Raw genomic sequence first — 144,179 nt, 5'->3', positions numbered from 1 at the left:
GAAGTTGGTTCAAGACAACCACATATTGATCTGAATTTCCCTTGTAAAGTCTTCATTTTTTCTCTCTTGTTAGAGAACTGGAAGCTTGCTAAGAAGGATGACCAGGGCCCCCAGGTCAGGCGATCCAGAGCAGTGGCAGGATGGGACCCTGGCTAACTCGTCTCCACTTTTAAATGACCATGAATGAGGGACCTTACTTTGCTGAGGCCCCTCTAGCTGCTTGTTTCTAAAGGAAAAGATTATTCCACCTCAGCATTTCCCCACCGCTGAGAACCTCATGACTCCTCACTGGAGATCTTGGGCAGCCAAGCCGTTGGCTCTAGAGTATTTTGGCTGCACCAAGATGACCCAGGCCCAGGACTTTTGGCTTGCTTGTCTTACTGCCTTCATCTCCTTCATCTCTAGATAGAGAACCGGATGTAGCAGCTTGTTAAATAGTATAAGCACAGACATATCCGATAATGTATTTGGTCATTCCTCTTTGTTCTTATTTATCCCCTCCCTCTCCAGGAAAGTTCCTTCTTAAGTCTGTGTGTGTGTGTGTGTGTGTGTGTGTGTGTGTGTGTGTGTGTGCGTGCCCATCCCACTGCATTTGATGAGGATTGCTTGTATGAACATGGGTGGAGGGGGCTATTCTCTTGAGCATGGGTAACTTAACAATGGCCATATCACTGAGGAATATGATGCTTCTTCCCCCCGGCAACCATTAACTATGCTTTACTCCTTAACGTTTGTTCAATGAAACCCTATGAGACTTTTTATGTAGTGTCTTTCTAGTTTAAAGCAAGAGTGACCCAGGGCCCATTTCAGAGAGTTAAAGGAAGGGAGAGATTTGTAGCTGATGAGATATAGTTCTGGGAAAGGAGGAAGCTGACTCTCTGAGGAGGGAAGACCTGAAAGAGCAGGGAGGCTCAGAGGTGGAAGTGGAGGGGAGCAGAAAGGAGAGGAAGAGGAAGGGGAGAGGGGAGGAGGGAAGGAGTCAGCAGGTGGGATGTTTATAAGTCACTGAGACTCTGACAGTGAGTGGAGGTCAGCGATAACCCAGATGAGGACGCCTTTGACACCCTTACAGCCAAGTAGAAGTGAGAAGGATTTTTACCAGCGCATAAAAGTAAAACTGAGCCAGAAACAATCTAGCCTCAAGTGTGCAGGACAGAATGAGGGGGAGCCTGAAAGGAAGGCCCCCAGTGACTGTGGGGAGTGAAACAGGAACAGACTCAGACCACTGCAGGTTTACTGTGGGCATGTCTGAAGCCCTGGATGTGGTTCAGGAAGTGGGATATAGGTGTGAAGGGGAGAGGCACCAACTCCTGTCATTGGGGAACTCACATTCGAAAAGAAACAGAAGTAAAGACATAAAATTTAATCAGTTAACACTCCATTTTACTTTTAAGAGATTTAAGCAGTTTTATAGTAAAATACATAAATCTGAAGGCTAAGTACAGACGATTTTATTATTCTCAACGTCTTCTTTGCAGGTTTGTCTCACAGAGCTGATCTTATGAGGGTCAGTTACCATCTGGCAGCCAAGCATGACTAAACGAGTTTCAGAAAAGATATCACCAATTAGACCCCATCATGTGGTTCTGTGAAGGATGCAGTCTTTAACTTAGATACTGAGCATGAGGAAAAGCTGCAGGTAGGCCAGAGTGGGCGTTGGACTCACGGACAGATACTTTGACATTGTACCTGGTATTTTAGGGGAAGGCTGTGCTATCATGCTGTGTGGCTCTCAGTCCATGCCCCCCACCATGCATGTCACCTGCGCAGCCCCTGGAGACCTGCAGCCTCCCAGGAGCCCTCAGAGTTTTCACAGGAGGTTTTAAAAAACAAAAAAACAAAAAACAAATCCTAGAGAATCATGAGGGAGGATACAAATTGCATTCAGCCGACTGCTGAGAATACCTGTTCACCATGAACTGAGCAGAAGACACTATGAGGAGTTATTATACAGTGAACCACAGTTGAATATTTGTGTCCTCTCTCAGAGGGATCTTTGATGCTCGGGGCCTTGGGTCTTTGTCAGAAGGAGGCCTGGGTTTGAGTACCAGAAAATGGGCAAGCATGAGGATAGAAAACAAAACTAGCATCTCATCTTTCCCTTGAGCAAGCTTGGCTGGGTCCCAGAGACCCAGGACCCCTGGGGCATTAGAAATTGAATCTCTCCCTGGAACAGAGGAGGTGGGGGTTGAGTGCTAGGGAGAAGAGGATTATAGAAAGAAGCTGGGGAGGGCCAGGGTAACATAGGTTGAAAGACTCCAGCGTGAGTGCTGCAGGAGAGCGGAGACTCGGGTCTTACCCACTAAAAGTACCAGAGAAGGCACTCCACATCCCCATGGGTCTGGGGTCTGACCCCCAGGACCCAGGTCCACGACGGGAGCTACAGGGAATGCCTGGTTCATACTGACTTGGTTTCCCTCTCCCGGGATGCTGGCAGTGGTCCCAGCCAGACTCCCCTCCTTGCCAAGCAGCACTTGCCAGCCCAACGAGGCCCTGTACGTTGGGGGACTCCATCACTATTACCTACTTAGGAATAAAGCAATCTGTCAAATCTGTTTTTGAAACATGAGAAGTTGCCTTTCTGGAGATGTCAGAGCCAGTGATAACTCTTCAACCATTAAACATGTCTGTACTGATAAAAAGTAAAATATGGTCCAGAAGGCCAAGGCAATGAAGGAGAATACCTTGATTTAGGGCCAGGGCATTTTGGGGGAAATATCTCACAGTGGCTGGACATGGTGGGGCTAGGCTAGGAAGGGTATACAGGTTCAAAACAAAGGGGAGGAGAGGATGAGAGACACCAAGATTCTGAAGCTAACACAAGGAGGTTTGGGTCTGAAGGTCTGAAGAGGCTTGACAAGTCTGGGTTTAACACTACTGTGGATTCATCCAAACAGTTGTGTGTACACGGCAGCTGGGGCTTGAGAGACAGACGGGAAATGGAGGCAATACCCACAGAGGTGAAAGCCACAGCTGGGAAACACAATGGCAGACACACACTTCAGCTGGGGCTGCTCTTGTTTGGAGGCCTGAAGGACAGGCACAGAGGAGGAGGGCAATGGAAGAAACGGGAAAGCTTGCAAGTCATAGAGCAGATGTAAGGATGAGTGGTACACAAATCCAGTGCCACAGGAGGCGGGAGTGATGGCCAATACTGTTTTTTTCCAGAGGACCTATGTTTGGATCCCAGCTCCAATGTTGGGCAGCTCGGAACTGCGCCCAACTCCAGCTCCAAGGAGGTCTAGTGCCCTCTTCTGGCCTCCAAGGTCACCCTCACATTATACTGACACACACATTTTTTTTTTCAAATCCTTTTAAAAAGTAGATAAAGGCACTGATGGGACAGTAGGAAGGTGGTCATGTGCCGTCACTAAGAGGCAGGCATCAGTGGTGTGAAGTAGAAATCAGGAAATGGGTCAAAAGAGAGGCAATAGGCATGGGTTATTTGTCATGAAGAAAAATTATGGCAAAGAAGAGAGAGGAAGCTGGAGGTGAAGAAAGCGAGGGAGGAGAAGCTGGTGTTGTGAAAATCATAACGAGTTGCAGGTAGTAGAAAGAACAAAAGTGTAGTTAGGCTAGAGAACTTCCAAGTCAGGAAGGTTGGTGCTCAGCTTCCGCCTTCACAGCTGGCTCCCATGTAGCCTCATTCCCGCCCCCGCACTCAGGAGACTGAAGGAAGAGGGGCATGAACTCAAGGTCAGCACGGACTATACAGTGAAGCCTTGTCTCAAAAACAAGCAAAAACCAAGATGAGGCACAGCATTGAGTATATTCTGTAAGGCCATTGTGACTATCGAAACAGAGTTCATATGCCAATTGATGGGACATCCCAGAAAAGAGATTGGCCATATCAGGGTACCAGTGACACTATGTCAACACCATTTGCTCCTTTAGTAAAACTGGGAGGAAAAGATGCTATCTTTTTTTTTTTTTTCTAATTATCTCTTTTGGTGATTCATGCATGCTTCTGGACACACACCAACTCTTGTGCAACCGTGGCATCTCTTCATTCATCCAGGATGCTGGTACTTCATCTGCCTCCACTGGGCCCCAGCTTCTCCACGTGTCTTCTGTACAATCATTTCTCTCCCCGTGGTCTTCCCTTCCCTATTCTGCCATTAAATATTGGTGTCCTTTAAATGTCTCAGTCTGAATGCTTCCTTGTCCGGTGCTTTCCACAGCCCAGGGGTTCATTTGGACCTACACCGCAGTTCTGTCTCTGGTTGGCTCAGAGCTGCTGCCCTCCGAACCCCGAGCTACTAGCCATTAGCACTTGAGTATTTCAGCAGTTCCCAGAACTCACATTTTCTAAACATCGATGAGTTTCCCACACCTTGGAAATGGAGGAGTGGACCTGGGGGAGAAGGGAGCCGGGGCCGGGGGTTGGAGGGGGACTGGGAGGAGGACCGGAGGGAGGGGAGACTTCAGTCAGTCATGAGAGGATGATAAAAATAAACAACAAGCCTGCTTCCTTCTCAGGGAATGGCACCACCATCCCTTCATGTAGAAGTTTCCAGTCTGACAGCTTAGGGGCAGTAATTAACTGTATTTCTCTTCAGTTTCTGCCACTGCGACCATAGCTCTCCCACCCATCTCCTGCCCACAAAACTGTGGAAGATAACCAGCTTGTCTCTTGTCAACTTCAACACTCACTGTCTCCATAATATCCTCTCTGCTGCAGCCAGAGTGTTTTAAAATGTCTGAAAATGTGATCTTACTGATTTTCTATTATTTCTATTATTATTTCTATTATTTCTATTATTATTTCTATTATTGTCCTTTGATACACAGGACAATCCTTCAAGCCAAACCTCCCCCATCTTCATGAGTGCAGCTGTGTCCACTTGCCAATGCTCACCACAGCTGGACCTGTAGTCTGGAGGTGCAGGAGGGTTGTAGGACCCTCACTTGAGTGTCCGAGCATTCCTCCTAACCAGTTGTATGCAATTCTGCCCTGATGGCCTGTGAAGCCAGGGAGGGGCTGCAGTATATAAAGTGGGAAGGACTCGGGAGGGGGTTCAACCCTAAATCTACGTGTCTCTGGGGGAGTGGAGAGCCATGCCGACTTCCCAGTGAGGCTGCTTTGAGGTCACTGGGGCTCCTGTCCAGAGTCTTTCACCCATATCTCTGTAAGGAAGCCTAATTAACTCACTGGCTCCCCAGAGTGAGCTGTGGTGGGATCACACCTCCATTGTCTTCAGGACCATCCAAGGAGGGAAGAAATTTTGACAACACCCTTCATTTCTTCCCATTTCACACTTGATCAGAGTCTCAAATCCCAGCAGCTTTATCACAGTCTATGTGGATGTGTCCAGCCCAGCACACCTCACACCAGCCTCCCTCTTTGGGAGTTCTAGGTTCCTAGCTTTCTCGGTGTGTTTTGTTTTAACTGATGGTTATTTCTTCTTATTAGCATCGAGCTTTCCTGCCCACCTCTACCCTGTCTACGCAACAGTCCCTTTACTTCTAAGAATAGAATGTCCTCCAGCCAAAAAATTGCCCTCCACTTGAAGTTGTCACTCTTGAAAAACCACCCAATAAGTATATGTTCCCAAGACTGTCAACCCCAGGGAGCCAAGGTTACATCTGTCTTGCTTCTAGTGGTAATGACCTTAGGAGCCATTCCCTTGGGAAGAGTCCAAAGAAAGGGTGCAGCAAGGGAACTAACGTGGCTAGGTGATGTTTCTTCAGGAATGAGGGACATGAAAGAGGGAGCCATAGGATACTGGAGAGAATGAGAAAGAAGGGAGACTTGTACTCATCTCTTAGATTCAGAACAACCAGATAGTCTCCCTGGTGGACAGACGACAGCCAGCTGAAAGGTAGGATGTAATAAGGTCTGGCCCGACCTGCAACCCCTCCCTACAGAGGCTTTAACCAGGACATCCAGGGATCCCTTCTGGCACAATGGGACCTAGGGCTGTGTCCTAACTCCAAGGTTGCCAGGACACCAAAACTGTACTATGTTCCTTCAGGTCTTTCCAAGCTGAGGCCTTTGCATAGAGTCTTGACATTTCCTTACCCTAAGGATGGCAGGGAATTAAAGAAAGGCATTTGCTGCAGGCCTCAAGAATATGAAATAGATTCAGCTATATATGATAAAGCTATACCTAGAAGGAGCAAGGAATCCTTCTGGAGGAGAAGTCAAATATCAAAGAATATTTGATGCTATTTGGCTTTTAATGTATCAGTTGTTTCCTGCTATCAATTTCTTGTGTGCTCATACTCCTAGGCCACAAAGGCAAACTGTATAAGCTTCTCAGACCTACTGCTGATCTGAACTAAGGTAACATCCTTACAGAGACAATGCCTGTCTCCTAGGCCTAGGAGACAGGCAGTTGTGTAGAGGCATAGTTTTGTTTCTTGTGCAAATGAAGCTCAGGCTCTCCTTCCTCTGACAGGCCAAATGGCATTCCAGAGCAATTGACTCAGAACAAAAGGGTTGGTTTTTTTTTGTTTTTGGTTTTGTTTTTGTTTTTGTTTTTTTCATACTGGGTGAAGGGGGATTGAGGCAGAATTCCTAACTCCCATCAGAGCCATGTGGCCAGAGAAGAAAGTAAAAGGCAGAAAGGCAGAGTTTTGTAGATGGTAGGGACTGGATCACATCAGGACAGCAGGAAAGGAAGGAATGAGTATGGATGGAGGAACTGAGGATGAAGAAGAGATTGATAGCAGAAGAGCTTAGTTAGGGCTCTGAGAGGACAGGAAGAGAAGGGACAGAGAGAAGCTGAGTGTGAGAACAGAACTGAAGCCATATAGATAGAATTTAATCTCAGAGGAATACAGTAAATGGAGATAAGAGCCCGGTGTACATAGATTCTTTTCCCCCAGATTACCCCATGCCAGCGTAGTGTCTTTCCCAGGACTCTGGGAGAAATCTTCTCAGGGCAGGCCCCTAGGAAAATTTCAATAGACATTAGCCAAGACACCTGAGGGAGGCCTGGAGAGATGTATCTGGAGCCTTGTATCAGGCGGGCCCAAGCATGGGATGCCATAATAGGTAAAGACTACCTGAAAATAGCAATAGAAGATTCCAAAGGGTTGATCCTCAGAAAGCCAGTGGAGAATCAGGTAGTAATATTGCTCTTGACAGCGCTAAGCACTTGAAAGTCGCATGTGTGTGTGTGTGTGTGTGTGTGTGTGTGTGTGTCTTTTCCTGAGGAAATGTACAAAAAAATTACTTATCGCTAATAGGCCATTGACAACAGATTACAGATATAATTCCTCCCAAATCTAGTTTAGTGGAACAATGAGTGTATTGGTGTCACAGGAACATCAGTGAATCAAAGGCGGGTGCTTCACCAAAGGCCCACCTAATCCTGGGTTATATCTCACAAGTGTGATGTCCCAGGAGCTCTCTGACCACCTTGTAAGCAGTGCCAGGGGAGAGTCTCTTCTCCACAGCAATTATTCCCACTTCTACAATGCTGGAGAGAGGTCTTATGAGTCCTGCAAGATTCTGAAGATTCTGAGCTTGAGCCTCCCGTCTGCCTCCAGGAGGAAACATTTCAACTCATGGGAAACAGCTGGGCACGTGTGTTTTGGGGATGAGAGCATGGTGTTACTGTCAGGGGACTTGAAGCTACCTCTTTGAAGTTCCAGGACTTGTCTACATTCCTGTACTGCTATTCAAAAGATTCTGTTCAACCAACCCAGCTCATCAGAGTGTTCTGCCAAACACAAAAACCAAAGATTCGTGAGACAGGACTCAGGGGAACTCTCCACCTGTGCCATCCCGACATCTGAAAAATTCAATCCTTAAACAATCTCACTCTAAATAATCTACCCCATAAAAGATGGGAAAGTGTCCAAATGTAGAGACCCCACGACTGCCATAACAAGCAACAACATGACACAAATAAAAACATGGGCATTGGAGAAGACCACATGGGTGGCAATCCAGGCTCTGCCATACAAAAGTTGGGTACCCTGGGACAAGTCACAAGTCACCTGACCTTCCCACAGCTCTATCTCTTCTTGTAAAATGGGGACAATCATACATTGCTCACAGGGTTGATGTTGGAATAGTATCTGACATATAGCCAATGTTTTGAAAATGTTACAAAAATTCTTATTCTGTTTTTCTTTATGTGATGCTCCCATGGGGGTTTGGCATACTTTTGGGAAGCCGGGCTTTTGAGTCCCATTTGAATATAGACATTAGCAGCTTCTACTTTGAGTGGTGGTTAACTACTGTAAACACAGCCATGCAATTGGAAATTGCACAAAACAGTCTGGAAACTTTAGAGAATATTTGTTATTGTTCTATGACCTTTAAATTTTCCTGCCAAAACATTACTCTTATCACAACTTATACTTCTTAGAAAACAAATAACAAAATAAATATTTTTGTGCACAATAATTTAAAACAGTTCGTGTCTTAAAGTGATTTTCTTTGTCTTCTTTCTTTCTTTCTTTCTTTCTTTTTTTTTTTTTTTTTTTTTGAGACGATTTCTTTGTGTAGCCCTGGCTGTCCTGGTACTCACTTTGTTGACCAGGCTGGCCTCAAACATAGAGATCCACCTGCCTTTGCCTCTTGAGTGCTGGGATTAAAGTTGTCTGTGAACATTGCCTGACCCATGCAAGGTTCGTAAGCTGGGCATGGTGGTGCATTCTCATAACCCTAGTACTGGCAGGTGAGTTCAAGGTCCAAGTCAACCTGAGCTATATAACTCAAACCTTTCTTATTAAAAAAAAAGTTATCAAAAGTATTTGAACATTGCTTTCTTCCTTCTCTTTCATTATTTAATTTGTTAATTTGTAATTAATGCATGCGTGTGTGTGTGTGTGTGTGTGTGTGTGTGTGTGTGTGTGTGCTCAAATGCTTCAGTGCCATTGTGGAAGTCAGAGGTCAATGTGAGAGTTGGTTCTCTCCTTCTACCATGTATGTTTCAGGGTTCAAAGTCAGGTTGTCAGGCTTGGCTGTAAGTGCCTTTACCTGCTGAGCCACTGCATTGGCCTGCTCTCTTTTTCTATCGAGCATCTTTTTCTCTGCAAAATAAAAAGCCTCAACCCGTTCAAAATAGCTGCTCACTAGCAAAGGAAGCAGCTAAGAACAGTGGCCGATTCTTCATTCTCCACTTAGATCAATTGGGAACCTATAACAATTAAGCTGCTCAACATATGCACAGGCATTTTCAGTGTCACGCACATAATTATTATTTAAATGATAGGGTAATATAACGAGTTAGCAAAATGATGAATGCACTGAAGGAGTTCAATTGTGAAATTTCTATAGTTACTAGAAATCAAAGGTTGCCTAGCGATCATGGGAGAAATATTATCACAAGTGCCTAAGAACCTGGTGAAAGTTATGGCCTTTCTCTTCTCAAGAGTGCATGTGAGGGCTGGAGAGGCCACTCAGGGACTGAAAGTCCTGGCCTCTTACAGAATGCCCACATTCAATTCCTAGCACCTGTATCAGGCAACTCACAAATGCTTGTCTCCCTAGCTCCAGGGCTCCTGACTCCCTCTTCTGGCCTCCTCAAGCATCTGCACACATGTGTGCATACACACATGCAAACACATACACATAAATAAAAATAAAATCTTTTGTAAAACGTGCATGTATAGCTGGGTGATAGTGGTGCATGCCTTTAATCCCAGCATTCAGCAGGCAGAGCCAGGCAGATCTCTGAGTTTGAGGCCAGCCTGGTCTACAGAGTGAGTTTCAGGACAGCCAGGACTACACTGAGAAACCCTGTCTTGAAAAACAAAGCAAACAAAAAAGTGTATATTAGTACATACAAAATTTTCTGTAGTATATCAGGGGGTCCACACCATTCCTGACATCCAATTTGAGTTCAGAGTTTCAGTATGAGGTAACACCCAGCCAGAATGAGTCTCCTAAACCTCTGTCACTTTCTACATAAGGGCAAAACGTGGAGAGTGTCATCAGCCACTGGAAAATCCATTTGAAGAAACTAGGAGTTTCTTCAGCTTGGTTTCTGGAGCCCCTGCCATCCATCCCTAAAGAGCCTCTTTGTGAGTAGAGTTGATAAAACACCACTGAAAGACCCAGCAGCATACTGCAGTTGAAAGCCAGCTCAGCCTGAAAAGGAATTATCCTGCACAGGACACACACCATCACTGGGATCCGACTGCTGGGTGGCACCCAAGCCTACTGCCAGGGCGTGCTGTTCTGCTGATTCTCTTTCTCCATTCCCTTCATTTTGCTTCTCTTCTCTTTATTCTCTCTCTCCTATCTGCCTCTCCCACCCCCAGCCCACCTCTCATGCTTACCCCCAAGAACATTGTTTAACTTGTCTGGGGTTCTACTTCTTTAGATCCCCATTAAAGCCACCAGAGAAAGACTGTCATGTGTAGCACATCTTGAATTTCATAGACACCCTAATGAAGACCCAGAACACTTGCATGGTGTCTAAGAAATGCATTCTTTCTGTAGAAATGTACAACCTGGGAAAGTAATTTTGATCAAGGGAAGGGACTGGGACATTGCTTGTATTGGTTTAATTTTATCTATTTTTGTATTTATATATTTACATTGTGTGTGTGTGTGTGTGTGTGTGTGTGTGTGTGTGTGTGTGTGTGTGTGTATGTGAGTCCTGGGGGCTGGACTCAGGTGTTAGACTTAGTGGTGGGAGCCTTCCCCTGCCCTTGATTTGTTGCATTAATTGAGTCTGCTTTAAAGAAAGAGGGTTGCCTAAGCTGCTGCTGAAGTAACTCAGTGTTTGTTACTCTGGAATGAACTTCAGAGAGTTGACTCTCAATTGGGCATGTACGTCATTTCTACACACTCAAGGGCAAGATGATAAAGTTCTATCAGACCAACCGTTGAACAGGACCTGAGTCCACCAAGGCCATCCTTGTTTTGACTTGTAACCACAAATTTGTCTTGTCTAAATGTCCACTCACTATAAAACAAAGTGCCCATCTCTCCTTTCTAGTACCCCCAGAAGAGGCAGGAGCCGTAGCCAAACCCAGTGGTTTAGTTTCTGACTTCGCCACTGCTTTTTTCCTATAGAACTGTGAATTTTTTTCTTCTGAGGCCCAAGATCACAAGATGTTCCTGGAAATGCTGAACCCCATGCACTATAATGTCACCAACATGGTCCCCGAAGCTATGCCAGTCAGTGCCATGCCACTCCTGCTGATCATGGGCCTCCTCCTCCTGATTTGGAATTGTGAGAATGCATCTTCAATACCAGGTGAGCCACTTTTTAAGTTCTATACCTAAGCAGAATGTTTCACTGGGCTCTTTGGTCCATGGCAACAAAAACATTTGTTTGTAAAGAGATAAAGAGCAAACCTCGGAAGGTTTCTGAAGACCATAGCAGTGTTAGCAAGTGAGCAGTAAGATGACAATTGTTGAACTGATCATCTGCATGTGCAGATGAACGCTTCCTCCAGTCTGCACGGTGTTTTTGGAAGGTTTGATTTGGCACAGAAAGTACCTTAAAGGCAAGCTTGCGATGGAGTGGGACAAGGTAAAATTCTAGAGATTTTGTTAATTAAAAAAAACAAAAAACAAAAAAACAAAAACCAAAAAAAAACCGATTCAAATTCATTCCAGTTCTGCTCTGCAGGTGGAGGTGTTTCTGTGCCTCCCCCTGCCCCGCCCCCGTTTGTCTTCTCCCTCTGTCTCATGCACATCTTCTCCCTTCCTTGTATTTCTTCTTTCTCTTAATCCTATCCTTCACTTTCTCTTTTTGGCATCACGGAGACAGTGACAGTGGTGTCACCATAGGGTTGACTGGGAGCTGAGTAGTGGTAGGATAGGGACTGGAACCATCCTCTGGGAGCATCGCATCCTGACGGAATTGTCCACAAGGTCTGTGTGTCAATCATAAGTAGAGACTGATAGGATTATTCTGATAATCCCAGTGAAAACTTTTGCCACTGCTGCTGAAGTGATCAATTATCAAATTAATTCAGAATAAACAGAAAGCCCAGACAATGCCTTTAAATTTGAGTGCAAATACCTCACAGTCACCACTAGTTTCTAATGCCATAAGATATCCAACAAGGTTTGTCTCTACACCCAAGTGACTACCCATTCACAAACATGTCAAGGCTCTGCACAGGGTGCTTGAAAGTGGCAACTGGGCTGTGGAGATCGGGACAAAACGCTGTGTCTGGATTCTTTTGGAAGTATTCCAGAGAATTGCCCATCTCTTTGATTCAGCCTTGCACTTTGGGTTACTTGAACTTCCAATTTAGCTGAGCGTTGTTGAGTTTGTTCTCTTCTCCCTGGAGGGGTCACCTCTGGAGGAGAAAGTCTAGGAGCTGAAGGAAACTCCTTCGTGACTTTGGCTTGGATGCCGCCTTCCACAGATTTCCTTTCCCATGGGGACATCCTTGGTCAGAGTAAAGAAGTTGAAGCTGAGACTGAGGTAGGGTGCAGTACAATGCTTTTTCCCTCTTTGTCCTGTCATAGGCTCAGGTGCTCAAGTCCAAGTCACCTGTATTATAAGAGCATCTTCAAACAGGTCAGCACTGGCCATCAATCAAGGAAGCCACACACTGCCACATTTTAGTATAAGACCAACCTGGAAGGTGGGAGTTTGCTAGCTGATCCTCAAGCCCTTCCCTGGAGTGTTTGAATTGCAATGCCCTTAAAATGTTCTCACTGTGTAGCTCTGGCCATCTGACTGGCCTGGAACTTACTACGTAATGCAGACCAGGCCTGTGTTGAACTCAGATCCGCCAGCCTCTGCTTCCTGAGCACTGGGATTAAAGTCGTGCACCGCCACACCCAGCTAAAACATGTACTTTGAAAAGAAGCAGAGTGAGAACCGACAACCCCAGGCCTGAATCAGGAAGCTAGGTGGCACTTATTTGTACCTACCACGTCTGGGCCACAGACATGGTACTGTCTGTCACCAGTGGCAGCCACCAAGACATTGCAGTGGTCCTCAACTCTGTCTGAGGTAGGGCCTCCGGGTGAGACTCTCAAACCTTCCCTGGTGTTTCATGAGCAGCCAAGGTTGAGAGCCACGGAGATAAGTCTAACTCCTCCGCGTGCTAGAAGGGGAAAACCCCTGAGAGATGATCTGTATTGCCAGGTAATGTGTAATGACAGGAAAGAGAAGGCAGAAAGTCCAAACAAAACCAAGGGTTAAATCCTGGAAGAGGGAAATGACTTGCTGATGGCAAGCTAGAAGGAGCCCCAGCAAAGGGCCCGGAGTCCCAAGTCTCAGACTGTGAGTTTCTACCTACTTTCATGCTTTGCCTGGGAAATACAGGGGCACAGCCCAGGATTCTCCAGCTCCTGTCAGGCCTAGGAAATAAGGAAACTGGCAGTTCTCCCAGCTCCTCTGTCATTGCTCTTGAATCATGGCTCTCTGGGCTCTTTGATTCACAAGTTTTAGGGTACTCTGGGTCCTCAAAAACCCTAAGGGAATTCAAAAGGTGTCATGTTTAAAAGCCCTTACTTAGTAAGTTCCAGTTACAGCAGCTTCCTCTCCGTCAGGTGAGGTTGGTGACTGCGCTTTTTTTTTTTTTTGGAGAAGAAAGTAGTCTAGAGGAGGAGAGATCTGACCCAGCGTGTCATGGCTCAGGGGCTCAGGTGTAAGCTTTGTCATTTATTCTTGCTGAAAAGTCTGGCTAAACCTGGTGCTTAGCAGCAAGGGTTGTGTAAAAAAGAAAGGTGTGGGTCCTGACCTGGAGAGCGGCTAAGAGCGGCTGATGTGGAGGGGGAGGGGGCTTCAAGTGCTAAGGAGTAAAGACTGGTTCCTATGGGAGGTGCTATCACTTCAATTCTGAGAAATATCCCAGGTCCTCTGATCTCTGGTCAGGACTTCTTTTTTGTTAGCCACCTGGCAACCCTCCCCACCTGGAGAACACACAGCCACTCCCATCTTCACATTGGTCTTCTCCCTCCAGATAACATTCTTCCCTGAGCATCACATACCCAGAAAAAGACACGAGGAAGCAGACATGACAACATGTCCCTCTTTTTCTCTTAAGAGAATAATTCACAAAAAAATGTACAGCGCGATGACAGATTTGCTGTCAGGGTCCTGCACAAGGAATAGGATATTAACAGCGCTCCAGATGCTCTTGCCGCCTCCCTTCTCCATTTCTCCCTTCTCCCCCACCCCTCTCTTCTCCCCTCTCTCCCTCTCTGCCTCCTCCTCTTTTTCCTTTGGTCTCTCTCAGAGGTAAACATTTTGCTTGATTTTGTAACAGTTACTGCCTTGTTAAGTTACAGTTTGGGGCCCAATTTCATAACCCCAGACAATATAGTTTTGTCTTGTTTTAAATATTTTAGCAATAAATTGTATATTACTTGTCTTTCTTGCCCCTTCTGATTACTGTATGTAAGATCCATCCATGATGGTAATATCAGTGTGCTTCCTTTTCACCATCATATAGTTTTGGATATTATGCATATCTCATGGTTTATTGTCAGACAATGTGTCCAGTTGGGTTACTGTGGACAGCATTGTTGTAACAGTGTGTGCCTGGGGCTCCTAGGTGTGAATATTCATAGGTGTGAATAGCATCCTCTGACTAGGAGAGCTGGTAAATATTCCTAGCCACTAGCTTTTGGGGGCCATCTGGGCATATCAGTGTACAGTGAAGTATTTACTGCTCCTGGAGCAGGTCAGGGGTCTCTCACAATCATCCTATGCCTAGAGAAGCATTCCCAATCTGAGAAGCAGAGAGATGCCCAATGTGGAAGTGACTAGAATACTTCCCTCATATTTTACCTCCTAAAGCAGTTTTTCCATCTGGGTGTAGTACAAGAGTTACATGTAGATGCAAGGAATACACACACACACACACACACACACACACACACACACACACATACACACACACACAGAGTGTTATATTTATCTGCCTTTATAGTTTTCACATCTTCTAAACTACCCTGAAGAACATTGGAACAAATGTCTACAGTAGGGCCCCCATAAGTGTTTATTGGATAAATTAAGGTGGTAGACAGGTGGTCATTAATGACCCCAAACTCTGCTTCTCATCCTGATAGAATCCTCAGGTTCTTAACCCACATACTGTCTGGCAATCTTCATTTTACAGTAGATAAAAATCTCCATTGTCATATTTTTAAACAAACGTTTCACTTTGGTCAGGCAAGGTGGCACACATCTTTAATCCCAGAACTTGGGAGGCAGAGGCAGAGGCAGACAGATCTCAGTGAGTTTGAGATTTTGTGTGTTAGTCTTCCTTTTTTGTTTTGTTTTGTTTTTTAAGACAGGGTTTCTCTGTGTAGTTTTGGTGCCTGTCCTTGAACTCACTCTGTAGCCCAGGCTGGCCTCAAACTCACAGAGATCCTCCTGGCTCTGCCTCCCGAGTGCTGGGATTAAAGGTGTGCACCACTGCTGCTGGGCGAGTCTTCCATTTTTGATCAAAATGTAAATACAATCTAAAGCACACTAAGAAAGAATAAAAATTGCTTTTATTGCATTTAAAAAATTTACTTGTATGTGCATGTGTATCTGTCTGTATATGTGTGTGTTCTGTGTGTACGTGTGTGTCAAGAACAACATTCCAAAGTTCACTCTTTATTTTATATGCACATACCTTGCTTATTTGAAAACATTTACTAAGCATCTGTGATGTACTAATTTATAATATAAATGGTATTTTGTTTATAACACATATTTTAATAGATTGAAAGTTGATACATCTGATATTTTGAAGAAATATATATTCAATCAAATCTGCTTGTTTACATCTTTGAAAGAACACAAGGGAATTATTTTAATATAATATGAGTCATCTATGAGATAATGTAGAGCTATTAGAGTTAGAAGATTGAAAACCTTTGATTCTATTTCTCTTTTGATTCAAAGATCTGGGAAGAAGTCTGATAATTGTGTTAATAGGAACTTGTTACTACAAAATGAAGGATTAAAATTGCTAAATTGGCAGTAAGCATCCAGGTCAGACAACTCAACTGAGATCTTACACCATCTAGGTCATCACATCGCTCTTGCTGTCTCATACAAGTAGACACGTTTGGCTTTATAACAATGTCATTGACAACACGAAACTTCTAAAAAGATTTAGAAAAATTATTTTACATGGCAATTTTTTAAATATTGAATTCTTTTTATCTAACTTTTTACCAATCACTAGTAAAATAAAGTCTAGCAGGTTTGATTGGAATCCTACTTGGGAAACTGAGGCAGGAGAATCTTGATGTTCAAGGACACCCTGAGCTAAGTAGTTTAACCCTGTCTCAAATAAATAAATAAATAAATAAATGAAGTATATGGAGCATATGTGTAAAAATGCTGGAAACATAATGAAACCCCTAACTTTGCATGCTAACCTAAAACTTGAACAGAACAAATTCAAGCTACAAGTTCATCTTGTGATACAAACTACATGACGTTTCCTACCTTTTCCCTGAGTTCATGCTCTGAACACTGCCGCCATTGTCCCTGTAAGCAAGGCTATAAGCTGGCTGTTGCTCTCAGCTGAAACTGGATCCTGGTACATGAGCTCTGGCATAAATAATGAGTTCTCAGGTTTGTGTTATCTCATGAGCTTTTTGCTTAAGACTCCTCTTTATAAACTGAGCCTTCCAGGCAGTGGATGCTCTGAGATTGGGCATTATCCTTGCAGACCTTCTCTCTTATGAAAGGAAGCCATGCTCAGTTCTAACCCATTCATTCTGTCAACCGGGCTGTTCACAACCAAGAGCTTCCACACAAGAGCAGCAGGAAGCCATACAGTTCCTCAGCTTGTCATCTACTACAGTTTCTATGCTTATTAGCAGACCGATCAAATGATTTTTCTTCATGACTCTCAGAAATTAGCAAAGAGCCTCCTGTTTAGTGGGACCAAAATGACAGACCAAGAGGAATTAGTGTGTAGCCATGTGCTTCTCATTCATGAAGAGGTGGAGAGTCTCGTGTTTTGTTCTAAATCATGTTGAACTCCCATGTTAAAAAAAAAAAATTAAATAGGAAAGAACAACTGTGGGGCTGGAGAGATGGCTCAGCAGTTAAGAGCATTGGCTACTACTCTTCCAGAGGACCCAGGTTCAATTCCCAGCACCCACATGGCAGCTCACCACTGTCTATAACTCCTATTCCATCGGATCTGACACCCTCACACAGACCTACATGCAGGAAAAACACAATGTACATAAAATACAAATACATATTATTTTAAAAATAGGAAGAACAACTCTTTTTGGCATTATTAAGAAGTTCACCATTGTCTCACGATTTATTGTAGGTCCTGGCTACTGTCTGGGAATTGGACCCCTCATCTCCCATGGCAGATTCTTGTGGATGGGGATTGGAAGTGCCTGCAATTACTATAATAAAATGTACGGAGAGTTCATGAGAGTCTGGATCAGCGGAGAGGAAACACTCATTATCAGCAAGTGAGTCTGTGAATAAATGGAGCTGGAATGGCAATACTTTTCTATTGCTCCCTTGAAATCAAGGCCGAAACTTTTCCTAGTTTTTAAAAACAATATTGAGTTTTTCCTACTAAAAAACCCATATTTTGGTAAAGCTCTCCCCCCACCCCCACCGTGGAAATGAAGACAGAAAAATGGCCATGTAGCAGTCTGATACCATGGAAAAGCAAAGTAACTGAAAGTTTCTTGAGTCGAAGCCAGAGACACGTAGAACCAAAGAAAGTTGGGAAGTCATTGAAAAATTTTCTGAGTAGCGAATGTGGAAACTCAGGGTCCAGATGGTTTTGGCCAAGCATGCTTTAGGGAAAAGATACCTTTTTTCCCCCTGCTTTCCTGAGATTATTTCTACAAATCAGTGTACAAAAAATAAAAACCAAACCAAAAACAATCCCCCTAATCCTTAAACAGCGGCAAAAGAGAGGCTGCTCTTAGCATGGTCACTTTGCTGGTTCCTGGACACCCCTAGGCAGCAAAGAGCACAGATGGAAGCCACGAGCTGCTGCCCCCTGGCTCTGCACTGGTGTCACAGCTGATTCACCTGAAGCCAATCAGGATCAGGACTGCCCATTAAAAACCAAAGCTCTCCCTCCCACACTGTGGTACTTTGCTGGATTGCAGCCATCCGAGGATTAACTAAATACAATCGACTATTAAGAATGAAAACAAAACAAAACAAAATGAACTGTTTTCTTGCCTATTGATTTGACAAGATGGAGGAATTAAAGAAGGCATATCCCACTAGACTTCCAGCTATGTCAAGTTCACTTTTTAGCAAAGTTATCTACGACCACCATATCATAGATAGTTTAGTATTTATAAGCCCTGATAGAACTTTTACCACAAGCTAAAATCTACCGAGGCATTTGACTGATTCATTTAATTATATGTATATATATATAATTTTATCGAATCTAATAATATCCTGCAGCCCAGTTCTTTGAAGTAAATACTGGAAGGGACACAAGGGAGAAAAACATCCTATAATTCCAAATATTTCAATATCCCCAGTGGTGTTGTTTTGGATCTGTCCAATTCCTTAGTTTTGGCCTGAGGTTTCCTTGTTCCATTTAGTCTGGTGTTATAGCACTTTGAAGAACGGCTAAGGCAGACCACATCTACACAGTCCTGAGCAGCTGTGGGCGGGAGTGTCAGGCTCCTCATGGACCAACGCTGAGGTTTCCTGGCAGGATTCCTTCAGCAGCAACCACCACAGAGCTCAGAACTTGTTAGAAATGCATATGCTTGTACTCCACCAGGACCTACTAAACAACAATCTGGACCAGGACCCCATGGTCTGCTTTGACAAGTTTTCAGATGGTTCAGAGGCCTTGCTCCAACGCTGGGATCACAATTACGCTTTGATTTGCTCTGTTATGGTCTACTGAACTCTGGCCAGCCTAACTCAAGCCGATTTGATACATTTTCGCTATGTCTTCCGTGTTTTAGTCGCTTTTCACTTGGTTATCGTCTTAAAAAATGTCTTGTAACTGATGCCATTTAGGTTTGGGGACGGGGACAGTCACTTCTGCTTTTTAGCACATTGACTGGCCTGATAGCTCTACGCTGCTTAGCATGGCTTCCTTTCCCCTTTCCCTTGGCAAGGGGGTGAAATAAGCCTGGGGATATTTATCCAGAAGCACACCCACCTGAGCACTGGTTCTGTCATGGGTGAGCCAGCCAGGGAGCAGTGGGAACCCTAAAGCTTGGGCTCTGAGATCAAGCCTGGGTGTGGACAGACACCAGTGCTGTTTAAGCTCTCTGGGTGATTCCAGAGAGCTGTGGAGCTTGGGAAAGGAGGAAAACGTTGTTCCTGGGGCCAAAGTGCCTTTCTCTGGGACTAGGGCAAATAGCTAAGCAGCTCTGGAGTATTTCTCCTCTTACTGCATTACATTGGAGGCTAGCCAAGGTGACATATCTAAGACTAGATTTGAAATGAAGAGTGATAGATTTGAGAACCAAGTCTTTTCCCAGAGAGTGGACATTTAGAAACTTAGGTCACCAGACAAATCCATTGGATGTCCACATACAACTCCTAAAGTGGGGTCCTTGTCACAGTCAGGACCATCCTGCCCTTCCTTCTCCATTAGGGAAGCAACTTTAGAGACTCTGGCCAGCACAGTCACGGAGACACGGAGACAGCCTACCTCCCCTCCCCCCAGCTCCTCTAGCTCATTTCTTGTTATGTTCCCGAAGTCCTTTCACTTGTTGGAGCCTTTGTGATCTCCTTAATTGCCTCCAAGCCCTCCATTTTATTGTTAAGGGCTGAGCTCCCCTCTGGAATAGGACGAGTTTGTCCGCATCTCCCTCCCTTGCGTGCTCTTCAAGTCCTTTCCAGAACTACCTGTACCTCTTGAAACTAACCAGTTGGACCTCAGCAAGATTGTTGTTTTGATTTGAATGGTTCGCCAGATCTCCCTTCCTTTTGAAAAGTTTGAGGTGTAGAGTCATTACTACTGTGGAGTGATTGCAGCCCATCTTTTCCAATCAGCCCTGTCCCAAAGGATCAGTGGCTGCAGAATTTCAGGGGAGGCAGTCAGGAGGGGTGCTGCTTGCATGCTGCCTGGACATCCTGGGGACTTTGAGGTAAGGCTCTGAGATGTGTGTGACTATGGAATCCGCCAAAGAATAAGCGCAGTGCCCTCGGGCAGTTCCGCTCCATACCTACAGATGCTATACTATATGTCCAGTATGTGTGTGCAATTCATTTTGTCACAAATACAAAAATAAAATATGACATTCATAAAGGATAATTCACAATTAATATGGCAAGGAAAGTTTTATTTGCATACCTGTCTTAATTATGTGTAAATTTACAAGGAATTCATTCAACTTATATTAAAAGCATATGTACTAACTGTTAGCTCTCCAACTCTGAATAAATGGCTAACTGAGGTGCCTATCAAAGTGGACCCAGCTGCCAGGTTCTCCCAGCATCCCTCAGCCCCTACCTGTTACAGGGTATGGCTGGCAAACCTTGCCCCCTACCTTAAACTTCTCCAGTCCTGGGGCTGGGCTGCCCTTCCTTATATAATCAGCCATTTTGGTTACCTGGCTCTTTTAGTCTCTCCATTACCCTATTGGCCAGTCTCTTGGTCCAGGCCCTCCATCTTGGTCAGCAGCCTCCCTTCTCCCCTCCCACCCCTCCTCACATGGCCCAGCTCACCCTGGACTCTCCCAGATGTCTCTCTCTCCATCTCTGCCTGTGCTCTCCCTCATATCAACAATAAGCTTTCTCCTCCAACATGCCTAGGAGCAGTATGTTAAATAAGCACCTCAGTTAGCCATTTGTCCCAGGTTTGAGACCTAACACTAACAAAAATAGTAACAAAAAAGTAATAATTGGCTTTTCATTCTTTTGATAAATGAGAAGATACTGAACAGCAGGTTTTCTCTAGGAAAACAGCAGTATTATATTTGGAGAATGAAAATGGCTGAGTTCCCACCGTCATGGGACAACATACTGTTAGTATACTGTGACTAAACAAATGAAATGTATGCTCTAGTCATGCATTCCTTAATGATAGATGCATTCTGCAAAATGCATTCTGGGAAATGCATTCTTAAGCTATTTTGTCAGTGTATGAGCATCATACAGTATATAAGATGGTTACTATAGTAATTAGGTGACATAATCTCACGGGGCCACACTGTTAACTGTGCAGTCCATCTGTGATGAAAGTGTCATTATGCAGTGGATACATGGTGGCGAACTGTTTGCCTGAGGTTAGGGGATTCTCCAAGCTAGGGAACTTCTAGTGCTAAAGTTGAGACAGCCTCAAGGAAACCAAGTAGCTATGTTCTATATAGGGTGTGGGGAGGCTAGGGGAGCACTTGTTGTGGGGAGCACAGTATGTATAATTGTGAGTGAGTTGGTAGTTTGGGGCAGGCCTCATTGATGGCAGGCTTCAAGGAAGGGCTGGGGAGTACACCAATGAATAAGGTAGAAGATTGACCAAAGATGATTCCTGGCATCAACTGAAGGCTTCCGTGTATACACGCACACATGTCTGCCTACATAGAAGTAGACATAGGTACCCATACACACACACACACACACACACACACACACACACAGGCAAAAGGAAAGATAAAATACATCTTTCAAATACATCGTGGTAAAGACTGGATCAGAGATAAGAAGGCATCTGGTCATGTTGCGCCTGGGAGTTGTGGAAGGAATGGTGAACTACCCAGGAATTGCTAAGGAAGAAAATGGGGGGGGGGGTGCTACGTGAAATGTGAAGCCATCTCAGGAACATGCCAGAGGACTAGTCTTGAATAAGGACGTAACATTTCAACCATAGCAATAGGAAGGAAGGCCGAGTGTGTAGCACGGGTCCCAGGGATTGTCTTCTAGCTACTACTCTTTCCTCAGGAAAATCTCTAAAGTCTTACTTTGGAGACAGACTCACAGCAGAGATTGAGAGAGAGGACAGATGAGGGAGACAGAGAAGAAATACAAAGCTGGGGGGGGGGTGCCCATTTTGGTGATGTCTTAACTTCAGTCATGTTTAAAAGTGTGACCTCTGACCTCAGTGGCATTACATTGTTCACTGTCTCTTCTGAACTTGGGGACTCTGCTGACAAATATTCACTCTCCCAAACAGGACATTTCCCTCAGCCTGGATTGGCTTCAGGGTCAGGTCTCTGATGGCCAGGAGGAGCATGGCTGGGGCCTCTTGTCCTTCAACAGTCTTCTCCCTCACTTTGAGAAATGACCTTGCTTGAAACTACTTTTCTGCGGCTGGCATTTTTCCTTGATGGTTTCTCTGCTTGGCACGACTTCAGACTGAAAATAACTGAGACGATAGCGCCCCCTAAGGGACACATGGATTTTTAAACGGTAGCTAACGCTCAGTAGGGTCCATAAAACAAATGTAGTATACATACATAATCCTTGGGAGCCAGAGCAGAAAAAAAAGCATGGCTCTGTCCATCCCTCAGGTACTGAAAATCTTTAGATAAAAGGTTGTGAATGAAGAACTCTTTACTTGTAGAGTAAGTTAGGAAGTGGTAAGGGAAGCTATAGGTCTGATTTTAATTGTCAGTATTTTCAAACTGTTTTATAGAGTGATAATTCTACCTAAGTAAAATTTGAAATGCCAGGTTAATTTGTTGGCATTCAGTTTGAACCATTTGAATTTTTGCTTTTGTTTTTAGAAAGAAAAACTTGTCAAAAACTCGAGTTATTTTAAAGAATATTATTGAGAATTAAATTTAGAGGTTTTTATTTGATACTTTTTATTTAAGTTTTTCTGAAATAAATGTCAACTAAATAAGTTATTTCTTAGCATTATTATTATTTTAGAGGTTTTTTTTCTTATTTTTACATTAATTCCAGTGGAATAAACCACAGGCATCTCCCTCATCCTCCAAACTCAGCATGTTTATGATGTAGGGTTGAGCGAGAAGGCAGGGTCATTGCACACAGCTGAGCAAGGACTGGGGTTGTTACATACAGATAAGGAGGCAGCTTTAGTTAATCCCACTGGGAACAGTCTCTATAGGGGAGCAGTCTCCAGGCTATAATATCCGGGGGAGAACGTGATGGTGGGTGTTTTCCGTGTGCACTGTCAACATCCACACATGGACCAGAAGGGAAGGCTCTGTCGTTTTCTTCTGATCACTGACATGGTGGAGCCCTTGTCAACAGCACATATTCACTCAGGACTCCACTCAGGGCTTCTCCCTCTCCCTACAGTGATACTTAAGGGATCAGAAAGTAGAAATGATTTGATTGAACTAGGATGTTCTCATGCTACCCAGCATGCTTACTCAACCTGAATACTAGCTAGCATACTTTGCATTTGGATCAACATGCAGTCACCACATAGTCTGAATGAACTGCCATAAATCCCCTCCCTTTTGTCGGTTTAACACCAAGGTTCGCTTTCTTTACAGGTCCTCAAGTATGTTCCATGTCATGAAGCACAGTAACTACATCTCCAGATTTGGCAGCAAACGTGGACTGCAGTGCATTGGAATGCATGAGAATGGCATCATATTTAACAATAATCCTGACCTTTGGAAAACAGTTCGCCCTTTCTTCATGAAAGGTAAACAGGAATGCTACATTCTTTTCTCAGGTCTATAAATGTACTTCTTTTTTAAAAAAAAAAAAATTATGATTTAAGCTGGGCGGTGGCGGTGGTGCATGCCTTTAATCCTAGCACTTGGGAGGCAGAGTCAGGAGGATCTCTGTGAGTTCAAGGCCGGCCTGGTCTACAGAGTGAGATCCAGGACAGGCACCAAAACTACACAGAGAAACTCTGTCTTTAAAAAGCAAATAAATAAACAAACAAACAAACAAACAAATAAATATATATATATGATTTAAATTTTGCTGCCACATAATTTTAGAATAATATGAATAAAGCTTCTTTATACCTTTGCTTATGCATCAAACATCATCATAGACACTTGACATTGTAATTCCACAGCAACCTCATATGGAGAAATTTTATATCACCTGCGTTTTATAGGCAGGAAAACAAGTTTCAAACAGGTTAAATTACTTGCCCAAGATTACAACATTAGCCCCCAGAATACAACCCCAGAGTCTATGATTATAGCCAAACTGAAGAGATTGACCTATCTGAGGGTCATTTCAACTAAGAATTTAGTGTTTTAGCTCAGTGTTTGATCTAAACATGACTACATAACACACTGGCAGACCCACTCTCTGACAGGCCACACATTTTAAGAGAGAACAATGAGAGAATCTTACAGGGGAAGACTCTGTATGTTACTTCATCTGACCTCTGAGTTTTATGGTTGAAGAAATGAAGTCCTAGAAGGGTTGAGATTTGCACCAGCAGAGCAAGTCAGAGGTGAGCAGAGACTCAAATCCAAGCCTCCTTATCCAGCACTTAACCCTTACTATATCATTCTGAAAATGATGCTGTTGGGGACTATATAAGGCCATTTTTTGATGCTAAATCAAGCATCAGAAAAAAAAGCCATGCCTTGGCAACCTTGTCAGAGATGGCATCTGGAGCTACATGGATTTTAGGTATGACCACGTTCCATCAAAATTCTTCTTTCCATGCAAGCTCTGCAGGTCTCTAAGACCCAGCCACACTGCTATAGGAAGCCAAGGGCTTCCTCTGGCTACTGTAACACACTAGACAGCTTGGGGTGAATGACATGCTTGCTGTCTTAAAATTCTGCCAGTCAGAGGTCTGTTGTGGGTCTCAGTTGGCGATGGCAAGCCTGTGGATAGGAGGCATCATTGATCCCAACCCTTCCAGCTCCTGGAGCCCCACCTTCATTCCTTGTGTGCTGGGACAGGTTCACTCCTTACACTGCACATCTCTGCCCCACCTTCGCTTATGACCTCAGATGGGAAAGTTTCCTCACCAAAACGACTCTTGGGATTGCTTTGGGCTTACCTTGATGACATGCCATACTCTCCTCTTCTTGAGGATACACACTTGAATAATTTTGGGATTAGGACCCTAGACAACTTTGGAGGATTTTTATGTGTGTGTGCTACTATGTTGAAGCATATCCATCTTCCTGTGCCTTACAAGACTGCCACTGGGTTAGTGGAACGGTACATGTCTCAGGACTCTAGTGGGCTCATGTCCCAACACTGCCACTTACTACTTACAGGAGGACTTCAGCCAAGTCGTCAGCATCTGTGTGCTCTCTTTATCCACAGAAATTGATGAATATTATAGAACTGGGACACGGGCTGCTGTAAAGAACAAATGTACATGTCTGACTCCATAGAAACATAAATTGTATTCTACTTGGTCATTTGACCCAGGTCTACTAGGACTATGTCAATTAGCATATAGGAGTAGTTAACTTTCACACACCAATATCCTGTACTCTTGACATTCAAGAATTAACAGAATCTCTAAATTCATCTGTTTATTTAACAAACTACTGTTCTCATCATTGTATTAGGTACTAATAATACAATGATAAGAAAGACTTGGTCCTGCCCTCTGAGGACCATGCAATGGGAAGGCTGTAAGGTGGGTCTGTGTATCAGCAAATACTGTCTAGGTGAGTTTGCACCAGACTGCAGAGACTAGACACACAGGCCACCAGAAGCCACCAAGGGGCCAGGAAAGACACTTTAGGGCAGTGGATGCTTATGATGAATTTTGAATGAAGTAAAATCGAATGAAGTGTAAGAAAGAAAGACACTGTAGGAGCAAAGAATGGGGTATTGGACAGCTGAGAAAGAGAGAATCAAGACATATCCAGGAACCCTTCATGGACAGACATCAGGCAAGAGAAAGGCAGGTCCAAATCACTCAAGACACTTCTTATTAAGTCAAGGACTTGAGCAAATCTCAAGAGTTACAAGGATTCACTCAATATTTCAAGGAAAAGGATATGAACATTTGTCTGTGTGTCTGTCCTCTGGTAGCAGACAACAGTTAAGGAGAACAAAACATAACCGTGAAGATAAAAACAGGTGGGGGTTATTGCAGTGACAAGGGGCAGACAGAGGAGGGGTCATGGGGACAAGAACTGTGGAAAGGGGGACATTTTAGCAGGACTTGGAGATTTGTCAACATATCTTCGTAAATGTTTTAGACTAGCCCTGTATATCTGAGATCAGACTTTCTAATAAAATGTTATAAAATTAGACCCAATTAAATTCTAAAGACAGTAAGCTAATTACTTACTAAAAAGCATACTGCAGTGCCTGACATTTTTATCATTAATGAGAGTTCTAAGCATCTCAATAACTCTTCTTTCGGAGTTAGAGTCTTTTGGTTTTCCTGGGAAAGTAGAAAATTTGGGATGCATGTTGGAGTCTAAGCCAGTAACTTTATGAAGTGTTAATCTATTGGGGGTGTAGGGAAGCAGGTAATCATAGCTGTGGAAATGGTTCATCTTGGGAGAGCAGGGAGAGGTAGGTAAGAGCATGGAGAAGCTGTGTGCTGAAACTGCCAAAAGAGCTATTTATAGATGAAGTTTGATTACTTGCTGATTCTTCTCTTGATCAAGATGAGAGTACTTTTAAGTACATTTAAGTGTTAAATTATATCTACATACACTAACGCCCATAAGCCATAATATTGCATTCTGCTGGTCTGTGAGATATGGCTTCAAGCTCTTGGTCATAGAGGCAAATCCTGCACTCACCTGGAAGGAAACTGTGGGTGACATGTGGAGCCACCCCTTCCATACCAAGAGCTGAGTCATTAAGGGATGATCTGTCCCTCTCTTGAATGTGATCATTACCCAGAGAACAGAGAACACCCAGGTAGTCCTTCCTACCACTTGGAGAAAGGCTCCCACTTCAGCCTTCTTTAACACACTTGGGAATCTGGAGAGTGTTCTTGGTCTGGTATCCCCAGATCTCTGCTACTCCATGTTCCCTCCTTTTCCTTCCTTCTCTCCATCCTCCACCCCCAACACACACTGTCTACCACATTCTTTCTTGACAAGATCCTACTCTGTAGCCTGTACTAGCCTGAAACTCACTATGGGGCCCAAACTGGCCTTGAACTTCTAAGAACCCTTCTGCCACAGGCCCTAGAGTGCTGGGATTATTGGCGTGAGCCGCCATGCTGGCAAGCTTCCTTTCTTATTTGCTAAGTTGGCCTTCTGATACATGTTTCTCTTTTTTGAGAGAATGATCTCCTGACTTGAGAGGTACCCCAAAATTTCCAAAAATAGAGAAGGAAACTTACAGAAACTCTACGATGGTGGGCTTCCAGAGCCAGCACCCAAAGGGCCAGGAGCAGAGCAAAGGGAGGGCAGAGCCAAGTCCCTCTACCTGTATTCATTCATTCATTCATTCATTCATTCACACACCCACTCATTTGTCCATCCATTTACTCATTCATTCATTTGACAAACACATGTCAAGGACCCTCATGCAGGATTGGTTGGAGGACAATGCCAGGAGGTAGGTGTCAGCCTCTTTGAGGAGTTCCTCAGTCACTGAAGCCCGCAAAGCAAGTGAACAATTGCTCTGCCTGCCTCTGCTGTGTAAAATGAATCTGGGGCTAATCTGAAGAGCAGCTCAGAGTAAGAGGAGGGCACACAGTCAGTGTTTCTAAGACTCACATTGCCCTCTGTGCCAACTAGGACACACCTTAGGTGAAATGGTTAAGGACCCATTTCACTGGTTCTGTAGTATTATCATTCCACATGCTAAAATGTAAAAGAAATGTGACCCTGATCTCAAGGGAAGTACGTCCAGTAAATGTGAAATAAGCACTGTTGATTATTGTACCCAGAAAAAAATGACAGTTTCATCTGCAACCTCACCAATGATTAACTAGGGCTTAAAGAAGGGCTTGAATTTGAATCATCTTTTAAAGTTAATATTCACTAATTTTTAGTCAAAACGATAAGCACTTCTTACAGAAAATCAGAGTAACACAAGAAGGTCCGGAGACGATTATGGACATTCTCATCCTGTTGTTGAATGTAAAGGTGCAGGCAATTGCTCCTGACATAGAAAGGAAAAGATAGCCTGTTCGTGTGTGTGTGTGTGTGTGTGTGTGTGTGTGTGTGTGTGTGTGTGTGTGTGTCCTGGTGTTTGTGACGGCCAAATCTCTGTCCTTCAGCTCTGACCGGCCCCGGCCTCGTCCGAATGGTGGAAGTGTGTGCGGACTCCATCAAGCAGCATTTGGACAGGCTGGACGAAGTCACCAACAACTCAGGCTGCGTGGATGTGTTGACCCTCATGCGGCACATCATGCTGGACACCTCTAACATGCTCTTCCTGGGGATCCCCCTGGATGGTACTGCATTTTGAATTCTCATGCCTCCTGCCCCCTTTTAAACAGGGCACGTGGGGACAGCACACTGAAGCAAAGTGCTACTTTGTACGTTGCTCATGGTTAAGTGAGAGTTTCTAAGTATTCCGTAGGGTATTTCCCTGGAGTGTTTCTTCCTGTTCACTTCTAGGCGATAAACTTTCAAAGTAGAGGTCAGCCTCCATCTCTTCTCTGCCTCCTGTGTTGCTCTAGGACACAACATTCTACTGTAGGCAAAGATTATCAGTTAGTGTGCTCATTAACATAGAGCTGGAAAATTGGATGTATTTAACCATTTCCATTTATTCTTTTGGGCATGATACATGCACACGCAACTATTTATTTATATGTGTACATACTCCTTCCCTCAAAGCTACTCTATATGAGAACTTGACTATATATGATAAAATGAGGTAACAATGCTGCCTATAATGCCGGAAATGATGATAACAGCTGCCAGTAATTTAGTATCTATTATATACCAAACAATATGAAAAGACACTTTATGTACATGTCTGCCATTTAATATTTATACCAATCTGACATCTCGCCTTCTCCACTAAGCTAGAAACGATGAATATTTGTAAATGTACACATTACTACCACCACCCAAAAGCAAACAGTTATTTGGATAAATTCCATTCTGCCATTGACATTAGTATGAGACTTTTCTAAATTAATTTATAACTATGTTCATTGGTTCATTCATTCACTCAACAATATGTATTGGCTGCTACTTAATGTTTTAGGTTCTGAGGAGGTCCAGGATGATGGGTACAGTTTCCACCTTTGAGGAGTTTATATTGTAGTAGAGGCGTATGGGCGGTAAAACAAGTAAATACCAGATTACATACTAGGCAATAATAAGTGCCTTGAGGCAAAACCAAATCAGGGTAAAAGGCAGGGACTGAGGCGGGATAGCAGTGTGGGCATAGTCATTATGGAGCTGAGTGGTCAGGAAAGATCTCTTCACAGAGGTCATTTAAACACAACCTGAACAAAGTGAAGTCCCAGCCACATGCAGAGCTGAAAGAAAACAGTGTAGGCAGGAGAATGATGCCTATGCCCTAGCATTTGAGGACACCCTTCTGAGTCATCCGTGTGTTACCTGACTTCCCTCATTTGAACAAGGTCAGCTCTGAGACCTCCCTTTCTCCCATGGCCGGGAGGAGATTATCTTCTCTAGTCTACGGTTCCTCAGGAGGGCTATAGAAACTTTATCTAACTCTGCATTTACTCTGAGAAGTTTTTGTGTCACCTTTTGCCTGCTCTGCTTCTAACCACCCTGCATACATTTCTGCTGAAGTTAACTAGACATGCTGCTCCTTGGGTTCCCCCAGGCCTGGACGGTCAGGAAGGGTTGTGTCAAGGGAACTGTAGATCTCTCCTCTAATCAATGACTGGGTCCAGAGTGTGATGCCATACCAACTGTATAACCCATGTGGATTACCTTTGTTTCCCTTTATACTGGGTATTTGTTAAACTCCTAAGCTGACCTGCTGGCCATCCCAGCTGCATCCTTAATTTCCATCAGTTGTACTTTCTTTATTTGCAAATCAAAGACACCATCACTCCCCTGGCAAGACTATAAGGAGTAAACTTAAAAGCTCTGTAAAGCAAACCTAGAAATGATTGGCATTTTGGCAGCTGAGAGTAAATGTTTGATTCCTTTGTATATAGGTCTGGTGTAATGTGAAAAAAAATAAGCAATGACTTTTTTCTTTATTATTCAACTTAACTCATTATCATTTATCTGTTATTAACAATGCACGAGGCTCAGGACAATGCACTAGAGAAAGTAACATGAACTCTGCACTTTGGGCCAGAAGTAGGTCAGTATGAAGGCTGTGTGAAGAGCGCTATGAAATGAGCATAGCGCTTAGAAGTGAGACACTGAGGAACTGTTAACTAGGTGGGTAACCCAAGCACATGCATGGCCCAGTTAATGTCTCACCCGACTCCCAAATCAGCTGGATGGTGTTAGCAGCACAACAGGCTTGGGGGTTTAAAATTAATGACATCTTCATTATTATTAATGGGAGAGAGAGAGAAAGGGGGCACATGTGCTACTCTGTGTACGTGTGGAGGTCAGGGGACAACTCTGGAGCTGATTGTCTCCTCCCACCTTTATGAGGGTTCCAGGAATTGAATTACGATCATTGGGAAGCAAGAACCTCCACCCACTAAGCCATCTCACTTGTCCAAATAACACCCCTCCAGGTGTCAGGAGCAGGGATGCAACAACTAATCATTCCCCTCTGTCCAGAAAAGTCAGAGGTGGGGGGGGGGGGCTCAACCAAAAGGGAGTGTGAGAGACCAGGCTGTGGTCTGAAACACAAACTTGAAAACTGGAAACTCTATGGATAACTCAGCCAATTTAGAGGCCAAGTAGATAAATTAATAAGAGATTTGCCTCATAGTATTACATAGCTGGATCATCACTGGTGACTAGGAAAAGAACCTGTCCAGAGTTCTGCTCGTAGGCTTGTGTTTGCCTCAGTGAATTTCTTCTTGTTTTTGTCTCAACAGAAAGTGCCATTGTGAAAAAAATCCAGGGTTATTTTAATGCATGGCAAGCTCTCCTCATCAAACCAAACATCTTCTTTAAGATTTCTTGGCTCTACAGAAAGTATGAAAGATCCGTGTAAGTAGCAGAAGCTTGGAGGGTTTACAAGTTGGGTCCTTGTGTCTCTGCTGCTGTTGGCCACTTTGGTATGTTTGATGCTCCCCAGAGTGCAGAGGGACATGTTGGCTAAGTTACACATGAAGCATTCATAGCAATGCAGCTGCATTGGGACAGACCAAAGACAAAAGGAAACCTTTGGCCAAGAAACTGCTCAACAAGGAGCCAAATGTGTGGCCAAGGGCTCCCTGGAACAAGGGTGCTGCAGTATATTTTGAGTTGACAGAAAAGCCTGGGCCACCCTAGCATTGACACTCGTCAGAACTTACTGCAGATCTAAAAAAATGGAAATAGAAGTCAAGCCACAGCATTGAGACTACTATCAGTGTTTTAGAAATCACAGTGAACTCTGGTACCATATAATGAATGCATGCTTTATGTAACTTATGTATATTTGGGAAGAAAGGAAATATGAACTCACTTACTCACGAGTGCCAATGGCTTTAAACCAAGCTGAGTCTGTTTTGCAGGATGTCTAAACTGAGACAATTTTGACGTTTTCCTCCACAGCAAGGACTTGAAAGATGAGATAGACATTTTGGTGGAAGAAAAAAGAAACAAGGTCTCCACAGCGGAGAAACTGGAAGACTGTATGGATTTCGCAACCGATTTGATTTTTGCTGAGGTATTGACCTGAACGAACCCCATTATGATGGTATACTGTAATTTAAAGAATCCTTTTTAGAACTGCAGCATGTCCTCTAGCAGACAGTCTTATGACAGTCCATCAAAATAGCCTAAACACCAGCCATTTTATGATGTTCATCATTCAAATTCTTCTATATTATAATACAATATATGAAACCAGGAAGAGAGGAGACCTAAGACACTAAATAAAAGCATCCCTCAATATCTGGAACTTTTAATTCCAGAACCCTGCCCAGATACAAAAATCTAAGAATGTGCAAATCTTACCTCGACAATGCCCTAGCACTTGCATACACTGTGTTCTCGCACAGGGATTCACTCACCTCTGGATTGTTTATAATACCTAACAGAGTATAACGCTATGCTAATAGTTATGAGATTGTATTATTTAGAGAAAAGCTATGAAAAAGTCAGTACCCGTTTAATAAAAACACAACAAAAATTTATGTGATGCCCAGTTAGTTAAATCCATAGATGTGAAACTCGAGTAGATGGAGGGTCAATGCGACACAGGTAATTACTATTTGTTTATCTTTAAGTAGAATGTTAATATGTAAAAATGCTGGCACTAATTACAGAGACCTGTAACTTTGTTTTGTTGAAATTGTTGATACTGAAGGGTCTCCTCCCCTCATTTTCTGAAACTTGGATTCCGTCTTGCAACTTTTTCTCCTCTGTTCCATTCTTCAGAGACGTGGAGACCTGACCAAAGAGAATGTGAACCAGTGTATACTGGAGATGCTGATCGCGGCGCCCGACACCATGTCTATTACCCTGTACTTCATGTTCCTCCTCATCGCGGAGTACCCTGAGGTCGAAAAGGCGATATTGAAGGAAATACACACTGTCGTTGGTAAGCTGCAAATTACATAGTGCTTTCAAACCCCTTCTGAATGTCAGTGGCTTCTCATGTCTTAAGAGTCTGATGGCAAACATAAAACCTTAAGGAAAAATAAAGTAAGTAATCCTGCCACATCTTGGCTATGCTGAGTAGGTTAAAATGACTGACCCTCCTACTTATATGTTGTATACATAAAAAATAATGTGTGCTTATTGAAAACTTCCAACACCAGAGCAATGTGCAAAGCAAAAAGTGAATGTCCTAATTCTCCTCACGGTCTTAGGGCCTTGTTCTCATCCACTACTACTTGTTTTCTCTGTGTTCTTCAAGAGCTTTTTAGTGTGTGTGTGTGTGTGTGTGTGTGTGTGTGTGAGAGAGAGAGAGAGAGAGAGAGAGAGAAAGACAGACAGACAGACAGACAGAGAGCGCATGTGTGCACACATGCCACAGAGGACAACTTGAGAGAGTCAGTTCTCTCCCTCGTCCATCTGAGTTCTGGTTATCAAACCCATGGTTTCCGTCTCGGGGACATAATTTACCTGCTGAGTCATCCTCCCAGATTGAGACCTTACTCCATGTGCACACAGATATATATGGTCAAGTTTGTCTGTCTTAGGACATACTAGAGTACTTGCATATAACCTGCTTACAACCTCCCTCAGACTAAGTCATCTGTCTGTTGTTTATAATACCTAATGCAATGCAATGCCATGTAAAGAATTGTGGTACTGTACAATCTGGAGAGCTACTACAAAATAAAGGCTGTGCATGTTCATCACAACACACAAAAATATGTTTAATGCTCTTAGTTGAACCCATAGATGGAGAACTTGAGTATATGCTCTGCCTGCCTTGTGGGTTACATAAATCCTTTTGGCTATCTGTTGCTTACACAAGTGTTTGTGGATTTCACTTGGTGGCAGGAGGAGGAGGGGAGGGGAGCAGAGGTGAAGCCACGGGCTTCCTTCTCCGCTGCAATCCAGTGATGTCAGCCCCTTCCTCCTCACTTTCCTCTGCAGAGAAGCCCCCAGGGCCCCATTCAGTCCTCCCACCCCCATTTTCATGGCTCTGCCTCAGCATCATTCTGTCCCCACACTGCTTTAGAAACACAAAATTAGAACTCTTGTCTGGGAGAAACCAAAAACTTATTAGGGATTGCCTTTCACCTGGCTGATCTTTTTAGAAACACCTTACTTAGCAATGGGAGAAGACACAGTATGAGATGGACTTTCCTGGCTTTACACAGCGCTGGTGCAAGAAGGTATTGGACGTGAAACAGCACCACCTTTAACAAACAATTTTACTGATGCTAGAAATAGTCGACACTGAGGAAAGGCTGCCTTAGTTTAAATGGACGAGAGAAGGGTTCTGTAGGGCACCGGTAATGGGAGGAGAACAAAGAGACAGGGTAACACTGCCCCAAACCCCTGAATGCTTTCCCAATGTTTCCTGTGCGGCTTTCAGGGTCTGTGCAGAGGTCACAGCCTTCACTGGGGAGGCTGGTAGGCTGGTGGGAGAAAGAGAACTCAGTTGTAGGAGAGGACGCTGCAGGAGGACGGAGGAGGGGAAACCGATTTTGAGAGCGTGCTTTTATCAGACCTCTAATACAAGTTCCTTGAGAGTGAGCCACTGTGTGCTTCCTAGTGTCTCCCTGTCTCTCCATCAGACTGTAAAGACGGGAAAGCGGCAGAGCGTGTTGCAGCATGCTCCCTCTTGTGGTCCACACACGGACATTACTTCCCAGCAAATACCTGTCATCTCTCTGCCTCTCCACCCTCATCTGGTCCTTGGTTACAGAGCACAGTACTTAAAACTCAGGCTTTCTCCCTAGACTTTTCTGACTGAACTAGACCTTCCTACATGACTTGGTTTTACAGCAGACAGGGACACCTGGGACCCCAGGATGCTTTGATTCTGTAAAAGTGGTGGCTCATTTGAGGGTGCTTGGAAATCTTGCCGTATCTGGGACAAATCTAAGCCTCTTTGACCAATGTCAGGTCAGGCTGAAACAGTGGGAGCCGCATCTGGGGCTAGGTTGGGCCCTGACTTTTCATGATGGGGAGTAGTAAGCATCTTGCCAATTTCCAGGAACAATTTGTTCGTGGTCAGACGTGGCAGGCCTGCCAGTGACATGTGTGGGAAGGTAGTTGTACAAATGACTAAGGAGTGAAAAATTATAACATGGACTCAATCTGTGATCTCCCCAACTCTGCAGCAGTCTGTGCACCCTTGTTTGGGATGGTTATTGTGTTAGTTGGCTCACATACAAAGTTGTAAATGTCCCCTAGAACATGGAGTAGACGGAAAACTCAAAGACTGGAGGCCCACAGATAAGGGAATATGAGATGTGGAGTAGACGTGGCTGACATGGAATTACAGAGTGCATGTCCCTCTGAAGGGGTGGCTGCCCCCTACACATACATCTTCTGCCCATTGTCTGCAGGTGGGAATGTAGGTCCAGCATGAGCAAATTTTCTGATATTTTTAGGAAATCTTTTTTTTTTTTTTTTGGTGGTTATGAAAATTTCCAGAAATGATGTCATGTCTGAACTTTTATAAAGACCTTTGCAGACCAATATAACACAACTGTTTCCAGTGGGTGGTATGCATTAGAATTACATGCATTTTTTTTTTTTCTAACCAAGAACAACTTCTTCTATGGAAAAAAAGGAGCTATAGTGCTCGTCACATGTAAAACCAGCTTTGCTCTCTCTGTCCTTCTTGTCTGTTCCACAGGTGACAGAGACATAAGGATTGAGGATATCCAAAATTTAAAAGTGGTAGAAAACTTCATTAATGAAAGCTTGCGGTACCAGCCTGTTGTGGACTTGGTCATGCGTCGAGCCCTGGAAGATGATGTGATTGATGGCTATCCAGTCAAAAAGGGAACAAACATCATTCTGAATATCGGAAGAATGCACAGACTCGAGTATTTCCCCAAGCCCAATGAATTCACCTTAGAAAACTTTGAGAAAAATGTAAGAGCTCCTCCTTAGACTGAGCATGCTCTTTCTGGTGGTGTGGTCAGACCTGCACCAGTTCTTTCCTTGGGCAGGACATCCTTAGCTCTCTGCACTCACCCTTCAACTGCTTCATGGGAGCACCTGTGTCCTATAGCTTAGAACACAGCTAACACATTCATCCCAAACCAAAGCTATTGGTGTGTGTAAAATCTCTCTGTGTGTAAAATCTTTGTAACAAAATATGAAAAATCCCTAATTGGGCAAAGGTTTATTTAAGGCAAAGATTTATTTGATCTCTTCCACTCAAATTTATCATTTATTTTAAAAAAAATCTCTTATGTATATGAGCGTTTTGCCTGTATGCATGTAAGTGTACCATGTATGTGCCTGGTACACACAGAGTTCAGAAGGGAGCATTAAATCTCTTGAAACTAGAATTGTGGATGCTTGTGAACCACCACGTGAGTGCTGCGAACTGACCCTGGGACCTCTGGAAAATCAGCCAGCGCTCTAAACCACTAAGCCATCTCTCTGGCCCAGAATGTATCACTTCCTCGATAATACAGTAAAAATTAAAAGCAATAAATGCATCCCTCCAGCATCATCTACCTTCAACTCTTCCATGAGCTAAGCAAAGGAAATCCGTCTCTGCTTTAGATAGAAATCAAACAAAATTTAGTTTTATCACTGCCTTTATTCTATCAAATGGCCTCAAGCAGTGGCTCTTACTCCAAATAAAACTCAATGATCAAAAGCATCAGCCTTCTTCTGTATCTAGCTGGAATCTAGGAGAGATTTTTGCTTCACTACATCAAAACAGTGTTATTAGGACAGACTTTTCCAGACAGCTCCCATTTCTCCACTTTCTTACCTGCATGTAGCAGAGGGACCCAGTGTTGACCCAGCACTCTAATGAATGCTTCTAGACAGGCAATCCAGACAGCGCCTTGTCAACTGGTCAATACATTTTATTTATTTTGTAGTTCTAGAATGTCAAAGTCGTGTAAATCTAGACTGGATAAGACAGACAGACACGATCCACATTAATTTTCTCAGTAACTAAAAGTAGTTAGAAGACCTGGTAAAGAGGCACATTCCCGGAATCCTATACTCTGAGGTAGAGGCAAGAGGACCAGAATTCTGGGGCCAGCCCAGGCCACAGGGATCCCTCTGCTCTCACATACACAAGAAGCTTGACACTAATAGTCTGGAAAGCTGTATCTTTTCTCTTCATGTTATCCACTGTACGGGTCACACAAGAACAAACTTTGTCTTAGTAACTTGCAAAGCACTGGGAAAGCAGAGTTTCTGGATAACTAATATTGCCCATATGGCGACTTGCCCTGACTTACCCCAGCTTACTGACACGTACAGCAAAACCAGGGACGATCTGAGGCCAGGACTGTCTGTCACAAGAGAGGCACAGTGGATGAGGAGGGTGCTTCTTCAGCCACAGCTGTTTGTCTTGGAAAGGAAGCGATGTGGCTGGGAGTCAAGCCGGGGCATTCTGACTGACAAGTGTTTCCATAGATGGTTGCATGACCCTGCCTAACCATCTGCTCATTTTCATAGGTTCCCTACAGGTATTTTCAGCCATTTGGCTTTGGGCCCCGCAGCTGTGCTGGGAAGTACATCGCCATGGTAATGATGAAAGTCGTCCTGGTTACAGTTTTTAAGCGATTCCGTGTGAAGACATTGCAAAAAAGATGTATTGAAAACATACCGAAAAAAAATAATTTGTCCTTGCACCCAGATGAGGACAGCCAGCACCTCGTGGAAATAATTTTCACCCCAAGGAATTCAGACAAGTACTTCAAGCAGTAAAGACGTATGGTCAGTATCTACTCTGAGGCATTGCTGTGTCAGTAGTGACATGGAAGCCATCCATTTTAGCGGGCGAGTGGTTCACCCTCACAATGAACCTGTGATGGCCTGAAGCATCTTATGATCTTAGTTCTTGTGGTTTGTCAGCAAGATGGGCGTCCATCCAGAAAGCCAGTATGCAAAGGAAAGGAGAGAGACTGACCTCTTAAAGGACAGAGCCTACAAACTATACTTTGGGAAAGACAGGTTGTCAGTTAAGCCTGTCTGGTCTCCTGCCAGAGTCCCCAATGCTGCTCTTGTCAGTGCAGAGAAGCCTCTGGCAGAAAGACTTGAGTTGTTAGTTAGAAAGGCCAGGCAAACTGGCCACTGTGGATAATGGAATAAAGGAGTCTTCGTGTGGATATGCATGTGTGTTAAGAGTGGGTAGGAAGCAACAATCTAGACTCTTCCCACAAGTTAAGCCCAATTACTTCTGGTGGACCCACATGTAAGCTGTTTGGGGCAAAAGTTCAACAGGAAGAGTATCCTTTCATACTCTCAATTCATGCTCCCAGACATGGAGTTTGACCATAGTAGGCATAGATTCAGATCAAACAGACCTAATTAATACTAGCTTAAGTAAAATAGAGTTAGGACTCTGTATGTGATGTAGAGGGAAAAAATCAGTGGTGCACTTCAAATAAATAAGTCTTTGATTTTAATTGTTTGTTGCTTAGTTCCTTTAGTTCAGTTTGGGGAAAGGGAGCCTTCTGTGCTGCCATCTAATGCAGCACCCCAGTGGGCCCTGACTTGTAAAGCTATCTCTTCATTTGACATGCATTCTTATCATTTCCCCCCATGACCCCATTCTTTCCAAGAACAAAAGTCAAACCTTTGTTTGCAACCTTTGTTGCAAATCTTTTTTTTTTTTTAATCCTACCTCAGATTTAATAGTTACCTTAGAGATTTAGCAAATAATTTGCCCACTGAATCACTATAGCCAAAGATCAAATGTACACCATGGAATTAGCTCTCTAGAAGGAGTCAAATAAATGATGAATTTTCTCTATATCATTTTGTGTTCTAAAGTCACTATAAATATATGTAATAGTCAGTATTCGATAACTTAAAAACTGAAAGTTAAAGGTCACTTACAAACATGACATGTTTCCATCCAGTTGACAGCCATCATGCCCTACATGAACATTCTTTTGCCTTACTGCTTAGTAACAAGGCCACAGATGGGTGTAAAATATATATAGGAGCCTTGAAAGCATGAACTGTCTTTTGTTATTCACCTCTATCTTTCTCCATTCCTAATCTGACTTTCCTTATTCACTGCCAAGATCAGCTTGACAGAGACACACTTGTTCATAGATATCCTAAAAAATTCAAGGATGAACATCGTTAGGAAGGACATATTTCAGCTTGAAGTTATATGGTTTAAAGAGAGATAGTGTGCAACTATCCACCCAAATCTGTCTGTTTTCAGGTCTAGATAATCATCCAAGTAATTTCGACTCTCATGGCCAAGGTGAGGGTCAGTGAATAAAGCTAATTCACCTGATAATTATATTGCTAATTATAATAGAATAATATATTGTTCTAATTATAATAATTATAATAGTCTATTGATAATTATTGCTGTCTCTGGAGCTGTGAGTTTGAAGAGACTTCAGTAGTTTTTACTCACCTAATTCTCCTGGAATATCTACTTTTATTTCATATGTAAATACACATCTGAGCTTGTATTTTTATAGTGAAGTGGGAAGTTAAAAGAGTTATATCTAGAGGTTGGGGATTTAGCTCAGTGGTAGAGTGCTTGCCTAGCAAGCACAAGGCCCTGAGTTTGATCCTCAGCTTCAAAAGAAAAAAAAAAGTTATATATAGATAATGTGGACACAAAGTGATGTTAAGAAAAAAAAACAAAACAGGAGTTTGGAGTAGAACCTGGCCAGGACAGAAGGAGAGGTGCTGGGTCGATGGAGGAAGGTTCTCTCAGAATCAAACACCTGGTGATTGTTGAACTTTTAGCCTCTTTAGACGAGCACCATGTGTTCCCGCAGGGTTGCACGGTGCAGTGGTCTGTGCTGATGGACATATATTTGAAAATTCCATTATCTCTTCAAAAATCTTGTATATTGTGAAGTGCTACTCTTGAATGTGCCACAGATTCTGTTGTTGTCAGTTTCTAGACTGTGTGTCACCAGTAAAACCCGTGTGTGCAAGTTTTATCACTGTCAAGTTGTGAGCGCAGATCGCCTCCCTTACACCAGGCTTTCACTGAGATGGTACATTTCCCTTTCCAAGTGGGAAATAATCAGGTTCCGAATGTCTTTCTCATATTGGGAAATGGCTATTGGAAACTGCCATTCTGTGTCTCTAAGAATTACTTTTCACCCAAGTAGTATGTGGCATGGACGTCCCGAAATCATGCTAGTTGGACTCTCTTTCACCTCTGTGTCAGCTGCGGGGCTGACCTGTGGCTACACTGAACTTGGCAATGAATTGGAATATGTGATACTTTGAGTTAGCTGCCCAACTGAACTTAGGAAGTTACTGTCTCCATTTTATGATGCATCCCTTTCTTTTCCTTCCCTGCTTTGATTGTTTGTTGCTTACTGACCGGAGAGTCCCTCTTCTGCCCACACGTAACCCATCACACACGGAAAATCTCCAGATTCTGTCAGGAAAAGCTCTCAGTGCTTAAACTGGATCTCTCTCTCTCAAAGATGTGACTCTGTCGGAACCCATGTCTTCCAAACCTTTAGCTCCTCTACCTTCTGCCTTTATCCTGCACTGAGTGTAAAATCGCCAGGACTCACAGAGCCTATGCTAAGACATTATTACTTGTCCGAGCATAGGTTCCAATTTGGAATTTAGGCAATACACCACCACTCCCTAAAAAACGACGAAGCTCTCCCAGCACCACTGCCTTACTTAGGAGTATTGGCTGTCAAGCTGGGAGAGAGAACAGCAATGCTCCAACCAGGCAGCAGGGGCAGACAGAGGTTGTTAGTTTTGAAGCCTGGCAGCTTCCAGCAGAGGGGGAGTGCAGCCTGCCCAAGCTTCTGGCAGTCTCTCCCCACATGTTGGTATTATTGTCAGGTAAGTGGAAATGCCCCTGAGTACCCATTTATTTTGTCATTTCAGATTCCTTAGAGATTGGCTCTACTAATTCACTGGAGTTTAAATCAGAAACTGTCCACTGAGAGCTATGACTTCTAGAAAGTTACCCCCTGAGCTTTGCTCTCTCCATTTGAACAGAGGGGAAGCATAGCATCCACTTGCTGGAGGTGTGACACACTGGAAACTACCGGCTATCTAGTGAATATTCAATACATATGATCCAGGGATAACAGGAACTTGTTAAGTTAGCCTTAAAAATATTTATAGACCACACTATGCTGGGTGTTCAGGAGAAATAATAATAAGACAGTCTCTCAAACCTATTATAAATATTATTTTCAAGGTTTAGCCTATTTCCTGATAATGGCAACACTGTAATCTATCATTTCTCTCATTTCTTTGGTTATAAGGAAGCTCACCCCCAACTCGAAGCCCATGCTTCCTGCTGTTTTCATCCCTTTAGTTGTCTGACTCACATTCTTCCTTCTGGTTGGCTCTCACAACTGTTTATGCCTCATACATTGCCAAGTCAGTGTATAAACCTTTGACCTGACCTGCTTCATCTAGAGATCTGTGCTTTACCCTTCCTGGTGGAAAGTCATCGCCAGGCATTCTGGGAGCAGGAGGGCTGCCAATCTGGAAAAAGAGATTTCAGGTAAGGAAATGACTAAGGGGGCCTGAGGGGAAGGGGAGGAAACAGAAACCACCAATGATCAAAACATCTCAGAGAAAGACAGGCTGAATCCACAGCACTGGACAGACAATGGAAGAAAAGACCTGGACCCAATCCAGCCCCCGTGTGGGCAGAGGAAAAAAAGGAAGAGGCTGTGAGGTGAGGAGGGAGGCCACTTTCATCCATCTTAGGGGCAGAACAAAGCAGGAGGGAGGCTGAATAGAAATGCTTTTCCATCGGGAGTCAGAGAAGAGGAACTCAGAAAGCATCGTCTCCACAGTGGGAAAACTGACTCTGAAGGGAAAGGAGTTACAGGGTCAACTGCTGAGTCCCGGGGTCCTCCCAGGGACTGTGAGCCTGCCCTGGGAAGCTGATACTGCTCCCTGCAGATGTGGATATAAAGAGCTGGCCTTGTAAACACTAGAGCCATAACAAGTCAGCTTTGGACCTTGCTCAGCACATATTAGGGGCCTGCAAATGGTACGGCGTCTTTGACCCTAACAAAGGAAAAGTACGAAAGAAAAGTTGCTGATAGTGGTGAAGGAGAAATGAGGCAGACCCATCTGTTAAGCCTGAGTCAAGAAAATGTCCTTCTAAGTAACTCAACAACTTTAAAAAAAATTCTACAAAAATGTGGGACCCTGTGGGCCAAAAGGCATATACTGAAACCACAAAGTAGAACCTTCTCAAATGTCTTCCCATTATATAAAAGATAAATTAATTGTGTCTTTATACATCACTGGGAACAAACAAATCAACTACATTCAACAATGTGGATAAATCTCACCGACAGAACATTGATGGATGAACACACACACACCCCCAAACACACACACACACACACACACACACACACACACACACACACACACACTGTGGACTATGATTACCTCTATATCAACATACGCTATGCTATTAGAGGTCAGGGGAATGGTTGCCCAAGAGGTGAGGACTAGATTCCATGTGAGGTGGTCTTGGGGTGCTAGCAGTGTTCTGTTTCTTGATCTGAGTGCACTTGTATATTTGTGTTCACTTTGTGGAAATTCACTGAGCTGCATGTTTTTCTGTAAGTATATGTCAATAATAACTACAAATAGACAACAAGAATATGAAAAACAAACACACAAATAGACCCTGAAGCCTTGACCCAGCAAGGCCTAGAAAGAGCAATGAGTCATGCACCTATGCCACAATCCAGTGCCAACTGGGTACAGTGATCAGGTGAAAGAGAGATGGACCCCCCAGTCTCACAGCTGGCGCCTTAACAAGGACAGCCAAACCAGTTCATGCAGACTGGCAGCCCTGAACACAGCAGACAGTAACTGCCCCACATGGCATCCCAACTCCAAAGAGCCCGACCCTGGTCCAGGGCAGAACTTCCAGGGACCTCAGTTCCCACAAATGTAGAACAGAGATGGTAGTGTGTTGCACAGATTACATTAGGAATTGTGACTCGAACAGAGATCAAGAAAGTGGTTCTGTATTACTACTTGCCAGACACTTAGGTCCCCACAGTTCTAGTAAGAGGGGTATTTAGCCAGGTGATCTGCATGAAGCCACATGTTAGCAATGTTAAACGGAGATTCTGACCTCAAGGTTTGTCAACCTCGAAAGCCTACAATCTAAGACTCCCTAAGGGTAAATGAAAACTCATTCATGGGATGGAGTAACTAGCAGAAATATCCCCTGGGAAATCACTCATTTGCAAGGGAACATTTAAGAGTTTGGGATAAGTAAAGGTGATTACCAACTAGCCTTTAAATGGGATGTTGGAACCCTCCCAGGTTATCTGATTCTATAGGGGCTCTGACTTTTATTGCCTTGTGTTATATCGCTATGAATTATCACAGAAATGTAATTCATGTCTGTAGACCTGTAAATAATTTTTCTCTTTCCCAAGTAGTAAAGCAAGCTCCAAGCCCATATAAAAAAGCCATTTCAACATTCTTTTGTTCCACATGAGCCTGTCATTTTGAATGAGCTATAACATCTAACACCCACCTCCCCCCCCCAATTCAGTTAATGAGTTAGATTTTTACTATGTGTTCCTTTACAGTTCTCTGAGAACCATGGGGAGAGGTTGGGTTTAGTTCCTGTGGCCCTGAGTTTCCTGAGGAAGGCTCACTCCGCTGCAGGAGATCTTAGGGGATTTCACAGAGCAGGCGCTAGCCCAAGGCCCAGGTTTGGCCTTGTATTCTGCTTCCTGGCCAGGGTTGATGGGGACATTGTCAGGACAGTTGGACTTTGGGAGGCATTTAACAGTAGACAAATGAGGGTGGACTCAGGCCTCCAACTAGACCAATGGAGTTCAATAGTGAAAAAATCAAAGGGGGCGGGCGATGCTGGGGAGTTATAAATACTGGATTTTGGGGTTAGATTTAGGGACCTTCTGTTCTTATATTGTAGTTCTGAGGTCTTGGCAAATTATTCAAATTCCTTACCAGAGTTAGGGCCTTAAGGACCCACTCTCCACCACCACTTCTTGAGTTTAAAGGCCCAGTTATCGGCATAGTACTAATGGAAATGGCAGTACCTTTAAGAAGTAGAGGTCTGCAGGTGGTCAAGGGCCACACCATGGAAGGAAGCCCTGGGACCCCAGCCTTTTTCTTTTGTTCTCATTTACTCCTTGGGTATGAGATAAGAAATCTTGCTTCACTGCAGTATCCCTGCCATGATGGGCTGCCTCACCACAGCCCCAAAGCAACAAAACCAATCGATCACTCACAGACTGGTTACCTCCAGCACTGCCGTATGAACAAAAAGATGCCCAATACGTTCTCTAAATTCTGCTTCTTCCTCTTTAAAGTTTCAGAGCTACCACAATCTAGTGGGGACAGGGAAGTGTGAGAATGAGGATGTAGTGAATAAATGCTGGTGTGGAAACTCTTGAGGACTTTCTTTGGAGGGGTGGGTTCAGCAGCAGAATACGATTTATTTCTAGTATTTCCCAAGCACAAAAGAAGAATCATAACCCTTCCCAAGTGAAATGCAACCCAACTGAAAGAGAAGTCAGGTTCTCATTAATCTGTCCAAGCAAGAAGTACATATGTTTTGATTCTTAACTACATCAAAAAAAGGTGATCAAAGCACATTTTGAAAAGAAAACCATGAGTGATTAAAGATAGCAGTAGTGATGGCGATTGATTGTTGAGTGTTTGCTCCCCCTTCCTGGGGCTTCACGACCTGTTGTTTTACCCCTCAGTGAGCACAAGCCAATAGCAGTGTCATGAGGTGGGGTGTGCCATGACCCTTTGCTAGTGGGAAAAGGAAGTGGAGTTGGGATTTGAACCTAAAAAGGCTAAGTCAATCAACCCCACTCTACTCTGTGTGTAGATTCCAGGAGGCCTGATCCTAGATCCTAAGGAGCGAGGGGCATATGAGGCACTGGCAGGACCTTCAGGCAATACTACTCATCACAAGCTGTAACAACAGTATGATGATAAGGAGAAGATAAATATTTTATGCACTCCACAAAAATTTATGAAGGGCTATATGTCAGGAAAAAATAAAATCTTGTCTTCATAGGGCTAAAACTCTAGTGGGGCAGTGGGACAGGCACATACTAAAACTAGTAAGTGAAATGTAAAGTGTGTTCGTTAGGGACACTTTTTATAGAGAAAATAAAGAGGAAAAGAATGCAGAGGGTCAGGGGTAGGCAGAGGACTGAGATGTATCTACAGTGCTTAGGAAGTCCTCACTTCACTCGGGGCTAGTTGTAGAAAACCTGAAGGAGATGGGATAATGAGTCACACAGCAACATGGGGAAGAACCATCTAGATGGTGGAAATAGCGACACAGGGGCCCTGAGATGAGAGGGTCCTTGGCATGCTAGCAGAAACAAAACAAAACAAAACCCACAAAGCAGTTGTCATAGTCAAACCACAATAGCTAAGGGCAAGTGTGTTGGAGACAAAGCTAGAAAGTGGGTGTTATATTCAAGGAAGTCCGTCAATGCTGAGTGGGATGGAAAGGGCCTGAGCAGAACATAATCAATGTATGCAAAAGAAACACCCTGGCCTCTTTATACACAGTTAAATGGAGTGGAGAACATGGGAGACCACTTGGTGGTCAAGTGCAGTAGTTGGGCAAAAGATGATGGCGGGTATGAATAGAGGTGTAATTGGAAGCCTCAAAATAGGATTAGGTTCTGTACACATTTTGAGAGGAAAGCCAACAAGCTTGGTAGTCCTTGGTACGACCGTGATAACTATTCAGACTACCTTTAGAGAGTGTTCTGACATGGGCTCCAATCCTAGTAACTTAGTCAGTGTTCAATTGCTGTGAAGATCATCACATGACCACAACAACTCTTTGTTTTATTAATAAAATTTATTTATTCCACATCAAGTATCTTGATCCCATTCAATCCCTGTCCCTTTGCATCTGCCCTCCACTCCTGCACCCCCTCAATAAAACAAAATTCAAGAGAAAAAAAAAATAAGGAAAATAAAATGAGAAAAAAAAATTTAAAAAGAAAAGAAAAAAGGGGGGGAAGGAATTAAAAATCTCATGGAAGCTACTGTGTGACCCAACAAGTCACACTGTATATTCCTTGGTCCATACATCTCTACTTGAAGTACTCATTGCAAGGAGTCATTGGTCTGGTTCAAGGCCCCTGGTCCCCACTCCACAATCAATGCTGGGCCCCCACTGGGACTCTTCCTGGATATCCCACTGTTGCCCCATGTTGTGCAGACCCTGCAGCTTTGGGTCTGCCGGTCAGGTCCCTTCATGTGCTCCAGCAGATTATAGATGGGGTGGATGCTAGGGAGGCCAAGTAATAACCCTGGGCCTGGACCTGGGCAGCTGTAGTGTTGGTCCACCAGATGAGAAATGGAGACAGCTGTCCCATGCTCATGATTTCAGGGGTGGCTCACCCACACCTCTGCTAACAGGGTTAGATCTGTTATGCTGCCCTGGCAGGGTGAAGGGCCTGCTCTCCTGAAGTGTTATAGCTGGTGGGGGACCACAGCAACTCTTATAAAGGAAGGCATTTAACTGGGGCTTGCTTATAGTTTCAGAGGTTTAGCTCATTATCAGTATGGCAGGAAGCATGGCAGCATGCAGGCAGACATGGTACTGGAGGAGCTGAGAGTTCTACATATTGATCCTCAGGCAGCAGGAAGAGAGAGAGCCACTGAGCCTGACTTCTGAAATCCCAAAGCCACTTTCAGTGACATACTCCCTCCAAGAAGGCCACACCTTCTAATCCTTCTCAAGTAGTGCCATTCCCTAATGACCAAGCATTCAAACCCGTGAGCCTGTGGGAGACGTTCCTGTTCAAAGCCCCACACCTGGTAAACTGGGAACCCTTTGCATGTCTCTGGGGATAAGAGAAATAGTATCTCTGTGAGGAAGGCTTCCTGGCTGTTGCCAAGCATGAGGCAATATGACAGATTTTCCTTTCCATGAGAGAAGTCTGGGCCCACCTCTGAGTTGTGGAGAGCAAGGAGAACTCTATTGACTATCACAAACGCCACTGCTTTTCTTTAGATTTTCTCTGGATAAAAAGAAAGTGCTATTGGGACCAACATTTCCATTTCTACTGTTGCATTAAAACTATCCCCAAACATACTGCTCTTGTTTTGCTAAATGACTGTTGTCAAGTTGCCTTTTTAAAATTTATGCTTATACCCATAGATCTGTGTCGCCCTCAACGTTGGGCAGAGAGGCTTCTTTTTGAAGTGGACAGATGTGAAAGCAGAGGTGTGTGATTATCAGAGGAAGACACACCTGTGAGCATATGGGCAGCACTAATTGAACTCAATGGTATATAAAAAAATTAAGAAGAGCACATGAGCAGGGCGATGGTGGTGCACACCTTTAATCCCAGCACTTAGGAGGCAGAACCAGGCAGATCTCTGTGAGTTCAAGGCCAGCCTGGGCTACCAAGTGAGTTCCAGGACAGGCTCCAAATCTATACAGAGAAACCCTGTCTCAAAAAAAAAAAAAAAACCCCAAAAAACCAAAACCAAAAACAAAAACAACAAAAAAGCACATGAAGTTTGGAAGGGGACCTTCAGGGCGTGGGGAGACAGGGAGGATTGGATGGGGGAATGGTGGTTGGGTATGATCAAATAAATACATTATAAACATGTATGAAAAATTTAAAGAATAAAGAATATATATACATATGTTTATATATATGACTTTTTCCCTTCCAATTTCCCCAAATCAGATACTGCAGGTCCACAGTACAGTAAGGTACTAAGGCACTATATTAGTTACTTTTTGTTGCTGTGATAAAATATTATGATTAGAAGCAACTTAAGGAAGATTAGGTTTAGCTTGGCTTACAGCCCTAGAAGCATAAGGATTCATCACAGCCCAGAAGACAGAGCAGCATGTAGGCATGTCAGCAGGAGCAGGAAGCTGGCTAATATCATTTCATCCACATGCAAGAAGCAAAGAGAGAGGTGAGGAAGTGAGGTAAGGCTATAATATAAACACACCAAGTCAGCCTCCAATGACACACTTCCTGCACCAAAGCTCCACCCCCTAAAGGTTCCATAGCCTCCCCAAACAGCACCACTGCCTGAGGACCGAGTGGGGGAATGATGTTAACAGTTGACAAGGAAATCTCTGAGAGATGAAACAATGACTTAGCTATAAGTTTTCCCTCTTCTGTTAGGTTCTAGAAGGCAAGGAGCCAGGGCCAGCTATGAGTCTCCTAAGTTTTCAAGGGCTCTGGTTGCTGACCAGTGCCTACTGTTTGAGGCTGTCTGTTCGTGCCATTCTGTTTAGACTTGAATACCAACCACACCCTTGGGGGCATTTCACATGGATGGCCTCCTCATCTGCTTCCTCCCATCTCTCCGCAGCTGAGAAAATCTCCCAGCAGTGACCAACATTGAGACGAATCCCTCTTTTGTTCTTATCCATTCAATGTGTTTATTTTTCAAGATTCCATTTGTGGAAAGCATTTAAACAGCATCGTTTAGAAGAAAACAAAAGTTACCAGATGGAAAAATAGAATAAGAAACACACACACACACACACACACACACACACACACACACACACACACACAAACTCCCCGAGCAATCTAGGCAGGGTAGCAGAATTATTGTCCTGCTGCTGTGGATTGTGCAGCTGTGTTAGATAGAAATGTTGTCTGCTTTGACAGCCTAGAATTTTCCAGAAGAGAATGAACACAGGCCAGTGGAATTATATGCTACAATGCACTTTGGGAATCTTTGACAAAACTGTCTCTGGTGACAACAGTTCCTGGTACTACCAGAGGTATTGAATTGTGAAGCATGGGCAACTTTATCTTAGAACAATGTTTTCAAGTTGGCTCCCAGCTTATCTGGGCAGGCCTGGTTCTCAAGAGGCCAATCAACACTCTTAGCCACTAGCAGCAGTAAAACCAGGATGATGAAGCGGGGGTGGGGGTGTGGGGGTGGGGGGTGGGGTGTAAATGGGGGGTGGGTGGAGGAAATGGTCCTGCCCTGCTCTAAAGGAAATCAAGAAAACCAAACTGCTCCCTGCCCCCCACTTACAGTAAACATACCACTTTGTCCAAGTGAAGGGAAGAAACACTGTATCAGTTAGCCACAGGTTCAGGCAGAGCAACTTCCACTTACAAGTACATGCCAACTACCATTTTCTTTTCTTTTTTTTTTTTTTGACAATTGTTCTCCAAAGGGCTAACATACACACACACACACACACACACACACACACACACACACACACACACACACACGCACAGAGAGAGAGAGAGAGAGAGAGAGAGAGAGAAGACAGATGTACAAGGTGCTCAAGTCAGGACTTCTTAATGCTACTTTTCCCTAGGCTGACCTGCTGCGCTGGACCCCCGACCTCTCTACACAATGTGTCTGGATATAATATGCTCAGAAAAATGCAGGATGCTGATAACACTCATAGGAGAATACTGAGCCCTATATTCAGACCATACACTCCAACTCTTAGCCACTCTGTGATACGCGGTGATTCATTTAAATTCTGTAAACTAGATCTCTCCAGTTCTAAATAGCAGTTCCTGCCTCCCAGGAGTACCCTGAGAATAAACAACAGAATATAATAAATCGAGAGCTCCCAGCACACCATCAGCTCTATAAACAGCATCATCGTAACCACTGTGGGGATGGGGCTGCAGCTTTGCAATACCGGGATTAGGAACTGCTGGAGACAGCTGCTTCTAGGGGCTGCTAGCAGTATTGTAACCACAGTTCCCAAAACAGTGATGCTGATAGATACACTGCTGGGACTTCACATCAAGGGACCAATCTCATCAAGGCAAAGAGGAGCATGGAGACCTCAGGGAGATGGTTAGGTCATCAAATGAGTGTCAGGGAGAAAGGTGATTGGCAGATAGATGTTTGAAAATTTTAAGGGCCTGGCTCATGATTCTGGAGACCAAGAATCTGCTACAGGAGAGTTGGAGACTAGGGAAAGCCAGTGGTTCCGTTTCAGTATGAACTAGAGCCCTGTGAAGAAGGAGCTCTGATGGAGTACATACCAGTCACAGGGCAGGACAAGACCAATGTCTCACCTGTCAGCCAGGGATAGAATTCAACTTCTATACTCCCCCTGCTCTACACACCAGGTTGAATGATAGCCACCACCATGGGGAAGCTCATCTTTACTCAGTTCAAGAATTCTAATGTTAATCTCATCTGGAAATAGTCTCACCCAGAACCCCCAGTAGTGATTAAACAGTTATGTGGTCATCCCATGGCCCACATCAAGCCAAGACATAAAATTAACCACCACAGAGATACTCCTTGCCTCACACCACAGTCTCTGTACACGAGTCTCCATCTTCCTCCCTGGCTTTTTTCATTATTTTCTGCTCAGAATGGTCTTTTCTTATTTCAGATCATATTGAGTCCTACCCATACATTAAGACTCAGTTTTAACAATTGCTCAGGATGTGTCAGCAGTTACTTCTGGATGTTCCCATAATGCTACACTCACCCCTATCCTCTGCTGCTCTTATATCACACTGTGTATTAACTATCATTAGTATATCAATGGCCCTATGTGTGTCCACCTACAACATCTTGAAAACTTCTAGAAGTCTAAATCACTTTTAGATTCTTATAAAATCCATTTTAGATTCTACAAGAGTATTAGGAGATAGAAGACACACAACAAACATGTTCTAGGTGAAAAGATGGCTACTTAAATAAATGAATATATAATATACATTGCACAGTGGAACATTATTCCAATCAATGCATTTCATATTCTTAGTCTATAAGTATTGATCTCAGGAAATACTTGAGGTTTCTTCTAATTTTCTATACCTAATGCTGGTTCTTAAACCATCAGACTCAGGAGCAAGGATTTCATATTACTTCATTTTATCTCAGTCAACTAAATTGAGCTTTGACAGCTCTCCAGAATGGTGAGAAACTCAATTTCAGTTATATTTGGGGGTGTCAAAGCATAATCTTCAAAATTCTAAAAATATAATTTTATACAAATATATAAGGAGCATGTGTCAAAAGATTTACATAATTCATTAATGAGGGAAGGCAGAGTGAAAAAAGTTGGCTTAAAGGATAACACAAGAAAATGATAAATAGCTGGTCAGTGATTTAAAAGAAACAAAGGAATAGTTGTTAACTTAAGTATAAAATCAATTATAGTTAGTGCTATGTCCAGCAGTTAAACCATCACTTAGAAGTTACTAAAGAAATATTCATATTATAACTAGGTGAAAATTGTTTACTTTCTTTTAGGTTTGTATAGTATAATGATTTGAATGAGAATGGCTCCTGTTTGAATGAAGAGTGTTTGAATACTTGGTCCCCAGATGATGGAACTGTTTGGGAAGGATTGGGAGGTGTGGCTTCGTCGGAGGAGGTGTGTCACTGGGGGAAGGCTTTGGGGTTTCAAAAGCCCAAGACAACCCCAGTTAACCCTTTCTGTCTCATGATGATGATCAAGAAGTAAACTGCCAGCTACTGCTGCAGGACCATGGCTGCCTGCCTGCTGCATGTTCCTCACCATGATAGTCATGACCTCTAACTCACCCTCCGAAGTTGTAAGCGCCAAATAAACTCTTCCTTCTAAAAGTTGCCTTGGTTATGGTGTTTTGGCACAGCAATACAGAAGTAACTAAGTTAATAAACAACAGGTAATTTTACAAATGGTCCATGAGGATATGAGAGTGCCCTTCTCATAGAGAAAGGAAGCAGTCTGTTCTGGAAACTGTCCTACTAATGAAGAGGTAAAGTGAGAACTAAGTAAGCCATGGAGATCAATGTAAAATGCAGATCAAATTAGATTCTGGTGCAATGTGTGTATGTGGTGCAGGTGTGGTAAGGAACAAAGTGACCTGGTAAATAAAAACCAATAGATTATAACAGGGATATTAGAGTCAATGCAGATGCAAACGAGAAATAAAAGAGCTGCATTTTTTTTCAGGCCTGAGCAGCTTCCTGAAAAGACTAATAAATTGTGTTAGTCAACTATCCAAGATATGTCCTGATAAACTATAAACCGCAGAGTCTGCTGCAAGTTTGGGATGAGCATCTGGCTACTTCCCTATTGGCGTCTCTATGAAGAGAACTGTTCCCATAGGAGATCATTACAAACTTCATTTTTACTAACAATTTAGTAAAAGCCCACTGTGTCTACTTGCCACATTTTCATCGTCCACTCTTCTATGGATAGGCAAAATGGTGGAACTAGAAAGTATTCTGCTAAATGAGGTGACCCCGTTTCAGAAAAAAACAAACAAAACAAAACAAAAACAACAAATTTATACCCCTTCTCATATGCAGGTCTTAACTTTTAATGTCTATCTGTGTCTATAAGTGTTTGTAAGAACGGGACGAGACCATGAAACTAGATAGGAGATGACAGAAGTCAGGGTAAGAGGTGTTGAGAAGTTGGGAAAAGTGTCACAGGCAACAAGAAAGTAGAAAAATTGATATTTGGAGTGGGAGAGCATGAGAGCAGGTTCTGGTTTTATTAATCTACTTTTTAAAGTTGAGCTTATAGCTACAATTTTTTAAACATAATTCTTTATTGATTTTTTGGGAATTTCACATCATGCACCTGAATCCCACTCACCTTATAGTCCCTCCAGATCCACCCCTCACCCCTGCAGCATGCCTCCCAAAGGAACCCCCCAAAAAGTTAACAACAAAATGAAACAAACAAACAAAAACTCCTAGCTTCTTCATCTTTCTAACACCTCTTCATTCATCCTAGTGGATTTGTGGGCCATAGTGTGTTACTCAGTGTACCCCTTTGTCCAATCAGCCCCACCCACAAAATGTTCATTGCAATGAGTCATTGGTCGGGCTCAAGGCCCCTGGCACACCTTCATCACTGGACCCTCACTAAAACTCCTCTTGGATGTCCTGCTGTTGCCCCAGTCACGGAGATCCTGTGGGTATTGTTCTGCAGGACCAGTCCCTTCACACACTCCAGCGGGTCATAGATGGGGTGGATGTTAGGGTGGGCCACCTCAAGGCTCAGGATAGGGGTCTGGGTGGTAGATGAGCTGGTTGGTCTGGGCCACTGGGACCACCCCCCTCAGGCAAGGGTCAGAGCCAGCTCTCCTAGCCCATGCCATTGAGGCCAGCTCTTTTATGCCCATCCCATGGGGGGGGGGGATAGGACCAACTCTGCTGCAGTGTCTAGCAAGGGACAGGGTCAGGTATCTATCCTAGGGTCAGTGAGGAGGAGGGCTGGCTAAGCATGACCCTGAGATTTCCACATGCATGGTTCCTATGAATCCCTGTGGAAACGTGGGCCATGGACATCATCACAGATCCCAGGTACAACAGAACACTGACCCAAACATGGCCTTGGGCAGCAGCTCGAGCCCAGATGTCACCATGGCCCCAGTGGCAGCACAGGCCACTCAGATCAGGATGGCCTGGTAGCAGCAAGGCCCTTGGATACCAACATGGTCTCAGGTAGTTGTCCAGACCCTGGTCATCTGCACAGTCCCTGGTGGCAACAGGAGCCATGGACATCTACCCAGCCCCTGGCTGCTGCTGGACCATGGACCCAGACATGGCCCATGGCAGCAGCCTGGTCCCAGATGACATCATGGCCCTGTGCGGCAGTATAGGCCACCAAGATCGGCATGACCCCAGTGGTGGCACAGCCCTCAGACACCAACATGCCTGTAGGTTGTAGCCCAGACCCTGAGCATCTGTGTGGTCTCTAGTGGTACCATGACTAAGAGCATCAACATAGAAGATGGCTGTGGTAGGCCTAGGGACCCAGCCATGGTCCTTGGTAGCAGATGGTTATAGTTTTTTTGTTTGTTTGTTTTTGCAGCATTATGTAGATGTTTTCTTTTCAAATTATTTTGCATGCTTATGCTATAATTCCAAAGTCATTCCATAGTTCAGAAGATCTATAATGGGCCAGTATATTACTAGATGATCAGCATTAAAGTGAGTCTTTTCTTTGAGGAAAGAATGTGTAGACTGCAATTGGGGGTTTTTCCTCATAGTCATGCCATTTTAAACCAGGAACAAAGCATGAGAAAGCTGGGTAAACATGCTGCCTCCACCATGTGAATCCAGAGTAAGGGCTTAGAAATGTGGATGAAGCCACCTTAAAATGAGCTGAACTTACCTATCAGTCAACAAAGGAGAAAGTCAAGACACTATTAATGCTACACTTGGGAGGGAAGGATGGGCTGAGCCTACATCCTAACAGAGACTCCTGAGGCATGGAACTGTTTCCTCAGAGAGGCCAGAGAGGCTCCATTCACATTACTGTCCCCAGCTGATTCTCCATGGAAGAAACATACATCCTTCTCTACAGAAAACCAAAAGAAACATCTGTCTCTAGTCCATCGCCCTAAGCAAATGAAGACCTTCCCTATCCTTGGCTGGACCCGGACCTCTGGGCTGGAGCATGGTGCTAGTTAAATGAAGCAATCAAATCGGCTGTTTTCATAGGGCCAGATAACACACCGAGCTCCTGAAGAGTCTAGATGAGTCCTGTTAAAATCAGTGCCGACCATGACACAAACCTATTTGTCTTAATTCATGATCTAGTACCAACTTCAACACCTTGGACACATCACATAACTTCTCTGAGGCTGCTCTGGTGCCACCTGTAAAATGCAGATAACACCACTCAGGGATGTAGCAGGCGGACTGAACGGACACACAACATAAAAGCAGTGTGGAGCACCACGCACACTCACAAGTCTGGCAGTATGTTGATGCTAGCCTTGAACAGTTTGTATTACTTTCTAAAAATAAAAAAGACTGCTAAGGAAAATTTATGAAAATTCATCTTTTAACTCATATAATTTTCATAAAAACTCTGGAAGTGTTAGCTTGTAAACAATGCCAGATACTCATTTTCTTTATAAATGTCTATAATTGAAATCAGCTTTACAAAACAGAACAAAAGCAAGTAGATTATATGCATGTGATTAATTACAATTTTTGTCTTATTAACAAAGGCGTATGGTAATCTGAATTAGGAATGTATAGAGCATCCTTGAACTTTGTCATCTATTCCTTTGAGTTTAATTCCAAAAAACCTTAGGAACCACACGATTCCCGCTTTAGAGAAACAGAGCAGAAAATGAGCCAAAACCAAGACGGGGGAATGCTTGTGCCTTAAAAAGCCATTAGTTATCAAAGAAATAGAAACTAAAACTACTAGAATGGCTAAAAAAAGACCAAAAAGAACAGATATTTGTAAGACATGGAGCAGCTTGAGCTCCCATCCAGAGTTGGCGGGAATATGAAATTATATAACGATTTGATGCTAGCATGACAAACAACAACAAAAGCTTGAATACACACCTGCCCAAAGACCCAGAGCCCTTGTACCCAGAGGAATAAGAATGCACACCCACAGAAACACTAGCCCAGGAATTGTCCAAGCTTGGTTTCTGTTGCCATGATAAAATACTGACCAAAAATGGGGGGGGGGTACATATTATTTCATCTTACAACTCCCAGGTCACAATCTATCATCAAGGGAAGCCAAGACAGGAACCTGAAAGCAGGAACTGAAACAGTCTGTGGAGAACTGCTCATTGCTCACTGGACTGGCTTTCTCCCAGGCCTGCACTGGCCTTCCTTTCTTGTGCAGCCCAGGCCCACCTGCCCAGGGATGATTCCACCAGTATGCTGAAGCCTCTTCCTTCAATTGGTTAATCAAGAAAATACCCCACAAATATGCCTATTCTGGTGGAGGAAATCCTCAGTTTAGATTCTCTCCACCCCTACCCCCATATGTCTAGATTTGCATCAAAAGCCGTGACAGGAATATTAATGACATCTTCTGTGCTGGATACATTTTATGTCAACTTGACACAAGTTAAAGTCATCTGAGAGGAGGGAGCCTCAACTGAGAAAATGGCTCCACAGGGCCCAAGGTTGGATGCATGGATCTCCCTGGGAAGGGGAAATAAAAGAGATCGTGAGGGTGGGCTGGGGGTGGGTGGGCATGGGAACATGAGTGATCGGATTGGAGGGTAGATGGAGGGGGAGAGTACTGGAAGAGATGACTGGAAAGGGAGGGTATCATTACCGGGTCAAGTAGAAACCTGGGGTAAGGGAAACTCCCAGGAATCTACAAGGATGACCCCAGCTAAGACTCCTAGCAATAGTGGAGAGGGTGCTTGAACCGGCCTTCTCCTGTATTCAGATTGGTGACTACCCTAATTGTCATTGTAGAACCTTCATCTAGTAACTGATGGAAGCAGATGCAGAGACCCACAGTCCAGGAACCAAGACTCCTTGGAGGAAGGTCTTGTGTTCTGGGCCTGGGGCATGGAAAGCTCAAAGTATACTGTAGCAGAAACTAAGTAGATTCTTAACAGGAGGTGGAAAAACTCCAAAGGGCCCCCGAATCTGCTCTAAGCATGTCCACCGGTCAAATCCCGGCAACTGGAGAATTGCTGATGATCCATTTTATTTCACTGTATAAAGTAAGACTCCATGTGCTCACAGTTATAACCACAAACACGAGCAAATGTGCAGAACGCTCTTCCTTATAGAAAACTAATAAATACAGGAGGAAGGGCGGAGTTAGGGAGAAGCACCAACGTGTGCTGGAACCCGCCTGAGGACGGTAAATACTTGGTGAGAGAGCATTTACAGTCTCAAAGTAGTTCCTCGCAAATCACCTGTTACTTACAAATGGGACAGTGGAACTATAAAGTAGAGAAACTAGCCAGCTACCCTTTTATCCACTGATTTCAGCACTCGCTTATGATTTTTGCCTATAATAAATATTACTACAGTGTCATTGCAAACTCTTTTTAAAAGGTCAGTTAATTTCACAGTTTACTCCCCACCCTCCAAAACTCTAAACTCTTAACAAATCCTTTTCTTCCCTCCTCCCTCCTGTCTGTCTCCCTCCCTCCCTTCCTTCCTTCTTTCTCATTTTTTGAAACAGCATCTGTGTATTATAGGCTGGCTTTGAACCCTCAGCCCATTGCCTTAGCCTAAGTGCTGGAATTACAAGCCTATGCCAGCATGGATTAACTCCTGGAACACAGAAGTATTGGTTTGGCCCAGGAATCTTGGTTGTTGATAATCTATCTTGCTAATCTTTGCTATTAAGATAGGTTTTAAAACAATGTACCACACCTTATCACCATCATCATCATCACCATCATCATCATCATCATTGTCATCATCATCATCATCATCATCATCATCATCATCATCAACAGCAGCAGCAGCAGCAGTGATAGGGATGCAGCTCAGGGCTGCATATGCACTAGACAAGCACTATACCATTGAGCTAGCGCCTCAAACCCTTATTGCGTGTTTAGTTGCAGGCTCGTCACTGAGCCTCAGCACTTTTTTGTGTTTCAATCAGACACATTTCCTTTCTTGGTGATTTTTAAATTCATCTATTTATTTTACACCCAGGCCACAGCCTCCTACCCCCATCCTCCCCTCCCAGTCCCTCTCCCCCATTCCTCCCTCCCACCTCCAACCCCTCCTCTTCTGTCTCCATCCAGGACAGGGCAGGTCTTTATGAGTGTCAACAACACATGGCATATCAAGTTGCAGTAAAACTAAGCATCTCCCCATGTATTAAGTCAGGGTAAGGCGACCCAGTATGAGAAGTAGGCTCTCAAAAACCAGTAAGAGAGTCTGAGACAGCCCCTGTTCCCACTGTCAGGAGTCCCACAAGAGACCAAGCTACCCAACTGCAACATCTATGCAGAGTGCCTACCTAGGTCAGTCTCATGCAGGCTCTCTGGTTGTCGGTTCAGTCTCTGCAAGCCCCTGTGAGCCCAGGTTAGTTGACTGTGTGAGCCTTTCCGTGGTGTACTTGACCCCTCCAGCTCCCACACTCCTTCTTCCTCCTTCTCCACAAGATTCCTGAACTCTGCTGTGGGTCTCCGAATCTGCCTCCATTTGTTGCTGGATGAAGCCTCTCTGAGGACAACTGGGCCAGGCACCAATCTTACCACAGGAGATGGCCAGTTCAGGCTATTTATCCACTATTTCTAGTTGTCTAAGCTGGAGCCCCCCCCCCCCCCCCCATAGACTCCTGGGAGATTCCCCTGAGCCAGGCTTCCACCCTGACCCTAAAATGCCAACCCCTTACCCCCACTCTGGTCCCCCTCAGCACTCTCCTCCCCTTCTGCCCCCTCAACCTGATCACTCATGTTCCCATCCCCACCTGCCCTCAGTCCACTCATAAAATCTCTCCTATTTCCCCTTCCCAGGGAGATCTGGGTGTCCCCCATGAACCCTCCTTGTTACCTAGTCTCTCTGGGTCTGTGAATTGTAGCATAGTTACCCTTTATTTTACAGCTAATATTCTTGGCAACATTTTTAAAAGCACCTTTTCAGTTCATAGTTTCTTATAGCAGAGTTAATGTAGTAAGAAAAAAGATTACACAATAAAGAAAGATATTGTGCTCTCTAGTTTTTATGTCAACTTGACACAAGCTGGAATCATCTGAGAGGAGAGAACCTCAGCTGAGAAAATGCCTCCATAAGATCGGGTTATAGGCAAGCCTATAGGGCATTCTCTTAATCAACAATTGCTGTGAAGGGGCCCATTCCATTGTGGGTGGTACCATCTCTGGGCTCATAGAACTGGGTTCTGTAAGAAAACAGGGTGAGCAAGCCATGAGAAGCAAGCTAGTAAGCAGCACTTTTCCATGGCCTCTGCATCAGTCCTGCCTCCAGGTCCTCCTATTCCTGCTCTGACTTCCCTCAGTGATGAACTGTAGCACAGAAGCAAATAAACCCTTTCCTCCCCGAGCTGCTCTACGTTACAGTGTTTATTCACGGCAATCAAAGCCTAACTAAGACACATTAAGGAAGATAGTTCTTTGTCAGTTTTACAAGCTTCAATATGTTTGCCCTTTCTTTTTAAATTTTGAGTATTATTCTTTGTATATGCGTCATAATGACTGTTCTATTGCTGTGAAGAGACATCATGACTAAGGCAACTTATAAAGAAAAGCATTTATTTGGCAGTATCAAAAGGTTAGCCCATTTCCATCATGGTGGGGAGCACAGCAGCAGGCAATCGGGCATGGTGCTAGAGCGGTAATGGAGAGCTCACATCTAATCTGCAAGTTGCAGTCAGAAGGAGGTGGGAGACCAGGCCCCATCCCCATTCCACATCTCCTCTAACAAGGCCACACCTCCTCCAACTAGGCCACATCTCCTCCAACAAGGCCATGCTGTGGGATGTCTTTCTGTATACCATGAATATGTGTGACTCCCATTGGATAATAAATAAAGCTATTTTGGCCTATGGCAAGAAAGCTTACAGCCAGGTGGGAAATACAAGCAGAGATACAGAGAGAAGAAGGGCAGAGTGGGGAGAGATGCCAGGCACCACACAAGGAGCAACAAGATGCCAGCAGACTAGTAATGCCATAGCCACATGGCAACATATAGATTTATAGGAATGGGTTAATTTAAGATGAAAGAGCTAGCTAGCAAGAAGCTTAAGCCGTAAGCCATACAGTTTGTAATTAATGTAAACTTCTAAGTGATTATTTTATATGTGGTTGTGGGATCTCGGGTGGGCAAGACAGGGACAGAGAAATATCTGTCTACAAGGCCACACCTTCTCTAGCAAGGCCATACCTCCTTCAACAAGGCCACACCTCCAACAAGGCTGTGCCTTCTAATCCTCCCCAAAATGTTCCACTAACTAGGGACCAAACATTCAAATACATGAGCCTAAGGGGGTATTTTCACTCAAACCACCTCAATATGGGTCCACCATCATGTGGTAGATCTTACCATCATAATATGGGTCCACCATCATGTGGTAGATCTTACCATCATAATATTGGTCCACCATCATGTGGTAGATCTTACCATCATAATATTGGTCCACCATCATGTGGTAGATCTTACCATCATAATATGGGTCCACCATCATGTGGTAGATCTTACCATCATAATATTGGTCCACCATCAGGTCGTAGATCTTACCATCATAATATGCATCTACCATCATGTAGTAGATCTTACCATCATAATATGGGTCCACCATCATGTGGTAGATCTTACCATCATAATATGGGTCCACCATCATGTGGTAGATCTTACCATCATAATATGCATCTACCATCAGGTAGTAGATCTTACCATCATAATATGCATCTACCATCAGGTCGTAGAACTTATCTATTTATCTGTGTAGTTTCTTAGAAGAGTTTTCTCCATTCTGATGTTAGTAAGTCCTTATTTTATTATTTCAAATTTTATATTTACATATATAATTGATATGAAACTTGATCCAGTTGTTTGAATGATCTAGTATCAACAATATTATTGATTAAAGATCCAAACACAAATCTAGGCCGAGTTTGTACCGCCATGTTTTAGTTACTAATGTTTCAGTGTCTGGTATAAACAGCTCCTCCCCACTACCCTTTTTTGTTCTTGTTTATCTTATCGATTTTCTTTCCAAGAATATGCTTGCTTGTTTTTCCATGTGAACTTGAGATGCAGTTTATATGTTTCCTAGTGGATCAGTGGGCATGTCAGTACACACCCGTACCCTCAGCATTTGGAGAGCTGAGGCTGGAGGACTTCTGCAAGCTTGAGGACAGCCTGATCTACATAACAAGTTCCAGGCTAGTCAAAGCTATATAGCAAGACTATTTCTAAAATACACACAGATTTAAAAGAAGGACATCCGGATTAGTTTAGAGAGACGTGGCATCTTTATGATGTTGAGTCTTTACCAGCTTGGAAACTCAGACACAGGAGGTCTTTTTATTGTTTACTTTTTTTAATGTTCCCCCTTTTGTGTAGTTTAAAATATCATCTGTGATGGTTTACACTGATTGCCCATTTGAAAGGATCTAAAAATCACCTTTGAGACAAATCTTTGGACATGTCTGTGAGGGATTTTATATATTACATTAATTGAGATGGGTAGATTCAGCCTAAATGTGAGAGGCATCATTCCCTGGGCCAGGTCCCTGATTGCATAAAGGAGAGAATGCTAGCCAAACACTTGCATTCACAGATCTCTGCTTCCTGACTGTAGATGCAGCAGAACTAGCTGTCTTGTGGCTCTGCTGGCACACCCTTCTCCCCATGACAAACTTCTGCTTGAACCATAACTGCTGTGGATGATTGATTGATAAATAAAACACTGATTGGCCAGTAGTCAGGCAGAAAGTATAGGCAGGACTAGCAGAGAGGAGAATTGAGAGACCAGGAAGGCAGAGAGGAAGAGATGCCACTCTGCCATCTAGGAAGCATCATGTAAAGGCAGCAGGTAAAGCCACAGAACATGTGGCAACATATAGATGAACAAAAATGGGCTGAGTATAAGAGCAAGAGCTAGACAATGGTAGGCCTGAGCTAATGGCCGAGCAATTTATTTTATAAGTGGGCTACAGGACTGCCAGGGCTTGGTGGGACCTGGAGAAAAAAACTCTAGCTATGCATAACCCCAAATAAACTCTTCTATCCTTAAACTGCTTTGCTCAGGTACTTTGTCAGGAAACAGAAGGAACTAACACAGCATTGTCAATGTTTTTCACATGAACCAACCACTGCCCAGTCTTGCCCCAGTCCCTCAGAGGCAACCCTGAGAGAGATTTAGAAGATGGGGGCGGGGAGCAAAAGCAGGCTCCCTAAACTGGGCAACTTCTTGTTCCCAGATGTCACGAGGAGAGATAGCAGGAATGCACAGTGGGTTGGTGTTTAAACGGGACCAATAGGGAAGAAGGAGGACCCAGATGCCCTGTAAAATACCCAACCTAGAATCTGTTCAGCAGACTCCCAGCTCTGGGGTCTCCCACCCCTAGGGGAGCTGTTGTCTGCTTCAGGTAGCTGTTTACCTGCCCAGGCATCTAGGTCTTGTCTTCCCTTGACCTTCAATTCTTTGTCTGTCCCAAACTATCATCCCCATTATGGTACCTATTTGTTGCATGGACATTCTTTTTTCAATAATTCAACACAGGCACACATTTTTTGGATAATTAGTCCTATAAAAAGGTAGAAATGTGACCGGGTGGTGGTGGTGGTGGTGGTGCACGTCTTTAATCCCAGCACTAGGGAGGCAGAGGCAGACAGATATCTGTGAGTTTGAGGTCAGCTTGGTTTCCAAAGTGAGTTCCAGGAAAGGTGCAAAGCTACACAGAGAAACCCTGTCTCAATAACAAACAAACAAACAAACAAACAACAAAACAAAACAAAACAAAACAAAAAAAGGTGGAAATGACCGTCCCTCTTCATTCTCTTATGTCCTGAGCATGTTAAAGTGTAAAGTAGGAAAATAATAACTCTGGTGAGAAAGTTGATACCATTTCCTGGAAGGTTGGGCCTTCGGCAGACACAGGTTATTTGGAGGAAATTTCATCTGTTTCATCATTACAAACACGTTCTTCTCTCCCATCACATCTACCTCGGTGTTGCTTGTGCATATTTAAGTGGATTTGTAGGGTCGTGACTTAATGGGAGGAAGAGGGTCTGTTCCTTTCCTGTATCAATCAAAAACCCACAATGAAATTAATCTGTGGGTAGCAAGGAAGATGAAGCTACCTTTAATCCCAGTAAATGTCAGGTAGAGGCAGGCAGAGCTTTGTGAGTCTGAGGCCAGCATAGACTTCACAGCACAGTGAGACTCTGTCTCAAAACAAACAAACAAATAAACAAAAAAACAGGGCTGCATACCTCAACTCTAGGTCAGGTCATGCATATGCCTTCCTTCCCTCCTGAGGAAATGAAATAGAACAGTCTACAAACTGGGTCTGGGTTGCTCTTACAACAGTATGTAAACACTTTTCAAAGTCCACTTTCGCTTGTAGCAACTGTATCAGCCCTGTTCAAACCAGCTAGGAGATAGAAAGGGAGAGCCCCAGTGGTGAAGCATGAATGACTTTGAACTGCTCCTCGGTTTCACACTGCCACTCAGGATGTAGATGGCATTGCCCTTAAAACAAAACAAAACAGCAGTGCATAGTTCCCGCTTGGTTTTTGAGATTATAATGTAATTATGTCATTTCTCCCTTCCTTTTCCTCCCTCCAGACCCCTTCACCTACCCCTCCTTGATCTCTTTCAATTCATAGCTTCTTTTCATTAAGTGTTGTTACATACATATGTGTAATGTATATATTCCTAACTAGAACCTACACAGTCCGTATAACGTTCCTTGTATGCATGTGCCTTCAGAGCTGGCCATTGGTCCTGGATAACCTAGTGTGTGCTCTTCCCCAGGGAAGGTTGTCTCTCCTGCTCTCAGCATGCCTTAGTTGTAATTCTTTGTGTAGCGTTTGAGGCCACCTGGTCTTTCCCCATTTTGTTTTGGCCTGTCTGTTGAAAACTACTCATCCAAACGGAACACTTCTCATGTCAGACTTTGCAAGGAAAGGAGGAGACACGTGAATGTCTGTTGGACAGATGTAGCTGGAGACGAAACTGGAGAGTCTGAGAAACCGAGAAAACCAGGAAACAACGAAAGTACTGCTCTTCCTACACAGAGAGTCATCGCTGCAGCCCTGGACAGGTGTCCGCAGTCCACGTGCAAAGTAAAGGGACAACGTCACCTTGACTCCCATTTCTCTCACAGGGGACAAGGGACTCTTTAATTACAGGCGGAGGATATCCAGTCTGGAAGAATTTCAAGAAGAGAGAACCTGGAGCTAGGCGTGGCCCTGGGAGGATCATCAGGATTTCAAGGTCATCCTCAACTACATTATCATTTCCAGACCAGCTTGGGCTACATAAAACCTCACCTCAAAACAAACAAACTTTAAAAAAAAGACCATTTTTATACTTGGTGCTGTGTTTAAATGACACCAGAAAGCAATCATGTCTAATGAACACTTCAAAATGTATATCCTTTGACCCAGACATTCTCTTCTAAGAGTCTAGCCTATGGGAAACACACATTCAGAAGTTTGAACACAAATATTTGCTGTAACGTTATTGATAGTGGTGTATGATTAGAGGCGTGCTCAGCACCTAGGAGTAGCTATTAGATACAGTTCAGAGTACTCACACTGCAGATCTTTACAACCCCCATCAAGGGATGACATAGGACTGTGTGGAATGTGGCTATCATGGGTGAAAACAGCACGCTGCAGCACATTATTCATAAATTCATATTTGGCTTATTTTTCCAGAATGAGATTAAAGTGTTTTGAACTAAATACACTTGATTTCGTAATCATCAATTACACAGTTAATTTCCATCGAAGTGGTTATGCCTGCGTGTCTGCCCTATCCCAGCACCGCGGGACCTGCTGGGACATTACTTGAACAACCTTCCTTTAAACAGCCTGCTGTGTTGGGCTTGATGGCTTTGATGGCATAAGATCCTCTCTTTACGTGGTTTGCTTCAATTTGGAAAAAAAATGGAAGCCCCACAGTGACAAAATGGTTATAACTACACTTAGTGATATTTTTATCTCCAAAAATTGCCAAGTGGCCATGTTGCTAAGCTGCATCCAGCTCAGAAGGCAAATTTCAAAGAACATTAACAAGAGAAGCCAGTGCCGGTAATGTTCACAGTGCCCCAGAGACTCAGACACTCTCCACAGTGTCCTCGTCATCATCCTTGCTTCCAGACAGCTCCATCCCACACATCTGCCATTAGAGGCCCACAGAACAATCTCCCCCAATCTATCTTGTTCATAGACTATAAGTTCATAGGAGTAGAGACCATGTCTGTCAGTCACAGTCTTTGGCAAATACTAAGTGCTCAATTAATTTGTTGGGTGAGTGTGTGTGAGATCATGCTTGAGGACTAGGGAGTAGACTAAGAAGGAAGTGTTGTTTGAGTCTTTATTCTTTTTCAATGGCCTTGCTCTAATCTAAGTTTTAAAAACTCATGGATTAAGCAACCACCATCTAAAAGCAGAACTCACCAACCTTATGGCAAGCATCCTACTGCCCAATGGAAGATGTGTTTTCAGGGAAGTCACTCCTTCCACCAAGGAAACCGAGTACAAAGGCCCCAGTACCACCACCTGAGAAGTCTGACAGGGAGTGTTCAAATCACGGAGATGTTGAAGGAAAACTGCAGGGTCACAAATAAGAAAAGAAAAACCACTCAGGACATAATAAGTAGCTAGCAGTAACCAGTCACCAAAATCGTATTGGAAGTTGCCATTGCTAATAGATACCAGCAACAGCAGCTGCTTTTAGAAGAAATTTCAAGCAAGTAAAAGCAAATTGTTTCTAAATGTTTTTGAAAGCAGTTTCTACCATAATTTTCTATATTTGTTCCTTATTTCCTCTTATATGCTATTTATCATGACTTAAGGTTGTTCTAATTATTTGTCTGCCTATGTTTTTTCTTTCTCTCTCATAGACTAAAATTCATAGAAGTAGGGGCCATATCTGTCAGTCATACTCTCTGTCAAATAATTGGTACTCAGTTAATTTGTTGGGTGAATGTGTAGATGGATTAAAAGCATTATAAGGACCCACTTAAGATCTCAGACCAGCTAAGTGTGAAACAGAAATAGAATGGAAACTCATTAGAGATCAAAAAACCCTGCAGGTCATAAAAGAAATTTATGCCAGAAAGGATAGAGCATGCTAATGCCTTTTAATGGTTCCTTCAGAAAGAAAAACTGCAAATTAATATCTTAATTTGCCTGATTAAGTCAATCCCTCAAATCTATAAAATGTTATGAACAAATATATGCATGAGTCATGGAGGTTCTCTAGCCCATAAGGTAGGTTGAGTGTATGCAAAGAGCACAGGTTGCTGGGAATATTACTCTCACTGTGGATTCTTGCTTGGGGGAGCATGTGCAGTCCTGAGTCAAACAAACCATGCACAAACACTTAGCTCAGTCTGAAGCAGTAGTATGAAGTATATCACATAGGAGTTGTTCATTTGGGTGGTATATGCTTTAAGCAAGTCCTCATTGCAGACACATGAGCATCGGGTGGGGTGGGGTGGAGTGGAGTTTGCAATTTGCTTTGGAATAATCAGGGTCCAGGCTGGCTAGCATAACAAATAAAACAAGGCTGGGGGTGAGCTGCTGGCCCCTGGAACTAAGATTGGGTATGCAGTCCTTCACTAGTGTCCGTCTCTAATACTGTATAGTTAGAATTTTTATAATCAAAAGCTAAAAAACGAAAACAAGCCAGTATGTATATATAGGTTAGGATATCAGTACCTGAACGATGGGATGTTTCTGAACTTCTCTCAGCTCAGCTTCATCTGGGAAGATAATTCTTACCTTACCTGTTGCCAGAAGGATTAATGAAATGCAGATGTGAGACTTAGAACAGTGATTGGCATAAAATGAGAGCTCATGAATATTATCAGAGAGGGAGATACATAGGTAAAAGTCTGGACATATCTTAGCCAAAGCATTAGTTCAGGTGAAGGAATTATATGTGATATTAATGTTCTTTTTGTTTGACTCTATTTTCTAATATTTAAAAATGTTAATGTGCATTGCTTGTATAATAAAAGTTAAGCTGAATATTGCCTCAGGCCCTTTTACAAAGTGCAATCATCTAGCTAGTGAATGTTTGGTGACCAGGAATTAATTATTAAGGGGGGTGGGGCTAACAAGAGTTAAGGGAAGAGCAGATCACAGAAGGCTGGTGTGGCCAGGGACAGAGGAGACAAGGCTGGGCGGTGAGGACAAGCCCTCTGCGGACTGCTGGCCCTACACAGACACCCTGTCACTTTGCTGGTTTCTTCCCACTGCGATGTCAGTCCTTATCTGGGCTCTTGACAGATGTCTTCTTGAGGGAACTACTTTTTCTAACAGTTTTACCTGCCATAGTCCAAAGGCAAATCCCAGACCCTCATCTCCAGTCCTCACATCTATCTGTGCTTTCTCCCAGCTGCCTGGAGTGTGGGTTCAACTTGGCACATCTACTGTTACCTGAAGTCTTAGTTTCTCCACAGTGGTATGCATCCTTTTTCTCCCCCGCTGTAAAACAACAGCCCTTCCCATCCCTTGGCCTCCATTCTCCAGCATAAAATCCACATGTCTCTACCCTAGAAATCAGTTCTATCAAGTAATATCTACGCTGTAATCTCTCAGGTGGCAGGCAACTGCGAGTTCAGTCGAAGAACATTCCAGGCTGGATGTGAGCAGAGTTATAGCAGCAAGCCACGTAGGTTCGAACAGATGAGGACAGCTGGTACCCAGAAAGGAAAGGATGCTATGGCAAACCTGGGTGCCTCGCTCTTGTTTGTTAAGTAAAGATGACAAGATGTTTGATTTAGGCTACCCTTGTTCTGTGTCTCTGTAACACACAGCTATCCCCATTTCTTAAACTATGTACTTGCCTCCCTCCAATCCACACTTCACATCTGCATAATTCTTGAAGGGGGTACACGTGCAAGCAGAGTCTCTGAATGATAAGATAAAGAACATGAAGCATGTGCTATGATTCAAGATATAATATCACAAAACTGTCAAAAACCCTCAAAGCTTGTCCGTGGTTCTCAATCTTCCTAATGCTGCCACCCTGGAATCCAGTTAGTTCTTCGTGTTGTGGTGACCCCCAACCACAAAATTTTTTTTTTTTTGCTGCTTCACAACTGTAATTTTGCTACTGTTATGAATCATAATGTAGATAGCTAATATACAGAATATCTGATATGTGACCCCTGTGGGGCCACTGGCTTAGATTCATGACACTATATGACCAAAATAGGATAAATTCAAAGAAAACTGTAATTATCAAATCAAAATAAGACTGATGAAAATCCAAAGATAAGATCTTGATGGCAAGAAAAAGAAAGAAAGAAAACTTACTGATTTGCCTAGTGCTTGGAAATAAAGCAACCCCCAAAGAAATAGTTCTTAAATGAACAAACAACAGCTCATGTGAAGTTTGGTGGAGGAAGACCGCTTTGCTGCCCAGCCTGCTGTGGTAAACAGTGCTGAAATGGGTACCAGGAGGCGCGAGTTCTAAATCCAGCCTGTCTTATTAGCAGTAAAATTAGACTACTGACTTCTCCCTCCAGGCCACTCTGTCCGTGCTGCAAAATGAAGGCACCAGCCTTTGCCCTCAAAAATGGCAGAGTAGCTTATTGAAGACCAGTCTCACAGACACCTGAAAATGCTAGACAAGATTACAAAGTCATCACAAAACACTAAGTTAAAAGGCAGTGGAGAGATGCATGCAGCTAACACCGGGGAGGCGAAGACTCAGAGAGAAGGGAGCGTGCTGGTGTGCACTGGGTATTCTGTGGGCACCTTCCGCCACAATATAGTTGCTGATTTGAGTAGACAGGAAGCCAAGGAGAACATGGTACCAACAGTCCAGCAGCTAAACTTGGCTTTTGGCAACTTCAGAGGTGCTGAGGGAAAGCTAAGTGTGTGTTCTTAAGTATTTTCCTGGTCCTGGAAGCAATAAATGTATTATTTTATGTACAATCTAAGAAGCTAGGGATGGTCATTGGTAACCTCTGAGATAATCACTAAAAGAAAAGTAAAATAATGTGTAATTAACCTGCTGGAAGAGAAGGACTGGGAAAAAAACACTTGATTTATCCATAATACATAGAAACAAAATGGATTTGTGGTTACCAGGGCCAGGGAAGAGGAAAATAGGAAGCAAAGGGAAGTGGAGTGTGGTGGCCTCTGTGTGTGATACCAGCATTCCAAAAACAGGCAGGAAGGCTGAGTTTGAGGCCAGCCTGGGCTACATAGCGAGGCTTTATCTTAAAACACAAAGGGCTGGGGATGTAGCTCAGTGGTAGAGTGCTTACTCAGAGTGTGCAAGGCCCTTTGTTCCATTTTCAGTACACACAAAAGGGCTGGATGTGAGATATCTTTGTGGGATGATGAAAATGTCCTGGAATTAGACAGAGGTATTGGTCATAAACACAGAGAAGGTGCCAAATGCCATTGGGCTATTCATTTTGAAATGTTTCAATTTATGTTATATAAATTCCACTTCAATGAAGATTAAAAATATAAAAAATAATATTAGAGCTATCCAAAAGAAGCAAGAAGAGAAAAGGGGAGAAGATGGCAGCGGCCGTAGAGTTGAGACCACTGAAAAGTCTCTGGGACTGAGGCCAGGGAGCAAGTCCAGTGCTCAGCACAAGCTACAGGTTCCAGTTCTACAAACAATGGTCCATGTCCAAGGGTGTTGACTGCCATGGCGACCCATCCAGTCAAGTGAACCCTTGCTGGGGGGCCCCGCAGAAGAAGAGGCAACAGGTCAGCAGCAGTTAGAGTACAAGATCTCTAGAACAGACAGACACTCCAGTAAAGATGATTCCCACACTCTGCCGAGGGATCTTAACTCCTATCTTGAAGATAAAGTCTACCTCGCAGGCAGGATGTAACTTTGCCTTGGCGGATGGCCTACTACACTACATACAGGCTCTATTACTGTATGGTTGGCCTGACGGTTCAAGAAAAGGAGAAATATATCTCAATGTGTCTCACTGGTTTTATCACATTCAGCCTTGCCCAGACGTCAGGCAACATCTGTCTAGTGTTGTCTTCATCAAGAACAGACTGGATGCTAACTCCCACTAGAAGCCCTGCTGTGAGGCAGCAGGATTAGAAGCATAATGGAAAATGTATTTTGGATCACAGCACTGATGTAAATGAATATGACGTCATTGTTTCTTTGTTAATGTTGGTAGAATTTTTAAAGTGTAATAATAATAATAATAATAATAATAAAAGTTTTATTTGCCCCTTAGTTGAAGCTTTGCAGTTTTTGAATGTAAAAATTCAACTGTTACCCAAACAAATTATAATCACATTACAAATGATCTCATATTTATAGGTGAAATTTATTTTAATGAAAGTTGCAAATCAGTGGTTCTTTAGAAAAAAGTCACCCTGCCAGTGGTCCACATCTGGTTATTTAACTTTTTTGTGTCTTTAAAATTCATTTTCCTCCTAGTTATTTGTGGTAGTTTGTTAAAGTCTATGATAAATTATGTTGAGGATTCAGAAAGGGAAGGTAGATATTTGTTCTCAAAATATTTACATGAGTAGTAAATGTGGTTAAAAAAGAAGAAGAGAGAAAGGAGGAGTACAGAACAGGTGGAATAAAAAATAGAAGAGAAAGTATGTGGGTAGAATTGAACTAATGTATCAGTAATTTTATTGAATTTAAATGGTCCTAATATAGCAGTCAAGAAGGCAAAATTATCGCAAAGTCCATGCTTATTAAAATAAGTTTCAATACCATCCATGTAAAGAAGGAAAATGACATGACATATAAATACAAACCCAAGAAAAATGCTGGAGCTGAACCAGTGTCAGGCAACTTAGACTCTGAGGCAAGAAGCATTTTCAGAGATAAAAGGGAAAGACTATTTCAATAGAAGTTCACCCCCCCCCCGGAATCTCTAATAATTCTAAATCTGACTGCACCAAAAACACACAATCCCACAAATGCAAAGCATAACTTGACAGAATAAAGAGATATAGACCCCAGAACCATGAAAGATTTAACAAGTCTCTCCAATAATTCCTAGGTGAAGCAGAAAAAAAACCACTAAAAATATTTAAGATTTAAATACATAGATGTATAAACTTGACTTAATTTATAAATCATGGACCTAAGAGAACATTGCATTCTATAACTTTAGAATACACATTATTTACCACCACCACCCTTTTTCAAATCCTTCTACTCTAAAATTGGAATTCATGAAGACATAAAACCAGTCTCAACACAGTTCAAAGGGCTGAGTCACGCAATAAATATGCTCTGACCATTGCAGAAAGGAGCTAGAATCGATTTGAAAAGAAGGCAAGTTCACGGATCTGTGGCATGCCATGGCAATTACAGTTGGTAGCACTGTGTTGCCTTCTTGAATGTCATTAAAGGAGACTTTACATTTCCGTCTTCAACATCATTTTTATCACTAGAGAAATGCAAGCCAAACCCGCCCTGAGACCACACCTCACACAGTTGTGCAGTCAGGTCATCTACATCTGTGCATTCATCTCACCTCTGATTTGAAAGACTCTTTAAAAAGTGTCTATGTGAACATGTAAAGTCATTGTTTCCTAAATAATTTTCATAAATATTTCCTAAATAATTTCCATAAATATTTCCATAGCATTTTTACATTGTGTTAGGTCATCCGGAGATGACTGACTTACGGGAGGATGTGCAAAGGCCCTCACGAACAGACACCATTGTGCAAGGGATGTGAAACTTCAGATTTATGGTATCTGGCAGGTCCTGGAACCAGTGCCCCACAGGTATCGAGGGAAGGCCATCCTCTGAGGCACAGCGAGAACTGTGGGGTGCAGAACATTTGTGCATTGCTAGTGGGATGTTACCGTGTGTCTACTGTGGCAATAGCCCGGTGGCTCCTCAAAAAGCTAAACACAGAACACGAACGTGTGACCCAGCCATGCTGCTATTAGGTGTAAACTCAGAAGGAACTAAAAGTAGAGGTGTGACAGATACGTTTACGCCAATGTTCACTGCAGCTTAATTCAAAATGGTACCAGTCGGTTTTGATCACCATGACAAACTACCTCAGCAAACCAGCTTAGTGTGGGAACGGTTTATTTGATCTCATGGTTCAGCCCTGATGGAATCCATTGCTCTAACTATTAGGCGAGGCAGAATGTTGTGGCAGTGGGATGATGGCATGTCAAAGGAGGCTGCTCACGGAAGCAGAAAGACAGGCATAGGAAGGAATCGGGGACAAGATACACCCTTCACAAACACACCGCCAGGGATTCACTACCTCCAACCAAGCTCCACCCGCCAGTTTCCACTTCAAGTATCCACTCAATTACAAACCCCTCGATAGACTAATCCATTGATTAGGTCAGAACATTCATGATCCAATCACTTTGCAAATCCTCCACCACTGAACATTGCTCTGGGGATCAAGCCTTCAACACATGAGCCTTGGGGGAGATATTTCACATTAACCCACAATAACCAAAAGATGGATTGACTTGAGTTCAATAGATGAGCAAGTAAGAAAAAAATGTGACATATATGTATTATACAATGAAATATATTTATTTATTATTACTTTATACGTATTTATTACGATCACTTCCCAGGTCGCTGCTGCATATCCCCAGTTTTCATCTGGGAGGCTTCCCACAGGACACGCAGCAGAGACCTGGGAAGTGATTTTTGGACTCAGTACAGACATCTGCAATGAAGCCCCCAGGTGACTGAGACCGGCAGACACAGGCTATCATTCTGTTTGAACTCTCCTCACTAGGGCACGTGTGGCTCTTTTGTTTAGGACTTGCAGGTATTTAAAACAAATTGCACACCACCGACACCCCTGGATGAAGGGGTGAGTCTGGCATTGACAGGTCCCAGGAGGATGGAAGCTTCCTGAGGTTACCATGTCCAGCCTTGTCACTTACTTATGTACTGGGAAAAACCAACTACTCGACAGTAAACATGATAGAGTTTAACAGGCACCTAAAACTCATGTCTTCAATATACATTTATTAAGGTCACTCCGTAGACACTGTGGTGACAAGGAGGATTGTGAATGATTCATATCTAGGAGAATTATGCCTCCAGGGTCTGAGGACCATGCCTCTACAGGTATCGTTTGTGGCTAGTCTGTGGCTGGGTCTGAGGGTTGCCACCAGAGCCTGAATTATGGGCAGTGCAGGAACATGGAAGGCTTACCACCACTACTACCCAGGACCCCTTCAAGAGCCTATCAAAGCAGACCCGGACACAGAGACATATGCACCCAAGGACAAGATGCAAAGCTACCACTCCTCACAAACTTGTGCAATGGTGTCATGTCAGAGTCTTCTTGTTCCAGACGGCGTGCTGAAGCCTGCTGGGGGACTTGTTCGCCATCCTTGAGCAGAGCTATCTTTCCATTCATAAGTGTCACAAAATGAGCTCAAGATTCAAGATCCTGCAGAAGAATGAGGAGGCATGCTGGGCTTAGAGTGAATTCAGGTACATGTCTGGGCGAGCGGAAAGGATGCCAAGCCTCTCCTGGGTCTTCTGGGCTAGCTCCAGACTCCCTTGCTGGCAGTTTTGAGGGATGGCACTCAGACCACCAAGCTCACGCAGCTGCTCTTTGATTACTCACTGGAACCTCCTTCTTTTAATCATCCAGAACTCTCTGGTTCTGAGCTCTAAACTCAGGGCCTGCATGAGTCAGGGTCAGGCTGACATCCCTGGCTCTGGAGCCGGGCCACCCTCTAGGCCATAGAAAACTGACACAAAGTCCTGCTCCCCAGATGAGGCAGCTGAAAGCAAGGTCACGGGCTTCGCAGAATGGTTGTTGAAGAGGCTGTTCAGCTGCTTCCCGAAGCTTGTTGAAGAGATAGGAGCAGAGGCTGAGCTCAGTTCTGGGCATTGTCCATGTGGCAATTATTATTGGCTTCCTGATAACCCAAGATGGAGAGCATATGCCACTGGGATCTATGGAGGAGCCATTAATGTCCACTCCTCAAGTTAGGCTAAGTGTCCCCTAGAGACCAGGCTACACAGAAAAAGAGAGAAAGGCCTTTCTCCTTACTGGGTCTCTTGGGTCCCTGTGGAACCCCTGAGAACTATTCCATACCTGACAAGAACTCAGCATTACTTCTCAACACTAGCCTCATTGCCAGCACCCCAGCTTCAGCATAAAAGGTGAGCAGCAGTAACGGGGGGAAAACAGATGGGTGCCCCCATTTTATGAGATAGCCTTGGACACAGGCAAAGGAGAAAGATGTGAATATTCACGACACACTTGATATGTATTTTCACTCAAGGCAGTGAAGTGGGTGAGTCTTCTATTTTACAGAAAGCCAAGAGAAATTCATATCCAAAGATACTAATTCTGCAGTTTGCCCCAAACCACAGCACTGCTGAGGAATGAGACTAAAATGGGAACTTAGGTCTCCCTGATAGACAGAAAATAAGCCTGGGAAGCCAAGTGTGTCTTTTGGAAAAGACATGGTATAAACACCAAGCTGCATGTAAAAGCAATATAGTAAGCAATCAGATTCATTGTAAAAGTGCAAAATTTTAAAGGTCATTGATGCATGCAGCATAGGAGACATTTCAGATAAGTTTTCAGAGGATAATAGACCCCTCCATCCCTGAGTGAGCCCTTCTGGACTCCAGAGGCCCAAGCACCTACTGTGAATCCTGTGCAGCCTTGGATAGGCTGCGGAAGCCTCTGCAGAGTCAGGCTCAAGAACTCCCAGGAGTGAGGTGGCAAAGCAGGGAAAATGGAGGCTGTGCATGTGAAGGAGAATTTCTAGACATGTAGATGTGGCTGTGAAGGAAGAAGCAAGCAGAGATCTGGAAGAAAGACCAAGGCTTGTGGACCAGGCAAGCGGTGAACATGACTGAGACCAGCTCCTGGTAGGAGCAAGAAGCAGATCCCCAGAAAGACCTAGGGATGGGGAGGGCACCTGATGATGACCTCCATGTGCTAAGACCTCTTCTGACTATTCTACTGACTAATAAGATTTTTAAAAATAAGGGCTGTTCTGTGATGTCAGGAAGAGCAGATCTCCCTTCAGAGCTGGTTTCTGCAGCATCTAGGGATCACCGCAGAGCTGGCACAGAGATGATAAATATCCATTCATTCGGTAGACTCATAAATCAGGAGAGCTTGTTTTGGAGCCAATTCCACTTCTTAGTGAATCTGAACAAATCGGTGTGGCCTCTTGATATCATTTTCATATCATTGCATTTGTCGATTGAAGAGCTTGGCTTGGACAGCCTCCAGCTCAGGTACTTAGTGGCCTCATGGCTGAGGACTCTTTGAGTGAGGTCACTGAGTCTCTAAGGCCCAGGGCCAATGATAGTCTAGGAAAAAGAACAAGGTGACTACTGAGCTGGAATGAGACAGGGAGAGGAGAGCAAGGAGTAAAGGGTGGGTTGCCACACAAGAGTCTCTAGACATCTGAGCTCAAGTCTGCTGTGGTGCTCCAGGAGATGGAAGAGCATACCCCATAGAGTTGTCCTAACCTGGGGGTTGGCTGATTGGAGGCGGTTGCCAGGCGTAACGACTCCCAGACATTGCCACGTTGTTCTCTGTATGTGATCTGAGGGTGTTCCACTGGGCAAGACTGACTGTAGTCCCTGGCTGTGGGTGGCAGGTATCTGCAGAGAGCAGCCTGCAGGTGTGAACAGTGAGCATGGAGGCTTTGCAGCCCTCACATTATTGATGTGCTGTCCCCAGGGTGGGGAAGCGAGGCCTGGAGCACAGCCACGGGTCTTAGGCATGTGTGAAGTTTTCCACCCCTGTGATATGAAAACTCACATCTTACTTTACAGATGGGGCTCTGTGAGTTTGGTTCCACTCAATTTCCAAAGCCTAATGAATAGTGTCCATTTATTGGCCTCTTAACCATTCTAGGCTTTCCAGCATATATTAAATCAGAATATCTAAAGGAAATCTTTGTTATCCCTCATTTCCATATAACAACCAACTAAAGCTATAGGACCAAGGTCCTAAAGCTACCACAAAAAAGCAGAATTTGAGAGAATATGAAACAGAAGTCTTTGTGAACTCCAGACCTCACATTCTTGTCCTTTCTTACCTCCTGGAGGCTTTGATGAATCAAAGTTCTGGACCTGCAGAGCTAGAGTGAAAGGCTGGCTGCAGCACAGAGCCATCCCAGCCAGGATGCAGATGCCCTGTCCGGACTAGCAAGCAGCCAGCCCCAGTTTCTCATACCAGTTTTCTCCTTTGTTCTCATCCTCCTGAGACAACATTCCTATCAGGGCCTCATTAACTCCCCTCTGTTCTTGTTGAAGAAACTATTACACCCATGCTTATTAAAAGGAAGCATAAGGACTATTTTATTCAGGGTGAATGATGGACATAGGAGATGGGGTGGGAGTGGCGTTCAGCTCTAAACACAGGGCCTAGTGGTAACGTATAGCCAAAGAGCTGAGATGGGGATTGGTGAATATGGAAAATCACTAAGAGGAAAGGGCAATGGTAGGTGGACTCTTGCTAAGGCAACTCAGAACGGTTCTTGCTGGGGGTAAGCCAGGGTGATCATGTGTCAAGGGTAAAGCGCTCTCTCTAGACTGACTTTCTAGACTTGGCAAGGACGGATACAGACACAGGAGCCCAAAGTCAAGACCACCGAAACGAGGCTCAGAGGAGCTCGCTGGGAGTTTGGTCAAGGAGTCCTTGTCATGTGACAAAATGGTCCAGCTAACACTGATGAAACCACACACTTGGGTTTACTGCCCTTCCATGGTGACCTTCAAAATAACTCTGGAGTGCAGGACCGGTTGACACATTTGTTTCACCAACTAAAGATCTTTCCAAAAGAAAAAATGCTGTTGGAAGGGAATGAAGGGGGGGCGGGATTTGAACCCAGAATGTCTTGCTTCCCACCCACAGCCATAACCACCAGAAGACACAGATTCCCATCTTGTTCATTCGCTAATGGGCTTAATGACTCCATCCATCACTAACTTAGGCCTGAAAGGACCCAAAGAGATGGGCTGTCATATGGTTACCCCTTCACACACTTTCTTTAGTTTCTTTGAGGCCGCTAAGGAGACAGTGCTATGATGGATAGATACTCCATGATGTGAGCTGATACAAAAAAAGGCATTGTCACACAAAGGAGGAAATGGGGCAGACTCCTGTGTTCGCTTCTATTTTCGTTGTGTTCTGCTTTTGTTTAGTAATAAGGGGGCGGAGACCAAACCGGGGCATTCATGTGTAGCAAGAATTTTTTATTCCCAGGAACTAAAAACAAGACAAGTTTTAATTCATTTCAATTTCATTTCAATTTTGCCAGTGGACATCTGTGCTTATGGGATTGGAAGCTGTAATACATGGCTAGTTCTTTCCAATAATTTTCTTTTGATAGTTCCTCTGACAGTGTGAAGCAAAGGGTCCTAAGCATGGATTAAATCTCTGATGACAATACTTTCCCAGATCTGCATGGCAAACTGCTCCTTTTCTTTTTATGCTAAGATAATAGGCAGGAAAACCACTCAATTCATAAGAGGGAGAAGCAGCAGAGGAAGCATTAATGGATCTTACATTTCCCTGGCTCTGCTGCCCACTGGCTAACTGCAGCTGGGGCAGATGACCCGACCTGGATGAATTTCTTGTCCCATGATGCAAAAATACAATGTTTTCATGGATTGATCTTTATGGTCCTTTCAAACTTGGTGTTTCTGGAGTCTCTCATACAAAGGGGCACCAGATGGCTTTCATTATGTTAGACCTATGACCTATGTATACACACACACAAACACACACACACACACACACAAACACATATACACACACATAAACATACATATACATACATACACACATAAACACACACAAACACATACACACACATATACATACATACACATACACATAAACACACACATACATACATACACACATATAAACATACATATACATACATACACACATAAACACACACAAATACACATACACACACATAAACACACATATACATACACACACATGCGTACACACATACATATGTAGCCATACATAAATGCATGAGTGTTGGCAGCTTCATGGCATCCCCTCAGAGCTTCCTTTCATACACAGTCCTTCTTCTGCCCTCTACATTTCCTTCACTACCTACACTCTGAGAAAAAGACACTCCTGCTTTTTCCCAGAGCGCCTCCCATTGCTCTGCACTGCTCCCTATACTGTCTGTTGGGCTCCTGTCAATGGGCAGGGCCTCCTCCTTCCATTCCTAGGCCTCTCTCTCAGATACTTGGTTTCCCTCTATTGGAATTATATCACTAGCAATCCACAGAGTCTATTTAATGAGCAAAGGAATGTATTTGGGAGTTAACTCACAAGACAGAATAAAGGAATTATTCTTGGATAACTATTCATGGATCTTGGAAGGGTGAGGCAGGGTCCAATGCTGTTCTCTAGTGAGCTCTGCCCTGGTCCATTCCAGCATCTAAAACCACAAGGTAGCAAAGAGACAGCATGTACATGCATGCCAGATCTTAAGGGTCCTCCAGTGACCACTCCCCAGGGGCATATACCTCAAGGTCATAGGCAGGTGTAACAGTTACCTGCCACCTCACTAGGGGCGATGCTTCCAGGCACTGCTCAAAAAGCTCCCACTACATCCCTCCAAGTAGACTCCTGAGCTCCTCTGTAGAGTGCTTCAAAACCCTTTCCTCTCAAGTCCTTCCCAGTCCTTCCAGCTAAAGCTCCCAGAGCGATGACTGCCTTGATGCCCTCACAAGCCTGCTAAGCCTTGAGATGATGGCTCTCATCTTATAGGGCCGTGGGTCTCAACCTTCCTAATGCTACGACCCCTTAATATAGTTCCTCAAGTTATGGTGACCCCAACCATAAAATGATTCTCATTGCTACTTCATAACTGCAATTTTGTTACTGTTATGAATTGCAATGTAAATATCTATTTTTTAAAAAATGTGTTTTCCAATGGTTTTAGGTGACCCCTGTGAAAGAGTCTTCAACACCCTGCCCCCCAAGGCTGAGAACCACTGTTACAGTATGTCCGATGTTAGGTCTTTGTTTTGACTCCATGAAGACTCAGGCAGCATCTGTCATGTCCCTTTTGTCATACCCTCATCCCCAGCCTCTGGGTCAGGCACAGAGCTGGACTCCCTCTCTCTGCTTGTGTTCTTCTCCAAACTCTCCCAGATGGGCTGCTCTCTGGAATCCACCCTGTGCTCCTTCTCCTGTCCTCCTTTTCAAGTCCGTCCCTGGATGATCTCACCTGCCAGCCTCCACAGCTCTCTCCAGACCTCCAGGCTTCCTCTTCCAGCTAAGCTCTCTGTCACACCAGCCGACAGTATTGACACTTTCTCTTCCCTCGCCATTTGTAACTCTGTCTCTTAATGCCTCTGGTCTCTGTTCTGTGTTTTGTAGTCCTAGGGAAAAGATCCATGACCTGGCATATGTCAGCAAAGTGTTCTACCACTGATCCTACTCCCTTTGAGTTCTCCATTATTGGTCCTACTATGTGGAGATAAAATTAACAAATGAAAATGACATATATTTACTGAATGGTCCCTGCTCAGTGCAGTTCTTCTCTCACTTAGAGTGTGACAGCAAGCTCTTCCTCCTTGGTCTAATCGTGACTAGACACTAGTCCTCAAAGTGTCAACACAGCCCTTCCTGAAATACAGTTTCACTATGTCATTTTTCTGTCCCAAACCAACACTCACATTTCCCATAGCAGGCTTCTGCCATTGGATTTTTAATAGCTGATATGCTATAAAAAATCAAAATTGAATCTTGATTTATCAAAACACATTTCATTAAACATTTTTTTTTAACTGTAGACACATAAGACAGGTTAACCATCACTTTGAACCCCCGAGGCAGTATGAAAATAGATTACTTCTCAGTTTCATCTAACCTTTAGAGCATTTTCATTTTAGGAAAGATGCTGGAGTGGCAGAGCTAGCAGGTCCCCAAGTCTGCTTGGAGAAGAGCTTCCCAGGACAGTTGTTCCACTAGAAACATCTGGACCACTAGGTAGGCGAGAATAAACCATTATGTTTAGCCTTTAAGCTTCATAGTTGTTAGGTATAGTAGTTAGCCTATGTGTTCAATACAGAATGCATTCAGGTTAAGTTATATGCCAAGGAATAAATGACCATTTTCATTCCAGCCCAAGGTGGGGGAGGTTAATAACAGTAATAAGTCATGTGAACACTCTTTAGTAGTACTGTGATAAACTAATGTTAACTGATTTCATTCTCTTGACCAGTACGGTATTGTCATTGTCCCATTTCACAGACAGAGAAACTAAAGCTTAGAGAGATAAGTAAGTTAGAAACAAGAGACTCAGAATTTGAACATAGGTCGTTTGGCTTCTGGTCCTTAATATTAATTCCATGAGGTCCCCATCTCCAGGTTCAGGCGATAAGATCAGAAAGGGTGGGCTTCTGACATAGCTTGGGTGGTTATTAGGTTAACAACATCTGGATGATTTACTTCCAGGGTTGTATTTAGGCATTTTTGGTTGTCAAAACTGGGAGGTGCCCCTGCAGTCTAGTAACTAGAGACCAAAGATGCTTCTAAAACAGCCTACAGTGCACAGAGCATCCCCGTGACAAAGAGCTGTCTATTCACAATGCTATCGTGCTGAGGCTGAAAAGTTTGGACTAAACATTTTATATATTTAGGCAACAGAGCTCCAAAGATTCAGAATAAATTCATGCTCTTGTTTAGAATAATTAGCGCACTAGACACACTGTCTTATACTTTAGTATCCTAAAGAACAGGACAAAAAATTGCTAACCAGTAGCTTTGGTACTCAGAAGTGTTGAGCCTTGGCTATTTGGGGAGGAAAACCAACTCACAAAGACTGGCCACAGACAAAGAATTTGGTTTGGCCAGACTTCGGGAACAGTATATGGTAGCAGAATAAATAAATGAACAAATGCCAAGACTTTCTGGTTTCCTAGTAACATAATTTCCCTGAGATTCCTGTCATATTCGAATTTTCAGATCCTGACACCTATTCTACAGCAAAGCAACAAAAGAAATTTTAGGAAAAGACATTGACAGAGTTTTGGGGAGAGGGAAAGAAATCTAGTGAACATCTGGTCCAACACCTGTCCACCCTGTCTGGAGTAAAATGCTCATGCTCCAACATCACATGATACGGAGATGTCCCCATCACAAGAGTCCCAGTCCATTCAAAAGTACCATTGAGTTCATTTGTGTTGGCTAACTACTCCTGGGCATGGAGCCTACTCAGAGCAGAGTTTGCCTGGTGTGACTCCATTGGAGAAAACTAATTTTTTTTTTTTTTTTTTTTTTGCCAACAGGTATCAGTTGCAGAGATCTTGGTTAGAGATGGGACCCTATGTCCACTTCTTCCTTGCAGTATTGAGACACTGTAGGCCTTGTGCATGCTGCCATAGTCTCTCTGAGTTCATATGTACATCAGTCCTGCTCTGGCTGACAGAGTTTCCTTGGAGTCATCCATCACCTCTGGCTCTAAAATCTTTCCACTTCCTCTTCTGCATAGGGCCCTGATCCTTGAGGGGAGGGGTAGGATACAGACATCCTATTTATGCCAGGGTGCGTGCCAAAGTCTCTCACTCTCTGCACACTGTGGGTCTCTGTTTTAGTTCCAATCTACTGCAAGAAGAACTTTCTCTGATGATGGATAGGTGTGGCACTAATCTATGGGTATAGCAGAATGTCATTAGGAATCACTTTATTGCTGTGTTCCTTTAATAGAACAATAGTATTTCGCTTTCTGTGAGGCTCATGATCTATCCAGTCTCAGGTTCTTGGCCACTCTACCAGTGTCAGGCCTGGCTCCATCTCATGGAGTGGGCCTTAAATTTAATCAGAGAGTGGCTTGTTACTCCTACCATATCAGTACCACTATTATACTAGCACATCTCGCAGGCAGGTCAAAGTTGTAGATCACGGGGTCTGTAGGTGGGTTGATGGTTACCTTTCTCCTATGGTAGCATGCAGAGTACCTTCCAATACCACAAGCACTAGTCAGTAGGAACAAAGACTGTAGTTAGGCATCAGCTCAAATTCTCAGTGTTCAATGAGCTATGTAAGCATGATCTTCACCAAGAGAACCTTACCATCAATTTGTGGAGAGTAGCCCAAGATGTTTGGGGTTTCCATAGGACCCCTTTGGCCAACAACTCAACAATATGTAATCCATTCCTGTCACTGGAAGTTTCAGTTGGTGGGATAAGATGTCTAGTTTGGGCATGGTCTCTCTATTATTTGGTGATTCCATTCAGATTTACATATATATATATATATATATATATATATATATATATATATATATATATATATACATATATATATATATATATATATATATATATATATATATATATATATATATATATATCTTAGGAATCTTCTACAGTAGCAGGTTTCCATATAGCCTATAAACGTTCCCTTCGTGTTAGTTATCCATCCCCACATTCTCTCCCTCTCCCTCCACCCCCTTTGTCCTCTGGTCCTGTTTTCCCCTCACCTCCCCATAGCAATACATTCTATTTCCCCTTCCTCAGGAGACCCTGGTCTATGCTCTAGTTCCTGACTAGGTACATAACCTCTCTTGTTATATTGATTGTAGCATGAATACTACTTAAAAGCTTACATATGCCTATAAAAGAAAACATACAATATTTTCTTTTGGGGTCTGGATTGCCTCATTCAGCATGTCTTTTTCTAGCTCCATCCATTTTCCTGTGAATTTTGTTATTTCTTTTTTTCTTAGCAGCTGAATGATACCCCACTGTGTAAATGTTCCACAGCTTAATTATCCATCTAGGCTGTTCCCAGCTTCTGGTTATTATGAGGAGAGCAACAATAAACATGGAGGAACAAATGTCTCTGTAGTAGGATGTAGCATCCTTTGGGTAGATGTCCAACAGTGGTAGAGCTGGATCTTGAGGTAGATCTATCCCAGCTTCCCAAGGAACTGTCACACTGATTTCCACAGTGGCTGTACAAGTTTGCACTCCCACTAGCAGTGAATAAGTGTTCCCCTCCCCCACATTCCCACCAGCATGTCCTGTCAATTGTTTTATTATTACAACCAATCTGACTGGTGAAGGATGAAATTTTAAAATAGTTTTTATATGTATTTCCCTGATGGCTAAGGATGTTGGACATTTCTTTAAGTGTTTCTCAGTCACTTGTGCCTCATGTTTGGAGAACTCTCTGTTTAGTTCTATATACCTTTTTTCAATTGGTTAATTGGATTTCTTGGTGTCTAGTTTTTGTGTGTGTGGGGGTTTTTTTTTGTTTTTTTTTGTTTTTTTTTTTTTAGTTCTTTGTATATTTTAGATACTGCCACTCTGTTAGATGTGAAAGTGGAGAAGATTTATTCTTATTCTGCAGCCTGCCACTCTGCCCAAATGATGGTATCCTTTGCAATACAGAAGCTTTTCGTCTCTATAGCTTTGTAGTACAACTTGAAGTCAGGGATGATGATACCTCCAGGAGTTATTTTATTATTCAGGCTTGTTTTAGCTAACCTTATTTTTCTGTTTCCTTGTGAAGTTTAAAATTGTCCTGTGATTTCTGTGAAGAATTGTGTTGGAATTTTGATGGGGATTGCATTGAATCTGTAGATTGCTTTTGGTAAGGTGGTCATTTTTACTAAATTGATCCTACCAATCCATGAGCCTGGGAGATCTTTCCATCTTCTGATATCTTCTTCAGTTTCTTTCGTGAATGTATTAACGTTTTTATTATACAGGTATGGTATGTTGTGTATTCATTTTCATTCAATTCTAGAAAGTCTTTCATTTCTTTCTTAATTTCTGCCTTGATCCATTTTTCATTCAGTAGAGAGCTGTTCAGTTTCCATAAGTTTGTAAGTTTTCTGTGCTGTTGATATGTCGCTTTAATCCGTGGTGGTCAGATAGCATGCAGTGTGTTGTTACAATTTTCTTATATCTGTTGAGATTTTTTCTATGTCCAAGTATGTCACCAGCTTTGCAGAAAGTTCCACAAGTTGCTGAAAAGAAAGTCTATTCTTTTGTATTTGAGTCAAATATTCTGTAGCTATTTGCTATTTGACTTATGACATTATAAGCCAGCATTTCTATTTAGTTTTTGTGCACATGACTGGTCTATTGGCAAGAGTGGGGTATTGAAGTCACCCACTGTCACTGTGTGAGGATCAATATGTGGTTCAAGCGGTAGTAGTGTTGTTTATGAATGTGGGTGGCCTTGTGTTTGATGCAGAGATGTTAAGAATTGCACGGTCCTCGTGGTAGGTTTTTTCTTTGAAGAATATGTGGTGTCCTCCCCTGTCTCTTCTGATTAGTTTTGGGTTGAAGTATGTTTTGTCAGGTATTAAAATGGCTTTGCCTGCTTGCTTCTTGGGCCCATTTACTTGGAATTTCTCCATTCTTTTCCCTGCAGTGATGTCTATCTTTGGTGGTAAGCTGTGTTTGTTGGATGCAGCAGGGGGATGGATCCTCTTTTCTGAAGTTCAGTGGGTGGCAGAGAGGAATGGAGATGGCCTGGGAGGAAAGGCTGGTTCTTGTTTGTCTGCTTTGTGGGGATTGCTTTTGAGGTGATATCTTGCTATGTAGCTCAGGCTGGCCTCAACTCCTGGACTCAAGTGATTCTCCTACCTTGGTTTCCCAAGTAACGGGATTCACCATGGTGCCTGGAGAGGGTGGGCCTCTTGTGACTGGATTAATGCACTTACAAAAGAGACAAACAAGGTCTGCCTCCCCTCCACACCCCAGCTAACAAAAGGAATGCCTTCACAGCAAGCTAGCTCTCTAATTCTGAATTCTGATCTCTTAAGACACTTAGTCTGTACTATTTTGATAGGACCTGTTTTGAGTGGCTCCCAATATTTTCAGACTATTAGCTTCCTTGCAAACCTTTTTAAGACTATAGCCAAGAACCAACATAAGAAATGGTCCTAAACATGTCAGCATTCAGTAGGAAATAGTGCCAATCCCTGCATGTTACCAAAATATCTGGAGTCTTTAATCAAATAGACAAATCACCCATACATGTGAATTTTTCACTTTCTTTCCATCTTAATCCCACAGCTAAAATTCTAGGCAGAGATTATGGCGTAGATATAAATAGACTGAGAGCATCATTATATGTAATTTGGAAAGTGTTTCACTGGCATACATCTGCAAGCAGTTCAGGGACACTTTCAAGCTGTGTTTACATGATATTAAACATCTGGATGAAAACTGAAAAAAATAATCAATTTGGATTGAAAACAAAACAGAAGTACAGATTTCAGAGTCCTGGCCTCTGGGATTCTGCATGCAGAGTGACCTCCACAGCCTGGGAATGAGATCACGAGGTGAGAGAAGAGTCACTGAAATAGCCAAGGGGTAAAGGGGGCTTCCGTGGGCAGGCGGACTTTTAAAAAAGAACTCTATTATGCAAGCAAAGAAGAGACACAATCAAAAACTAATATGAAGAACGTGAGCCATAAAAATCCAAACTTCTGGAGCCAGAAGGTTTGAAGCTCGAAGGCAATGACTTCCATTCAAATGAAAATCCAGCAAATCCTTGTTACCAAGGGAGGGTCTTTCAGGAAACTCAAGCTTCCAGCTAGTCAATGAATTCTTCCTTAAGGTACTTCAATTTTCACAGTTGGTTTTGACTCTTGCATGTAGAAAGCTCTTCTAGGACTCTCTGAAATATATTGTACCGTGGTTGCTACTTCAGCGCAGTATGCTCGTGACTCAATGGACCCCGATGATGAACTCATTGCTGACACACTTCCATTACTGTCTCTGTTAAAAGCTTTTTCCTTTCTCTCATTCCTTGGCTTAGTGCTTGTAACTTGTGTTAGGACAGGCTCCATCAGAAACAGACCCTGACATAATGACCTGATAACATGTTTTCTAGAAAGGCAATCCCAGTATGTCCCAGTGGGGGCTGTCACAGGGCAGGAAATGGGAAGTCAGTCATCACTGATGGATTAACTAGAGGCCATTTACCTTGAGGATATCTGGAGCTCATTGCCATGGACTTCTATAAGACTGTGTAGAGCTGGCCCTCACTAGAGGAGGAACGCGGGCTTAGTCTCCATTCTGCCCACTGTTATTTAAGGGATCTTCTTTCCCTTCTGTTTTCAGAGGCCCAGGGTTTCTTTTCAGTAAGAAGCAAACCACCCAGAGTGCAGGAAGGTGGGTGATAGGGTGTGGGGAGGAATTATTGCACCCAGCTGTGGTGCCCAACTACACCCTCTTGTTCTCATGCCTCACAGAGCTTGGGGGTAATGAAAGAAAACTAGACAGTATATGAGAGCTGGAGAGCTTACTTACCAGTAATATTTTCAAGTAGCTCGGGACCCTTTCGTCCTGATTCTGCTCTGGGTCTTGGCCATAACTGCAATAAGTTGTGCAAAGAAACGCATAGTCTAAATCCATTGGGAGTTACTCCAAAAAAAAGCCAATCAAATTAATTGTATTATTTATTTATTTGTTTGTTTGTTTGTTTATTTGGGGGACAGGGTTTCTCTGTCTAGCTTCGGGAGCCTTTCCTGGAACTCACTCTGTAGCCCAGGTTGGCCTCCAACTCACAGAGATCTGCCTGCCTCTGCCTCCCGAGTGCTGGGATTAAAGGCGTGCACCACCACCGCCCGGCCCTCAAATTAATTTTTTAAACAAAGTGAAAGTACACAAAGTGGTAGCTTTATGCTAGGCAAATTCTCCAGGGGTTTATACTGACTTCTTTCTGTTATTTCGGGTGATTGGGAATGGCCAGATACCAGAGTATTGGGGTATAGGTAGGCCTAAGTTTCCAAGAGAGATACCCAAATGAAAGTAGTGAAACTGAGACAAAACGTAAGTCACTGTCTTACACCGGAAGGGGAACTTTGGATTAGAGGATGTATAAGGACCCTGGGCACAAAGCGTTCTGGATTATAAATGAGATTATCTCCTCCCTCATCGTCTAGCGGAAGGGAACGTGGTCAGAACTGACTCAGGATCACACAGACAATTTGGTCCTCAGAACTGGCACCTGAAGAGATCTGAGACAGACGGGCAGCTGTTGAATTCCATCCAGTTCGTGAACAGCTAGGACAAGGAGCATAGGCTTTCGTTTGGTGTCCCTGGACTAGAACAAGGTTGGTTAGAGAAGTGCCAGTGAAGAGGGTGATGTGACCGTGTGGAAATGCTTGAATCTATGGCTCCAGTCACACCAGAGGTTGAGGTGGTAGAATCACTCCAATCCAGTTAGGGTGACATGCAAGAACCCATCTTTTTAAAATCGTAGTCAAGAGCTATGAGGAGCTGGGTACAGGAAGGAAAAAGTAAAATGAAGAGACTCATGGGAGAGATGGCATGAGAATCTGATAGGATTTTGGCTGCCAATGTAGGAACAATACAAAACTAAGAAGGCAAACCTTATGAGCACGAGTCTGGGAACTCAAAGCCTTCAGTCACGATGAGGACTTTAGAAAGACAGATTGTTCAGGGCTGAAAAAGAAAGCCCACACCACACTGACCCTACCCGTCACACAAGAGGACAGGAGGACACACCAGACTGTGCTCTTGGGTTCCCAAAGCTGTCCTTTTCCTCTGCCAGCAATTCCCCTTCTTGGTAACACCGCTGAAACATCACTTGTGTGAAAGGAGGAAGCAGATGTCCTGCAAGCTTTTTCTCCAAATGGAACTTTAATGTTTGATCACTGTATTTAACCAAATTTATCAAGAGGAATTAATATATGAATTACAGGAATGCGGGAGATAAACTGAGTTCCTGACGTCTCAACAATTATGTGCCTGAGACAAAATCCACATTGAGGAAAGCAACAAAATTTAGAAGGCTAGACGAACACAAGCCAACTGGAACTATGGTGTCAATACTCTCTGCTCTGGGGGAGGGCTAGCACACTTGAAGAAGGTCATTATTCTGGAAAAGTTCTAATAAATCCAACCTCTTGCAAATGTCTGCATAATACAAATTTGGCAAAGATCTAAAACCCAGCTAAGATTGTTTTTAACAGCCAAAGGAGAAAATTGCTGAAGCACTGAATACTTCCATGGATGATGTATTTTGAAAACTGCATGTGTGTGTATGTGTGTGTGTGTGTCGGGCGGGGGGGGGGGGGGGGGTGTTGGTGACTGTAGGTGCCTGTGCATGCCAGAAGAAGGCATCTGATTCCCTAGAGCTGGAGTTACAGGAGGTCAAGTCTCCAGATAATCAATGCTGGGAACCAAATTCTGATGCTCTTGTGAGAGCAGTTCATGCCCTTAACTACTAAGCCGTCTCTCCAGTCCTGGATAATACATCTTAATGAAAATAAATGTGTTGTTTTTGGCTAAAGGAGGCTAAACACACATCTACAGTCGTATCTGAGGTGTAAAGATGTTCACATCAGCAGCCAGGAAGCCAGGCAATAGTAGAGACAATCCCAGGGATCCTGCTAAAAGGTTATGATATTAACTTATGGCCTTTTTCAGGACGACCAAGGGTTTATGGCGACCAGAGTTCAGACCCAGGGCTTAGCAGCTTCTTCCAGTAGAAGTATTCATGGCTTCCACCAGACAGACTGGATTTGAATCAAAAGGGAGGGATCAGTGAAGGGACAATGCCAAGGGAAGATTGGGGAAAGAAAATGTAGGCTAGACTGAAGAGGAGGATGGACAGTTTGAAAACTCGGGAAAGAGAAGGGAGGGAGAGAGAGAGACAAGGACACTGGGAAGAGGTCTTGGTTAACCCCTGCTTTTGAAAACAGGCTGGCAGCTGAGGTAAAATGAGGGGAAAGATCAGCACTAGAGAAAGAATATGTGACACCAGCTGAAAGTTGAGACCAGTAGAAGGCCCACAAAGGAGGATGGTAATATGATGGTGCATATTAAAACTAGGTCAGCGACCCGGGTTCTAGTCCTACCTACCCCTGACTCTGGATGGGATGCTCTAGTGTTAGATGTGCTTCTTCCTATCTAGGTTAGGCTGACTGACCTTGAGCACCCTTTTTCTGCTCTCCTCCCCTCTATTCAACCTAGACATTATGAAATTGGAGACTTACATAAATGAAGCCTTCCAGATTGGAACACGTATTTAGCTTTCCTAAGGATAAAATTTTTGAAGAGAAGAATAAAAGGTTCCACACAACACTTGGCAAGCAACATTTGTTCTGTATAATAATTAGCAAGTAAGCATTATTGAACTAGTTTGTCATATAATTATAATAAAATTAAAACGGGAAAATTTAGGGCATTCAGTTTTCCTTTCCATAGATCAGAGGGATGATTAACATAAACCATGGAGAATGGCTGTTGAAGGCGTATCCAGGGGAAGGAGCCAACTTCAGATGAAGACTTCTGGTCCAGAAAAACCTCAGGAGCTCTGGGTTCCAATCTCACCTGCCACTCCCAGAACATGGACATGTAATTTCTCCTGTACTTCAACGGGTATCAATGCTGGGGACCAAATTCAGGTGCTCTTCAAGAGCAGTCCATGCCCTTAACTCCAGCCCCAGATAATGTCTTAATGAAAACAAATGTGATATTCCTAGCTGTAGGAGGATTTCCCACACCTGCAGTAGTGTTTGAAGTGTGAATCCATAGGAATCCTAAAGATCTGGAACTCCACCCTCCCGCAATACCTCTGCCCATGAGTATCCCAGAACCCTTATTCCTATGATGAGGTCCTAATGAAGTCGGTCAAAGTAGGAAAGCACTTTATCTATTTTCAAAGAAGGTGAAGTAATCTGGGGACTCTGTTGCACAGGTAACGGGAGAGCCAAGAAGTCACACAATCAGAGAGACGATCTGAACATTAGTTGCAGTAGACAACTATTGCCACTCTGTGCTGGAGATCCATAAGACAGGAGATGCTGTGACAGGGACCTAGCTGCCCGGATCACCTGATAGAAGATGGGGGTCACAGAGGGAGACACAGCTGCCATCAGAAAGTCAAGGTTCAGGACAGAGGGCTGGGAAGAATGCACTTGACACTCATTTTCTTTCTCCCCGCTCCCGTCAGTCCTCTGCCAGCTTAAAAACAAAAAAAAAACAAGCAAGCTTACAAAAGCAGAATGCTGTGCAGACAATAGGGGAAATTTTCAAAGGATACACACTCTGCTTTGCTTTCTGCCATTGTAAGCAGCTTGAGAGGAAAGGGGGCTTACTTCCTCGCATGGTCACGGCAGGTGCTTCGGTAGGCTAGGGGCTCGCAGCAGAAACCACGGGGGAACCCTGCTTCCTGGAGTCCTCCCAGGCTCAAGCCCAAACACCGTCCTTATACAACCCTTGCCCCTTGCCCAGGGATGGTACATAAGCTTGTTCTTCCTGCGTCAACTAGCAATCAAAAAAACTCTCCACAGGCCAATCTGATGGCGGCAAATCTCCAACTGAGGCTCCTTTTTCTTGTATGTGTCCATTTGATCAGCCATCACAGTCCATTAGCAGTGACTACAACTAGTGGAATTATTAAGGGTTTTTTTTTTTTTTTCATTTTCCTCCTTTTTACTTATTTATATTTTCCCGGTTTCTATAGTCACAGTGGACCACATTTGAAAGAAGGGGTGGGAACTGTAAAATCCTATCTTTGCTGGAAAGGAAGAAACGTGAAGAGGCCCTCTCTTCTTCCAAGGCTGTCTTCCAGCCCCTTGTCCCGTTAGATCAACACAAAACTACCTTCAAGCAGCAGCTCCTATGGAGCCGTGATGGCTCTGGCAGAAGCCTTCTGCCTACCTTGAGATAAGTTGTTAATAATAAGGCTGTCTTGGACAATGCCTCGTCGTCTGGGTCAAGGCCACCTCAGCCCAAAGAAAAGCACACTTGAATCTGGAGTCGGGGCATTCGAAACCACCTTCCTTGAAGTCTCCTCCTGTCTACAGTCAAGAGGTTTGCAGACACTCCCTTCCATCCCACAAGAGGAGACAGGCCGGTGAGTCACAGCCCTGGCTCAGCTTAAAGGGGTAGCATTGCCTTAGCAGAAATGGGTCGACTTTACTTTCTACTTCTTGGCACCTTACCGATAAATAGATATTTCCCCAGCAGATAGTCAGTTTCTTAAAAAAAAAAAAAAAAGTGAGCAATTCTGTTTGCCAACGTTAAGTAATGGCCCATGGGAGTTAGCCATTCCCCGGTCTTAAGAGCTGTCAGAAGCAGAAGCTGAATTGGAAACACGGAGGGAGGTGGTTTGTAACGCTCCAACTCTAGATTCAAGTCCGCAGAGTGATGCCATTCTTGTAAAAATACACAAAGGCACTACTGAAATCTAGTTCCCCTTCAGTTGGCAAGGAAAAAAAATGCCAGGATGGGTTTGTAAAGAGAAAAATCCGCACCTTGGATTTCACTGTCTTCATGGGGTGGTGGTCATGAGATATTATTTTAAGGGTTTCTCTGGCATGGCTTTTCCATCTGGGGGCACAGATAATGTGTGTTCTATTAACATTTCTCTTTACACCAGAATGCCAGCTATCAGTTCCCTTTGTCTGTCCCACGACAACACATTGCACATCATAGGAGACTAGAGTGAAGACATTATTTAGTTTTGATCTCTAGCTTGAGAATGAATACAATATTTCATTCTACATCTGTCTCATTCTGCAGAAACAAGAGTCTGGGAATGGCTAACTGAATAGGAATTACTACGTAAAGATTTACCTCCTGGACTTTTCAGGATATTCTGATCAGCTCTTCCTTCTCTGCACCCACAAGCACTTATCTCTGAGTTCATATAAGCTGGTATTCCAAGGAAGTCTGGTGACCATCAGGCAGATAAGTGTCAGGGATACGTGTTCCCAGGACTTTTCTGCTGCTCTCAGCACGAGAAAGTTCCTGTTAAAATTTTGCTCTTAGACATTGATTGTATCCGAACAACTCTCATAGGGTACCTGTCCGTGAAACATATCCAAACAAATAAATAAAAACAAAAACAGACCTACCAAGTATAAGGAAACAAAGTACACAGCACAGAGAAGAACTTGTATTCCTGTTGTTGAATTTAGACTCAGCCTTTAGAGATGCTGTGTGTATGTGTATGTGTGTATGAGAGACAGACAGACAGACAGACAGATGCACACAGAGAGAAATCTGTGGTGCTGGGAACTGAACTCAGAATCTTAGACATGCTCGGTGGCAAGCAGTCTACGCTTAAGCCACAAGCTTCCCGTTCCAAATGCCTTCAGCCCAATGCACTCACTGGGTGAAGTCACCATTACATGTTCCCTCTCTGAAGTGGCTAGAGCAAATTTGTAAAAATTCTTCACTCATTTCTTTTATTTATTTTTTTTTTTTGAGGCAGGGTTTCACCCTTCAGGACAGTCTGACCTGTAACTCACTATGCAGCCCAGGCTGTCCTTGAACTTGTGGCCAGTAGTCCTGTCTCAGCCTCCCAGTGCTGGGTTTATGGGTGTGAGAGGTCAGATCTGGCACAGCAAACTTTTTAAAATGACGCAGCCGTTTCTTTTCTGAGCATTCACTTGGACCCAATTTTCCATTCCCCTTTGATTTTTATTTTAAAATAGGGTTTTGTTTTTACTTTTTTTCTACAGGAGACCCGTTAGACCGAAGAATTTATGTTCTTCCCCTTATCAAACACTAACACTGTACCAGCCGTTGCTTCCACACCTACCACTTTTACTCCTTCACAGAGGACTGTGAAGGAGACGCAGATACAGGAGGAGACTGAGAAAAGCTGGGCCACGTGCCCAAGAGTACACTTCTTATCTAGGGACTTTTTGATTTTTTAGCATTTCATCAGATCCAACTTTTATCACTGAGGCCAATGAGTCTGGTCTTCCAGAAAACTTTCCTCTAGAACATAAAGTAGAGCTGTATTGATGTTCTGTGAGGTCTACCTCTCCCTAAAGGAGCTAGTTACCGGCTAGATGAGAAGCCAAAGCTTGCCTGGACCGCTGGGCCACAACTGAAAGCGGCAGCTGTCCACTCCCACAGCCTTGATTAGAGTCCTCTCTCGTGCCCTTACTGGAACTGAGACCCAGATTCTGCATTTGTAAAATGGGCTTGACTGTAGGTTGAATGGATACAAGAGCCAAATTTCAGCTGTGTTTCCCATCTCCAAAATGCAATTTCAAATGGTTCGACCTATGCATTCCTGGGTCTTAGCTCGGAAGAAATGAGTGCTCGGAGGACACACTGGGAATCCGGTACCTCTAAGTGGGCGTTCTCTTCCTGATTTCTTTTCTCTCAGGCCAATAGTTGGCGATCGCTGTAGGCAGTTTAGACTCAAGAAAAGCAGGCTTGAGGTTATGTGAATTTTCAAGCCTATAATAGAGGAATACAATGAAAGCCTGTGCGTGCTCAGAAATGAACAGCGGCTTTCCTGCTCAGTGTGCTTCTCCTCCATGGCTTGGTCTCTTGATTAGATAATAAATTAACTTTTTTAAAAAAGAAAATGAAAGGGGATGTTGAGAAAGTTTAGTAGTTTGCATTTAATCCCATCAGCAAGAAAAGGTTCCTCCTCAGCTCCCAGGCCGGGAGGACACCGGGTATCCATCATTCTCTTTCACCTAACCCTTCAGATAGGATCTCCAACTGAACCTAGAGCTAGGCTGACAGCGTGTCATCCTCCATGGGGTTACAGGTACCTGTGGGGGCCACGCAGGACGTTTTAATTCAGTTCCTCAAGCTTGAACACCAAGCGTTCTTACCCCCAGCCGTCTCCCCAGAAAAGAAAACGTTTTAAAAATCAATTCATGCCTCTTGAGCTGGAGTCAAAAATTGGCACTGGAGCATGATTGGCAGGGTGGGTCCAGCCTTCCAGGCCAACTCAGGCTGGGCCCTCACCCAGCTCTCAGAACCAGCTCGGCAGGCCACGCCCACGCCGAGAAGAGCAAGAACTGAGAACTGGGGGAGTTATCTCTACCTGACTAGTTGTTTACTCCCTCACTAGGCATAAGGCCCGCTGCTTGTTTCCTTACCAGCGAACCGGCATTATATATCCCACACTATTCCTGCAAGGCCATTCGCCCACTTTTCCACGCGAGGAAACAGACACACGGAGATTTCACTCAAGTGTCTAAGGGGTGAAGTTGAACTAAAACGCGTGCAGCCTCACAACCCTAAACCCTAACAACAACTCCTTTTTTAATGATCAGAAGTGATTTTTCACTGAAGAATCTTGCAAACTTTGCCACACCCAAAGAAAGGGGCTTCTGGCTTCCAGGACCCGCACCACCTCGCCAAGCTCCCATTCCAGGGCTCTGGGTGTAGAGGAACCCTGGCTACTTAATCCCAGCCAGGAGCCGTGGGGCACTGGACACTCCTCCTCCCCCTCCCTCACGCCCTACCCATTCCCGTCCCCCTCCTGCTCCCCCCCCCCCCCCGCCCCACTACCCTCGCGTGCAAGCACGGGCGGGCGGCGGGCGGGCCACAGGAGCAGGCTTGGCCTCTGCCGAGCCGCCCCCTGGCCCTAGTGTCTGGCCACACACTGCCCACTCTGCACCGTCCCGGCTCCAGACTCTTTGCAGCCCATACCGAGTGTGCCGCGGCCACCCGAGCCGGGACGCCGGCCCCAGCGCCCCGCAGGCGGGCGGTGGTGGATGCGCGGGCGGAAGCCCACAGTATGGATTCAGATTCTGGAGAGCAGAGCGAGGGCGAGCCTGTGACTGCTGCAGGTAGCGAGGGGCAACCCTGCCGGGAGGGCCGGGGTTGGAGAGGAGGGGAGGCCAGCGCAGGAAATAGAGAGTATTTCTCGGAGCTGCGGGGGGCAGGAGGCCGGTCCCCCAACAGCCTGAGCTCTTCCAGACCGAGACTGGGAACTGGCTTTGGGGCATCCTCCTACCCCACTGCACTTAGGTGCATCGGAGGGACGAGAGGGACATTTGCCCGTGGATCGCACTGTAGCGGGGTCTTCAGCGGCGGCCTTGAGGCGCACTGCTGGGTGGGGTGGGGGAGGGCTCGAGAAATCTGAGCCTCGTAGTTTTCTGCGGAAACCGGCGCAACCCTTTTGAAGAAACTTTCCGTGTGTTGCCGGGTCCTCCATCGTGGGGGCTGTGAGGTCATGCATGCTTCAGAGTCGGTGGCAAGAAAAGACCGGTGGGTAGAACTCAGGACTCTTGGCTCGGCTTGTGTCTGCGGTTCTTGAGACGGCTGGGCAAGTCTGTGCAGAAGTGTTAGCCCATCCCTGCGGCGGCGTGGCTAGCGGAGAAGGGCCCTGGACAAGGGGTCCGTGACACGCAGAGCTGCCCTTCCCCTTTAAGAGGCGCCACGGGCTATTCATAATCAATCGTTACGGAAGCGATTGGATAGGTGGCTGCTTATTAGGAGAGAAATGAATGTCCTCCTCCGCCTTTTCCCTGTGCTGAGCAACAGGAGGAAGCTGCCCACGACCATGGGTCTATTTTCCACCAGGCTTAGGCTACCTCCACCAGCAGCTCTGCCCCTCCTGGCCCTCACCCGGGGTCCAGGCTCGGGATCTCTCACTTTCTATCTGCAAGCATAGTTCTGTGCACCTAGCACAGCCCTGAAAGTTTGATTGCCCCACAGACTGTGACTGCCTGCTGGGAGCCTCCTCACACAAACCTATACACAATCTTCACACTTTCCAAGGCATGTTGGAGAGCCAAGAGTGGGGACGGATTGGTGGAAGGCCTGTTAGATCAGGTGTGGGTGTAGGAAACACATGTTCAGGAATCAGGGTAGGATGACCTCTAGCTGGGGGGGGGGGGGGTGTTCTTGTTTGTCTCTAATTTTTTAATCTCCATTTTGCAGAGGTCGAGGTTTATGAAAGGGCTTGTTCAGAGTCCTAGCCATGGGCCCTGGAACTTACCTTTCTGAACTGTGCTTACTCCTGGCTATGGTCCACAACTTAGAGTGCGTAGGATTCATGGGGCAAGGTTCGCAGAAAGGGAGATGCGTGAGGATTCCAATAGCTGTGTGAGGGGCTCCTGTTCAGTGTAGTATGTGTGGAGTTCCCACACCCCATCCTTTTGCATGCATGTGTGTTGCTGTGACTTTAAGGCTCCCAGATTTTGCTTCACAGGTGGCTTTTGGATCTTCTCTAATCATGTCATCCAATAGGAGTATTTAATAGGTATCTGTGAGTATCTAAGTATATTTCCAGAGCTTGGAGTAGACGGCCGCCAGACATGTTGTCACTGACACTTCAGCAATCTCAGTAACTTTGCCACGGTCCACCAACTTATTCTGTGGGTGGAAGCTAGGGGACTGGGGAAGCTAGGGGGAAGGCAGGGAAATATCTAAAAAGGAAAAGGGAGCAGGGGAGACTCCAGGGCTCTTGGTAGTCAATGGAAAAGGGAGAGAAAGCATACATGCTGGTATGCCCTCCCCCACACCTGCTGCAGTTCTGAGCTCTGTCCAGGTGACTGACACTTTGTGTGAGAAGGCCACTGCATGGTAGCAGCATACATCATCACTCAGGTCAGATGTGCCTTGAAGAGTCGGGCAGCCAGCTCCCACAAGCTGTCTCCATTTGTTTGCACCTTACTGTTTCCTGCAGTCACTTCTTTCCTTGTGTGCGCGAATCTCACGACTTGAACATTTATTTTAATGTCATGAGCCATTATGCTAAATGGCATTTAGTCTCACTCATTATTTTCAGTCTGAAAGTGTTCCCCTTTGTGACAGAGCTCCAGAATTAGTGTTGTTTCTCCATCTTGCTTTGCTTGCACCCTGTCAAACTGACAGTGTTTTTGCAGAGTCAGAGACAACTTCAGTGGCAGACACTCACCCATGGAGGCTGACCTTTGTCCTAAGGAGAAAGTGGATCTCCTCCAGGCAGGAGCCTGTAACTGGGGAAGATGGCGGAGGGTGCTCCTGTGCATGCATACATGCCCGCTTTGTAGGGAGTTGAGCTGTAAGGACTGCCCCTCTGCATGTAAGATGCCCTTGATAAGGTCAAGAAAATAAACTCCAGAATGAGAAAGACCTTCGTGTCCCCCTCGGGGCGAGTTACTTCTCTTCCCACCATAGCACTACCAGGACCAAGTAAATAACACCTGGAAAGTGTTCTTGGCCATGTCAGTAAATGACAGCTGTCACTTTACCCAACTGAGCTATCTCTAAGAACCCCACTAAATAATTGATCCTAGTGCCTTGCAGAGTAAAAATTGCAAGGCATGTACATACACATATGCATATATATGTGTATGCGTGCGCGCATATTCAATATATATTTAGTATAATTGTCATGAGTCCACTGATTAGCTGACAGGATTTTGAATTGTCTTCTCCGCTTACACATGAGTGCAGGGGGGATTTTTAGTTTACTCCTCCCCTTCCCTCCTCCCCTTCGAGCTCATCAAGATGGGGACATGGTGACCCCCTGCTTTCACCATCCTCTTCTTGGCTCTAGGGGTTGTTGTAAAAGGTGGAGGCCACCTCAGCCAGTCCACCTGCTGATGTAGACATGGCAGCCCCCACGTGTTGTGCTACTCCAAGTGGAAAGTGGGTGATAGTCTCCTCCCAGATCTCGTCTCACCCCATGAAACTCTTCCCACTACCCAGGCGGCAGGCGATACAGGAGGTATTCATGGCCCTCTTGAACTTGCCCGTGGTGGAGTGAGGCAGTTTCTGTAGACTTCTTGCTTTTTACAGCTTTAAGAGAGACTCTTCGAAAGCTCCTCCCATTTTGTGTGGGGTAGACTCATTGAGTAACAGACACCCTGGGCTCCGGAGGGTTGGGGAAGAGAGGTTTGAGGGTGGCATTTGTAGAAACCCCCCTCCAGGAGGCACAGGATGATGTTTCTATGTCAGCCTGCTGTCTGCGTCCCTCCTGCTTTTCTGTCGTTTTGTGGTTCCTTCTGTGATTAGGAAAGCAGCAGAAATTATGGAACACTGGATTTGCTCCCGAGACTCAACTTGGCAGTCTTCCGGTGGGCAAATCTATCATCCATCGCTCAGAAATCCCTAGGCTTGATGTATTAATTGTAAAGGGAACGAGAATCGTTCCTAAGAAGCGACAGGGGAGTAGCATTAGTGATATCAGTCTTTTCCTTTCTGGCTTGGAAAACACAGAGAGTCTGTCTACTCAGCCAAAGGCAAAGGGCTTCTTGAACCCCTGACTTCCTGGTCCAGGAGAGTCAGGCTGATTGTACCTGATGCTGCAGAAAAGCATTTCCATGTGATGGAGTCTGTGTGGGGGATGGTTGCTTCTAGAGAAAAAAAGAACTAGGAAAATGGCAGGCCCCAAGTGCCTTTCCTGTTTCGCTGGCTCCTCAGCTCGATCCGTGCAATGAGCAGTAATCGGTAGATGTAGTAAATTATCAGGAGGAGACAGACACTCCAGGAGCTAGATAGTTTGAGCAGAAGAACAGGTCAACAGGGAGGCAGCTGGAATCCTGGGAGTTCACAGGAAATAAAACAAAGTCAGTCTAGGGCAGACTAACTGGAAAGTCTTGAAAACTTGGGAAGGGGTGTCCCGTGATTGTTGGACAGAGGCATGGCCAACAGAAAGCCATCTCCAGACATCACTTCTTGCGGAGATGAAGAAATGCAGGGATTACTGAGACTCTGCTTTCAGAGGATGAACCCAACACTGGAGAGGGCAGTGGTGGGAATGCAGGACACAGAGGAGGATGCAAGTGGCACTGAGGGGCAGCAGCAGAAGGTAGTTACAGATGGCACCAGAGCAGTGAAAGGAGACGGAAAGGAGACAGTGCTGGGCTGGGCTGAGAGCGGGAGGGCTGAGTGAAAAGTGCCCTGGAGGCAGAGAAATGCTGGGGACTGACTCTGGACCCAGCCAGTGTTCTCCAAAACCATATTCCTTCAGGCATTTGACAGGGATGTTTTGTTTGCAGTGTCTTTTCTTTGGATCTAAAGGAAACTCTGCAGGTGCATTTGTTGTGAATGTTAGGGGGTCTGCTGGTTCCCAGTGTTGGGTTAATGGTGGAGGCTGTTAACTACTCTTTGCTGACAGATTAATGATGAGCGAACTGGCCAGCTGAAGGCAGGGATGGCCTAGGCATGCTGTACCATTTGGCTGTTTGTCAAGTTCCTTTTCTTGTTCCTGTTTTTGAAGCCTGAACTGGTTTCTGTCCTGCCCACACAATGAGCCGTGGCTCTTTGATGGTCAGGAATTTGTCTTGTATTTCTGCATATCCTCGGATTCTATGGACGTAGTTTTAATAGGCATCTGATCATCTGGAGGGACTTCCCGGGAGCTTTTTACTGAAGGCCAGGCCAGTGGCAGAAGCCTTCCTTATACAGTAAAACTGTTGACTGTGTTGTTAGGCTTTGTTTACAGTGTTGGGCTATTTCTGCACTATCTTGGACTCTGTTAGAAATGATGAGGAATTGTGAAGAGAGACAACAGTCTGTTCTGTCGCCCAGGGTTGGACATTGCATGGGGGAAGCATGTTAGAGATCCTGATGGCTATAGTGTGTGAAGAGTCTAGATCTCTCTTGCCAGGGGTTACATCCCTGGCTGTCTCTTTTGTTGTCTTCCTTTAGCACTGGCCACAATAGTCAATATTTTATGTCTGTTCCTATAAGGGGCCGTTCTATTCACAAGCTCCCTAAGGGTTAGAACTGGTCCTTTTTCATCTGTATCACCCACCCCCAGACCACCCATGTGCCTTAAACCCAGTGGCAGGTTGCTAGATGGCTGGGTAGCTAGAGTCATGTATGTGTGCGTGGGTAGTGGGTTGTTTCTCCAGGAAGCAGACCACAGAAGTTGGCCGGGGAGGGCTGGTTTGGTTTGGTTTGGGTTTTGAATTTCTTTGGGGATCCGTATCTGTAGAAGAAGAGGTGAGGGGAAGGGAGAGAAGCTGTTTGCAGCATGCCAGGTGGAGGAAGGAATTACTCCAAACTGAATCTGTGAAACTGGGCAGTCCCAGCAGGATGTAGTGGAGGATTTGTTCTCATGGGAAGTTTCTGAAATAGTGTGTATGAATATGTACATAGGAAACCATTTCCTGTGTTATTTTTCTCTTTAAGGAAATATGGTACCTGTGTTTTCATTTGTCAGCCAAATGAAATTCTTGTCACACTCTCCGTTAACACTTTCTCTAATGGGTTCATTCTCCTCCATAGTTACCCCTAGCTTCTACTTTAATCCACGTTTAAATCTCTAGAAAGATACTCTATAGATAATTGTGTTTAGTTTTTCCAGTTAGTTGGCCTCTAATTTATATAAAATGTCTGTGTAGGTGGGTGTTTGGGGTGTAGTCTACGCAAGTCTGTAAGGAGGGCTGAGGGGTATCTCAGTGGTAGAGTGCTTGCCTAGCATGAATACGTGCTTGGATTGATTCCCAACACCATAGAGAGGAAAGGGAAGAAAGGGAGGTAGGGAAGGAACGAAAAAGGGGAGAATTTAAAGAATAAACTTCATTTAATAACCCCTCCCAGGACAAAAACCATAGAAGATGAATAAATACCCTTCCACTCCCATCTCTGTTGAGGCATAAAAATATGCTACTTTTGTTTTCCATCAGAAATGTTCTTTTTGGTTAAATGCTTACTGAGTTTCTTAGACATCATTGCTTGGGAATAAATTTGAGGCTGTTCATGGAAAATCTCCCCGTGTACAGACTATAAAAATGGCAGGCTTGGCAGCACAGAGAGTGCTGGACACACCCTAATAGAAACCAGGATTTTGTAATTCAGTTGTCTGGGAAGAAAAGGAGGCACTTTGGTGGTGTCCAATATCGCCTAAACTAGAGAAACCACAGAGGCCGCCACTGGCTGCTTAGATTCTATTTCTGAAGTAAAACATGCATCCTGTGAACTGCGCTAGACCAAAATGGAAGAAATTTAGTCACGACACACAGCTTTGGGGGAGACCTCCAGCTTATTTCTCGTGTGGTAGAGGCAGCCACTGTTCGTGTGAGACAGCAAGTGCTGTGACCGGTGAGCGCACATGTATGTTCCCTGTTCCCAACGTGGGGCCTGCAGTTCAGCTGGAAAGCTGTAAAATAGGGAATTGAACTGGGGATGGGTGGGAGGTGCTGTTTCTGCAGCCACTGCCTTTGCATCCTGCTTCCTTGGGTTCTATGGGATACAATGAAGAAAGGTAGCGTGCAAAGGCTGGCATGAGGGATTCTGTGGGGAGAGAAGCAAGGACCTGAAGAGGTAAGACAAGAGGGAGAGTGGAGGATGGTTTTGCCACCCAAAGTCCAGCCCTAGAATGGTACTTAATTTTTAAATTTTTACTTAAGTAAAATTTAAGACCTTATAATGGTCTTAGGGATGTGGTTACTTATTCCTGTGGCATTCAATCTTAGACTAACCCTCCTGATTTTCTAGGCAAGGAAATAGAGGTACAGAGTGTAAGTAACTGTCTCAAAATTGTGTCGCCTGTGAGTGAGATGAGGCCAGACCAAGTCCAGGATTGTGTATTAGATTGACAGGTGTCATTAAGTTACTTTGCATATCCTGCTCAGTTCCCTCAGTACCCAGAACCCTGATAACTGGGCCTCCTCTATTAGTTAAGACTTTGTTTCTCCACAAGCCCTGCTGTAAATTATAGACATACTCTGCATTAGTCATAACACATGGGCAAGGATCAACCCACATAGGCTACAGAATGGGCTGGTGAAGGCTGCTCCAGTGGTCTGCTTTCTGTTGCTATAACAGAATGCCTAGAACTGGGTTGTTTATCAAGAAAAGGAGCTTATAGCCCGGGTTTGGGTGTCTAGCACGATAGTTTAGTTACTACTTTTTAGGAACATTATTTTCGGGGGTCATAGGAATGTAAATTCCTGGTAGGTTGTGTGAGAAAAGAGCAAAGAGGAATATTAGACTGAACCTGAAGAACAGATATGCTTTCCCCAAGGAAATAGTTATTCCCAAGGCAACCGTGAAGAGCTGAAAGACAGATTTATTTGGGAAGTGTGTTTATATGAGAACAAGGGCCCCCGTTCTTTAGTGTTCACCCATGGATGTAAACACAACAATAAAACAGCAGACATGATCTGGTTGCAAGCCAGGCAGGCTGAGAACTGGGATTGTCGGCTAGGTCCTCTCCCTAAAACCATATGTAGTTGTGTGGTTCACACATAGGCGTGTAACTATTCTAGGGTCTGAGGTACCAACCTGTGTTCTACTTCACTTTCTGTGCTGAGCACAAGCATCCTGGAGGAAGAAGGCATTTATTTGGCTTACAGGTTACAGTTCACTATCGAGGGCGCCAAGGCAGGAGCTGGAGGCGAGAGGCAGGAGGCACTAACTAACTCAGAGACCATGGAGGAACATGGGTTACTGGGTTCTTCCTTCCTTCCTCAGTTGCCTTTCTTCCACATCTCAGGCTCACCTGCCTGAAGATGGGATCATCCAAACTGGGTTAGGCTCTCTTTATCAATTAGCAATTAAGAAAATGCCCAAAGGCGTACCCACAAGCCAATCTGATGGAGGCAATTCTCAAATTGAAATTCCCTCTTCCCAAGTTAGGTTCAGATTTGTGTCTACCTGACAAAAACTAACCAGTACAATGCACACCTGGTCAACTTTTAATATACAGACACATCACTTTAAACCATAACCTTCCTTTTCCTGTTTGTCTCCAAGATCTCATGTTACTATCAATATAAAACATAGTAAACTTTTTGTGTTTAAGTGGATGTTGAGAGCCCACTCTGCCCGTTAAGAACTTAGAAGAGCATGCCATGGATACACTTGAATATTAGCCAAGAAAAAAGAGTTATTAAAGTTTTCTCTATAGGAATTCACCTTTTCCTCAAAATCTTATAATTCAGACTTCAGCCTTTATATATAGGAGGGTTTTTCTCTAAGCACAAGCTCTTGTATTCCATGTGGAGTTCATTTATATCATGAATAAAGTACCATAGTACCCACAGCCTTTTCTTCCTTTTTATCCCATCTTTTAAGTGTTAGCTGAGTTCTCAGATTGGTAAAACAGACTATTCCCTAGCTTTTAAGTCCTGAGTTCATAAGTGTCATTGTATGATGGCGTTTCCTAAACTTTCCATGACTTGATATTCCATTTGTTGAATTATACAACAACAACAACAACAAAATATAGTGCATCTAAAAGTTCCACTGTCTTAAAAAATCCAGTGGCTTGAAAGTTTAATATTTCTATTAAATATTCAGTTTTTTTTAACTATATGAGCCTATGTATTTTCTTACTCCAGGAGGGAAGAACCAGTCCATAGGAACAATTAATTACATTTATGTAAATTCAACCAACATCTGGGACTCACTCAAGATTTTCTGGGCCCCAAAGGGCTTGGTCAGCTCCATGTCTCTGATTCTCCCATCTGCAACACATACAGCTTATCATCTAGGCTCAGGTTGGCTGTATTCCATACCTCTCTGGCAGACTTCCCTCAGTCCTGGCATCTCCAATATCTTGGGGTCTCCACTGTAACCAGGGCTGCATCTTCATCAAGGGCCTTCCAAAGAGACTGACCCTGCCAACTCTGACAGCCTTCAGCTGCTCTCTGCGACCCCTTCCTGTTTTCTAAGCCAGTACCCCGTGAGAGACATGTTCTTTGCTGAGTTCTGCTGCTAGCTTGAGAGGACTCTCTTGTCCCCTCCTGGACCACAGCTTATGTGTGCTTGTTTTGAGAACATAATCCCCAGAAGATGTTGCCTTCACAATGCTGCTGTTGTATTAATGACAGCTGATTTTCAGCCCCGGGTCACCAGCACCAATTGTCCCAGTAAAGCAGAGGTTTCACGTCAGTGGTGCTGGTCTTCTGTCAATCACATCTGGTTCTTCAGTCCCAGCTGACTAGAAACCACAAGTTCTCGCTCCATAATATTGTAGGCACAGCCCTGACAGTGTTTGCTTCCTTCTCAAACATCACAAGCCAGGTCTCCATTGTCTGCACTGCTCTCCTGCATCACCTTCCAAGCTCCCCACACAGCTCATTAAACTCGGAGAACTTCCAGCCTAATGTTTCAAATACTTCCCGCATTCCTCACCCCCAAACAACTTGGTTGGATCCTTTGGAGCAACACCCTATGTTCCTGATACCGCTATCTGTGAGAGTCTGCTTTCTGTTGCTGTGGTCACCACCACCATCAAAAGAACCTTGTGGAAGAGGGGGTTTGTTGTAGCTTGTAGGTTAGAGTCCATGGTTGAGGGGCACCAAGGGGGAGCTAGAGCCAATAGCTTGAAGTGGAAACCACAAAGGAATGCTCTTGCTGGCTTGCTTCCGGCTCATGTTCAGCTACCTTTCTTACACAGCTCAGGCTGGCTCACCCAGAGATGGTACCACTCACAGCAGGCTGAGTCCTCCTAGCACCCAAGAAAATGCTCAGCAGGCCTGCCCACAGGATGATATGCTGGGGGGAATTCTTTAATGGTGATTCCTGCTGCCTGGGTGTATTTAAGTGTGTCAAGCTGACAAAAAAGGAACCCCCTCACCTCCCTTTCTTCTCTTGGGTTTCCTATTCTGGGCACATTTGCCAGAAGGCTGGCCACCACAGCCCACACCTACGCTTTGCCTAGCAGCTCCTTCCCCTGGGCCAGGCTCTTTCCCTTTGCTCAGAAGAACCCTAAATGTACCTCTAGGATTATTACTTTTTTCTATCTGTAATGCCTGAGGAGTATCTGAGATGTGTCACAAATACCCAGTGACAGGGTTGTCACATGGCTAATTTGCTTTGTGCCCTAGTAGATGTTAGTTTCAAAAAGAAGTGTATTGGCCCCTACTTCTCCAGCTCTGTCGGATCTCTCTTGAGAGGGTTTTTATTTTTTTTATTTAAAGGATAAAATTTGTTGTAAGGAAACTGGGAAATGAATTCCCTTATGTTAAGCTTCTCTCTCTTTTTAGGATTTAACTTCATAATTCACTGATTCAATCTCATCAAGCAAACAGGGACAAAGAAACTTGACAAAAACTAACCAGTACAAGGCCCAGATGAATACGAGGTGAAAATTAAACCTCAATTGCCTTACCTCCTTTTTCTTTTTACTTTGACTAATTCGTCTGGAATCCTGATACTCCTGTCCTTCTCCTTCATTATTGCTATTGTATCCCTTGCAGTACTTTTTTCTTCCAATGCCCCCCACCCCGAGGTGGAGTGGTTGGCTTTGCTCTTCTGACAAAACCTTTCCCTTAAGGAAATACCACTCATTCTTATAGCACAATGCTGAAGATCCCTAAGCGGTCTAACTCAGTCTGGTCCTGAGCAGGACTCATATCAGCCAGGCCTTCTCTCCCTGGACACAGAGTCCTTGAGACACCCGTATCTTGGGTGTCATCTTTTCTCTCATCTTTCCCTGGCTCTGACGACAGCCTCAGCATGAACACAACATAGGACCTCACCTTGTAGTGAAATCAAGACATGGGTGAGGAGATATTACTAACCTCAGTTTACAATGAACAAAAAATATCGGGATGGTTAAATTATCCCAATCACAAATTGTGGGGTATAATTTTACTATTTTAAACTAATGACCCCAAAGGAAGACAAAACTAAAAAACAATTTCAATATTTAGTCAAATGATTCACTGAACAGTCCTGAACGATTAAGTCCATAATGCTTACACATTAAATACATGACAATTATGCATTAAACACTTGGTGAGTACAGACAGTGCAATATTTTTCAGCTCTTTCTTAAGAAAAATTAGTTTGAAGGATATTTATGGATATGGAGAAGAATTTGCATTATTGCACTTCACAAAGAAAGTTTAATAGTCTCTTATCTCAGTTTTGGTGTATGTGTTCATAGGTTTGTATGAACATATGCATATGTACACAACTATGCATACAACCGTTTGTGAAACGTGGGAGTTAAAGCAAAATCCAATGTGACCCATGTCCCTTTTCATGGCTCTTCCTTCTGACTGTCTGGCAATCTTTCCAGTTCTCTCCTGCCTCTTCCTTGGATGCTGACTTCTTCCAGTCCCTCATCTTCCTCTCAGCATTTCTCCACGGGTGCTGGAGGGAGCGAGCCCACCCCTGCCCTCAGCCCTCTCCCTCCCACTGCCCCCCTGGCTTTGACTCCCCTCTTCCTCCGGGGCCTCTGTCTCACCCTCTTCCTTGAGCACACTTGGCCATGGAGAAGTGTAGACAGTCGGTGGTGAGTTCATAGATCCCAGAGCACACTTGGCCATGGGCACTGGAGCTTGACAGGACCTACTGGGGGAGCCTGTGGCCTCTGTTCTTTTGGCTTTCTTAAAGCACAGCCTTGCAGCACCTTGCTGGCCAGCAGTGTGGACACCTGACCCCACCTCCACTCCAAGACTTTCTCTATCCTTGACTTCTATCCTAATTATGACTGACTTTCATCTTCAGGGGTTTTTTTGCTTATATATTTTTTTGCTGATATTGCCTTTATATTTTATTACATTTAAAATTCGGGGAGAAAAGAACATTTAAAATTCAGTATCACAAGATTATATTAGCTTATAGGCTTCTCACCTCCACCATTATTCCATCATTCTAAAGCAAACATCATTAAGGAGTATGTGACAGTGAATAAAATCTGTAGAAATGGTGTCTGTTTCTGAAGCAGTTTGATGGAAATTTGACTGAGGGGTTTATTGTGCATCTTGAAGCTGGGAAAGAAGAGATCATATTGTAAGCCCAGGATTCTTTACTGCCCCCTGCCTCCATGTTGTCCTACCCTAGCCTACCAAACAAAGGCAGCCTATCAGGAAGCTGGTAGGAAAAAGCAATACTCACATTTACCAGTATTGTTAAAACAGTTTTAAATTTCTCTCCATCACTGTTAAAGATTAGCATTCCTTATTGGCCAGGATTTCTTGTCTATACTTACTTTGTTGATTTCTGACATGAAAAAAATGGCTTATTTTATGCATTTTCAAATATAAGATTGTAATAGACTCCACAGAGAATCACTCTTCCACGTAAAGAAGCTCGTTCAGTTTTCAAGTGAAAATCAAAGCAATCAGTTCCATCACTTAGTCCCCCTGCTTATTAAGATGATATCTAGGGGCCAGGTGTGGCCCATGACTAAGAACACTCACTTAACATTGGTGAGGCCCTGGGTTGAATCCCCAGTTGTTGTTTGAGAAGACTTTTCCCAAGGAGACACAATACACATGCCTACTCACCCCAGATAGGGAGTCCATGCCTGATACCACCCAAATCCCAACTTAGTGAACCTATGAGTTTTACTGGGGCTACTTACAGGAGTATGGGTGAGGGGCCACTTACTAGGGCAGAAATGACTCAAAGGCAGCTGCATCACCAAAACCCACTCCAGCATAGGTGACAGCTCACAAAGCTGGGAGCCTGTCATACACTGCACAGCCTGCAGGCAGCTCAGGTTGACTTGGTTAGTCTGAGCTTCCCCGCAGGCAGCTTGGCTGGTCTCAGAAGCTTTGCACCTTAATTGCCTGAGAGTGGCTTCATTTTACTCCTGGGAGGAAGGGGCCCAGTGAGTCATGTTAGTTTCAGGGACTTCCTGAAAGCTATTTTGAGTTGTTTCATTTCTGCCTTAAGGAGCTTCCCTGCAGGATGAAATGTTTCAGTCTTTGAGGAAACTCCTTCACAGCACCAGTGCAGGCATACATACAACAACAACAATAACAACTGGAAGCAGTTATCCTGTTGCTCATAAGTGAATATAACCAACTTGACTTTTAAAACAAGAGAGCAGAGAGTATAAGGGAAAGAATGGTTGAGATGGAGGTAAATTCCTAGAGAAGCAGATGTTGTGCTAAGAATAACATGCAGGTCCTCTTGAGACCAGCAAATTACACACTCACACCCCCACCTCAGGCTTTCTTCTCCCCCAGTAGCAGGATGGGCCAAGGTCCACAGGTGAGCAAGGAGATCTGTTTCCAACCATTCTCAGTGTTTTGTTTTGCTGTTAAAAATTCTTTAGGCTTAGATCTTAGAAAACTTTCTAGGATAGAGCTTACTGGTAGAGAATTGCCTAATATGCACATGGCCCAGGGTTAAAAGGTGGGGCAGAGAAGAAAAGAACTCTATAAAATTATCTCTGGGGGTGAATTTCTTCCTAAAAACCTGAAAATAAGTAACTGTGAGAGTCCAGTGATGGATGGGGATATGGTGGTTTGAAAGAAAATGCCCCCCATAAAGAATGGCACTATTAGGAGGTGTGGTCTTGTTGGAGTGGATGTGGCCTTGTTGGAGGAAGTGTGTCACTGTGGGGGCAGGCTCTGAAGTCTCATATATGCTCAAACTGTGCCCAGTGTCACGGTTGATTCCTGTTGCCTGAGGACCAAGATGTAAAACTCTCAGCTCCTTCTCCAGAACCGTGTCTGCCTGCATGCCGCCATGCTTCTTGCCATGACGACAATGGACTAAACCTCTGAAACTGTAAGGCAACTCCAATGATATATTTTCATATGTAAGAGTTGCTGTTGTCATGGAGTCTCTTCACAGCAACAGAAACCCTAACTAAGTCAGTGAGACATCTATGTCAATCCTCCCCAAATCCAGGGGACACAGAGTGTTAAGAGCTGGAAGGTGGGGAGCAGTGCTGTGAAATGCTGTCCACTGGACACAACATGGCTTTTGTACACATGAACTCACAGGAGCTGTGGTCACTGGGGCAAGATCTGTGTAGATCAAGCCAGTTAAGAATTCCAGCATGGACTGAGGAGGGCCTCCTGATGCCCCACCCTTGGCCGAAAAGACACTGACAGTTGATGACTCTCCTTTAGGAGTGTGGCCACGGGGAGGTTCCTATGCCCTAGTGGATAACCTCATGCCTATGTTCATATGAGTATAACTGACTCAGAGTGTTTTTAAAAAGGACATGAAGTTGGGAAGGAGATGTGATGGGGATATGTCCTGTGGAAAGTTGGAGAGATGAACTGAGTTGTGGATATGCTCCAGATATATAAATGTATGAAATTCTCAAAGAATAAATATCTTTAAAACTCTTTGGTGCTGGAGAGATAGCTACATAGTTAAGAGCACTGGCTTCTCTTCTAGAAGCCCTGAACTCAGTGCCCAGCATTGCTTACAGATTTGGTGGCTTTCCGCTGCCTATAACTTGCTCCTGAGGATCTCACAGCTTCTTAGGGCCTCTGGGGATACCTGCACACATGTAGCATACAATCATATAGACATACACACATTTAAAAATAGTCTCCAAAGTTCATTATAGTGATGAGGACCTATAGTCCCAGCACTTGGGAGGCTGAGGCAGGAGGATTGCTTGGGCCCAGGAGTTCGAGATCAACCTGGACAATATAGTGAGAAGCTATCTAAATAAATAAATAACAAAGAGTCTTAAGGGATTGGCGATACAGTTGTTGGAAGACTTGCTTAGCATGTGTAAACCTCCTCTGTCTCTCATGTGTTCATATCTGTCTGATTGTCATAAGCTGGTGAGAGTGGCTGAACAAGGTTGGACAAGGACTAAGAGCATCTGACCCTGTGGTTAGAAAGGGAGGCTGAGTGGTAGCACAGTGCTTGTACATGCCATGGCACAGAGGTGGAGGTCAGAGGACAACTTTGCAGAAGTCAGTTCTCTCCTTCCACTACATGAGTTCCAGGAATTGAACTCAGCTCATCAGGCTTGACAGCGAATTCTGTTACCAGATGAACCATCTGGTCAGTATTCCCCGCACCGGGCTTTTCTTTTTTAAGAAAGGGTCTCATTATGTTTTCCAGACTGGCTGGCTTTCAACTTGTGATCCTCCAGCCTCAGACTCCCAAATCTTTAGATTACTATAGATGTACTGTCTCCTTTTCCCCTACAGCATCTCTGGCCCTCCCATTTTCTCGACCCTGGGTTCCTGCACAGCCCCACAAGCCCTCCAGTAGAAATAAAGGAGGAGTAGAACCTCCAAGTGCAGCAGCCGGCTCTAGAGACTGGTTCTGACTTCACAGTCTTAGCCTACCAGAGAATAAAAACAAGACTGTAGCACTGTAGTAGTTTTTAAAATCATGACCTTGAAAGCTGGATGGTCCTTTGTACGCTTGAGGTAAATGAATTTTGATAGAGTTCTGGACCCATCAAGTGTGGAGATGGAATAAAGTCATTGTGAGACATGCTAGATCTCAGAAACAGAGGAACTTTCCATTACCCCTCTCATGGAGAACCACCAGAGCTTGGGAGTCAGCCAACCAGGTCCTCAGGTGCAATATAATTTCTGCCCTTTTTTGTGCCTTTACATTTAAATGGTTACAGTTTAAATGTTTATTTAAAAATCTACATACAATTTTATATTTTGCCTTTTGACCCTTTGTTCTCTGGCTTTTTAAGGTGTTTGTTGGTATATATTCTGGACAAAGTGCCTATTGTGGTTTGAAAATAATGTCTCCTACAGGCTCATGTATTGGATGTCCTGAGCTGGGAGCACTGTTTTTGGAGGCTCTGGACATGTTAGATGGTAGGGCCCACATAGATGAAATAAATCATTAAGGCTGTGTTCTTAGGTTTCTCTTCTTCTGCCCTTTCCTTTCTCTTTGCTTCCTCTCTGCCCATAGATGAACAGCCTGGTTTTTTTGTTTGTTTGTTTTTTTACCCTCTGCACGCTCTTGCTGCCATGATGCTCTTCCTAAGTTCCTGGGGCCAAGCAACTATGGACTAATCCTCTAGGCTGAATAAACCCTTCCTTCCTTATGATGTTTCTGTGTGGTATTCTGTCACAAAGATGAGAAAGTAACAGAGCACTCTACTGGACCAGGAAGTATACTAAAAAGGAGAAGTCGTGAATCTGAGAACTGAGACAGAGCCAAGGAGAAGTGGGGAGGGAGAGGGAGATGCCAGGAATGGAGGAAAGTGTGGTCAGCTCTTAGCAGCAGACACAAGGCTTCCAGAGGGGCATCCAAGACAAAAAGGAGAAGTAGTTGATGGATTTGACCAACTGAGAACTTTGTATCTCTTAGGAAGGAATTGGGGGGGGGGGTGGGGGTGGTTAGCTCTTGATAGATAGGAAATGAACCAGAAGACAGACAAGCCATGTTAACTCCTTGGGAAACAAGATGAGTAAGAGAGGAAATGAAGTCATAGAAGTCATAGAACATCTTGACTAAGCTATGAATGTTATCTAAACCATAATAATATAACTGCCAAAGTGTGATTTAACCAAATGTTGATAGAGAACCAAATTAGAAGGCAGACGAAAAAAACGAATAGGGAAGACAATGAAAATTTCACCTTCTGTAGGATGAGGTTAAAAGCAAATAAAACCGAGGACTAAAAGTTTAAGCATATAATTTAAATAGTGGAGGCCATTAGTCATGGAAACAGCTGAAATAGCTTGAAGTGGTTTTTCTCTAAAGAGCCAGCATCAGAGATGGGTCAGGAGATGTTTCATTTTGTTATAAGTTTTGTAGATTGGTTTGATTTTGAAATAATATACCTGTATTATTTTGAAATTAAAATAAACCCTAGCTTATCGGCCTATTGAGTCATGTAAAGCTACAACCCCCTCAGTGGCTAAGGAGCACAATGCGGGTACCTCTGACCCTGGGAGGAGGAAGTAGGCTTCAGTATCCCAAGTATATGCCAGCTGCAGGTTATCATTGGTGTTCTTAATGTGAATTCTAATTCATGTCAGAACTGAGACATTCATTCAGGTAATGGTAGTTTCTATATTTCAAGTTCTGGCTATAGCTGTTGGGTGCATGAACCATGATTTCTGTTCTCAAGGAGTTTAGACTGATGGGAGGTAAAGTTGTTCATCCAGGCAATGGGTGATTAGTCATGATTAATGCCTAAAGGCAGAGAATTGCAGGAAAACTTTTCCCAGAGTGTGAGGTCCTTCAAGTAGAGCCCTTGAGGTTGGGTAGGAATTGGGTTGAGAAGGGTGTAGGATGTCCTAGCACAGGGGACAGAATAGGTAGAGTCGTAGAGGGGGCCCTGGTGTGAAAGGTTGTGGTATAGTTGAGAGTATGATGCCAGGTCAAGAGCTTGGAGATAGACAAACTGAACAGAAGATAGGCTGTTATCTCAGAGTCCTGGCTGAGCCATGCCTGGGAATCTGCATAAATCTGTGAAGAACCTGGAGAGCTAGGGAGGCAAAAGCAAAGACCCTGACCCTAAGGAGGGTTCCATGCTGCTGGTGGCCAGCGCAATCAAAGACTGAGGGACCTGTCTTAGGGAGCTCTTGGCGTTTCTTGTCCTGGACCACGTGGTAATTAGCAGACCTGCCCAGGAAGGCCTGTAGCACTCCATACTCACACACAGTGACAAACGAAAGTGCCTCCCTTTGCACAATAACCCACATGGACAATTAAGACGATTAAAAACATGTTCAATATCATTAGAGAAATGCAAATCAAAACTACATTGAGAAGCCAGCTCAACACAGCTAGAATGGTTGTCCAAAAGCCCCAAATAACAAATACTGGCAAAAGTGTGGTAAAGTATGAATTCTCATACACTAATGGATGGAATGTAAATTACTATAGGTACTATGGAAAAGTTTATGGAAGCTCCTTTAAATTTTTCATAAAAAATAGGAGCTGGAGAGATGGCTTGTAGGTTAAGAACATTTGCTGCTCTTCCAGAGGACCAGGGGTCATTCCTAGCACCAACATGGTGGCTCGAAATCATCTATAATTCCAATCCCAGGGGATCTAAGCACTGCACATACTTGGTGCACAGTCATACACGCAGGGAAAACACCCAAACATATAAAAAAATAATTCTAAAGATAGATCCACCACCATCCAGCAGTCTAATTTCTACTTCTGTATCCGATGGAAATGAAGTCAACATGCCAGATATACCAGGATACCCACGTTTTCATGGATTTTTTTTTCACAATGGCAGGATAAAAATTAGCCTAGGTACTCATCAGCTGATGAATGGATAGAGAAAATGTAATGTACACATGCATGCACACATATTTGTGTGTGTGTGTGTGTGTGTGTGTGTGTGTGTAGTCATTTTCAGCCATAAAGAAGAATAAAATTCTGTCATCAGCAACAGAATAGATGGGACTAGAAGACATCATGTTAAATGATATAAGCCAGGTACTTTAAGGCAAGTGCCATGCATTTCAAGTCCACTTGAATATAGAATATTAAGTGCTAGAAGTTGGGAAGCAGGGTGTGGATAAAATGAAGCTGCATTTGATCAACACATGCTGCTCACATGTACTAAAATATCACCCTGACTGCCATCAAATGAACAATTAATTTTAAAAAAATCCAGAAAATTGGCTATAATAATTAAATTGTATTTGCCAATTGTATTTTTAAAAGGCTATTTGTGGCCCTGGCAGCAGCAGCTACTATTGAATTTGGAGTGAATATGAGGAAGTACAAGACTACTCCTCCGTGAAAATCTTCTCGTGCTGACCGGTCATTATTTAATTTTTGCGGTTTAAGTTTATTAAGTGTTTGCCTTGTGTCAGGGACACTCCTTTTGGAACTGCCAAGGAACAAGTCAATGAAAGCCAGTGGGAATTCCCTGACTAGGCACTATGCAGGGGGCATTGTTCAGGGGAGTGCTCAGAAGGACTTGTGTGGGCCTGTGGAAAAGATGCACAGTGTAGTTGTGGTGAGTTCGGGGAAAACACAAACATTGATTTAGGGGACTCAGGGGTGCACTGTGTAAAAGTGGGGTCTATAGAGAGGAACTGGAGATGAAGTTTCCATGGTCCGTGGACAGCACAGGGCAGCTTGCTCAGGCCAGAGGCTGGCAGAGCTGACCGTCTGTGGCTCAGTCTGTGGGTGCTGAGGCTGACACAGGAAGAAGAGTCTTTAGGAGAGATCCTGCCAACTGCTTATTCTGTGGTTGGCATATGCTGAGGTCTGCTGGGGAGTCAAGAGCCCCAGAAAAAAATGAGAGAAAGTCCTGTGGAGGGAAGCCATAGAAGAGGAACACTGTAGACTCTGAGGTATATGTCGCAGGGTTTTCAAAGGAGGAGGCAGCATCCCATATCTAAAGACAGCAGAAGAAGGAGGAGTCTGGACAGTGTGAATCTGCCTTTGAGGGAAGGATTCACACTCCACTAGGAACACTCATAGTTAGTATGTGCCCAGTGGCTGAAAACTCAATTGCTGATTCTGAAGGGGATCCCTATTAAACTGAGAACACAGAACACTCCAGGCTACTTCCCTATTTAGCAGGCCAAGAAACCAGGAACATGAGAAGACTGTCACCCAGGAGATTTGGGGGGCTCAGCAGGGGACAGGAAGCCAGCTGTCCTCTTGCTTGTCACTGTTCCTGCATCAGATGAACAGTCTGTGTTCTCCGTCTTTGAGGAGTGACTCCATGACCAGCTCTGGCATTTTGACTCCATGAAATAGTTGTTTTTAGTGTCCTTGAAAGACTAGCTGGTAATTCAGCTGCACACTCCTTTCATTGGTACTATTTTGTATTACTGTAAAGTCTACAAATATTTTTCTGGACCACTTACTGTCCTAGAAACAATAGGGAGGGTTTGATTTAGAACGGCAGCCTCAAGAAGGAATACTGCTGAGATACTTCCAGGAAGACAGGCTTCTACTACCTCAGGAATGTGAATGGGTCAGCCCTTTGAGCCGGTCTACAATGTCCAGGATCCCAACCTCAGACTCTGGATGATCATCTGTCTCATCTTCCACTATGAACTACACCCCTAGGGGCTGTTGGCCGGTAAGTCTGATGTTGACAGGGGTGACCATGAATGTGGCTTTATTCCAGTTCCAATTTTACTACAGCATATACACGAGGGATCTCATAAGCAGTGTGTTACAAGTGTCCCTTTCCTGATGTTCAATATTCAGTTTTTTACTGAAACAAAATTCAGTAAAGCTGGATTTGATCAGCACATGCTGCTCACATTGTCTATAAGACTGTCTTGCTTCTCCTGTGTGTGTTCCAGCCTCTCTAGTTCATTTTACAGGTGTGTGTGTGTGTGTGTGTGTGTGTGTGTGTGTGTGTGTGTGTGTGTGTTTATTAAACTGGGGTTTTTACATGAATTAATCAGATTATAGGATCTTTCAGGATCTTCAGTTTTATGAGCTTAAATTCCCTCCACCTCAGGCTATAATTTATTTTCCTAGAGTTTGTTCCAGAAAAATGTCAAATACTAAATCTACTAATAAAATTCATCAGCATATTAACTACATACATCAGACCAGGTAAGGATTATTATGGGAATGCAAGGATGATTTATGTTTAAAACATTTATGATTGTTCAAGTCCTGTATTGTGAGATAAACAATCTCAACAGACACAAAGAAGGCATTTAATAAAGTCAGGGATGTATTTGCACTTAAAGGGCCTTGGTAGAATAAGGAGCAGACTGAAGATTCTTTAACCTGTCTGTCAGGAACCCACAGCAGGGAACATGGAATTTGGGGTCATCTAAATCTATGTTCCCAGGGCCATGGTCACTCAAAATGGCTCCATAATAAGCGCAGGTTCCCTATAAGATAAGAGCTGTGTTTGAGGGGGTCCACAATTATGGTGCCACAACATGGGACGTGAGAATGATCCACTTTTTACTGGAGGAACCACCTGAATGGAAGCCAGGTGTCAGCATGGACCCACTGAGCACCATCCGGTGCTAGTTCCTCAAATGCATTGTTGCGAGTTCCTTCCAGGGCTCAGGGCTGCCCTGACAGGCCAGGTTGTTTATTCTGAGCTGATTAACACGGGTTCTACTTTGATAGACACCTTTTTGGTCTGCTTCCAATGTATTTGATTTAAGAAATCTAATGAATTTTGTTTGCCTTGAAAACATTTTGGTGTAGATGTTTGGCTTGGTTTGGCTGGTGTGCTTGCTTTTGGTTATCTCTAAAGGCGTTTTAGTCAGTGTCTGGTTGGCTTTTGGAACTCTGAAGGCATCTTGGTGTTTGTGACATTGGTATTGGTTTTCACTGTCTTTTAAATGTTTTCACTTATTAACCTCTGACTCCCGACACTCCTCAAGTGCAGAATTCTGCCCCTTTTTCCGTTGTTTTTCTTCTGACCTTGCCAAGCCTTTAGCTTAGGGGTTTTATGATACCTGATAATAAAGAGACACCTGTTCCTTCCCTCCCACCTAAAGGTGTGGGGGTACCAGGGGGACACCCACAATATTCCACAGACTCATAGGGAAGCCCATAGACACTCAGAACCAACCAAGTAAACACACAGAAACTTACATTGTTTAGAAACTGTATGGTCGTGGCAGGCTTCTTGTTATCTACTTCTTCTATCTTAAATTAACCCATTTCTATTAATCTATACTTTGCCACATGGCTCGTGGCTTACCATTACCTTACATCTTCCTTGTCATGGCGGCAGCTGGCAGTATCTCTCTGCCCCAGCCTTTACTTCCCAGAATTCTCTTCTCTCTTGTCCCACCTATACTTCCTCCTGGCCACTGGCCAAACAGCATTTTATTTATACAGAGCGATATCCACAACATATATATATATACGTATGTGTGTGTGTGTGTTGTGTGTGTGTGTGTGTGTGTGTGTATACATATATGGAGCTCTTAAAAGATACATATGAGTTAAATGAGATGCTAAAACAGAAAATTAAAAGTCTTTTTAGAGCCGCTATTGAAACTGAGGCTAAATTCTAAAGTTACTGCCACTCACCTTTCTCTGACTTTGCTCATCCTAGAATTTTCCTTGAGCAGCTTTTTGTGCTCACAGTGAAGTGTCTTCATCATACAAACCAGTCCCCAAATTCCTTCCAGCCTCAGAGCCCAGAATCTCAGTTTGGCCCACACTGAGGTCCCTACAGATCAGGGGAACTCCTCAGGCTGTTAAATCAAATGAAGGTATGTCTGCAGACCCTCAACGATATTCCTGGGGTTTCTGCTGAGACCCATCTTCAAGCTTCTTGGTGAGTTTCCCTGTTACTTGACAGGTCAATCCTGTTAGCTGTGGGTTCTGCATTCCTTTGCTCCTGCTTTTCTAACAAACCCACTAAATATTTGAGAGCCACTGACACCAAAAACAGATACTTTCTGGACACATCTTGGCTGCTCCTGGGTCATGTGTAGTAACTCGTGCATGGCTTTTCTGGGGAGCAGCTTCGTAAACTGATCTCCACTTCCTCCAATTGTAGGAAGATCAGACTGTTGAAAGAATGGGTCCTAAGGATGATAGAGTTCCCCAGGAATCTCATTCTGGGAAAAGGAAGGGATACAGACGGAGGAGCAAGTTGTATCTCTGAAAGAGATTTCAAATAATTCTAGCAGCTGGTCAGACCACCTCATAGGCAAGACTAAAACCCAGATAATGATGAGGTAGGGTGGGTGTAATCACCTGGACCAGGGCTGCTGGGATGTGCCTGTCTCCAGACCAGGGCTGCTGGGATGTGCCTGTCTCCAGACCAGGGCTGCTGGGATGTGCCTATCTTTGGCCCTCTATTTAAACTTTTTCTTACTTCAGGACCCTAAAGGTAGACCTGAGAGGTTTGCTCCATCCTTGTTAGTCCTCCCCAGTGTGAGCACCTTGAATAAATCTTTTTTTCTGTTTTCTACTTTTAATGTGGCTCATCTAATGGGCTTGTTGTGGACAGGTGGTCAGACCTGCTTGGCACAAGTTGTGACCTCCAAGTTACCTGCTAGAAATCAGTCTGGGACACACACACACACACACACACACACACACACACACACACACACAAAAACAACTTACTCTCCCCGTCAGCTAGGTTTACCTTAAGTCTGTAGGACAGACATCCCCTTTGACCCTCTGGTGCTAAGCCTTTCTCACATCTTAAAGAAATAGGATAAACATTCTTTTTTTCTAAAGTGGGTGCACCTAATTTCACGTGGTTGAGTCATGTATCTATGGTAATTGTTTTTATATATTTTTGGTTGTTTTCATATATTTTTTGTGTCAAAGTTTCTTTTTAACACACTGTGGCTACCTACCTCAGTTCTCTCTTTAAAATTAATTTTTGGTATGTGCTAAAATTATTTTTTGGTATGTCCAACTAAATTGCACATGCAATTATGATCATATATTAAGATCTGATAAATACATACTATTTATACATTTAAGTACCTATTTAAATGATCTTTGGGAATGTTAAATGTTTCATACAAACCTTTATTATTATATATATAGATTTTGACAAGGCTTTCCTTCCAAGACAGATCTTCATTTATATAATGAGTACATAAATGCAAATGATTTTTTTTTTCAAAATACTCCTTTTTTTTTTTTTTGTATGAGTGCTCTGTCTGCATGTATACTTACATGCCAGAAGAGGGCATCAGATCCCATTATAGATGGTTGGAAGCCACCATATAGTTGTTGAAAATTGAACTTAGTACCTCTGGAAGAGCAGCTAGTGTTCTTAACTATTGAGCCATCTCTACAGCCTCCTCAAAATGTTCTTAACATAAAACTTAAATGTAAGGTTTTTATTATGGTTGGACTACATATAAATTAATAGAGATATATGTCTACTGAAGATCTCTATGCCTTTTTCTTTTTATAATGAAGATTATAGAAAATAAAATCCCAACACAATTATGTTGAAAATCCTGTTTTACTGAAATCTACCTTATGTTTTATTACAACTAAACTGTCTGTATTGGGTTATGTTTTATTTTTACAAAATGTACTTATTGCCAAACTGACTTATAAGTCAGTGCCCCTGTAAACTAACTGGGCTTGACTTCATTTTGGCTCACAGTAAACTAAAATTAAGAAAAATAAATATGGTAACAGACATAAAGTATATTTCATCAGTGTGACACATGGATACAATAAATAGAGATGACTAGTAGTCCTAAATCTTTCCATGGGACAATTAAGAGGAGTTTTTCAACTTAAAATATTTGAAACTGCTTTTAATGACAAGATATGCATGACCCTACAATTCCCGTCAAGACATTCTCTTCTTGATCTGTGCTCCAGTTCTGGCTCTGCAGCATGGTCCGCATCGCCTGAGGGTGTAAGTTAGCTTGAAGAGGTGATCGCTCCTACTACAGGATGGGTTCCTCCTACTGATAATCACCCTCCCTAGAGATTCTAAACTGTTTGTTCCTCAGGTTGAGAGGATGGCTCATGTCTGTGTTTAGATATGCTGCATACATAGATATGTATAAATACACCCACATTCCAAGGATTTTAAGGATTTTTTTTTTTTACCACTACTGTCTCTTTAAAAACAAATGAATAAAACATAGAGTTCTCAAGACCCTTACTTTAGCCAAGCCTAGGTAAGAGAAAACTTTAAAATTTTTAAATTGTCATTTTGAAACCTACTTTGAGGCTTATGTAAGACATCTTAGAATTTACATATCATCTTAATATGTTACACCATATTGATATATGTATTTTTAAAAGTAGTCATCTCTATTTTTATATTATTTTATAATAATAAATGTCAAACATTTTACCCTACTTTTGATGCTTCAGAAACACTAATAAAAGGTAAACACTTTTTCTAACAAAAATCCACTTCAAGCTATATGTTATAACTTAAATCTTTAACAAGTAACTAATTTAAATTTCATTAAGAAAACAAGAACTATTACATACTTTACCTATGTTTATAATTATTGGATAGCTAAAACACCATATGTTTTGTTTCAGATACAGCCTCCTGAGTTTTCATTTAAAATTACCTCATTAAAATTGTTTTCTAAATTTTGTAATAACAGTGTGAAGATTAAAAATCATGTTATAAACAGTTATGTAAAAATAAATATGGGTGTAACTAAGTTAAAAATAATATAAAGGCTATAAATTTTTGAAGGTTAATTCAATGCCCTGATGTAAAATTAATGCCTGCTTTTCTCTTTTTTTTCAGCATTTTTTCTTTTTCTTTTTTTTTCTTTGTTTGTTTGTTTGAGACAGGGTTACTTGTGTGACAGTCCTGGCTGTCCCGGAACTTGTTTTGTAAACCATGCTGGCCTCAAACTCACAGAGATCCACCTGCCTCTGCCTCCCAAGTGCTGGGATTAAAGGCATTCGCCGCCACCACCTGGCTTTTTTTTAATTATTTATTATTTTTATTTAATGTGCACTGGTGTTTTGCCTGCATGTATGTCTATGTGAAGGTGTCAGATCTTAGAGTTACAGACAGTTGTGAGCTGCCATGTGGGTGCTGGGATTTGAACCCAGGTCCTCTGGAAGAATAGTCTTAACCACTGAGCCATCTCTCCAGCTCGCCTGTTTTCCTATAATAATCTTTTCTTAAATATTGAATTGTTCTTCGTCTCCTTTTACCAAATGAACATTTAAGAGCTGTGATTAAATATGTTTTCGTATTAAACAAAGCCTTTGCTTTTTGAATAGTCGGTCTTTGCCTTAAATAGTTAACAAATTCTGTTTAGAGAGCGATGCCTCCTTAGAATAGTCCTAGTGAGTCATATAGTGATTTAACACTTGTTCTAATGGACAGAGATTAAATCTGTTTATAAAATATGGTCTAGTAGATAAACCAGTAACACATAGTATTGTAAAAGACTTTTAGCTATGCTAACTAAAGCTTAAATTAGTTAGAGATTTCTTCTAAGTATTAAAAACCAGATGATTTGGTCAACTAACAGAAAAAAAGGATATCACATCAAAGACTCCTGTCTGATTTAAAGGTGAGGACTGTGCCAGAGGGCTGCAAACATTCCCACATCTGAGAGCTTCTTCATGTAAACTTTGAAAATGTTGGATGTTCTTATCTTCATCCACTGACAGCAAACAGTTTTATGTCTGTCTGTCTGTCTGTCTGTCTGTCTGTCTCTCTCTCTCTCTCTCTCTCTCTCTCTCTGTTTTATTTTGTTTTGTTTTTTGAGACAGGGTTTCACTGTGTAACAGCTCTGGCTGTCCTGGAAGTCACTCTGGAGACTCACAGAGATCCACCTGCCTCTATCTCCCAAGTTCTGGGGTTAAAGGCATGCACCGCCGCCATCGCCAACACCCCCACAACCTTTTATGTTTCTTAATATTTTTGTAATTAGATTTTTTAAATTGTTTATTTTGTTTATTTTAAAACATCTAATATTACCTAGTGTATTTGAAATCGATAAAATACTAGTCTTGGTTTTAATGAGGGTACAAATGAAAATATCATGGTCTCTTTTTGTTATGACTGGTTACACTAAACCTTATATGAAACTAATGTTTGAAAGATTCAAATGTTTTCATTGTCTATATATGTCAGTATATTTGGGTAAAGCAAAAAAAAGAAATCTAGGTTTTAAGTTAAACTTTAGCTCCATTTACTCTGCTAGAGATACCTAACGATTTCAGTTAGTTCTTCTTATCCAAATTGTACAAAAGACATCAATGTCTAATAACAACATTCATGATGTTTTATACCTTAAGTACTAAGTACTAACGATTTCAGTTAGTTCTTCTTATCCAAATTGTACAAAAGACATCAATGTCTAATAACAACATTCATGATGTTTTATACCTTAAGTACTAAGTTTTTTTGCTCTTAATTAGTATCTAAATGTCCTATAATGTAATTAATCTTGCTTTTAAAATTAAACAATATTTGTATTTAATAATAAAAAATACTACAGTAGTGAGTTCTTTAAAAGTCTCATTTCTAACCATTTAAATATACGTAAGGGGGGCTGGAGTGATGGCTCAGAGGTTAAGAGCACTGACTGCTCTTCCAGAGGTCCTGAGTTCAATTCCCAGCAACCACATGGTGGCTCACAACCATCTGTAATGAGATCTGATTCCCTCTTCTGGCGTACAGGCAAACTTGCAGAGTGAACACTGTTTATATAATAAATAAAATAAATCTTTTAAAAAATAATAAATAAATAAATATATGTAAGATAGTTCGTAGATTACAAGTAACTATAAATATAGGGAGAACTGTATAGTCAATTTCACTAAAAATATATAAATTTTGGTTATTTTAGATGTTTGATTCATCTGTCAAGTTCACTCCATTAGGCCTAACTGTGCTCTGATTACTTAATTTTAGGTATAATAGTCTGTCTCATATGTTATGTCAGATGCAGAGGGTATAGAAATAATTCAGATCCAAGCCATAATGGCTAATAGTTTTGATATGATCCAAGGGTTTCTTTCTGAATTGCCTTTACCAGCTATTCCTCTCTGCTGAAGACTCCGGTCTTGCCCGCTATTCAGTCTTATTAGCATCAGATCCTAGAAATGAGCCTTCCTAACTATGAGGGACCTTAATGTTTAATAAATAATGTGTGACCTTGCAAGCACAAAGTGCATTATCTAACAAGCGCAAGTGTGAACACAGTCTCCTGAAGAAGCTGTGTCTGCTGATTGGCTGATCAGAACGTCAGTGCTGTGGAGAGACGGGAATGGTGCAGGTACAAAGGCTGGCTGCCTTAGCCTGGGCTAGGTCTAGCCCTCTGGAACCGCCCTTCCTTGCCCACCTCTGTGTCAGAACTAAATCTGTGACCAATAGATTAAAACCTTTTGGAGTCCATTAATTTAGCAGACTACTAGCTTCCACAAACCAAAAGCTAAGAATGTCATCCGACAGCATCTTGGGCTCGTGGAGAGCTTCCCCATCTTGCTCCACCTGCCTCTGATGTCTCTGTGGGTTTGTGAGAAAAGCAGGAGCAAAGGAATGCAGAACCCACAGCTAACAGGATTGACCTGTCAAGTAACAGGGAAACTCACCAAGAAGCTTGAAAATGGGTCTCAGCAGAAACCCAGGAACATCGTTGAGGGTCTGCAGACATACCTTCATTTGATTTAACAGCCTGAGGAGTTCCCCTGATCTGTAGGGACCTCAGTGTGGGCCAAACTGAGGTTCTGGGCTCTGAGGCTGGAAGGAATTTGGGGACTGGTTTGTAAGATGAAGACACTTCACTGTGAGCCCAAAAAGCTGCTCAAGGAAAATTCTAGAATGAGCAAAGTCAGAGAAAGGTGAGTGGCAGTAACTTTAGAATTTAGCCTCAGTTTCAATAGCAGCTCTAAAAAGACTTTTAATTTTCTGTTTTAGCATCTCATTTAGCTCATATGTATCTCTTAAGAGCTCCTTTTTTTAAAGTATAATGAATTACCAGTTTTATCAGTTAATTTGGCAGAACACTAGCTTTCACCAACCCAAGAGCTCAGAATGTCATCATACAGCACCCTGTGCCTATAAAATATCTCCCCCCATCTCGCTGTACCCACCTCTGTATTTTAAACTTGCCTTGGTTTATGACTTTCTTGTTCTGCAAAACTATAAAAACTTCATGAAAACCACAGCAGACATCATACTTTATGGGAAAAGTGTAGAGGTAATCCTTTTGAAGTTAGGCATGAGACAGAAATGCCCAATAATTCTCATTTCCCAAGATCACACTGGTGGACATTCCCACCATTGTAATAAAGCAATGAAACAGCAAATGAAGAAGAGAACACAAGGAGAAGATGATAGATTGTGTAGGCATCATTGGCTACATCACAATGTCCAAGAGATGCGGCATAGAATCTGCTAGAACTACAGCAGAGACCAACAAGCTAAATCACTGGGAGAAGCAGAGGTGAGGTCATCTTTGATGTGGAAACTGCATATCCAGTAAACACTGTTCTCTCACCATTTGGTCAGATCTTCTCTGTCCTCTGATAATGCTTATAAAGTGTCTGCACATTTTACTCACCAAATATCCTCTGATGCAGCTTATAGTTCACTTCCTGATTATTAGTGTGTGTGTGTGTGTGTGTGTGTGTGTGTGTGTGTGTGTGTGTGTATCAGAGAGAGAGAGAGACAGAGAAGCAGGAGGAAGGGAGGGAGGGAGGGAGGGAGGGAGGGAGGGGATTTGTGTGTATCATGGCACATGTGCAGAGGTCAGAGAACAACTTTCTAGTTCTCTGCTCCCACGCAGCTTCTGGGGATGAAACGCAGGTCATCAGCTTGTGCAACCATGTCGTTGGCCCTTTCTTACAGTTAACTAAATGGCTGTTAATGGTTGGGTTCGTGTGTATTTATCTCCAAGTGACATAGCTTGCTGAATTCTGTCGTTAGTTCTAATAGATTTTATGCACTTGAGCAATGACTTGAAAGTTCATATAGGAAGGGAAAGAATAGTTAAGACAGTCACTGAGCAGAATAAAGTGGGGTACTCACCCACTATGTGAATAAGATGTGTGCCATTAAGATGTGATATTGTTATTGAAATGCACCAACAGACTGAAGAATACACTAAAAAAAATTCAGGAATATGGAAACTTGATATGACAAAAAAGGAGCCCTGCCAGATCAATAGCAGAAAGGATGTGCTAGTTAACCAAAAGAATAAATTGTGTGAAGACAAATAATCCAAACCTCATAGGATATGCACAGACATCCTCCAGGTGGGTTGAAATGAGGAAAGCAGAAGCTTAACATTCTAGAAAATAGATGAGTCTCCATTACCTCATGGCAGAAAAGGCATTTTTAAAAATCAGATTAAAAAAATCAAGGGAATAATCAGCCTATGTATGTTATACTTCTGTATACCTCCTTCCAGGCCGAGCAAAGTGTCCCAGCATAGGCCCCAGGTTCAATAGCCAGCTCATGCACTAAGGACAGGTCCCGGTCCCACTGCCTGGGTGCCTCCCAAACAGTTCAAGCTATTCAGTTGTCTCACTTATCCAGAGGGCCTGATCCAGTTGGGGGCTCCACAGCTTTTTGTTCATAATTCATGTGTTTACATTAGTTTGGCTGTTTGTCCCTGTGCTTTTTCCAATCTTGTTCTCAACAATTTGCTCAGCCTGGAAGGAGGGTACTGGACCTGCCTGTACTGAATCTACCAGGTTGAACTGAATCCCCAGGGGAATCTTGGCCCTGGAGGAGATGGGAATTGGGGGGGAAGAGCTGGGGGGAAGGCAGGGGCGGGGAGGGGGGAGGGAGAAGGACAGAGGAACCCATGGCTGATATGTAAATATCCTTATAAAAAATAAAATTTGAAATAAAAAAATCTTCTGTATACCAATGGCTGAGAGCTATGCATGTTAAAAACAAAATACTACTTTTTGCACTATTCAGGTAGATAAAAATTAAAGAGGTGGGCTATTGATGAGGAAGTTTAACCTAAGGAACTCACTGCTGCTGGGAGTGAAGATTAGCAGCTCCTTGGAGAGCAATTGGCATCACTTCCGCCAGGACTTGGCAGGCAGGTTCCAGATGTGGAATCTGCAGACTGCTGTGTGTGCAGAGGAGGTATAATGAATTTAAGTGTCTGGCAAAGGAAATATACAGACAGAGTCATCTAGGTAAATCTTGAAAGCACGATGTTGAATGCAATGTTTCTGAAGGGTTTATGTGGCACCTTTGATGGAAAGTTTAGAATCATCCATCTACAAACACTAGGGATCAGAGATCAGTCTCCAGAATAGATTAGATTCGAGGGGAGAGTGGTGGGAGAGAAGTTGAAAACAAAAAGAATTTCACTTCCCTCTGTGTTATTATCTGAGAACAAAATATTAAGAACTTGGGCTGGCCAGACAGCTTGCCAGGTAAAGTGCTTGCCTCATAATGACCTGAGTAAAGTCCCCAGAACTTATATATAAGTGGAGGAGAGAACAGACGACACAAAGTTGACCTCTGACCTCCATAGGTAGGCTTTGGCACGTATACTTAACCATACCCCCACATCACACATATCAATAACAATACATTTTTAAAATAATTTTTAAAGAACTGTTTTTTCTGTATATTAGCCATATAAATGTTATATTTTCTTCTATTTTATCTATATGCTTGAAATGCTTTGTGCATTTAAAAGTTTGTTGAATTGTTTGTGTGTGCATATGTGCATGTCCGTGTAAGAGTATGTGTGTGCCCATGGAGGCCAGGCAAGAGTGTCTGGTCCGTTGGAGCTGGAGTTACAGTTGTTTGTGAGCACCTGATGAGGGAATGGGGATCTGAACTCTGGTCCTCCAACAGAGCAGTGAGCACTCTTAACCTCTGAGCCATCTCTCCAGCTCCTGTTTTTGAAAAATTAATTTTCCTGAGGGAGATAAAACCTGATCAATCTTTATTTTAAAGTGGGCAGTAATTCAAAAAAGCGTTTAAACGAATTGGTTCATCACTCGTGCATGGAAGTTTGGTACTTATTGAAATGTGTGTCTAGTGGGGGTGAAGTGCAGGGCAATGGGGCGACTGCAGAACCCAGCTCGGTTACCTCCTGCATAGTGGATTCAGAGAAGCAACCCTCCTTTCCCTTGCCTTGGCTTCCCTGAAAGTAAAATGCTGTTGCTGTTGTGTATATCATAGAATTGCTGCAAGAATATGATTGGTTATATGCATAAAGTACTCCAATCAGTAAGACTACCCTATAAAGAGAGGTTGACTCAGCTCTGTGTAAAGGAAGTATGTAAGTAGATGCTGGCTTTTACTGATGCTCTTCTGTGGTATGAAAGTCTCTCTCAGATCATCAGAATCAGCCTGTAAATTGGAAATGAGTCATTCTCTAATGACTTCGTAAATATCTGCTTCAGAGAGTTCTGGTAAAAGAAAGTGATCAGATTCTCATTTACTTTGCAGAGCTAACTATAAAATCAATCAGAAAAACAAAATCCATACATAACTCTGTTAAAACAGAGTTCTGCCCAAAAAATGAAAACTAGGCTGGGCAGTAGTGGTGTACACCTTTAATCCCAGCATTTGGGAGACAAAGCCAGGCAGATCTCTGTGAGTTCGAGGTCACCCTGGTCTACAGAGCAAGATCCAGGACAGGTACCAAAGTTACACAGAGAAATTCTGTCTCGGGGGGGAAAAAAGAAAGAAAGAAAAGAAAACTGTATCTATCTTTAGCTTCTGGTAAATGTGGTGTTACTCTTGTCATAATGCTGTCCTTTTTCTATTAACTGACGAGTGTTAACTTTCCGGGCTAAATTGAGATTTAAATTTGAGGTTCATTTAATGTTTCACATGGGTAAGAAGTGAAGAGACACCATGACCAAAGCAACCTATGAAAGAAAGTATTTAATGGGAGGCTTTCTTACTGTTTCAGAGGTGGGTCCATGACCATCCTAGCAAGTAGCGTAGTGACAGGCAGGCAGGCAGGCAGGCAGACAGGCAGGCAGACAGGCAGGCAGACAGGCAGGCAGGCAGACAGGCAGGCAGGCAGGCAGACAGGCAGGCAGACAGGCAGGCAGGCAGGCAGACAGGCAGGCAGGCAGGCAGGCAGGGCCCTGGAGTACAAAGGCAGAGGCTGCTGGCTTTGTCCAGAGTCTTGTGAACTCTGGCCCTGGAGCTCTGCTGCTGACTGGCCACATGTCTTTGAATGAACTGCTGCTGTCCACTCTGCCTCAGTTTCGTACTTTATGAGCTGGAGCACCCAGGCCTTCTCTTGCAGGACTGTAGTGATCAGATACATGGTGCACTGCCCCTCAGGTACAGAATCATGAGTCGAGTTACAGATTGCTTGGTGGAGGTTGGTGGTTAGCTGGGGATGGGCAAGAAAATATACAATAATAAACTGAAAACTTTCACAGAATCTCTTCATTTTACCTAAAATGATAGACATTAGGGAAAAAAGCCAAACATCCCCCACCCCACCCCCCTAAAGGGCCTCCCGGCGCTATAATTACAGATATCTGATTTCTTATCAGATCATCTCAGATCTTTGCTTTTCCCTTTAAAGCGTGTCTGCGGGAGAGCTCTTGCCAAGAGGAGACCAGTCATCAATGCTGCCTTCCCTCTGCTCACATGCACGCGCATGCCAGGGGCAGAGCTCCTGGACTTTGCGTCCATGTCTTGCGGACAAGACACTTTTTGAGCTCGCTGTGGAAGGAAGCTGAAGCTCGGAGCTGTTTGTGAGCATGTCCTGCCCAAGACGCATGGTCGTGCTCCCTAGTCCCTGGGCTAGGGTAGAAGCGACTGGTGACCAGAAACATGGACTCTTCCAAGCTCCTCCACCTGGGTCTTGCCTTCTCCATGGCCGTGGTCTTGCCCCCACCCTCCTTGTACACTTGACTCCCTGCCTTAACAGATGGGCTCCCCAAACAACACCCACTGCTTCCACCCGGATACCATGTCCATTTATAACTTCTTAAGACATTTGCAGTCAATTTTTCCCCTGCTGTCATCTTGAGCTGTCAATAGAAATAAAGTGATGCTGTTTGCTTGCTCTTACAAATAAGCCTCCGCTATATAATGTTAATATGTCTCTCTGCACGTCTGTTCAAGTTCCACTCACTTTTTAGAGACACAACCAAGGTAGAGAATTAGAGTCCTGTGAAGACGAGGACGAGGACGAGGTGGACAAAGACGAGGACGAGGTGGAGGAAGAGGAGGAGGAGGAGGAGGAGGAGGAGGAGGAGGAGGAGGAGGAGGAGGAGGAGAGAATAGCTGTGCTCTGGCCCCTCCACCCCCACAGCCTGGTGACACTCAAGAGCATTTTCCTGAGCTCTAGTCACAGGTCAAGGTCTGGTGTCTTTTATAACCGTCATTTACTTCGTCTCTCTCCCAGTTCATTACCTTAGTCTCACAAGGCTCCTCTGCCTCTTTCCTGCCCGCTCACCAAGCTTGGTGAGACTTTCCTGCTGTTTGTCACTATGGGCATGCCGTTTCACCATTCTGGAACTGTGGAAGCACCACTTGGGCTCTGGCTGAGCACTGTTTTGAAAGGAGCAACTCAGCGTGGCTGCAGGCCTCTCCCACACACTCAAGTGTCCACGGAGAGCATCTTTGGTGTTCTCTTTCTGGACTCATCCACTCCCATGACCTCACTGTAGTTACAAATCCCTAGGCCTCATAAATGGTCCCTTGCCCTTAATGGCTAGATAATGGGAACTTTCATTCAGAGAAGGTTATCCACAGCCAAAAGCACTTCCCTTTTCTTTTTCTTTTTCTTTTTTCTTTTTTTTTTTTTGGTTTTTTGAGACAGTGTTTCTGTGTAGCTTTGGAGCCTGTCCTGGAACTCACTCTGTAGACCAGGCTGGCCTCACACTCACAGAGATCCACCTGCCTCTGCCTCCCGAGTGCTGGGATTACAGGCGTGCGCCACCACCGCCGCCCGGCTAAAAGCACTTTCCTAAGGTGTTCAGATAGGAATGAAAAGAAAAGGTTGTGTCAATAACCCTATTCTGGATATTTTAGTGTTTCCCACTAGCCATAGTGAAGCTTGCTTTCCTCATCAGCTTGCCCATGACTTTGGTTCCCAAAACTGGACTCATGGTCTTCCTTCTAGTCTACAGTGTCTCTTCTTGGTTCCTCTGTAGAACGCTAATATGAAAGTATGGACAGAAAAGGTCAGAATTTCCGTGTGCAAATGTCTCTGAATAGGACTGTGCCCTGGGCTGCACAGTCCCTTAAACCATTAGTAGCATTGTGGATCTCCTCCCCCATAGAGCTCTGGGGGCTGTGAACGTTCTGTTGTGCTGATTGTCTTGATGTGACTTCTACTAATTCTTTCCATTGTTTCCCATAATGCATCTTACAGGGTGTGTTTTACATAGTTACAGGTACATGTGTGTGGGGGTATGTGTGCCTAGTAAGTTTGTGACTGGGTGACTAAACAAAACCATGGAATTACCTTTCCTGCAGGACTTTTTTTTTTTTATTGTGGTGATATTTTATTTGTGCTGAAAAAAAGCTAAGGTTAGTCATTGCTACTCGCTAGTTCTCTGATCCCTTCAGCTATTACCCCTGTATTTGGCTCTGTGTTTCTTTGTTTTATATGTAGTGTTTTTATTTTATAATTAACTTAATTTCACATACCAGCCACGGCCTGCAGGACTTCTTGAAGCCTTGGCAATAGCTTATGTATTAACCATGAAGAGCACAAATACCTGGTCATCTTAAACTCACTACAGTGATCCCAGAGCCCTTCCTCCCAGAGCATGGAAGAGGAAGAGCTGTGTAGGGCATTTATGTTAGGGCACATTCATGATCACTTTGAATGCAAAAATCTGTGGTCATGTGGGAATCTACTCGGTGATATGGCTTTTTGTTTTTGTTTTTTAAATTCTTTTATTTATTATACATACCAACCACCACCACCGTTTCCCCTCCCTGTTCTCCTCCTACTCCCTCCCCCCACCCTCTTTTCTTACCTCCCCCACCCACTCCTCAGAAAGGGGCAGGCTCCCATGGGAGTCAACAAAGCATGGCATACCAAGTTGAGGCAGGACCAAGCTCCCCCCCCCCCATGCCCCCCCCCCCGCGCGCGCGCGCGCGCGCGCGCGCGCGCACACACACACACACACACACACACACACACACGCCCACGCCCCCACCCCGCATCCCACCACAGGGGAGTGGGTCTTGCAGGTTAGTGTCCTTAGGGTGGTGGCCCTGGTGGAACGACCTGTCAGCAGGACTCTTACCTCGGCTTTTTTTGTTTTGTTTTGTTTCTTTTCCTGGTGGTTTTGATGGTCCCTAACATTTGGTTCCTTCTGCTGCAGACTTGTGATCTTTAAGTGTTTGGAGATTTTCAGATTCCTACCTTTCTTGAGTTCTCAGAACAGAGGTTTGTAAATCCTGATAATTTGCAGATAAATAATTCTTATTCAAGAGAGATGGCCAGAAGCGTCAGGGAAGCCACCCAGGGGCTTGGTATCCTGGTGGAAATATTTAAGTGGAAGATTTCATTCCACCCACCTGAGTTAACTTACAGTTCCTTCAACAATCACTTTACATGGAGAAACTTGAAATGCTGAGAGTTTGTCTTTATGTTCCTGGAACTCAGAAATCGGAAGTAGGGTCACAGGGATTTGGGAGGGTGTAAGGAAGAATGCTTCATCTTGCATTTTCAGTTTCCACGCCCCCCTCCCCCGCCCCGCTCCCAGATCCCTTGGCTCATGTCCTCACCTCCATCTGCAGAGCTAGCAGTCACCCCAACCTCTACATCTGGTCTCACACCTTCTCCTTTGCTCCTTCCTCCCTCACCGCCCCCCACAACACCACATCATTTCATGGGCCTGTGGATAGAACAGCATAGTCTCTCTACTTGACACATCTTAACCACATCTGTATCGTCAGGTAAGATAGCATGGGTTCCCAGTACTGGTACATGGACATCATGGTAGGAGCAGGCGTTTTTTTTTTTAATACCAGTCATCTCCTTCTTCTCTTGGAATTGATAGAACAGCTTGATGTATTTATTAAGCTTCACAGAAAATAATCCATTTCATTTTGTGTAATACCCCAGGTTTTTCAATTTTTTTTAAAATTAAGGGACATTTTTTTTCTTCACAAAGCACACTTTTTTTGTCTTAAAAAGAGATTTATTCTGTTTTTCAGGTGTGTATGTGTCTGTCTGTCTGTGTGTATGCATGTGACTACAGGTGCCCCACAGTGGCCAGAAAAGACCATCCTCTGTAGACAGTTACAGACAGCTGTGAACTGCCTGGTATGGGTCCTGGAAACTGAACACAAGTTCTCTGCAAGAGCAGTCATACCAGGTTGTTAACTGCTGAGCCATCTCTCAGCCTGATTTCTTGTTTTATTTTGAAGCTTCTCAATAGCCCAGGCTAGCCTCAGTACGAGCAAGCATCACTTCCCCAACTCAAAGAGAGTTTTGAGGGAACGGACTTCCAGATACAAATTCCCTCTTTGATGTCTGTGCATCCTCAATGTGCAGACTTCATACACATTCATTTGCCTGGGAGGACAGGTGAGGCCAAGGCATGCTGATCCTCCTCCTTTCTCTTGTTCAATCTTAGTGTTTCCTCCAAGGGAGACGTTTAAAGGAACTTGTGCCTCTGGGGTGGAGAACCTTCCCAGACAGACAAAGAGCCAATCTGAAACTCACATCTGTTAGTGTGATACATCTTTTAATCAAAGTACCTTAACCCACTATTCCACATGTCATTTATTTTTCAAAGATTAATAAATATTCAGCCCAGACTAGCCTTGGCATGAGCACTGTGCCCTGATAGAAGAAAATTACCAATCTATGGAGGCTTATCATCACCAGAAAAATATTCCTTAAATTTCAATTTACTTACACACTTCGGTTGCTGGTAATTATGATGGGTTAACCAAGTGTTTTCAAGCATTAAGAATGTACATGAAATTAAAGTTCTGTGGGTGAGCCAAGTATGGTAGCCCATTCTTAAAATCCCACTACCAAAGAGGTAGAAATGGGATATTGCAAGGTCAAAGCCAGCTTGGGCTACATGGACAGCTGTAGACTTTATAGAGTATTTCAACAAATTCAAGACAGACAGACGTATGTCGACATCATGTTATAGTCTCCTTCATTCACAAAGTGGAAAAGAACAAAACAAGCTGGCTGTGGTTTTCCTAAGTTTCATTCAGTGTCCTAGTCATACAAGGCATGTTTAATTTGTCATTTGTGTTTCCCACACAGTGCCATTCCGTGCCCTTGACAATGAGTGACCTGGGCATAGAGACACACATCTGTCACCCCAACACTTCAGAGGCAGAGGCAGGAGGACCAGGACTTCAAATCTAGCTTTTGCTACATAAGAAATTCCAGGCCAGCCTGAGCTACATATCGAAACCCTGTGTCTTTGTGATTTTTTTGGAGGGGAGGAGGGGTCTTTTTTTTTCTGGTGCTATGGACCATGCCCAGGGCCTTGTGTTTGCTGAGGAAGTGCCCTCCCACTAAGCTGAATCCCCACCCTGTGAGACCCCATCTCAAAAATAAAAATGAACAACTAAGTAAGTAAATAAATGACAAGCAAGTAAACATGGGTTGGGTGACATTTCTTAACAGAGCTCTTTTGACTTTCTCTCAAATTCCTGACATCTGTTCTGTAAGTTGTACATACAGGCTATGAATAACAGCTACAGCACAGCAGCTGCCTGGCATCTGGAGCATGCCGCAGTTTCCAAGACCTTGAAAGTGAAAATAAATATATCTTAGACTGAAGCAAACATGGATCCTGAGACTCAGTCCAAAAAAAAAAAAAAAAAGACTTCCATGATCAACTGTCCATATTGTCCCCGGACATGTACTATGTTCTGGGCATCATGCAATACTTCTTATGTAAGTGGCAAAACTGAATGGTTTCCATGGTGCCAGTAGCTGTAGGGAAACCTTTGGTAAGTAGTCAAGTCAGAAAGGCTTATGTGTGGAGTAGGTCTAAAATGGTAAGATTCAGTCTGGAGGAGAGAAAGACTTTTCCAGAGGGATGCGCATGAGCCACTTAGAAACTTCTCGGGAGGAACAGGCCCACCTGGAGAGAGCAAGGCAGCTGGTGGTTTGGCACTGTTGATGTCTGGTTTCCTATCAAGTGTCTTTCTTTATGCTGCCCAGAACTGTGGTGAGGGCTGATGAGATTGATTCAGTGGTTGTAAAGGTGCTTGCCCCCATGCCTGATAAACTGAGTTCAATCCTTGGGACCACGTAGTGGAAGGAGAGAACTGACTCCCACAAATTGTCCTGTAACCACAACACACATGCCCACACATGTACACACACACACACACACACACACACACCACAATTAAAATTAATAAAAATGTTGGTGACCAGGGCATGGTGACACATACCTATAATCTAAGCACTTGGGAAAATCTGGGGTGGAGTTCAGTTAGGTGATTGTGGATATAGACATTAGTTTTTGTTCTAAGGATGTAAGTTCTACTTAATGTGTTTTACTTGTAAAAAAAAAAAATAATAATAACAGTTCTCATATCCCTGCATTTGTTTATTTCTTTGCCACAGGTCCTAATGTGTTTAGCTCAAAGAGTCTTGCCCTTCAAGCCCAGAAGAAGATTCTGAGCAAAATAGCCAGCAAGACTGTAGCCAACATGCTGATTGATGACACCAGCAGTGAAATCTTTGATGAGCTGTACAAAGTCACCGAAGAGCACACCCATAACAAGAAGGAGGCCCACAAGATCATGAAAGATGCAATCAAGGTGGCCATCAAAATCGGCATCCTCTACCGGAACAAACAGTTCAGTCAAGAGGAGGTTGTAATTGTGGAGAAACTCCGGAAGAAGCTGAACCAGACTGCTATGACCATGGTCAGTTTCTATGAAGTAGACTACACCTTCGACACAAACGTGCTCTCTAAGCTGCTGCATGAGTGCCAGGACCTGGTCCATGAGCTGGTTCAGCGACATTTGACACCCAGAAGCCATGGACGCATCAACCATGTCTTCAACCACTTTGCAGATGCGGAGTTCCTTTCTATTCTCTATGGTCCGCATGGAAACTGCAGGCCCAATCTCAAGAGGATTTGTGAAGGAATCAATAAACTGTTGGATGAGAAGATCCTCTGACCGGCTTCTCTTCTCCTGGACTTTGCTGCTTTGAAGTTAAAACATCCAACCTGGTCCAGTGAGAATCAAGCAGCAACCCTTGTCCAAGATTCTTAAGTTATGTCCTCTTCATCCTTCTGACGCCAATTCTAACTCAGATTTAGTGTGTTGACTCCCTGTGCACAGGCATGAGGTCTCGGGTCTAAATGAGCTATGTTTGCAAGCCCAAAGAATAGTCAACTGCTCTAAGACGGGAGCTTGCTTTGCTCACGACCGTGAGCTCAGTTCATCTTAAAGTGGAAGGCATCCTGGATTAGGACACAGAAGACACGGGCCAGGATATCAGCCCTGCCACTATGAACTCTTATCTTCTGTGTTCCGTAGACGTGATGCCTCCTGACTACCTCACAGGGCTGTTGTGGGGACTGAACGGGACAGCTCACACGCACGGTTTTGTGAAACCAAGACCAGTAACTGTATATAATAAATAGATGGGGTATTAACTATTCATAATTGATGAGTTTGCTTGTTGTCAGTTGTCATGGCATATTTAATAATCACAGTACCAGAGAGGTTGGGGTATGAGAACTATGATCTATTTTTGGTAGTCTGAACCACAGGATAGGGTTGAGGTAAACCTGGCCTATATAGGAAACTCTGAGGAAATGAAAATGGGAAAGGAGGGGAAAAAATAAAGGAAAAGGAAAAATCCCTTGTCCCCTGTGAGAGAAATGAGAGTCAAGGTGACGTTGTCCCTTTACTCTGCACGTGGACTGCGGACACCTGTCCAGGGCTGCAGTGATGACTCTCTGTGTAGGAAGAGCAGTACTTTCGTTGTTTCCTGGTTTTCTCGGTTTCTCAGACTCTCCAGTTTCGTCTCCAGCTACATCTGTCCAACAGACATTCACGTGTCTCCTCCTTTCCTTGCAAAGTCTGACATGAGAAGTGTTCCGTTTGGATGAGTAGTTTTCAGTTTCCCTAATGAGATGATGAATTCTGTTCTGTGGGGGTGTGAGGGTTCTGCACCAAAATTTTATTTATAATTGGTCTATAATATTTCTAAGGCTCTGTTGTGGTGTAAAGCTTCAGTAGATGTATATAGTGTATTATCAAATCAGTGTAATTAGCATATCTATCATAAATATTTATTTTTTCTGGCAGGACTATTCAGAATCCCTCCTCTAGCTATTTAGTAATATGTAGCACATTATTATTAGCTCTGACGACCCTATTATGAAACCCAACAGTAGAATTTTCCTATGGAGATGTAACTGTCAACTTCCCCCACCTCTTTTCTTCCCTTCTCACTCTGTAGTAACCGATGTTCTACTTTTTATTTCTTAGAGATCAACTTCTGAAGTATTTCATGTTTGTGAATTACACAGTGTTTGCTCAGTGTCTGTCTCATTTCACTTAACATAAAGTTTTGTAATTTTATCCGTATTGCTGCAAATGTCAGAATTTTTTTTTTTACAATAAAAAACATTCTGTTCTGTTCAAATGTCATTTTTTTTTTCTTCTGCTGCTCATTGCCAATGGTGCTTTGGGGCTTAGCTATTGCAAATATTGCTACTGTAATACACATGGGAAGGCCCATACCTGTTTTCAACAAGACTATTCCATTTACTTTGCACATATACCCTAATGTGGTTTCTGGGTTAGGTGGTCATTTTATCACTTTCCTCATAGGGAACAACCACTCTGTTTTCTGCAATGATTCTGCTTTGTATCTACAGCAATATTATATAAAATTTCCCTTTCCTCCACATTCCTATCAAAACATGTCATCCTTTGTCTTTGGGGTATTATCATTGTATCCTCAGAGAAGTAAAATCTCACTGTGAGTTTGATGTGTATTTTCCTAATAATTAATGATTTTAATCGTTTTTTACAAATATTTTGACTATCTGTATGCCTCTTTTTGAGAAATTTCTATTCTTACCTTTTCCCTTTTAAAACTTGGATTATATTTTAATTTGCTTTTGAGCAACTTGGCAATGCTGATAGTAATATAGAGTGAATGAACAGAGCTGTGGATGCTGTGGCTGGCAGACCCAGAAAAGAAGAGCTGCCCAGCTGCAATCTCAGTCAGTTCCAGATGGGGGACAGTGAGCTACCGGATTTAATTTCCACTGTGTAACTTTGATTTTGCTTTGATTTGATTGTGCCTGTGCCCTAGTTCTTACCTCTTAGAATAAGAAATATGCAACTTGCTGTGATTTTAAAGGAGCCCAAACTTTGGAATTTTAGAGAGACTTTGGGTACTTTAAAAAGAGACTGAATTTTTAAACACTGTGGGACTTTAAAAGCTATACCATGCTTTATATTGTGATATTGCTATTAAGATGAGATCTCAGGGATAAGCAAAAAAGGAGAGGCTACGGATTAATAGTAATATTTTAGTATGTCGGTGTTTACTATGACAAGGGGTCTGTTGTCTTGGTTGACTATCTGTCACCTTGACATCAGCTGGAGTTTTCTGGAAAGAAGGGTAACTGTGGAGAAAATGTTAACATCAGATTTAGGCAAAATCTCTCCGGTGTTTTCTTGATCAGTGATTGATGTGGAAGGGTCCAGCTCACTGGAAATGGTGTCATTCCTGGGTGGACTACCCAAGGTTGTATAAAGAATCAGACTGAGCAAGCTGTAGGGACCAAGCCAGTAAGTAGCCCCCGCTCTGGGGCCTCTACCTTAGTTCCCACCTCCAGGATCCTGCTCTGAGTTTGTACACTTCATTACCTTCATGAAGGACTTTAATCTGTGAGGAGAAATAAACCCTTTCCTTCCCACCTTGCTTTGGTCAAGATATTCTATCACACCAGTAGAAAGCAAACCAAGATAACAGGGTATGGAGCCCTTTGAGTACATCCTGAAATGTGCACTGGTGGCCCCTTCAGGATGCTTTTATGTTCAGGATTTGGGTTGACATGAGTCTTTTGTATTTTCATATAACATTTAAGGGTTTTTTTTTTTTCCTGTAAAGAATTGCATTTAAATTTTGATAGGAATTGCATTCAACCTTTAAGTTGCCTTTTGTAGGATGGCTGATTTTACAGTATCAGTCCTGCCAATCCATGAGCGTGGGAGCTCTTTCCATCTCCAGCTATAATCTTCAATGTCCTTTTTCAGTGTCTTAAAGTTTTTATTGTACATGTCTTTCACTTCCTTAGTTAGATTTATTCCATGATTAATGCTGTTGTAAACATAATTGTTTCCCTGATTTCTTTCTCAGTGTGCTTGTCATTTGTGTAGAGAGAGGCTCTGTATTTTTTTTAGTGTTATTTTTGAATTCTGCTATTTTGTAACTGTGTTTATGAGGTGTGGGATATTTCTCATGGACTCTTCAGGGGTTTTTATGTACAGAATGGTATCATCTACAAACACGGATACTTTGTATCCTTTTTATCGTCTTCACTTATTAATCTAAGGAAGACTTCCAGTACTATATTGACTAGGCAGGGGAGAAGGTGGACATACTTGATTTGTTCCTAATTTTAAAGGAAATGCTTTGAGTTTCTTCTTGGGCCCCTCCTTCTTCCTTCCTTCATAATTCTTCAGTCACACTGGGATTAAACAAAATTAAGAAGAGCTTTGACTTAATTTGATTTTCAGTTTAGCTGTTATTTGTGGAGAAAGTTGAGAACAGCAAGTTCACCTCCTGCAAGTTGGTTTAAGTGAGCTCCCAAATGGCACAGACTTCCAGGTATCACCAGGTAGCGACTGCAAAAACAGAGATGTGAGGTTAGAACCACTTAAAAATGTATTAGGAGAGGCCCCAAGGAAGGGAAGACTGGACACTTAGGGATGGACTTCGCTTTAATCTACTGCTGGAATCTTTGGCTTCCCAGAAGAGACGCTGTGGGACTAAGAGCAAATCTGTGAGCAGAGGCATCATGCCAACCGCCTGGTGCTGGAGACACTTAGAGTCTATGATGAAGCTGGTCCACAACCATTAGAACAAGTACAAACTAGATTCAGCAGCTGCTGCTGAAGTAAAGACGTGTTGCTATGGGATACGGGGACAAACAACAAAAGCAGACTATCTCCTCCCTGCTCGAGCCCTGCAAACTCCCTAACTGTAGAGACCAACAGAAAACCTGCCAGTGCAGACACATGGCTCTGGAGTTCTAATCTCAATGCCACACAACAGAGTGTTGAAGGGCTTTGGATCTCAAAACCAATGAACTGAATAACATAGATGCACACCTACGTATAAAGTCACCTAGTGCGACTCATAAATTACATATTATGTGGCTAACTAATAGAAATAAACTTAAAAGTTGAGCTCTGTATGTTGTGTTCTGAGTTATTCTGTATATTAGCAAAAACTAAATAGTACCAGAAAATTCGCCTTTTTGATCTTGGTCTTTAATTTACATGTTAATAGATTAGTTTATACATTTTTATCTATGATAGTGATACTTCCATAAAGTTTTCTAAGGTAATTTTTGCTTCTAAGAAGCAAATAAGAATTTGATTGAATGAAAGTGACTAACTACTTTTTGGCTTTTGAAAGTCTCCAGTATATTCACAAAACTGCCTCAAAACTCAGTAGAATAATAAAAACCTTATGGGATTCAAGTTTTTCAAATTTATGAAGAAAATGTAATTTTTCTCTTTCAAATACCCAGGGGAGAGTTACTGCAGGAAGATGGCAAAGCGGAACTGAAAACGGGAGGAGCTGGCTAGTTTTCCCATCACACAGGTCACTGAGCAGAGGGGAGTGAATAAACCACTTAGTTCACTGCCACAGACATCCACTGCCACACACATGCACACATATAACAGGTAGCCACTAACACGCACACATACATTTAACACAGCAATGCACACACATATACAGAGACAGACACATAACACACATACACAAACATACACACAGGGACACAAACAGACATATACACACAGACACACACATACACACACACACACACACACACACACACACACACACACACACATGAACATAAAAACACTTTGTAGAGAAAAGATAAATATTTGTATCTAATTTAGATGTCCTTTATTGTAATTTAATCAGTGCATTCACCATTAAGAAATAAAAAGGCTATCACAAGTTATGACTTATTCATGCTTATAAAATATGTTACTTCAGAAATTTTTTTTAAAAAGCAACTTCTTGCCTAGGAGTTTATTGTGTAGAATATGAAATAAAACCACAAGTTAGGTATGTGGGTTAGTAACGGCATTTTGGTTACAAGTGTTGTACACTAAGGAGGGAAAGAATGCTTTGAGATTCCAAAGTCCAACTCCTCAGATAGAGGGATTTTTTTTTTTTTTTTTTAAGCTGAGGCTCGAACCTAGGGCCTTGCGCTTGCTAGACAAGTGCTCTACCACTGAGCTAAATCCCTAACCTGGGATTTTTTTTAAAAAAAATAACCTACTCTGGCCTCAAGCTTGCAGTGAGCCTTCTGCCTTGGCCTCCTGAGTGCTGGAATTATGGAGGTGAGCTCTGCCCAGGAGCACTAGTATGCAGTTCTTTAATTGGTGTTAAGGAATTACTTTCTAACAGTAAGCCCCATAAGTTTTTGTCCTTCAAGATGAGGACATGGAGACATTAGCTGTGACAGAAATGCATTGGAAAATGTGAAGGGGAGGAAGGGAGAACCTTCGGCCTGGGGTACAGTCACGGCACCCGTTTCAAGAAAGGCTGAGCAAAGAATGGAAAAGACCCAAGATCACACTGTGGTGAGCAGAAGCCCTGAGTGAACAACGTGATCACAGACACGTCCAGGACATGGGTCCAATGCCTTAGACCATGGGAAAGGCAAAGCCTTCCCCTGGTTCCTGTGTGGATATTGACAGTATGTGAAGAAAACATCAACCACAGTTTCCTGCTCCTGGGTGTTTACAGCATGGAACTCCTCCCCTACAGAAACCCCTACCAAGGTGAGCTAAATCTGCCTCTTCCTTCAGCTGTGTGCAGTAAACTCACGACCTTGCTCAGCTGGATATAATAAGCACTCTGGATTCTGGGCCTGGTTTTGGTGTGTCTCCATCAGAGCACATGTCCGCCCAATCCTAGCTTTTCTATGTGTGTATCTGTTGTTTCTTTGTTGTCCCCTTAGGTTAATCCCTGAGCTGTGAAGGTCATGGCAGATGGAGCCAAAGCAGCAGCCCCTGACTGTGGGGAACTGGTCAGACAAAGGAAGGCTCCAGAGAGAAGCCAGCACAGGAAGGTAAATGGGGAGTGCAACTCTGTGTGTGGGGAATACAGCATGGGACCAGGAGAATCTGTAGACAAGAAGTTATATATTGATACTTGAAGATTTTGAGGAACCTCAGAAGTAGGTAAAAAGCATTATCATCCATCAGTTAATTTTTAGACTGTGTTCAGGAGATATGCCCTTGGTTTCCCAAAGAAAGGACAGTAACTTTGGCTATTTGGGAGAGAACAGAAGAGTGAAGGGGTCACACTTCTGTTCTCACTTTTGGTTTAGGGAGTCACATATATGATTCCATAGATTCCCAGCCATTTCCACACCAAAGAGGAAACTCTGCCTCATTGAATTGTGGGGGAGTCTGGCTTTGTAGGCCTGGCCACTTAGATGACTAGGAACTGACCTCTCTTGTCCCTGACACAAATAGCAACAGGGGATAGGTTCACATCGGTGACTCTGGTAGCCTCCCCGCAACCTGCGGAGATAGAAAGGGAAATTCTATGCACAGGCCATGCTCGCCCTGGCCGGCCTCATGCCTTGGATGCTGATATGGAGGGAAGTGATTCTGAGAATGAGATCACCCAACCCATGCTACAATTTCGCTTTGGGGTTGCACCGCCAGAGACTATGGGGAAGTGGTCTCACTCCTCCACAGCAAATCTGCCTAAGGAGAGAGACCTGGAGGAAGGTGATAATGGTTCTCACTGCTTTTCCATGTTTGAGCAACCTGATCTGCAGAATCCAAACTACATGCTATGCTATCATGAGACTGTGCCTTTCTGTCCTTCAATGAGACCCAACAAGTCTGTAGAGCCTATGGGCCTAAGGCTCCATAAACCTAAGGACTTATTCAGAGTGTCTTCAGTGACCATTCATGGATGGCCTCCTTCTGATTGGCTAAGCATGGCAAAATCTCGCCTCAACCCAAGACATTACCTTTCATTTAGAACTGAGTTACAGAATTATATTGGGACCAGGAACAACAACCTGTGGAGTTGCAATAACCAAAGACATGCTTCTGTGTACAGGACCTTATGAAGTGACCAGCAGCCAATTACACTAACCTTTGCAAGCCTGCCAACTCAACCTGTTAACACATTAAAGGCATGGAGTGAATTGCCCACCAAAGGGCAAACAATTCCATGGATAACTGAGATTCACCAGGGCCCAGAAGAATTGTACCCAGACTTTGTGGCCTGGCTTTTAGAGGGGCAGTCACAGATGTCCTGAGGCAGGGGAGGGACTCATAAAGCAGCTGGCTTTTGAAGATGCTAACAAGACTTGTAAAGAGGCACCCAGGGGGTTGTATCAGCACTTACATTTACAGGAGATGACTAGTGTGTATGCAGACATACGTCCTAGCCACCTTCAAGGCATTGCTCTCCCAGCAGCCCCTGAGGAAGAAGTTACATGCCTTGGGGAGAAAGGGCACCTGTCAGACATATGGGAAAATGGGACATTTTGCTTGTGATTACCACAAGGATTTAAAATTAAAAAACAAGCAGGCCCCAGTACCACCTGGATGACCTGCATGGCCCCTTGGTCTATGCCCACAATGTCAGAGAAGAATCCACTGGGCTAATGAATTCCATTCACAGGTTGCTAGACGGGGGGCAACCTCTGACAGGGCTGGCAATGGGACCTACCCTAGCACTATCCAATTGCCAAGGCTATCACCTGGGGGAGGTCCTATGAACCAACAGAGCAGACGGATGAGCCTCAGCCGCCCAAGTCCATCATCAACCAGCTCTCACCAGCAACCTCAGGCAGTGGAGGATTTCTACCACATGTCTTAAACTAACCTCTAACATGGGACCCCAAGCCATCCCTACTGGCACAGTAGAACTTACTTTAGGAAGAAGCAACCAGATCCTATAGGGACTACAGCTCCACCCAGAGGTAATAGATAAAGCTTATACAGGAGAAATTAGAGTTCTGACTCAGTTGCCCCAAGCTTAGTTTATATTATACATGAATTAAAAATAGTTCCATTAATGATATTCCCCAATGTTAAACAAGAGAAGGTACTCATGACTCATCTCCATAATTTTTTTTAACCTAATCTACCTGCACATTGCTTCCAATAGAAGATTCTTCTCTGGGGTATGAAAAACAGCCCTACTATGCACAAGGAATCTGTTGAAGCTATCAAGCCCATGTATGACAAAACCCTAAGGCTTGTTTTACTACTATATGGATGATATTCTAATCAGGCATCCTGACTTCTGAATTGGCAGCCATCTGTATCCACCTCAAAAATAGCTTTTAGACCCACGGTCTTCAAATTACTCCAGAAAAAGTTTCAAAAGGCATCTCTAATCCAATAGCTAGGTATAATTATAGAGGAATATTCTCTATGCCCTCAAAATCAAGAAATTTGCAAGGATTGTCTCAAAACTCTTGGTGATTCTAAAAACCGCTGGGAGATAATTATTGGCTCAGAATCTCACTTAAGCCTACTACTCAGAAACTTTCTACATCCTTCCAAATTTCAAGAGGGAATGAATGCCAAGCCTCTTTTCCATGCCGTTTCGTTTCTGAGGCTAGTGTGGCTTAGCTGAAATGGAAGCAGCTCTGACCCCTACTGGGCTACTCCGGCAACTGCAGTGCATTTTAGAAGGATGGCATTTGGGACATTCCACCTCCAGGCTTCGAAACTCTTACTATGATTTGGAGGCAGAATTAATCTTGAAGGGATGCAAATGCACTATAGAAATTCTAGGTAAAGAGACAGAAATAATTATTCCCACATTCAGGAGATCAACCACATCAGCCTTGGCAGCAGTCCACTGCCTAGCAATAATCAGCTGATTACCCCGCCCAGCTTGGTTTTCATTTTCCACCATTCAGGATGGTACGTTTCGCATCCACTCACAGGCGTGTTTTTGCCGAGGTAACACAGTCTCAAGCCCTTGTTTGGGTTAACTGTCTTCATGGATGCTCCTTTCTGGCAATGAGGAGTCAGTCTGCCTGACACTCTTCCTCGGGTTCTGAAGTTCAGTGCATCCTACACTCCAGCCAAACAAGCAGAACTCTGCAGTTCACGTGATTTTAGAGATGTTCGCTTTTCCCCATCAATATTTACAGTGACCGCACTTGTGTAGTAGGAGTAAGGCAAGCCTCGGAGACAGCCAGTATTGATTGAACCCCAGATCAAGAGTTACACCGTCTTTTCCACAGGACCCGGGAACTCTTGTGTTGTCTCTAGAATCCTCACTGTGTTGGCATATTGGGTCACACTCAAGTCCCCCCAGGCCATCGGCTGAAGGTAGTGTACAAGCTGATGCATGACGCACTGCATATGTGCTGCTCTGCAGTCTGTCTTGATAAAAGCCCATGAGAGTCATGCTCTGCCCCATCAAAACGCCTCCTCTTTATGAAAGGAATTTGCTATTCCTAGGAACAAGCTGGGCAGATAATTAAGCAGTGTGCCCACTGTGTTCCTTTTCAGCCTGTCACGCATGACGTCCTTAACCCTGGAGGGTTACCTCCCAATGTTCTTTGGCAGACAGATGTTACTCATATCTCATCTTCTGGAAGAGTACAATCTGCACATGTTTCTATTGATATTTATTCTCATTTTGTTTATGCCTCTGCACACATGGAGGAGGCTGTAAAAACGTATCATTGCTCATTGCCTTGCTCCAATTGATGTTATGGGGTTGTCCACAGCACCTCAAGACAGACACCACCACTTCTTACACCTCTTCTGCATTTAAAAACATTTGTGCCCAACATAAAATAGCTCATAACATGGGCATTCTTGAGCAGATGCAAAAAGGGCCTTAGAATAATGTTGTCGATCCAGAGGCATCAGCTAGGGCTGTTGATTACACCCCTGCAGCAGAAGAGCTGGAACAAGTACTTTTTATAACCATCTCGATATGTAAAAATAAAACAGTCCAATCCTCGGTTGTGAGATTCATTCCGAAGGTAAGGGACAAGACTTATAAACTAGTTATTCTCAGCTCTGCCATTTCGCCACCACACAAATCTATATTGTGATCGGCAATGGATGAAACGGCAGCTGGAAACGAAAGACATTTATATTGTAAGACTGTTACTGCGGGCACAGATGATGTGGATGCAATGCTTACAAGTTTGCCAATGATTCTGAAGTGAGTAAGATAATGAGATCACTGAATTCGTACACAGAACAACTTCGGCCATTTCATGACTGCACCTGGACACAAATCAATGGTAAATGATTCCCAGAACAAAGCACTCAAGAAAGGCATGTGTGGTAAACAGTGTTCACAATAGGCCATCAAAAATAATTCTAACACTGGGGCACAAAGTTGAAGCATCAAAATTCTAATTACACATTGAAAAATGTCTCTTGTAGGGGAGTGAGCTTCTAGCTGATTACAAATGTATTGTTTTGGGAGATTCAGTTGGGCTTGGACTGAAACTTAGTGTCTTGGTTTATAAGAACAAGTGCCTACCATTCCTCTTTATTGAATCTTCATGAATCAAACTCCCAAGTCTATTGTAGTGAGAAATCCTACTAGGTGAGATTCATGGCCTTCTGAAACTCTTTTGCAGACAGAATTCTGTTAGGGAATTAGCTCAATGTAGCAGTAGGGTAGGGGGTACAATTAGCGTTAGAGATCAATTTATAGTTGTGTTTTTGAACTAGTTTTAGTGTACGGGCTAGATGTAGAGTTAAAGTTAGGATTCTGACTAGTGTCTGGTTAGGGTTAGTGTCAGGGTTAGGCTGTGAGTATTTTTAATGTTAGTCCTGGGATTAGGTTAGAGCTAGGTTTAGTATTAGGGTTTGGGCCAGGCAGAGGTGACTCCTGCCTTTAATCCCAGCACTTAGGAGGCAGAGGCAGGTGAATCTCTGAGTTCAAGGCCAGCCTGGTCTACAGAGTGAGTTCCAGGATGGCCAGGCCTACACAGAGAAACCCTGTCTCAAAAGACCACACACACACACACACACACACACACACACACACACACACACGAAAAACAACAAAAAGCCACCATGGTATTAGGGTTTGGGTTGGTGGCATTGCCAGGGTAAGGATTTTGGATAAGGTTGGGTTAAAGATTGATACAAAATTAGTGTAAGAGCTGTAGTTAGTACTAGAGTTAAGTTTAGGTTGAAGCCTAATTTTAATTTTGGCTGGAGGTATGGTTACAAGTTGGATTAGGTCTAGGGATATAATTGGAGGTAATATTTGAGCTAGGGTTGATTTTGCTGTGATAACTAAGGTTTGGGTTAATAGTGAGTTAGTTATAGGATTAGAGGTAGTGTTAGGGTTAATGTTAGGGCTGGGATTGGGCTATGGTTAGAAGTAGTTAGGGCTAGAGTAAGAATTAGGACTATGTTTGGGGTTAGGTTTAGTGTTCAGTCTAGGATTAGCGCTGATGCATGGGTTAGGTGTATAGCTTTTGTCAGTATTATGGTTAAGTATGCTGTTGTTTTGCTCTTTGGGGCCATTATGATTCCAAATAAATACACAGAGACTTATTCTTACTTATGAATGCCTGGCTTTAGCTTGGCTTGTTTCTAGCCAGCTTTTCTAATTTAACTTTAATTAT

At 43.5% G+C, this 144,179-nt stretch overlaps 2 protein-coding genes and 1 pseudogene across 2 annotated transcripts; all 3 read left to right on the top strand.

Moving 5' to 3' along the window:
• Positions 1-11,023: 11,023 nt before the first annotated feature.
• On the top strand, positions 11,024-37,066 carry LOC118586742 (aromatase). The gene is made up of 9 exons (XM_036191968.1): positions 11,024-11,168; positions 17,179-17,329; positions 23,270-23,424; positions 27,916-28,092; positions 30,637-30,751; positions 31,301-31,415; positions 32,129-32,291; positions 35,016-35,257; positions 36,815-37,066. The coding sequence occupies exons 1-9, from the start codon at positions 11,024-11,026 to the stop codon at positions 37,064-37,066; spliced, it is 1,515 nt and encodes a 504-aa protein (XP_036047861.1).
• Positions 37,067-68,242: 31,176 nt separating this feature from the next.
• Positions 68,243-68,761, top strand: LOC118586788 (annotated as a pseudogene).
• Positions 68,762-92,933: 24,172 nt separating this feature from the next.
• On the top strand, positions 92,934-136,710 carry Tnfaip8l3 (TNF alpha induced protein 8 like 3). The gene is made up of 2 exons (XM_036191762.1): positions 92,934-93,238; positions 131,912-136,710. The coding sequence occupies exons 1-2, from the start codon at positions 93,187-93,189 to the stop codon at positions 132,472-132,474; spliced, it is 615 nt and encodes a 204-aa protein (XP_036047655.1). The 5' UTR covers positions 92,934-93,186; the 3' UTR covers positions 132,475-136,710.
• The last annotated feature ends 7,469 nt before the right edge of the window (positions 136,711-144,179 follow it).

The sequence above is a fragment of the Onychomys torridus genome, chromosome 7 (assembly GCF_903995425.1).
Source record: "Onychomys torridus chromosome 7, mOncTor1.1, whole genome shotgun sequence".
Classification (NCBI taxonomy): Eukaryota; Metazoa; Chordata; class Mammalia; order Rodentia; family Cricetidae; genus Onychomys; species Onychomys torridus.
Note: the sequence above shows the minus strand (reverse complement) of the source record. Positions and strands in the feature narration are given on the sequence as shown.

Bases quoted from the DNA above. Each gene is read 5' to 3' on its own strand.
- Tnfaip8l3 (XM_036191762.1), top strand. From the start codon at position 93,187: ATGGATTCAGATTCTGGAGAGCAGAGCGAGGGCGAGCCTGTGACTGCT. The intron at 93,239-131,911 runs GTAGCGAGGGGC...TCTTTGCCACAG, and splicing joins CGAGCCTGTGACTGCTGCAG to GTCCTAATGTGTTTAGCTCA.
- LOC118586742 (XM_036191968.1), top strand. From the start codon at position 11,024: ATGTTCCTGGAAATGCTGAACCCCATGCACTATAATGTCACCAACATG. The intron at 30,752-31,300 runs GTAAGTAGCAGA...TTTCCTCCACAG, and splicing joins AGAAAGTATGAAAGATCCGT to CAAGGACTTGAAAGATGAGA. The intron at 35,258-36,814 runs GTAAGAGCTCCT...TCATTTTCATAG, and splicing joins TAGAAAACTTTGAGAAAAAT to GTTCCCTACAGGTATTTTCA.